Source organism: Lissotriton helveticus, chromosome 9 (assembly GCF_964261635.1).
Source record: "Lissotriton helveticus chromosome 9, aLisHel1.1, whole genome shotgun sequence".
NCBI lineage: Eukaryota > Metazoa > Chordata > Amphibia > Caudata > Salamandridae > Lissotriton > Lissotriton helveticus.
In genome coordinates, this window is record NC_136070.1 from 1210333740 (window position 1) to 1210477918 (window position 144179).

The 144179-nt window shown below is 45.7% G+C and overlaps 1 protein-coding gene across 1 annotated transcript; it reads left to right on the forward strand.

The window, feature by feature from the left end:
- The first annotated feature begins 19187 nt into the window (after nt 1–19187).
- On the forward strand, nt 19188–92468 carry CAV3 (caveolin 3). Its single transcript, XM_078661674.1, has 3 exons — nt 19188–19389; nt 90541–91218; nt 91518–92468. Exons 1-2 carry the CDS (start codon nt 19279–19281, stop codon nt 90880–90882), a joined length of 453 nt encoding a protein of 150 aa, XP_078517800.1. The 5' UTR covers nt 19188–19278; the 3' UTR covers nt 90883–91218; nt 91518–92468.
- Nucleotides 92469–144179: the final 51711 nt, after the last annotated feature.

Sequence of the window (144179 nt, forward strand, 5' to 3'; positions counted from 1 at the left end):
TCTTCATCTTTCTCAACCTCTCTTTATTCGGCTATGTAATGGCTTGCTATGTTTGCAGTATTTTATAGACACCATGTTACATGTGCTCAGAAAGCGGCTTGATGGTATATTGGACACAGAACCAATGGACTTTCAAAATGTGATGCGCCCACCCTGCCCTGAGGATCCGAAGTAGGCTGAGATAGGTAGGAGGCTCTCTAAAGAAACTACTCCTCAGAACCCTTCTGAAGGAGGCATAACCATCTATACACTTTGCAGTATAGGGGGAAGGGAATCCCACAGAAGGGCCTCCAGCACTTTATGGCAGTGTCCAACCTTTAAAGCCCTCGAGATTCCTTTAAACTGAGCAGAGAATTGGAGCTGCAGCCGGCATAAGGAGCAGAACTAGCCCTGCGGAGCTGCAAACGAATACTGAGATTCTTGGCGCCTGTGCTCTACGTGGCTTTGTACAGGATAGCGAGGGCATGAAGTTCTGCCCTAGCTTTAAACAGAGGTACATTAATGAAGTCCTTATCAGTGGAAGTTGGTTACAGAGCTTTGCATAGCAAATAACTTGTTCTGCTTGGTTGTACACCACCTGCAGCCACACACTGGAGTTACTTGTCCATTCGCCACCTGAACCAACATTTGGGCATTATCTGCAAATATTTGAATATTTAGCAAATATTTTCTCAGCATTGCAGCCATCCGATGGCAGAGGGAGGTGTCAGAGCTATGAGGTACTCCACAAGACATGGGGTACTCATGGATCACTAGAAGCGTGACCAGGGACAGAATATCTGCTGCATGATGATTAGAAAAAGGCCTATCCAAATTTGTGCTTGCCCAGCAACTCCTGCAAATTCTCAAGTCATTCCAGATGTAAGGAGTGATCCACTGTACCAATGGAGGACAAGCGGAACCAAAATCTGACTGGTCAGTCTGCCTCATCACTGACCGACAAAATCTGGGCTTCAGTGTCGGCTAGAGTAGACTTAATCCCATGTTGAGGAAGGACGCCAAAAAGTGGGTGTCCAAGAGTAGGTTTTCCACCAGATGTTTGTGCAGTTGCTTGCAGACCATGCCCTCAGTAACCTTACTGATCAAATAGAGGTTTCAAATGGGACAGAAAATAGTTGGGTCAGGAGGAGGATAAAGGTCTTTGTGAGTAGAGTTATGATCACTAATTTCAGAATTAAGGAGGCTACTCCAGTTTCAAGTTACATTTGACAAAAAACAGTTATTAGTGGGGCAATTATACTCACTAGATTTTTCATAATGCTGCCTAGGCAGGGGTCAATGAGAGGAGAGTAACAACCCACTTTTACACTACTCCGGGTAAGCTAATTTCTCTGCTGCTCTATCACAGTTAACCATGGCTACCCGTAGAGCGATGGTAACCAACATAGGTCCAGAAAGGCCTGAATCCATGCCAGATGTTTAGGATAGCCACATAAGATCCAATGAATCTAAACAAAAGGAATGCACATCATTGGGCATAATCCTGAAAACCTGGCCCTTACGGACCGATGTTGGGCAGTACCACTGTACATTATTCTACAAAATGTTAGTAGTGGGTAACTCTGCACTTAGCACCCGAAAGGTCCCCCCCATTGTTATATTAATGATTAATATTATTATTATGATTATATTTGTTGTTGTTGATGTTGCGGCAACGGAGGAGTAGATACACTCTAGTGGCTAAATTACTATTTCTGGGACCCAGGAACCTGAGTTCCACATCTCTGATCAAAAATGATGTAGTTCTAGCCAATTTACTCTCTCTCTCCTATTTTTCTCAAATTTTATATTTAATTAAGGGGTAGATGTTTCTCATGTAAAAGTGAAATGTATAGTGTGTTCTCTAGTATTGTCAGATGTACACCCACTGTAATGTTGTGGGCCCTAAAGGCAGGACACTACAACCCTCGACTCCTTCTGCCCTGTCTCCTGAGGCACAGGGCCAAGACTGATTTGCATATAGCTGTGTCTGAACTGGGGTGGCTGAGTGAACTAAAGAATGGTGATGGATTCAACCCAGATCTGTGACTGGGGGTGAGTGCCTGAAAAGTTTCAGCGTTCCGTCCATCATCTCCTTGTGTTTGCTCTGTTCGCCTAGGTTGTGTAACCTGTTTCACCCACACCCCGCACATCCAGCCATTCAGTACTCAGCAACTCATGCTTAACTGTTCCTGCTACAGGACAAATGTCTTGAGCAGAGCTCGCCACTGCTCCGTGATGCTAGCGTTGAACTTTATATCATGCACACAAAAAAATACAAATAATTATTAAAAATGTTAGCACTCCAAAGCCCGCTGTATATTTCGCCTTTCGAGAATATGCCGTTCGCTGTGCCACATGCCTGGTCAAACATCTGGGTGATGTTTGCTGAGCTAGTCCTGCAAGGTCTGTGGTTTTAACCTTTTAGCAAATATCCTGCGAGGAAGACTGGCATTTACATCGGAGGTACCTGATACACTTCTGAAGGTCAGAGAATGTCAGCTTTTAAAAAATCCAGAGTAATCCCAAACGTACCATTTCTGTTTCTTGTTATTGGTGCCTAAAATTTTTGGGAGATTTTGTTATGTATGTGTGTTCTCTTTCCACACACTCCAGGAGACAGGCTGTTCTTTAAAACACAAACTCCTTGTCTTTGCAAAGTAGCACTGGTGCCTCTTACCTTTCTCAGTCTTCAAATTCAAGCAAGGAAGAACTTTCACAAATTGGAGTCGAGAAATTTTGTCTGCATTGAATGTATACAGAATTTATGATAGAATAACCATTCCGTTTCAAAATAAATATGTGCCTATTGTTTGCACCTCAGAGGCTCGTTCTATAATACAGATCACCTGGGTGAACATTGTGCCCCCGCACAACCTCTAGGCAGTGTTCCCTGGTCTGTGTGGGGTGTGACCCATGCAACTGAGGGAACCCCATTACCACGGCGCATGCACCATATACCAATTTGGGAGTAGGGGCAAACAAGCTCTCAGGAGCTGAAGTGACTGTAAGTCGTACAGGAAGTGACGTACTATTAGTGTGCCAGCGAGGACACCTTCTGGGAAGGGTTACAGGGTTTCCAGGGTGCCCCAAGAATTATCGCCCCAATGCATGTAAATGTACCCATCTTTAAGGAATTCACAGCACCCTCTTCAAAACCAACCCTTCCTATTTCAGTGAAAGGAGAGGTGGGGTGAAACCATTACTCCATCTTTCACTGCTGTTCTCTTCCCCACGCGGGCACATTGTACCAGTCTGTGCAGGATGCACCCAGTAAAGCGCGCCATATTTATGTAAGGTAGCCCCAGAGTGGTGTTCTTGTAACATTAAAGGTGTTGTACAGTGCAGACAGCTGTTAACTTATTTGACGTGACTGAGGCGTCTGGGGAATGGCAAGTATTGGCCCACATTCTTTTGAGTTGTTTCATATATTAAATTGTATTTGGGAAACACTGCAAAGTTGTGCTACCATCGAGGAATGGGAAAGCAACTATGGTACCTCAGTATTCTAGTATTGTTGTGGTTGACTTATAGAATTGTGGGCTCTCTGGAGCATATTACCAAGGGTGGCGATAGGCAATTATCGCCGGCTTAGCGGCCGTTTTCGGCCGCTAAGCGGTGATAATTCTATTGCTCTATTAGCAAGCTGTCGCTAACTGCTGTTAGCGACAGCTTTTAGGCGATAGCGAGCGGTTTGGGGCCCGCTTTGCATGTCAGCTATATTTATCGCTAATGACATGAAAGTGGGCGTACCCAACCTGTTAGTGACTGAAAGCAGTCGCTAACGTCGCTATCGCCTATTAGCAAGGCAGGCGTTAACGATGGAAATATTCCCGCTATCGCCAAAAACTAATGCCAGCTCAGACCAGTTCTTAGCCATTTTATCCAATGGGAAGTGGATAACATGGCTAAGAGCATTTTGTCGCTAATTAGTGAATATCGCTGTATTCTCAGCGATATTCACGCATTTCGCCGCTATCGCTGGATATTTTAGCACAATGGAGAAAAACATTGCTAATAGCATGTATTCTCCGCTAACATATCCAGCGATAGGCAGCGATAAAAAAATCGTCGCTAAGCCTATTTAGCGATAAATATCGCTACTTGTTGGTAATATGCCCCTCTGTCATTTCAACCCTTTGGTTTATGGCATCAATTACAATCGGATGCCAGGTACGACTGTTCGGTAATGTCTTAGAATAGAAACCTCCACGTCCATCCTCCTCATGATGCGGTGGTACTGCTATGAAATATAGTCTAAGTTTATGAATCTGTGGAGAATCTTGTGCTGAAGAAGGAAACTTTACTAGCCTCACAATCTCCACTCTTTGGAGTTTGACAGCAATTACGTTTCTGGAAAAAAGAAATTAAATAAAGGAGATGTTCTGAGTCCTTGGAGCCAATGTTTTTAAAGTAGAAGAGAATAGAAAAAATATTTTCATAAAAATATAAATCTGAGTATTTGAGTATTTCTGAGGTCGGCCTGTCAACATGGATGTATGTGCGCAGATGTTTGGTTCAGTGCATGGCTGCAGACAGGAACTCAAACTGGCAATGTGTACACAAATGTTACGTCCACAGCTTGACTGCACCTACAACGTAACCAAATCTTTGACACATGTCTGTCAACTGGATTCTTTTCGGCGAGTGGCTTCCAAAACCATATTTTACCAATTAACTCAGTAGCTGCAAACAAAATACCCCAACGCACTTTGGCATGTCAAGGAAACTACATGACCTCTAGTTCAACCTGACCCGCTCATGGGGACCTGCATCCCTTGAAGTGGTCTTCCATATCTCTTTAAAAAGTTATGTTCAGTGATTTCAATACATGGTTCTACCACAATTTCAGAATGATATCAATGTGACAGAAGATCAAAATCCATATCCATTCACCTTGTCAAACTAAATAAAAAGAAAGTAATCATCCCGACCTTTCCATTAATACCTTATTTATGAAAATGAGTGAACTGTATGTGCAAATGTAACTATGTAACGTTTACATAATCCATATTTAAGGATGAAAGGCTAAAATTGTTTTATTTCAAATAACCAAGGTACACTAATTTACATATAAATGAACTGCCGAAGAAATACCACTTGTAGAAATGTATTATAAATACGGAGACATATCCCCAAAATTTTACAATTGATTAATTTTGGAGTCACATTCTACATATCAAGGTTACTATCGCAGTCTAGCAAGTTTCTGGGACAGGGCAGAGGATAACCTTTCCAATTATTCATCACCATCCAAATTAAGTTGCATTTTAGCCAAAATGTAACCATAGCTGTCTTTAAAAAAACTACATTTTGGTGTTAAATGTCCTCGCCCTGTTAGATCCATTCTTAATAAAGCAAACATCAGGGTAACATTTTAAGATTAATAGTTATGGAACTGTAATCACTTTAAACATTACAGGACACCACATTTAAGATGAAAGGTCAAACAGCATTAATTCACACTCTGACTGACCCGTCTATAAAAAAAAGTAATCTCTAAGAACTTCAGATAATACCAAAAGTATTAGTACAGAATAGTTGAAGACATATACCTAAATAGCACTTTTAGATACATATATTTCGAGGTCATAGGTCAAACGTGGACTGTTCAGTCTGCCCTACCAATTCACATTAATGTCCTTATAAAGATGATTATATTGCTACCACATCACTATCAACAGTGGTAATGTTTGCAAGAAGATAACAATATTAAACTCTTAATGTTAGTAACGCTTCTTAAAGTTTTGACTTTTACAGACCCTCCATAGGGAATCTGCACGATTATCACTAGCTTCTCTCCACTGGCTCCCAGTCGCTGAGAGGATTCAGCTCAAGTTCCTATGCATCGTTCACAAGATTCTTTCTTCTAAGGGCCCACCAATTTTGCACTCCATCATTTCTCCTTATTGTCCCAGTAGAGCCCTGCGCTCTGGAAATAAGCGCATGGTAGTAGGGCCTAGGAAATATAAGTCTAGGAGCGGGGAAGACGATTCTCCTCCATCGCCTCCAAGAGCTGGAGTACTCTTCCAAACCACATTCGTCTTGATGACGACTATCTGTCCTTCCGTAGACAGCTTAAAACGTTCCTGTTCCCGGCCGCTTAATGTTCATTTGTGAAGGTGTGGAAAAGTAAATTTTGTCATGTTCTGTGTCACTACGTGTCATCCATCATATGTTATGTGTGCATGATCAATATGCATATGCATTCCCCATGTCCGATTAAAGACGCAATTATAGTTGTGTCCACCTCTGGTATGTCATTCCCCAGTCCTCATGAGTAATATGAGTATCAGGCCTATGTAAAGTAATGTTGCCACGTTTCTCAGTGTGCACGTTATTCTATTATAAAGTCCCCGTTTCTAGGCCTCAAAAGGGCCCGGACATCAGATTCAGCTCCTGTCTCCTGAAGCCTCGCTGAGGAGCGATACAGCCCCCACCTGTATCCTCGACCTTTCACTTACTTCCTGCCTCGCAGTGCCCGGTGCAGCTTGGCTCTGCCTCTGAGTCTGCCAAGACTATGTTATGATTCCAGCTATCAGTTTAGTCCTCCTTCTCTGCATTCCTAAGCTACTGAACTGCATCAATAGTTTCCGTCATTGTCTAGCCTATGCGGCTCCATGTTAAGAGAAATACTGTATTTAATGGTCATTTAATATTCTTCATCACACGCTACATGTAGAATAAATGCATGCTCTAGTCTTAGAGTCAGTTAGCTTTTCCCCTCATGACTTCTAGTTTATATCAACATGTTCCCTAAACATCAGATACTAGATAGGGTTTAGGTACATGTCGCTCCGACCCTCCAGACTTTAGTCTCTGCTCCTAGCACAGAGTTCGTAGCCCCCAGCTTCTCCTCGTAACACGTCATTGCCAGTTTGCGCGCACCACCAGGTTAGAGGTCCCGGCTCCTTAGGTAGCCCCCTCCTATGTTTCCGCCCATTCATGACATATTCTGTTACGTTTACATCACATGTCTGAGTTACGCCTTCTTTATCCCTTATCTTTCGCGACTGCTACGCGTCACACCTTCTGCTCCACCCACTGCTACGCCTACTGCAATGTAATGCTATGTGTTTGCGTTATGTATATATGCTCATGTATTGTTATTAAAAGTTAGCGCGCTCATCCCAGACCCAGCCCCAGCCCCAGCAGCTGCTGGGCCCTGTCGCCCTGTCATCCTATTCCTATGCAGGTTGTCCTGTTCCTGTCCTCATGCTGTATTAAACCTGCAAAACTCCCACTACCTCGAATCTTGACTCTTATTTATTGAGCTATCTGTTATTCATTCATTCATTCAAAAATAGATCCGGTATTATTTATTTATATACCACATAATGGCGCCCGAACAGGGACTTGCCCTTTCCCCACGCGTCGGTGAAGCCACGCCGACCCCCTGACCCTCTGCAGTCGTGACGGAACTCTTCTGCGCAGTGGCAGATATTTCTGCTCAAGTATCCCTCAGGCCCACGGAGGAGACGGAGGAGGCGGTCCAGCATCCAGACGAGACGGTGGAGGAACGCGGCGAGTCCCGACCAGAGCCCAAGCCAGGAGTCCAAGGTCCGAGGTATCCGGAGGTCCACCCGTAACTGAAGTCCGAAGTCCGAAGTTCGTCGTCATCGTCGTAGCAGTCCAGTCCAGTCCAAGGCCTTCCGTTCTTGCTGCCCGGTGAGTACCGTTACTGGGGTGGTATCTAGACAGGGTCAATTTCATTGACTCTGGTCTGTGGGTTGGTGGTATACAGTCCCACAAACGAAGTGTCCGCTTCGGTGGATGCGGGTCCTGACGTGTCTCTTTATGAGACCGGTAAGTTTCGTACTGTTTCAGCAGTGCATCTAGTTTCTGTTCTAGTCAGTTTCTGTTCTCGAGAAAATTCATGTGTTCTGTTCTCAGTATTTCCAGGTAGTATTCTGTTCGAGCTGTTATTTTAAATGTTTTTTCATGTATTCTAATGTCGTGGTATGAATGGGAAATAAGTATCGTGTTCATTGTGTATTGTATTGTGTCTAGATTACAGTTCAGTCATGCCCATATTTTCCAAGTTACGTCAGTTAAAAACTAGAAAGGGTCTGCTGGAAGCAGCAGTTCCCGTCCCGCCCAGGGACAGTCCAGGTCATTTTATGTATCAGAAACATGGCATAAGTGCCATATTGTATCTAGATTTATGGGTAGAGTATACCAAACAGTTAGAAGAAAAGTATAGATGGCCCGTATCGGGTACATGGGATGCCGAATGCATCATGCGAGTAGAAGAAGCATTATGGAAAAAGAAAGCCAGACAGTCACAGAAAGACGCCATCGAGTTATGGCGCAAAGAAGCTCATAAAAGAACCGAAAAAGAAATCAGAAAGTCAGAATTAAGTAGAGAATCCCAAGAACGAGCCCAAGAAAGAGAATTAATCGAGATAGGTGAACAAGTCAAAACTGAACAGAGAGACAGACGGAGGAATGCCCTCATTAAGGGTATGTATCCTCTTCTTGCCGAAGGCTTGCCAAAAGCGACCCCGGAGGCATCCAGTAACTTTCCGCCACCACTAGTTCCGACCAAGCTACGTCACAAACCGACCGCAGCTGATATTTTTATTTCGTCCTATCTGGACGACACAGTCCCCGAATATGCAAATCCTGTTCGCACTCCGCCAGTCCCTGTAAATCAGGTAATTCCTGCTCCTCCAGACACCGGGGTGCCCTTAACAGCTCCCCCGGGTCAGCCCGCCATACAAGTCCAGCCCACGTTACAATTACCGACTCTGCCAGGACGAAAAGCATCAGTTGATGATTCTAGTTTAGGGGCCGCAGGAGGAGGTCCTCCTCAAACCCCGCCGCCATACAAACGTTTATCAGCACTCGAATTACATGCTCAAGCATCACAGCGTACTCCTAAAAGTAATAAGTCTGTTGCAGAAATCAGGCAAACCCTTGGCGAGTGTGTCTATGACCCAGTTCCAGGCGAGTTTAATATGGTTTTATATTCCGTACGCGTAAGGAGAGTGACCGAGTATCTAGTCACCCTGCCGAATATGAAAGAAGACCTAGACAGGATATATCGTTTCATCCGTACAGGGGATGACCCACAAAGTATTAGTGATGCCATGTCTCAAAGGAAAGCCGAGATTCAGCGCATGATATTGAAGTTCTTAATTAACTGTCTAATAAGAGAACAAGATTACCCGTCTAAAGACCCGGAAGAAATGAAAACTCTAACAAAGTGGAGTGATAATATAGCCGAAGGTAAGCACAATACCATTGGTGCCATGGAAAGTATGTACAAGAAAATCCGTAGAGAGATAATAAAGATACACGAACAGCGTAAAGCAGCACAAGTAAGCGAGAAAGAAAGTACCTCTGATCCTGAAGAGGAAGACGACGAGAATACTGCCAGAATAGCGTATGTAGGAAAACCTAGATTTCCAGATCGCCATTTACGTCTAGAACCCAAGTCTATTTTCCATCATACAGCACCAGAACAAGGTTCCCTAGAACAAGTATTTCAAGCTACCGATCACATTCTGAAATCACGAATCGGTTATAGTGAGTTAAGTACTATGCATGAACAGGAACTAGTCCGATCAGCAGTCAGATGGATTACTGATTCTACCACTTTTCCAGACGAAATAGTGGCACAAATGTTTCTGAAAATGCCCCCAGCCGAGCAGCGACTGGTGGGTATGTATATGATTCAGCACCTCATTACACTGTATGAGGGTCAGCACTCTGATCCAGGCCCGTTACATGATATCCTGAACGAGTTACTCCAGTACAAATGGAGAGGTCTAGGTACCGATTTAATTAGTGTTATTCTAGAACAGCGCCACAAATATAGAACATTCTTGAACCCGCATTTCGTTCATGTCTCACCCCCAGAAAGTAAATCATTCTACATAGACAGACAGAATCCGTTACGAGAAGTCCACCCAGTCAGAGGAGCGGGTGGCGAAATGCAACGAGTGTTTGTATACACTCCGATCACAAAGATGGAACTCCTCGAAATGAAGAAATTAATTCCCTGCCATGACAAAGATCCAGCAGGGTTCCATAGAGAATTAAAGGACATGCTCCGTATGGGAGAATACACATACCCGGATATAATTAAAATGTTAAAGGTTCTGTTGCCCGCAGGGGTGTATGAAAAGCTTAAAGAAAAAGAATGGGAGGTGGGAGAGAAAAAGATCGATTGGGCAGTCCTAGAAGCTGAAGATAAGATACGAGTACCAGGTACTGGTCTCGGAGATAAATGTAAAGAATTACCAGAATTATTGATTCAAGTTTTACCCAGATTATTTACAACGAAAAAGGAAGACTGGGATGCAATCTCAGCCTGTAAACAGAAACAAGATGAAGATATTAGTGATTTTTATTCTAGGTTTGAAAAGTGCTTTAGTATTAACAGTGGTCTCAAGACAAGTAGTGAGTCATACCCTCACCTTTTTGTTACTAAATTAGTCGAGAATTCAAGCCCACAAGTTAAAAACCGAGTTTTGAAAGTCGAGAGCACCTGGCAAGCAAATACTCCGTCCCAGATGCTCCAGATGCTCCAGTATCACCAGAATAGAATCAGAGAAGAGCAAGAACACGAGAGAAAACGTATGAAAGACACGAAAATGAAAGTGCTAGTTGCACAATCTGTTCCTCAAGACAGTCAGAAGAGGGGTCCGAATCAAGCCAGTCATCCTGCAGCTCCCGTTAAAGGGAACTGCAATTATTGTAAACAGCCAGGTCATTTTATAAATGAGTGTACGGTTCTGAAACATAACATAGCTACTGGTAAGACTAAAGAAAGACCACGTCCGCCTAGACAAGAGCAAGTTTCACAGACTCCTCAGTCACAGAATGCACCACAGACAGTTACAGTACCGCAGCCTATTGCTGCAACACAGCATGTTACATCGCAGATGTACCAGTATGCACAGTCTGAGTATCCAGAGTACCAGCCATATTCATGAAACAGCCTAGAGAGGGAGGTAGGCTTGCCTCTCATCGAGATACCTGTAGATCAAGAAGGTCCCTATGTTCACAGTCAAGTATTAGGGAAAGACAGAAAGTTTTTGATTGATACAGGGGCAAGTAGGACCACAATTAGTCACGCCGAAGTTCCAGGGGCTCCGCTCTCAGGCTCAAGAAATGTTTCCCTTGGATTTTCAGGAAAGCCTATCGTTAATGAGATTTCAAAGCCAGTCACTCTAGAAGTAGGTCCATTGTCCCGCACTACTGATCTGTTACTTACTAAGTCATGTCCAGAAAACCTATTAGGCATTAAAACACTGAAAGAGTTAGGTGCAGTTATATGTTGTTCCCCAGAGGGAATACGTCTGTTCCTACGTGACTTTAAGGGTCACTATGTATTACGAGATTTTGATTCCAGACTGTCTAATGTCCCGCAGCATTTATGGGCGCAAGGTCCAACTGATGTAGGTTACATGCAAATCACACCCCATCGTGTGACTCTCAAACCAGGTGTAGTGTTACCACGAATCAGACAGTATAGATTGCCACCTGAGGCTGTAACAGCCTTATCCAAAATTATTGACGAGCTCATGGCTCAAGGAGTAGTTGTAGAAACTGACTCCAATGTATGTAATTCTCCGATCATTCCAGTCATGAAACGTACTGATCCAAATGCACCCCCAGTATATCGATTAGTGATTGATTTACGGGAACTTAACAAATGTATTATTCCGCAGTACCCAGTTGTCCCAGATATCTCTTCCCTGTTAACAGCTATTGATTCCGAAGCCATGTTCTTCACTGTCATAGACCTCAAGAATGCATTTTTTAGTGTTCCCATCCATCCAGACAGCCAGTTTCTTTTCGGATTCTGTTTAAATGGAAGGAGCTATATGTTCACACGCGCTCCTCAAGGTTTCACAGAAAGTCCTAGTATTTACAGTCAAGCACTCAAGAGACAACTAGACAACATTCACATGCCAACTGACACTGCCCTGCTCCAGTATGTCGATGATCTACTGATCACAGCCCGTTCTGAACGTGACTGCGAGCGAGCGTCACTCACGGTTTTGTATTTCCTAGCCGAGATGGGGCACAAGGTGTCACCTTCGAAGCTTCAATTCTGTGTCCAGCAAGTGGTTTACTTAGGACACTTACTGTCCAAGAGGGGTAGGCAGTTGACACCAGACCGCATCCAGTTGATAGCGAGTCTTCCCCAGCCCAGAACCCAGAAGGAGGTACGTGCCTTTATCGGCCTTACTTCTTATTGTAGACAATGGATTCCTCAGTATGCATTTCTAGCCAAGCCACTGATACAGTTAACGACACAGGAGGCAGCCGTATCGACTGTCCTCCCTTGGACATCTGAACATACACTTAGTTTCAACGAGTTAAAGAAAGCTTTATGCCAAGCTCCAGTTCTGGCCACACCGAACTACAGTAAGCCTTTTACACTTTTCGTTACAGAACGTGAAGGTACAGCATTATCTGTTCTCACACAAGACCAAGCAGGACAATACAAGCCCTGTGCTTATTTTTCTAGCACCCTAGATCCAGTCGCCCAGGCTCTGCCTGCGTGCCTCAAGAAATCAGACGCTGCAACGTTCTGAACCCTGCTACACTGTTACCATCAGTTAATTCAAATTCTGCCACACACGACTGTGTGGAAGTAGTCAACATTACGACAAAGCCAAGACAAGATCTGACAGATATTCCGTTACCAGATCCTGACCTGACACTTTATGTGGATGGTTCATGCATGAGAACTAGTACAGGAGAACTAGTTGCCGCATATGCAGTGACTACTGACACTGAAGTTATTAAGACACACCGTATTGACACTCTGTCCGCTCAAGCAGCAGAGCTGGTTGCTCTGACACAAGCCTGTATACACGCCAAGAACTTGAAAGTTAATGTTTACACAGATTCACGCTACGCATTTGGAGTCGTTCACGACTTTGGAGTGCTCTGGCAGGAGAGAGGTTTCATGACTTCTCATGGAACCAAGATTCAGCATGGTCTCCTTATTCAAGCTCTGTTAGATGCCATACACTTACCGACATCTATCGCTATCATGAAATGCAAAGCACATACGAAAGTTACTGACGTTATTTCTCAAGGTAATGATCTAGCAGATCGCACAGCCAAGCTTACAGCTCAGACTCCAGACACTCAAGTTAATCTAACACAGACACATACTCCAGATCCGACTACATGTATGACAGTTAAGGACCCTACTCAAGATGTCATAGATATCCAGTTACATGCTACTCCCGATGAAATCAAGAAATGGTCCGAACAAGGAGGGGTCCAGACAGATCAAGGATGGGTGACAAAGGGTAGGACCGCATGGTTTCTCCCCGACTCTATGGTTCAAGTCATCATTAATACCGCACATAGTCCAGCACATTTAGGAGAAAAAGCAATGCTAGACAGTATCCAGAACATTTGGTTCAACAAGCATTTACGAGCTGCAGCCAAGCAGAAAGTCCGTACCTGTATGATATGTTGTCAGTTTAATCCAGGTAAAAGTGTCCCGGTGGAACAAGGGGGATTCCAGCCTCCTGACCATCCTTTTGAGGTCCTCCAGATGGATTATATTCAGATGGAGCGATGTCGAGGTTTCAAGTATGTCCTTGTAGTTGTATGCGCTTTGTCCAGATGGACAGAAGCATATCCAGTCCCAGATTACACAGCCGCGACCACTGCCAAGCAGTTGGTTCGTGAATTCTTCCCTCGATATGGACTCCCTAGAGTCGTATATTCTGATAACGGTCAGCCATTCTCATCTGAACTGATGAAGCACGTTTCCCTGTTGTTGGGGTACCAGTGGAAGTTTCATTGTGTACGCCATCCTGAAGCAGCCGGTCTAGTCGAGAGACATAATCAGACTCTGAAAATCCGAATCGCCAAAATATGTAAAGATAAGGGTGTGGACTGGTTAGTAGCTCTGCCAGTTGCTTTGTTTTATATGCGCATGGTCGCACATTCCAGATCAGGTCTGTCCCCGTATGAGGTCGTATTCGGCCGCCCCCCTAACATGTGGGGTACTCCTAGACCCCGAAGTATTACTGATGTTTCATGTAATATGCTGACAGATTACCTAGCTTCCTTGATGTCTGCCCTCAACTCATGTCGTTCACAGGTTGCCGCCGCATTTCCAGACAATACCGAGGTGGCACCGCATGAAATCGTTCCAGGTTCGATGGTGCTCGTCCGGAACTTCGACAGATCAAGTCCGCTGGAGCCACGTTGGAAGGAGCCCCGTCAGGTCCTCCTCACCACCCGTACAGCTGTGAAATTGGAAGGACGCCGCGGCTGGGTGCACCTTTCGCACGTCAAGAAATTCTACGGATTAAAGCCGGTCTCTAAGAACATTTCCCAGGATATCAAGACTTGTCAAAACATTGTTCCTAAGGACTGTCCCGCAAAAGACATTGCTACAACCCCTCCCTTGGTAGAGAAAACTCCGCAGCAGGAGTATAAACAGAAACTCCGGTCTAGTAAAATAAGTCAGTCAGTTTGATTGTCTAAGTCCTCCCCTAGGTGAAACGGTTAGACTGTTTCTGACATGTATAAAATAGACCCCCATAGTGAGAGAGTCAGTCAAAACTCAATTCGATGTATCGTTTTTCTAAGTTTCATATTATTCATCAGCATAATGATTTCCTGCACTAGTTACGCATTTTTCCTGTGTTTTCCAGTTCCTCATGTAAATAAGCATTCTAATGTTACAGTAGAGCACACGTTTAGTGATCTGCCTCCTCACGAATATTCATACCGCCTCGCTATGCGTAACAATACATTTATCCGCATGTTGCATTATTCACACCAGACCAGCAATGCCACTAATTGTTGGGTGTGTGGTCGACTCCCCCCTTTCCAGACGTCGAAGGGAATTCTGCCACTTTTTCCTTATCCTTTTTCCCATAATGGTTCGTGTGGAGCATGGTCCACGTTAACGTCATCCTCAACAGATATGTCTTTTCTTAACAGCACATGTTTCCCAGACAAGCAAGGTCTCCCCCACAGAACAGGTTTAGATCTAGAAAATGAAGTGTACAATTTAGGTAACTATTCGTCGAATTTTATGGTCCTGAATGTTCAGTCTGATACTACTCCAGACTCACCTGCTATTTCAGTATTACCAGTCAAAGGCGAATTATGTGTCCGAAATAATGGTTCTGTACACGTAGGACATAGTGATTGTACTACTATTATCAAGTATAGTGACAGTGGGAAATCTATTTTCAAAGCTTCACGTCATTCTTATTTTGTTTGTGGTCAAACCGCATATGTTCGTCTGCCCCTCGATTGGGAGGGAACCTGTTACATTGCCTTCCTACTGCCACCTGTTTTCCTAGCCCCACCTGACTACCATAGGAATTCCTTCCTAGTACATACTAGACACAAAAGAAACCTACCGATTGTCGATTATACTGAAACTGCTGCAGAGCAATTCATTGATATTGATAAAGGTGTGTTCCCTTATTTAGGTACAGTTGTAAACAGTAAGCTAATTCGTAGGTTAACAAGAACCCTTGAAGCAGTAGTAGATGAGACTGCCTCCGCTCTAGGTAACTTAACCGAAGAGCAATCCTTCATGAGAATTGTTGTGCTCCAGAATCGTCTCGTCCTTGACGTCATACTGGCCGATAGGGGCGGGGCCTGTAGACTCATCGGATCTAGTTGCTGCATTTTCATTCCAAATAACGCGCCGTCTGTTTATTTAGCTATAACCAGACTTCATAAAATTTCCCATATGTTACACCAAGATCCAGGCACCTGGACATGGTCCGGTTGGTTCTGGAATATAATTTCTGCATGGGGATGGAAAGTCCTGTCCTTTCTAGGTATCGCAGTAGCGATCATATTCAGCTGCTGCCTCTGTATACAATGTGGCCCTGCGATTTGCGGCATGTGTGCTACCTCTTGTATTCCTAGTCCCAAGCCCCGTTCTAAATCTCGTTCCAAGACAATTCGAGATGAACAAATGGTACTGTATGAAATGATAGATGGTATCATGAGTATTGATGTTTCCTGATGGAAACGTAGTGACAAGGAGGGAATGTGGAAAAGTAAATTTTGTCATGTTCTGTGTCACTACGTGTCATCCATCATATGTTATGTGTGCATGATCAATATGCATATGCATTCCCCATGTCCGATTAAAGACGCAATTATAGTTGTGTCCACCTCTGGTATGTCATTCCCCAGTCCTCATGAGTAATATGAGTATCAGGCCTATGTAAAGTAATGTTGCCACGTTTCTCAGTGTGCACGTTATTCTATTATAAAGTCCCCGTTTCTAGGCCTCAAAAGGGCCCGGACATCAGATTCAGCTCCTGTCTCCTGAAGCCTCGCTGAGGAGCGATACAGCCCCCACCTGTATCCTCGACCTTTCACTTACTTCCTGCCTCGCAGTGCCCGGTGCAGCTTGGCTCTGCCTCTGAGTCTGCCAAGACTATGTTATGATTCCAGCTATCAGTTTAGTCCTCCTTCTCTGCATTCCTAAGCTACTGAACTGCATCAATAGTTTCCGTCATTGTCTAGCCTATGCGGCTCCACGTTAAGAGAAATACTGTATTTAATGGTCATTTAATATTCTTCATCACACGCTACATGTAGAATAAATGCATGCTCTAGTCTTAGAGTCAGTTAGCTTTTCCCCTCATGACTTCTAGTTTATATCAACATGTTCCCTAAACATCAGATACTAGATAGGGTTTAGGTACATGTCGCTCCGACCCTCCAGACTTTAGTCTCTGCTCCTAGCACAGAGTTCGTAGCCCCCAGCTTCTCCTCGTAACACGTCATTGCCAGTTTGCGCGCACCACCAGGTTAGAGGTCCCGGCTCCTTAGGTAGCCCCCTCCTATGTTTCCGCCCATTCATGACATATTCTGTTACGTTTACATCACATGTCTGAGTTACGCCTTCTTTATCCCTTATCTTTCGCGACTGCTACGCGTCACACCTTCTGCTCCACCCACTGCTACGCCTACTGCAATGTAATGCTATGTGTTTGCGTTATGTATATATGCTCATGTATTGTTATTAAAAGTTAGCGCGCTCATCCCAGACCCAGCCCCAGCCCCAGCAGCTGCTGGGCCCTGTCGCCCTGTCATCCTATTCCTATGCAGGTTGTCCTGTTCCTGTCCTCATGCTGTATTAAACCTGCAAAACTCCCACTACCTCGAATCTTGACTCTTATTTATTGAGCTATCTGTTATTCATTCATTCATTCAAAAATAGATCCGGTATTATTTATTTATATACCACAAAGGTTCTGTTCTTAAGCGCTGGGAGGCCTTTTGGTAGCCATGCGCTCTACAAATGCCAATTAATTCATTGATAAGGTCAATCCCCATACCTTTCACATAAAAAGCGTACTTATTAAAAAAATAAGTTGCTGCAGAAAGTTCATCATCAACCTATAAAGATAGTTCTCCTTGAGCTCAAAATACCGAAGACAGTTGGTGGTCAAAGGTCAAATGACATAACCTTTCCACTAATTTGACCACGAAAAATGCAAGTACTCGTCATAATAATTCCTAATACTGCACTTACAAAAAACCATCGCACAGTAAGAAAAAAACACTTTTTCTTTTATTTTTTTAGAGTTTTATATAGCGCAAACTGGACCCGAAACATCGGGTATCAGAGCGCTTGACACGAGCACCAGTTTGTTACAGATGGACACACTCATTTTTGTTAGGCACACTTAGAATTTAATTGTATATAGACATGCCTAAGGTTGCATAATGCAAACTTTTACTCAAACTGACAAGTGGACTCTACATTTAGAGGTGAAGAACCTGGTAATAGGGGATGGTACATTTGAAAAAAATAGTAGAGGCCGGTAGGGCTGCTCTCCCACGCAAGCAACAGTGGGAAAAGGCCTGTCCTGCAGTAACATGACTGTGCTCTCACCACCGTCAGTCCTGTCCCACCTGGTTAGATAACAGCAGCCAATCTCTTTAAAAGGAAAGTGCACACGGTCTGTCCTTCTGCTCACAGAGACCTGTGATGGGTTTAATTCCATACCATAGAAAGGCTGCACTGCACATGCATTACCGCCATGTATGCTGAGAAGGGGTCAAAAGCACTAGAGCTCCCCAGAGCCATGGAAAGGGCTTTTCTCCATCTCAATGCCTTTCCAACCAATGGCCCATTGCCCATCTGCCCTTTGTATGTAAGTGCACTGAAAAGGCAGTATCCTCCCAACTCCCTAAAAAAATTAAGAACACACTCCTCGAGAGGTACTAGTGTAGCATTGAAACCATCTATGTGGTTGACTATACACTTCAGATTACTGACGTCAGCATTACTGGTCTTATCATCAGCTGAACATCATCTTTTTGGTGCTCAGGCACATTTTGCTAAGTGTCTTCTTTTAGAACTTCATCACTGAGTTAAAAAAGTAGATGTTATCACATCGGACAGGCATAATTGCAATATCATAATTTTCAGGAGAGTTCTCTTTTTTTCGGTTTCTTACAATAAATATTCCGGCTAAAATGATCTGTATAACTGGTGGTATTGGAGGCTCAGCCTGTCATCCTTCTAAAGATGATTAAATCAGAACATTTAGAACTGCAAGAATATTTAGCAATATTGCACTCTGCTGGGGTTAACAACTAAAGATTGTCCTACCCTCAGTTATATGGGCTAGAACCAAATAAAAGAGGGGGTGGGGTGGAACTTGCCGATGTTAATGCTCTATGCTTTCAAGGTCCTCACAGAACGGGTGGGATAAAGTTAAATACGGTAGTTATTGCCCATATTCTGAGCTTTCTGATTGGCGGATCCAGTCCCAGAATTCCATAGAGTTCTGTCATCAGACTTTGCAGAATTTGGAAGCGCAATTAAAACTCGTTAATATTGAATATAATTGGAACTGAATCTGTGCCATTCTGGCTCCAGGTCCACAAACATTCCAGCTGGTTGGTTTCCTTCCACAGAGACATGCCCGTCCCCGGGTCGGCCTCAGAAATGCCCGCCCGGGCGGTGTGAAATGTAGCGTGAGGCGGTGCCAGGCCTGGAATGCTTTCAGACCCTGGTGCGAGCTCGGGTCTCATTTTTAGCTCGGGAGTGGGACGCAGACAGCTCTGACGGCGGGCCCCGGGTGAAGGTATGTGAGGCAGCTGTCGTGTGGCACGCAGGGTGGGGTCGGCAGCCGGAGAGCAGCTCACACCGTCCCGGGACCCCGAGCGCGCACCCACCGCCCGTCCACCCCGTGCGCACCCACCGCCCGTCCACCTCGTGCGCACCCACCGCCCGTCCGCCTCGCGCGCCACCCGCCCGGGACCAGCCACCAGCCTTCACCGCACCTTGGGCCTGGACGAGGAAGAGACATGTCGGAAGAGCAGAGCTTCTACGAGGAGAAGATCATCCGCGACCTGCACACCAAGGAGATCGACCTGGTGGACAGGGATCCCAAGCGGATCAACGAGGACGTGGTGAAGGTACGTGTCACGCACCTCTGTTCTGCTGTCCATGCGCTGCTCTGCAGCAGGTTCGTGCAAGGAGATGAGGCCTTTAGCAGCTGCAGCAGGCAGGCAGCTGGCCTACACTGACGTCATAACCAGGAATCAGTAATTTGCCATTATATATTTTTTCCCTTTTCACGATTTTATTAAAGTCAGCGTTTCCATGAGGTCATAAAGAGTGTCTGATTTATAATTGCACTATCTTGGAAAGTCTCTTCCGTTCAGGGCCATCTCCAAATTGTTATTCAGTATGCTACAGGGGCGCCAGTTCTTGAACTTTTAAATACTGAAAAGTAACCCTGATCCCAGACTGTAGAAATGCCAGCCGGTGCCCTTCTGCTGTGCTGCGTCCTTCTTTCCCTGCAGCATAAGCCGGTCGCCCAAGTAACCTCTCCTGGCTCGTCCATTTCACAAACTTCGTATTTGGCTTTTGTTTTCTCCCATACTTTTTTAGCTTTCTTATCCACTGGGGCGTTGCTTCTAATGGTGCAGCAGGTGCAGTGGCACCGGGGCCTAGAGACCCCTGAACTCTGATTACTGCTGTATTTCACAGTTCAAACAGAGGCCAGTGGGTCCAATTCCTTCCTTGCACAGGGGAGTATCTTCCATTGGTGCAGCAGGTGCAGTGGCACCGAGGCCTAGAGGCCCCTAAACTCTGATTATTGCTATATTTCACAGTTCAAACAGCGGCCAGTGGGTCCAATTCCGTCCTTGCACAGGGGAGTAGCTTCCATTGGTGCAGCAGGTGCAGTGGCACCGGGCTCCAGAGGCCCCTGAGCGCCGCTTATTGTTGTATTTTACAGTTCAGACAGTGGCCTGTTTGCCCATTACCTTCCTTGCACAGGTGAGAGGCTCCCATTGGTGCAGCCGGTGCAGTGGCACCGGGGACCAGAGGCCTCTGAACCCTGAATATTGTTGTATTTAATAGTTCAGACAGTGGCCAGTGTGTTCAATTCCTTCCTTGAGCTAGAGAACATGATACACTGGCCACACCACTGCTTATCCACACACATTTTGTCTTATCTCACCCATCTGTTGATTTCTTTCTTGCATTCTCTCCTACTGTATTCTCAACACATCTATCCACCCAGAACAGGAATACACTCCAACCTTTCTTTCAATGTCTACTCACCCACATACCTACCTGTGATCAGATTTGATCTATTACCCCGTTTGACTGTTCTTCTTACTACTCCTAGAGATTACATGAGCCTCCTGTGTCAAACGGGATTAGTTCACCTTGGCCATTTATCCTTTTGCATTCGGAGATTTTTAGGCTGGCAACCATCATTGGAAAAAAAAGATCAACAAGTACAAGAATGCAAAAGATAAAAAAAAGAGACCGGATAACATACCCAAGCCAGAACTCTGTCTGACATCGACAGACAAACATGCCTGTCGATGACACTATGTATGTTTGTCAGTTTGCCTGTCTGTTGTCTGCATCTTTCACTTTATGTGTGCCAGAAAGCTTGTCTATCTTTCTTTCTAGGTTCATATGTGCACTTCTGTATGTCAAGCTAGTCATTCCCCCACAGGGGCATAGCTCTAGAAGGTGTATTTGGGGTGTTACACCCCCTAAAAATGCATTCTATAGTAAATAGTTGACTTCAAATGCTTTCAGTGGGGTGATGTGAACTTTCTGTCGGATTTCGCCAGAGATTTTTGCTCACACACACTTACAAAAACGCACACACTCTCTCGTCTATGTTTTGAAGGCCTTAAAAATGTTGATGAGTTTGAAACGTATTGCGTTTAAGTCCCCCTAACCGTCTGCACTCCTCTCTCTTCCGACTACACCCTAAAGCCCCCCTCATGTCTTCCTTCCCATATAATGTCTTTTAACAAGATGTCCCAGCATGATTGTTGGGAAATCCGAAACTCCCCCTCCCCCAATCATACTGAACAAGCCACGCCCCTGTTCACCTGTCACTCTCAAGTTTCTGTCAAGCTGCTTCCTTCCTTCTTTCTGTCTGTCTGGCCTTCTGTGTATCTGTCTCTTTTTGTTCATGGGATTTAAAAAGCCAGCAATATATGCTATATTTTGCCTGTCTAAAGTATCTGTCTAATACCTGCCACTATCCTTCTTGAGATGGGGTCTATTGTAAGGGTTCATATAGTTGACTTCTTGCGGCAGCCATGGCCTCTTAACATTAAGTGGTTTCTCTGTAGCAAGGGTATATACTAGGTGTGCTTGGCTTAGGTGGGGCGCTACAACACCCTTTGTGGCGGCCGGCTCTCTGGTGGGGGCGCGGATGAGGAGGGCATGAGGGCGGAATGCTGGGGGTGTTGCAGGTGGTGTCGCGCAGAGGGCAAAATAAAACAAAAAAAACATAAACTTACCTTGAGGCCGGTCCTGCGTTGATGCTCCTGCTCTCCTGTCTCTGACTATAGGAACAGGAAGCAGGCAGGTAGGCCCTCATAGCCAATCAGAACGCTGCAATACAGCGTTGTGATTGGTCTTGCTGCAGTGACACGGCGCTCAGCCAAGGGCTGGAGGGGTGGGAATGTTCTCCATGTAGGCTGTAATGCAGCCTGCAAGGAGAATAGGGAAGTGCGTATGACTGGTTTGGGCGGCCCGAGAGGGCGGACCAAAGAGTCACGGCGCACTTAGTAGTGGGCAAATCACTCCTTCCTTGCCCTGCTCCGTATTCAGAGCAGCCCGCCTACCTGTCCTCAAAGCAGCAGGACACGTCATGAAGCATAAAATGATATTAAATTAAAGTTATTAACATTTTATGTTTCTCTTCTTTACACTGCTTAAAAACAATGGGGCGACGCTCCTCCGCCATAGCAGAAGAGCCGCCCCTGACCCTTATGCTCCCCACTCTATACTGACATATTTTTTGCAAAAAATATAGCTATATACTTAACGCAACCCTATGAATGACTCCACTAGGCTTGCCCCTGCTGAATGTTGCATGTTCTCGAATATTGCATTTTTGGGTCAATTTTTTCAAATTTTTTTAGCAAATTGTATTTTTACAATTTGGATTTATCTCATTATGTGGTAATGGTATACTGCAGTTTGTGTCAGCATTCTGAATTAATTAAACATATTCTGTGGCAGCCCTTCTTAACCTGAGGCCCTATGAACCCAGGGGTCAGCAACCCTTACTCATGGGGTCCCCAACTGCTTGAAAAATGAAATAATTCTAGCATAATTATAAAGTATATGTACAAAAAAGTGAAATAGAAAATTTAAAATGTTAAAAGGCTTTGTAAATGTGAAGGAATTTGAAATTGGAGGCTAAAAAACATAAGTTAATATCCTTAGGCTTAATTTGTGTAAACAGGTCAAGTACAGAAAACAGTACCATTGAGTTAGATTACAATAACATCTGTTCTTCAGCGCCAAGATGTGTTCTCTGGGTTAACGTCTGCTTTAAAAATACACTTATATCTTTACAAATACACATGTGAAACAATAGTATTGATGATTGGTGGACTCAAAGGACGCACTAGTGTGAGCAGACAAAATGCATGCATTTAAAGCAAAAAAGCGATATGGTAGGGTCTAGCGAATCACTTTGTCTTTTAGAAATAAAACCACATTTTGAAACACTCCAACCATGCCTTTAAAATAAAAATTTCGATTTCTACATACGTTCTGTTGGTTAATGTAACAAAATATTTCTTAATATATGCATTTGTTTGGCGTACACTTGTTCGTGTCGATGTGTGTATTATTTTAAGGTACCAACCATAGAACATGCTTACGTCGCGATCCCATTCTTCCGATAGTCATTCAGTGGTTGTCCACAGAAGTAAAAAGTTTACTTACCTCCGCTCTAGATATAAGTGGTATGCATTCTTTCTGTTTTCATTTAAAGAAAAGAGACTATAGAAACAAACTGATCACCGGACATACATTACTGGTCTAACTGCAAATATTGTAACGCTACACTCGCCCAAAATAAGCTGCCGAGCATTTGGCGTGAAGTGGAATGTTGTACAGAAATAGAACAGCAATGTTACAACCTTGTCATTCCGCACATAGGCGAAAGACCACACCCTGCTGCATGCTACATGGTAATAAAGCTATTTACTTGGATAAACATTGGTGCAGCAGCAGCTCACCACACCCTTCATACACCAATCCCTCACACACCCAGCTGAACGTGTAACTTAGACTGTATCATACCTGCAACAAAATTGCATTATAGAGAAACAGAGAGTGGGTGTGGGGTTTGGGTCTGTATGTGTGTGTGAAAGCAACATATTTATCATGTTAGTAAACATTTACTAACTACAAACAGAACCAACAATACATTTAAATTATAAAGAATTTGACAGGTCCAAACCAAGTTAATTAGAATGAAAAAAAGAATGTGTACTGTGTACAATGACATTGTAGCACACAAGCAAAGCAGGAAAGTTTGGAGACTTTTTTTTAACTTTCTCCACGATTAAGCTTCCTTCAGGAGGTGTCACTCTTTGTTACAAATCCATGTTTACAAACGTTAGTAGATAGGGATTTGAATTAAACCCATAGGTTATTGCATGAGAATGCCCCTGTACCACTCAAGGAACACCCCTTCAATCAATCAATTAGCGAATTTGTAAAGCGCGCTACTCACCCGCTAGGGTCTCAAGGCGCTGGGGGGATGGGGAGTTGCTACTGCTCGAACAGCCAGGTCTTGAGTTGTTTCCTGAAGGAGAGATTGTCCTGGGTCCGCCGTAGGTGGGTGGGGAGGGAGTTCCATGTCTTGGCCGCCAGGTAGGAGAAGGATCTTCCTCCGGCGGTTGTTCTGCGAATTCGTGGGACGGTGGCGAGGGCAAGGCTGGCGGAACGGAGCTGGCGGGTGGGTGTGTAGAATGTCAGGCGGCTGTTGAGGTATTTGGGGCCCATGTCGTGGAGAGCCTTGTGTGCGTGGGTGAGGAGTCTGAACGTCATCCTCTTGCTGACGGGGAGCCAGTGCAGGTCTCTCAGAGGGGCAGAGATGTGGCTGTGACGGGGGATGTCCAGGATGAGTCATGCAGAAGCGTTCTGTATCCGTTGGAGTCTTTTCTGGAGTTTGGCTGTGGTGCCAGCGTAGAGGGTGTTCCCGTAGTCCAGTCGGCTGGTGACGAGGGTCTGGGTGACCGTCTTCCTTGTTTCAGTGGGGATCCACCGGAAGATCTTTCGGAGCATGCGCAGGGTGTTGAAACAGGATGACGAGACGGCGTTGACTTGCTTGGTCATCGTGAGGGAGGAGTCCAGGGTGAAGCCCAGGTTGCGTTCATGGTCCGTTGGCTTGGGGGCGGTGCCCAGGGCAGGGGGCCACCAGGAGTCGTCCCAGGCAGAGGGGGATGGTCCCAAAATGAGGACTTCCGTCTTGTCTGAGTTCAGTTTCAGACAGCTGAGCTTCATCCATTCCGCGACGTCTTTCATTCCTTCCTGGAGGCTGGCTCTGGCGGTGGTGGGGTCGTTAGTGAGGGAGAGGATCAGCTGGGTGTTGTCAGCGTAGGAGATGATGTTTAGGTTGTGTTGGCGTACGATGGCTGCGAGGGGGCGCATGTAGACGTTGAAGAGGGTGGGGCTGAGCGAGGAACCTTGCGGAACGCCGCAGATGACTTCGGTGGCCGTGGATCGGAACGGGGGAGGAGGACTCTCTGGGTTCTTCCAGTGAGGAACGAGATGATCCACTCCAGGGCGGTTCCTTGGATTCCGGTGTTGCTGAGGTGCTGTATTAGGGTGCGGTGGCAGACGGTGTTGAAGGCTGCTGAGAGGTCCAGGAGGATGAGGGGCGCTGTTTCCCCATTGTCGAGCATGGACCTGATGTCATCGGTGGCTGCGATGAGGGTGGTCTCGGTGCTGTGGTTTGCTCGGAAACCGGACTGTGTGGGGTCGAGGGATCCGTTTGTCTCGAGGAAGGCGGAGAGTTGTTTGTTGACGGTCTTCTCGATGACTTTGGCAGGAAAAGGGAGGAGCGAGATGGGGCGGAAGTTCTTGAGGTCCGTGGGGTCCGCGGTGGGTTTCTTCAGGAGGGCGCAGAGCTCGGCATGTTTCCAGCTCTCCGGGAAGGTGGCAGATGCGAAGGAGCTGTTAATGATGTCCCGGAGTTGGGGTGCGATGATGGAGTCGGCTTTGTTGAAGATGTGGTGTGGACAGGGGTCAGTAGGGGATCCGGAGTGGATGGTGTTCATCGTGCGGGTGGTGTCTTCGGTGCTGACCGGGGTCCAGGTGCAGAGGGTGGTGGTGGGGGGCGCTGGTTCAGTGGTTGGGCGCGTGGTCTGTGCGCCGAAGCTGTTGTGTATGTCGGCGATCTTGCGGTCAAAGAACGAGGCGAGTGAGTTGCAGAGGTCTTGCGAGGGTGTGATGTCTTTGTTGCAGGCGCTGGGGTTGGAGAGCTCTTTAACGATGCAGAAGAGTTCCTTGCTGTTGTGGGTGTTGATGTCCAGTCGTTCTTTGAATGTTGTCCTTTTGGTGGTGCGGATCAGCTGGTGGTGTTTGCGGATGGCGTTCTTGAGGGCTGTCATGTTTTCTGTTGTCTGGTCGTGGCGCCAGGCTTTCTCGAGGGTGCGGCAGGTCTTCTTGGAGTTTTTGAGGTCGTTGGTGAACCACAAGGTTTTCTTGTTGCCGGGTCTGCTGGGAGGTTTCTTCAATGGTGCGAGTTCATCGGCGCAGTTGGTGAGCCACTGAGTGAGGTTGCGGGCTGCTTCGTTGGGGTCCCTCGTGTTGGTGGGGGGGTTCTGGCTGAGGGAGGTGGTGAGTTGGTCGGTGGTGATCTTGGTCCAGCTTCTGCGGGGAACCTGTTGCGGGTGGTGGTGGGTCGTGGTTCTCCTGAAGTTGAAGTGGACGCAGCTGTGATCTGTCCAGTGTAGTCCGGTGGAGTGGCTGAAGGAGATGTGCTTGCTGGAGGAGAAGATGGGGTCTAGCGTATGGCCGGCGTAGTGGGTGGGGGTGTCCACCAGTTGCTTGAGTCCGAGGTTGTCCAGCAGGGTGGTGGTGTTGCTGTCATTGTTGTTCTCCAGGTGGAAGTTGAGGTCCCCTAGGAGGATGTAGTCTGAGGAGGTTAGGGCGTGCTGGCTGACGAAGTCTGCGATGGCTTCGCTGAATTGTCTTCGTGGTCCCGGTGGTCTGTAGATGAGAGTGCCTCTGAGGGTGGTCTTGGGGTCGGTGTGTATCTGGAAGTGAAGGTGCTCGGCGGCGGTGAGTGTGTCGTCGGAGTTGGTCCTGATTCGGATGGTGTTTTTGTGGACGATGGCGATGCCTCCTCCGGTCTGGTTGACGCGGTCCTTCCGGGTGATCTTGTAGCCATCCGGGATGGCTATGGCAATGTTGGGGGCTGAGGAGGCGTTCATTCAGGTTTCCGCGAGGAAGGCCACGTTCGGTGCTGTTGTGCCGAGGAGGTTCCAGAGTTCGACGGTGTGCCTGTGGACCCCTTAATGCACAGTAGCCCAAAGTAGAGTGAAGAGCTACTTTGCTTTACTTTAGGCAGTCTTCCGATGAAAATCATGAACTGTGTTGAAAAATAAACCCCAACACACCACCTAGCACTGAGTTGTTTGTCTCACTTTTGTGATTCAGACTCAACACAAAGGGCCCGATTCCGATGAAGTTAGGAAAGCATTCCCACCTAGGGCCCGGTTATGATGCGGTTAGGAAGGCCTCCTAACGGCATTTTCTCCTTCCAAATCGGATCAGGAATGTGTCTACCTGACCGAGGTCCAGATTAAGATGTAGTTAGGAACATAGGCTCCCATAGAAGTCAATGGGAGTCCAACCAAATTGTATCTGGGAGCATCCTGATGCATCATACCCGGTCTGTTGGACTCTCCTGATCCGAGTCGTTCGGAAACCATTTCCAAACCGATTTGATTGGGAAGATTTCCTAACCGCATCAGAATCAGACCATAGGTGTTTGCAAATTTCCCGTCACAAAAAATGGGGAAACATAGTAAAATTATCAATATGCCTCGGTGTTGAATGTTCTCTCAAAAAAGGGTTATTTTCTGTGCATGTTGGATGGTTACGGGAGTCATTAATTGTTGCTTATGAAAACAATGTTTACCACTTATACATGGGTCTCTCCAATGTGCCACTAGTAGTACTATAGAAAAAACTGTATTAGAAAAAAGAAAGTTCTGTTTTGCCACAGATCATTAGAGCTCTGAATATGCAGGTTTAAATGATTTTGTGTGTTTATATTTTTAAGCATCTTCAACAATGTGTATAATACAGGTTGACACTTGATTACACATGTATATACTGATATAATACTTTTGTCTTTAAAATAAAAATTCTATGATGTGTAAAATTGCTATTCCCTGATTCTTGTCAACTAGGCCTCAATACGGGCCTTGTTTAAGATGAGTGTCACTCTTGTCACTCCTGATCTCCCCCCTGCACATTTCACTGCATTTCATTTCTGCAGCATGTAGTCAAGTAGAATACTACCTGTTTATCTCCACTGTCATTTTTATGCTATCTTCTGTGAGTTTTCCCCAGGCCAGTCACAAATTGTTACTGTATCCCAAGGTCCTTTCCTTTAGCTCACTGTACCCTATTCATTCATAATACATTCATAATGGGTTACTGTTGTTCATGTATCTACTGTGTTCCATCATCCCCAGATTACATTTGTATAAAAGGAGCAGAAACATTTTTCATGTACTGGGTTTGGGCTTATGTGCTAAGGCAATAGGAAATTTTACGACATTTTATGAGACTGTGCTCTGATTTGCTATGAATGTAACGTTTTTGAGCATACTGTGATGATTGGGCAGTTCTCGGAATTTCATAAGCAAAAATAATGTTTAAAAAACCCTCGATTTTGAGGGTGAACTAGAGACTTTCCTGTTCTAGGGATGATGTCCATTTCCCTCCTGATTTTGGTGCTCAAAAGTTTTGATTTTGAATTTCTCTGTAGTGATTTCTTTGCTGAGCCTTCATATCTATTAACCTGTACCATACTTTTGAATTTGTTTATGTAATACACTTTTAAATAGTTCTACTGATCTAGAACTCAGTTATTGAATGTGCTCTATACTTAATTGACGGTATTTCTGATATTTTTGATGTGTTGGGAGGACACATTACCTCGTGAAATCGAGGTTTAGCATAGTCTCCAATTCATCGAAACTGTGGGCATTATGTTGAGGTACATTTTGTGGTGTCAAAATTGCAGGGTCACCTGTGCCCACATAGATAAAACAATGGTCTCTAGAGATCTTATTACCATGATAGATTTATTAATCTTAACAACTATTTAGGTGTTTATTACAGCATTTATTACATGATTAAGGCTGTTTGTGTTCATTTTGATTCTAGAAAGCAGAACTTGAGCATTTCTCCTGAGCATTTCTTGCTCCCCTCTTCCCCTTATTGCAACTGTACATTCCCCCGAGACCTGGCCCACCCGGCGGACAAATTAAAAAGCAAGTGGCGGAGAGTGCGCTTGGTTTGTTTTGTAATTTTTATTGTGGATTTGCAGATCATCCACAAATTTGCGACAAAAACTTAAAAAAAAGAATTTGGACTCCTGTGGGGGTCAGTATATTCATACCTTGCCTTCTTCTTTTTTTTACTTTTTTCTTGAGACTTGGCGAGTCCGAGTCCCAAGGTGGCTGTCAATACTTCCTCGTTGAAGTGTTAGCAGCCAATTAGATCTCACCATGAGATTTGTCAGATACGTGGTGGGTTCGCTTCCACAGATATCTATATTCCTTTTTTGTTAACTCCAAAACTACTGAACAGATTTACACCATATCGCAAAAAGAAATCTTCTTGACCAAGATCTAGCTTCCTGTCAAATATGGTGTAATTCCGTTCAGCTGTTCTGGCTTTAGCCATCTCCAGAATCCCTATGGGAAAATGGCAGGGGGAAAACACATTTTGGGACCCCCCCTTTTTCTCAGCCCCACTTGACAAATCACCCCGAAACTTTCCAGACAGCAGCTGAAGTGATTGGCATACTGGTTTTGAAAATTCTGTGTACACTCATGAAACTGCACCAAGGTTATTAGAAAACCAAAAATGCTTTGTCTATGGAAATTAGGTCCTAACTATATCTACCTACTGGCGATCGTAATATGTATTTGGGTATCTATCTATCTATCTATCTATCTATCTATCTATCTATCTATCTATCTATCTATCTATCTATCTATCTATCTATCTATCTATCTATCTATCTATCTATCTATCTATCTATCTATCACCTTATCAACCCCTAAACTCTACCCACCTTAAACTCTAAAAATACCCTTGCCACCCAAAGACACTTACCCGCCCTAAACCCTAAAAATACCGTTGCCACCCAAAAAACCCTACCCACCCTAAATCCTAAAAATAACCTTGCCACCCAAATACCCTTACCCACCCTAAACCCTAACAATACCTGTGCCATCAAAATAACCTTGCCACTCAAATACCCTTACCTACCTTTACACCTAAAAATACCCTTGCCACCCAAATTCCCTTACCCACCCTAAACTCCAAAAATGCCCTTGCCACCCAAACAGCCCTTCCCACACTAAACCCTAAAAATACCCTTGCCACCCAAATACCCCTACCCACCCCAACCCTAAAAATACCCTTGCCACCCAAATACCCCTACCCACTCTAAACCCTAAAAATACCCTTGCTCTATATATATACATATATATATATATATATATATGTATATGTGTATATATATATATATATATATATCGCAAGCAAATAACTCCATCCACTTCCACCAAAGCCTCGGCGGCGAAGAAGGAGAAGCGAACCACTTCTTTGTCAGGCAAGGTTTTATTTCAACCTTCAGCAGCAGTCAACAGATGACGCGTTTCGGGCTCAAGCGCCCTTGATCACATAAAGGCTGTAAATGATTGAAGCCATTTTAAATGATATGCCCTTCCCACTCAGGTCACATGTTCAGCCAGTTAGTAATGAACATAGCAAACAGACTGCATGATTTAAATACAATCGATGAGATATTGCTAATGTATTACATTCATTGTGCCATTTAGACATATTATCATGACCTTCGATAACATTTCCGATTATATAGTTAAATAAAACGGAAACTTACTTTGTTACAAACTAGCGTCAAGAAAACATTTTTGAAACCACAATCTAATTTAAAAAAAAAAAGAAAGAGTCCATTTGGCAAATTAGAATTCCTAGATAAATCCATGTACACGTATAAAGTGCAATAATACAATTCAACATAGCTGCATAAATGCATATAATTACTGGCCGATTCGTGACTCTGGTTAAAAAGAATGTGCAAAAGAAATGCAGAGCATAGCAGCAATATTCATAATTTTTCCCTACAAATGTACAATGTACCATGTGCAAAAGATGTGTTATTTCGTGCATAGATAAAATGGTTACGAGATAAAAATGCATCTTGTAACCAAACCAAGGCTGGGATTTGACACAAAGAAGATATGTTAAGAGATGGCATCAACTTTTTTTGGGAGTCAGTTCTTATAACCTCGGACCATGTTCAAGGTGACCACTTCTCTCATACCAATGATGCCCTACATCTGATCTAATGTCTCAGCCATAGTGTGAATAAGTGAGATAAGAAATTGACAGCCGTCATAAATCATATATCAGAAACTACCAAATATTCTCATCTATACCTCGAATTTAACAATACAAATATAATGAAAATAGGGTATCTGTATCAAGACCAGCAACAAATTCTGGGATATAAGGTATATCTCACTCAGCTTAGGAAAAACAGTCAGAATACATAAATTACAAGCACGTATACATATCTTCGGTGTTATTCAGTCCATTTGGGCATTTGCTGTCGAAGTTAAGAATAAATTTAGTTTCTAATCTCCTAAGCAAAGCCTCTCTATTCCCTCCTCTGCGTGGTTTAGGGACGGAAGATACCACAAAATATTTTAGACAAGATAAGTTGTTTCCATGTACTTGTTTAAAGTGGCGAGCCACTGGGTAATTGGGATCACTATGCAGAATGGCACGTAAATGCTGAAGGATTCTCTCATGTACCTGCAGCTTGGTGCTACCGATGTAATTAAGTCCACAGGTACAAGTGAGAACGTAAACTGCAAATTCAGTTTTACAGTTATAGTTTCCCAATATCTTGTGTGGTATAGGACTGAATGGAGTATGGTATTCTGTTGTGTTTACCCCAAACTTGCACGCACGACATGTGGAGCATCTATAGAAACCATCTTTGGGTTTCAACCAATTGGGTTTACTTCTTACTTCAGGACTTGTGGGATCTAACACAGCTCCCATGTTTCTTGCTCTGCTGAATGTTATAGTGGGGCTAGATGGCAAATTCATCCTAAGAACGGGGTCAGTTAGTACTATTGCCCAATTCTTATTGATGATAGATCTAATTTTACGTCCATTTTCACTGTAAGCTGTGATTAGTCTAGGACATTGATCAATTTCAACTGACCCGGAGATTGCTGGTAAATCAGATAAATCATGCGGGACAGGCTCTTCCTCTATAGGGGCTGGAAGAAGACTGGCTCTCGATCTTAAAGATGTTTTAGCCAAAGCTGTTGTCAAGATTTTATCAGAATAGCCTCTTGCCTTCATGCGTCGCATGGATTCTGCAGCACAAGTGTTGAATTCAACCTCCGTGCTACATATCCTTTTCAAGCGTAGTAGCTCCCCATAAGGGATGCTCGCAATTAGGTGCCTGGGATGGGCACTCGAGGCATGGAGCGTGACATTGCCAGCAGTGGATTTTCTGAACAGGGTACTTTCCACTCTTCCATCAACTATATATAGCTTGACATCCAAAAATTCTAAGCTGGAACTGTCTATGTGGTGGGTAAAGTGGAGATTCAAATTATTTATATTGATGTTTTGAATGAATTCCAATGCTTTCTCTTTACTACCTTGCCACACGATGAAAATATCATCGATATACCTATAGTAGTGTTTGATGTTTTCTTCAAAAATGGAAGAATAGTCCCTCTTGAGGACCTGCTCCTCCCACCAGCCAACATGCAAGCACGCATAGCTGGGGGAGAAGCAGGCTCCCATGGCCACGCCCCTTAGTTGTTTGAACAACTCCTTTCCAAATAGAAAGAAAATGTTGTTGAGACACCAACTCATCAGGTTAATTAGAGCCTTATTGTGCTGATAGAATTCGCACAGTCTTTGGTCCAAAAAGAATTTTACAGCCAACAACCCTGCCTGGTGGTCTATACTGGTGTACAAAGACTCAATGTCTAGTGAGATTAAGTACATTCCGTCTGACCATTGGATATTCCTAATTTTTCCCAGGAAATCACCGGTATCCTTGATGTAACTGGGCAGGGTTTTAACATGATTTTGTAGAAAAAAGTCTACGTATTGGCCCACCTGTTCCGCTGCACCCCCTATAGCGGAAATAATGGGCCTGCCAGGAATAGGAGAAACACATTTATGCACTTTTGGTATTAAATAAAGAACCGGTACAATAGGGTTTTCATTATGCATAAATTTAAATTCATCATTAGAAATCAGGCCCTCACTGCGTAATTGCATCAGCAACTTCTTAAGAGAATTTGTAGCCATGTTATACTTTTTGATGTTAGACGGCTCATAGCAGTTAATGTCATTAAGTTGGCGCTTTGCCTCCTTGATGTAATCTTCTCGGGGCCAGATTACTAAATTGCCGCCTTTGTCCGATTTCTTAATGATGATTTCGTTGTTCTCACTTAGTTTTTTCATCAACTTGGCATAGTCTCTTTTCCTTTGTTCAATGTGCTTTTTTTGTTTAAATCTTTTGATATATATACATACACATATATCACAACAATACCCTTTCAGGTATAAAGTGACGCATAAATTGTGGAAAAAATAGAAGCAGAGAACTCTGGGTAGTTCTCAAGTTTAGGTGGAAAGCAGCTTCAATATCGAGCACTCTTAATACCAGTGACACGCTAAACTTGCTCACCTCAAATGTCTGCTTTTCTATCAACGGCTTTAAGCATAGGATTAGAACAATGCCACCCACGCCGAGATAGAAAGGGACAAAGACTTTTGTCATTTCTACAACAAAGTCTTTAAGCATGAGATTATCACAGTGCTATCCATGCCTAGCTGTAAAATGACCAAAGCATTTTACCATTCCAGGCACAGTATTACAGCTTTGGAGTGGTAAAATACCATCCAAGCCAACCTAAAATGAATAAAAGCAACCCCTGAAAACAATACCCTTTCAGGCATACAGCGACAAATACATTATGCAAATAAAGAAGCGGAGGTTGTTGGAGGCCCAGCCCCTTTCACTACCACTCTGCAAAGGTGTTTCCTGGTGCGCTATTAGTTGGAGGATGAAGTTCCCATGGCTCCAAAGGGTTTTTGGCAGTCAGAAACCCCTCCTCTGCAGAGAGGTCATCTGAGGCCTTTCTCCACCTCTCTGCAAACACACCTCCCGGTGCACTACTGGTTGGGAATAAATTCCCCTTGGATGCTGAGGGTACTTGGGGGCCAGGAACCCCTCCTATTACCTCCAGCAAGTCCCACACAGTGGGATTGCTGAGAGGTCTACATAAGCCAGCCCCCCCTTCTCCAGTACTCTGCAAATGCACAACCTGGTGCAAAATTAGAGTGTTGCTGGTGTTAAGAGTGCTCTATACTGGAGCTGCTTTCCACCTAAACTTGAGAATATCTTTTGCACCGTTAGACGAATCTTCACAATATTCCAAACAAAGTGTCATGGTGAGTTTTGTAATGCATTAAAAGTTTTGGGGTAATCCGTCAAGCGGGTGCCAAGAAAATTGGGTGAGTAAAATAATGAGTTTTCCAATGGTAATTCCTATAGGACCTTTAGACATGCCTGCAGTCCAAACCCCTGGACGTAAATACACCAAATTTGGCAGAAAGCTAGATTTGGCTCGAGGAGGGAGGACGCTTGGCTCGCCTCCCATATTATAAAATAAAGAATACACAGGCTGGGCCCTGGGAGCTGAGCTCTCCGGGGCCAAAAATGGCTGGGGAAGGGGGAAGCACAACCCCCCTTCCTTTCAAAAAATAAAAATAATAAAAAGGCGGGCCCCCAGGGGGATGAAAAAGGGCCACCTCCCTATACTATAACAAAGCAGATGCTTGAGTTAAAGCACCACTTCCTTTAAAGTACTAATCATCCTAACTTTGTCAGCACGTCCAAGGCAAAGCAAGCATTTTTTCTTTACAATTTCACTGTGAAAAGTTATTTGTAATCCTTAATTAACGTGTTTGCATCCTTGGTTTCTAGAAGGCAAAATCTCATTTAGTGCCATTGACGAGGGGGCTCTTTCTTATCATTTGCTGCTGAAACTAGAGATTGTGTTCTAAACTTTTACAAACTAGCAGTATGTAAACTTTCCTACAAACCCCGCTCCTTTCAACCCGCTCATATACATTAGAGGTATGCAACGTCTTCCCACCCTTTTTCAAAGATGATGGGCAGCTTTCTAAAAGACCCCCCCATCACGTTTCCTGTCCATTTTGGAGATGCGTTCCTCAAGCCTAGGAATACGATCACACCCCCTCCACCCAAAGAAAGAGTTACTACTGCAAAGTACAAATCATCAGAGTGTGTTTTCACTGCAGCTCCACGTTCTAAAGATATCTGGTGGGGACGCTTGAGGAACAATCACATTGGCAAAGTTATAGACACACAAGGTCACAGGAGACATTTTCTTGGCGTCCTTTATACATATACGAACACACATACTCACTCACCTATACAGTCATTGAGAAAAGTACATCCTCTACCATACAATCTCTCTCACACTTACTCACCAATACAGCTACTCACACACCCATTCCTTCACTCATAGAGCCACCGATCCATCAACGTAACCATGCACCTACTTACACACCCATTCATGCACCCATATAGCCACTCATGCACTCTGTCACTCACCCATACAGACACTTATGTACTTGCTCAGTGTACATATATTCACTTGAAAAAACAAGATTACAGTGAGTGGGTGAGTGTCGCATTGACTGTATGAGTGAGTGACTCAGTGTGTTAGTGGCTGTATGGGTGAGTGTATGGCTGTGTGAGTGGCTGCGAGGGTGAGTGACTGGTTGTATAAGTTGCTTTATGGGTGAGTGAAAAGTATGGGTCCGTGAATAGGTATGTTAGTGGTTGTGTGGGTATGGGATATGTTGTATGGGGGTGTGTGAAGTTCTGTGGATGATCTCTTCAGTGATGTCAGTTGACATGTCATCAGTGATGTCACTGACCATGTCATGAGTGATGTAATATGTGAGGTCATAAGCAGTGCATTGCAGGGGTGTAAGTTATAGTTAACTCAGCTATCTAAAACTGCTGAATTTCTATGGTTTTGTACAAGCGAAATCGGAGCCTAACTATAACGTCCCTGTAAACTTTGTTGTGTTCAGTACATTTCTATGTTTTTTTAAATTCTATTTCCTAACTAGACCGTCCCTGTAACCTTAGTTTTTTTTAGTGAATTGCTATGGTTTTTTAACTAATAGTCGCATTTGCAGAGTGGTGATGAAAGGGGGAGGGGCTTTTGACCACCTCTCACCAATTCCTCTGTGTGGGACGTACTGGAGGTAACAGTAGGGGTTCCAGGCCCCCAAGAACCCTTAGCATCTAAGGGGAATGTATCCCCCAACCAGTAGTGCACCAGGAGGTGCATTTGCAGAGAACTGGAGAAGGGGGGCCTGGCTTCTGAAGACCTCTCAGCAATCCCACTGTGTGGGACTTGCTGGAGGTAACAGGAGGGGTTCCTGGCCCCCAAGTACTCTCAGCATCCAAGGGAAATTTATTCCCAACCCTTTGGAGCCATGGGGACTTCATTCTCCAACTAATAGGGCACCAGGAAGCACCTTTGCAGAGTGGTAGTGAAAGGGGCTGGGCCTCCAACAACCTCTCAGCAATCCTGCTACGTGGAACTTACTGGAGGTAACAAGAGGGATTCCAGGTCCCCATGGACCCTCAGGAGTCATGGGGACTTCATCCACCAACCAGCAGTGTGCCATGAGGCGTGTTTGCAGGGTGATGGTGAATGGTGGCCGGGCCTCCGATGATTCCCGACTGGGTTTTTTAAAACATTTTTTCTTTTATTAGGGAAGGGGGTGTGGGGGGTAGCGTGGCCCCCTTCCCCGGGTCTATTTCGGCTCCGGCGACCCACATCCCCCGGGGCCAACCCATTTGTAATGGTGGAGGATGGCCAAAATTGGACCCTGTCCATGGGTCGATTTGGCCCCAGGGAACTCATCCCCCTGCCTACTTGTAATATGGGAGGGGGGCCAGGCGGCCCCCCTCTCTGAGCTGATTTCAGCCCTGGGGGGCCCCATCGCCCAGGACCTTGCCTTTTCTTAATTTTCTTAATAGTTCTAGGTGAGGGGGGGTGCATGGTCCCCCTCCTGAGGTGATTTTGGCCCTGGGGGCCCCATCCCCAGGGCCCATCCATATGCAAATGGGGGAGGTGGGCCGTACGGTCCCCCCTACCCAGGCCTATTTCGGCCCTGGGGACCTCATCCCCTGGGGCTCAGCATCTCTATTATTGCTGCCCTGGTCCTGCCCAGGGCACCCAGTTACCTCTGTTGGGGACCGTGGGGGAGCTTCAAGGCCCCCACGGTCCCTGCCGGCACCCCGCTTCCTGCAGGAGCCAGCATTATTTTGACAAACAGAGAGCTGCTAAACATGCAGCTCCATGTGTGTCAAAGCAATTGTCCTCTGTTTCCCTGCCTGCATCTAAAGGCATATGCATGGTAACATTTTGCATGGTAAAGACATGTGTGGTATCGGCATATGCATTGTTAAGGATGCGTGGTTTTGGTATTGTGTGGTAACGGCTGTGTTGTAAATGCTGTTTTCCATCCTTAGGTCACTTATATTTAAGATATACTTCATACTGATTGATAAATTATATTTTTCTTAGTTGCCATCTGTATTTCCGTTTAATTTTAAACATGGTTCAATGGCAAGTTCACCAGTTATTTAGTATCATCTTAATATCTGTACTGGGTTGGTGCCCCCTCCAAGCCATTGTTGCAATGGCCCTGTCACTTAACTCTTCAGCATACCTGAGAATCTGAAAGCAACTGCTTTCTATTGGTTCATATTTTAGATACTCCTTCTTATTTTTAGATGGTTGTGCAACTTTGCAAATCCACTCAGAGTGTTTTGATCATGGTTAGTTGTCTCCTCCCTGTGCTGTGCTTGTAGGTCTTAGCTGCATCATGTCTTTTCTGTACCAGATAGGTACTCAAGCTCAGTATTCCATATGACAATTGTTTGAATAATGCAGACTCAGCAGTCCATGCCCTCTACATTTTGCTAATTCCTCCAACCTTCACCCAGGACTTATTACATGTATTGTTCTATGAAATAACCACTCATGACTGAGGCACCTCCCTCTTGGGCACACCAATTGTCCAGAAGTTTGTGAACTATTAATGATTCACAAGTGTTATGATGATGGTGTAGTGCTTTAGTTTATAACAATAGACTGTGATCACAATAGGCTAGGGTATGTCTACAATGTGCATAAGATTTCACTCAAACCCCATGCTCATATATTGCTGATGGAGGAGGTTGCAGTGCTGTGTTCTACTACCATAGCTACAGTTAAATGTATATATTTATTTAAATCATGGCTACACAACAGACCTAATCATAAAGCAAAATATCACTTTACATGAAATAATTTAGTTGTGGAAAGTAGGAAATGGAACCACAAAACCTGTGACCTGTGGGAAGTGATGGGATCATACAGAATGAGGGCATGAGGTGTAGAGAAAGTTATTGAGAGTTATAAGCTAAGAAAGGATACATGATGAGTAGGCTTTCGAGTTTTCGTTTTTTTAATTATTTTTGAGTTCTGCTGTTTTATCACTGTTTTCAATGTTTTCAAATACAGTAAATATCGGTTGATATCCATGTTTACTCTTTTGTGGTGCATACAAATAATGGCTGGTATTTTTCCTGTGCTCATAGAAATATTTGCTTGTATTTCCTTCTCTCTTTCATTAATTTATTTTGTCAATTCTACTTTACTTCTATCCTCTTTCTAACTCCCTTTTTATACCCTTTCCTTGAATGTTCTCTTTTAAGTATTGTTTCTTTATGTGCCTCACCTCAATATCCTGATCCTAACTACTTTCATTGTACCTTTTCCTAGAATTTTCTCTTTCAAATAATGTTTTGAGTTTCTGTCACCTCCATGCCTTTTTGATTTCTCAACACTTAAACTCCTCTTTCCAGGAGTCCAGTCCCACCCCATGTGAATGACTCACATGAGCATTGCACCTCATTAAGGGCCTGATTTAGAGTTTGGCAGATTGGTTACTCCATCACAAACTTGATGGATATCCTGTCCATCGTATTGCAAATGCATTCTGTTTCTGTTGTCAATAAAGGAGGATGACATCATGATCATACTGTTTACACCAACCTGAGACTAGTTGCAAATGTACTGTCACTACACAACATTTTGGCATTTTGCACTGAATAATAATGTAATGCAATATGAGATGAGCTCTCTCCCAAAACAGGAGTGGAAATAGGTCCTGATGGCCGGGGATCTTCCTAAGTAGCTTGTGATGGCCTGAGTGAGTCATAGCAGGAGCATCCTTCTCCGAAAGTGGTTCAGAATTAGGGTTATACTTGTCTGCTTTGAAACTAGAGGGCACTAAAAGCACTAAAAGCAGTAAATGTGGAGTAAATTCCACTTTTTTCCAGTTTCTGCTGAAAAGCATCTTTTCCATTTGGTGTTTTTTATTGGTTTTAATCGGTTTCAACTGAAAACAAGAAACACTAATGATGAGGTTTCAGTTAGAAGGGCATACAAACATTAAAAATGTTTAGAATAGGGGAGGAGCTACGCCACGAACCAAGATGGCCGCGTAAGCTCCCGGCTCCGTTGACCTCCACCGGCGGCTCGTATATCCTGCTACTCATCCTTTACCTACGCCGGATTCCCGTGTGAATGAAGATCGCCTGATACCGTTGGTGCAATCCCGGGTTTTCTACCTACTTGGGTGGCGGAGTTCTGTCGTGTTCTACGCTGGGCCTACTCCGGGGCTGCCGCCGGGACCTCGATTTTTAGCCCATCCGGGTTGATATCGATCAACAGCGGCTGTGATGCCAGGGTTTCGTCCGGTCTCCCGAACTCGGACTTTCGTAACTCGGACTTGTAATCCAGTCACCAGCTGACGCTGCAGATATGTCATCGTGACGGACGGCGATCATCCTGAGTTGCGGTCCGGGGACACCCGCCCGGAGACTCTGCCGGGGGAGACGGGGTCGAGGGGCTGTTCCCCGTGACCGGCGCTGGTGTCGAGTTTGTCAACTGGGAGAGCGCCCACTGTGGTTATCGGCTTGGTGTGTGCCTAGAGCCTTGGAGGTGAGTCCGGGGCTCGTGTCCTGCTTCATCTCTTGGCCCGGGGAGATGGAGGCGACGGATGGCGCACCGTTGTTGCGATCCATAATGGCCGCCGTTGGGGCACTCCGTTCCCAATTTACCGCCACGTATGACCGACTCGCTGTAAAGCTGGATAATATTTGTTTGAGACTGGACGACGCTGCTGTGGCCCGTGAACAACTTACTATGGCACCGGTGGATGATTTGACCCACCATTCTGGGGTTCCCGAACGACAGCCTGCTTTAACCCATTTGGATGCTTTTGGCCTCGTACATGCCGCACCCCAATCAGTGCTTAGCTTTCCCTGTACGGTCCATGCCCGGCGAAACATCGTCGCGGGAGGTACTGGTCGCCAAGTACAGTTCCTAAGTGACCATTGGCAGGATCTGCTTTTCACTCTCATCTTTTCCGGTTGGATATGTGGATGTCGCCATTTTGTGCCCGGTCTTTGTTCTGATTTTGCTGACTCGAACTTCCACGGACGCTTCGACTACCTCAGGACTGTCGTGGTTCGGAGGACATGGGGCTCTACACGGAATCGCACAGGCCAGGGCTGACTTTATCCTGTATTCTGACTCTGATCCATTACCATCGCTTTGACCGATCCGGAAAGTTTTGATTACTAGTACTTGCTGTCCCTTGGGCGACACGTATTTCCATGAAGAACTGACCTTGCTAGGGCTGATTTTGACTTCTGGGGTTGCTATTTTCAGGGCTTTATGCCGGGATTTTACCATGCATTTCACGGGGTGTCGGGTGGTCTTTGTTGATGACTTCCCCATTTGGACCCTCGATACTTGATTTTAATAGATTGATAATATGCTTTGGGGAGGTCGCTAATGGTGGTGGATACAGGTGGCCGGGAGTGTGTTTGTTATCCTCCTCCTCCATTTTCCATTTTCTTTTTTCCCTTCTTTTGGGCAGCTTCTGGGCGACAGACACGCTGTTAGTGGGGTAGGCTGTAGCCATTACAAGTGTGTAGGGTGGTGGGTGTGGGGGGGGGTTTGCTATTTTAGTTTGTTTTGTTCTATGGTCCCTTTCTCTCTTTCTTCTTTCTGTCTTTTGGGAGGGTTCTCTGCCTCTACAGTGGGGTTGGCTGTCTCCTTTTATCCCACTCCTTTCTCTGTCTGGCGTCTATATTTGCCTACGCCTCTCTGTCACCAGGGGGTGGGTTACTGGGATGGTGCTCTGCTATATCGCTTACGGTTGTACCGACTGTTGCTCTGGGTTTGCCTCGGCGACCTTATTGTTTTGATAGCTGTATAGTTCATCACCCGATTCTGTTCGAACTGCGGGGTACATCCCCCCCCATCTCTTCTTGTTTTATTCCATGGTGTGACGCCATTGCTATAGCAGCCGCCACTACTTCTACATACCTTACAAAACTGAAAACCTTGTATATCCTTCTGCTGTGGGGCGCCCACAATCACATGTGGTACTTATCTTGCGGATCCTAATTGATTGTGTTAATCTGCATGTTTCCTGGCTTCATTCGCTACGTTTGCGGCAGGCCCCTGTGGTTGTGGGCCTGCGCATGTAATATTTTGCATACTTCAATAAAGGTTTTTAAAAAAAAAAAATTTTAGAATAGCCCCTTAAGAGCATCATTAGTTGGACTATTGTGTTTGGTTCTCAAAACAGAGAATTTTTTTTTTTAAGTTTTATAAAGCGCACTGTTACCCAAAGGTGTCCTGGTGTTAAGCACTGTCTACCTGGAACCCTCCACCCTGATCCCAGACTGAGACTAAGCTAAAAAGAACCATGTCTTCAGACCTTTCCTAAATGAAAGGTATTCTGTGCTCAGACAGTGTGAACATGTGTACAAATGAAATAAAATGAAGTAATACTATCAGAAAATGTGTGGCATGCTGCATAATAGTCCTTTTCTTGCCATATAATTTAGTCAACACTGCTACATAAATTGGTTCTCAACTGTTGCATAATTCAAGTGACACTATATATTGACTGTTATTAACTGTGCATCACAATACACTGCTTTTTCATGACACCGACCCTAATGTTACTCCCCTCATAAATAGCTGCCTTCTCTTTTGCCAGCCTTATCTACCCTCCCAATACTACATTTTGCATTTTACCACATTAAATGTGTACAATTTTGAACTGTTTGATAGCCAGCTGGGATGATAGTATAATTGGAGAGTTGAGTGATCTGGATTAGAAAATTGTGTTCTCGGACAGCCTACAGATATCGACGTGGAACATAGAGGGATATAAGAGACAGTTAACCCAAGATAAACTTAGAGAGATGTTGGGAAGCTATGAAATTAAGTGCTTCCAGGAGTCTTGGCTGTGAGAGGTACCTGAACCAATAGATGATTTTTGTGTTTACTAAAGAGGCAGTGCACAAACCCAGAAAGCCCTTCCGGGGGTTTATTACGCTAATCTCATCAAAAATATCTAACAAAGTAACCAGGTTACAAATAACACAGGTGTCCTAGGCTATATTTACTAGAGCAGGTGGTTCTGCACTGGATGAATCTCTAGCAACGTTCCTAGGATCTATAAGGCTATTCTGTACCAACGGGTGTGTAGATACCAACCACCTCAAGAAAGAACTTTCGCGTAGGTAATCAGAACTGCCCAATTGACTATGCCTTCATAAATGCTTGACACTTTACTGAAGTTGAAGGTTTGAAGTGCTGCAAAGAGAAGGCAGTGACCATTGGCCCTTACTATTATTACTCAGGATAGAACAAGGGTCAAAAAGAGATAGAGTGGCCCCTTTGTAGACAGAACACGCTCGACGTATAACCACCCTTATAACCGAGGATAGTTGATGATTGACTATACATCCCTCCATAAACTAGAGGAAAGAGAGAATGTCCTAACATGGTACGATCAGGTGATTGAGCTGTTGGTAAATTGTTTAAGGATACACCTAAAATCAGGATCCGCGACCAAGAAAGGTGGTCATGAGAAGGGGGGGGAGACATGGTTGGTTTAATAATGAGTGTTGGAACCTAAAATTGAGGGAAAAGAAATGGGAAAGAGTGCTTTGAAAAAGACAGGATAAGGTAACAATGGAGTTTCTCCGCTTGGCAAAACTTGAGTATAAAAATAAGTAAAGGGAAAGGAAATCAGAATATATGACAAAATATTTGCAAACAATGTTTGAAGTGATAGGAACAAATAATATAAGAATATTCTGGCAATTGGTACAAGAGGGAAATGTGCAAGGGGAAATGCGGTGCTTGGTGGAAGAAGATGATTGGGTTAATTATTCGAGTAACTTGTATGATAGTAAGAGGTTAGACGAGAATCTGGAAAAAAGGATTGAGGTTGGGGAAGGAATAGAGCTATATTTCTCTTTCCTAAAGATAAAAGAAACCATCCAATCTCTAAAACTAACTAGAGCAGCAGGATCAAAAAACTTACCAGCAATTATACTAAAAAATAATGTGGATTAGTGGGCAAGCTTTTTAAAGTTCACTTTTCGAAATATCTTAACTTCCAGAATTTTCCCAGAAATCTGGAAAGGGGCAATAGTTAGACCAATATATAAAAGGAGGATGCTACACAGCCCCAGAATCACCTCCTTATCAATTTTCTAGATGTGGGGGAGAAAGTATTCTGTAAGATATTGCTAGGCATAATGAAGGCCTGGGTAGAGCAGAACAACTTGATTCCGATAGAGCAAGGTGACTTCAAAGAAGGCTTTTCAACAATAGACCATTGCCTTAGCTTCTGGGCAATGGCAAAAAAGGCAATTGAATTACGAGGTAGACTGCTGTTTTGTCGATTTCTGAGCCGCCTTTGATTTGGTTGATCGTAAGCTGTTGTTGAATACGTTGATGCGGCTTGGAATCAATAAAACCATACTCTCACTAATTCAGGAAATGCACTCACTGAACTGGGACAGGGTAATCATGGATACCCTTGGAACAGTATCTAAGAACATACACATAAAGAAGGGACTACATCAGGGTTGTGTTCTGGCACCAGGGCCAATCTCATTGTTCCTGTCTGACTTAACAAATACATTACGAAAAGCTGGAGGGTTAAGCCCTAAAATGGGGGGCCCCACATACCATGTCTGCTATACGCTGACAATCTAGTGATAGCTGACATGACAGAATTCGGTTTGCAAAAAAAACATTTTTTTAATGATTATTGTTTACAGAAATGTTTTACTGTTAATTTAGAAAAGACTAAAATAATGGTGCTGGGGAAAGGAAAGGGATTCTTTAACTGGCAATTAAGGGAGGTCAGAGTTGACGTGGTGGACAAATATAAATATCTGGGTATGTGGTTCGATACCAAACTAAATTGGAGGGACCACATAGAATCACTAAAAGCAAAGGCTCTGTCTTCAGTGTGGGGCCTAAAACAATTCAAGCGAAAATATGGAGGCTCGTCTCTGCGGCCAATTCTATCAGCTTTCATTGCAATGGTCTGCTAACATATCCAATACGGGGTGGAGGTTCTATCTGTAGGCGGTAAATTGGATTGGAATTTAGAGGAGGGCAAATGTGTGAAACAGCTCCTTGCTCTCTAAGTATCAACTATGATTCAGGAAGTGAGAGTAGAATGTCAACTTATAGCCTGGAACTATCAGGGATTTCAAGCTACATTGAACTTCTGGCAGAGTTGAGTAGAGAAGGGACCCCCAAAATATCACACCTTTGTAAAAGAGAAATAGAGGAAAGTGAACTTAATTAGACATCCCAGGTTAGACAGACGTTAGGTAAGATTTGCGTTAAACTTTCTCAAGTACCAGATGAATGGAAATTAGGGCAGCAGATCCCCAAACAGGGGCTATGTGCTATTATAGCCAAAAAGGCTTGTGAAGATGATTTATGTTATCTGGGGAGCACATCGTCCACCCAGTTTATGGTAAATGGGTGGAGTAATGATCATATGTTTCTTTACATTGAGACCATGCCAGGCCCTAAGTTTAGCAACCTGGTATTGAAATTTAGAGTTGGCCTGAATCCATGTAATGTAGACAGAAGATAAAAACTTCAATGAGAAATGAACTGGGTTTGTGTACATGGGAGCTACAGGTAAAATGAAGTAACCCACATACCTTGCTGGACTGTTTGTGGTTTCTAGAAGAACAGAAGACATTTTTAAAACCTCTTTTTATTACTTATAAAATTAATAATAGGGATCAAACTCTTAGTCTGTTGATAAATATGAGATTTCTAAATGTTGTATGTGCAATAGGAAGATTTGTAATTCCAATACAGGAGTCCCTGAAAGAATTGTTAATACAATTTGAAATGGGCTATGGGGCAGAACGAGATTCTCCCCACTTTTTGAGGACACTCTGGAGTTCTGGAGTCCCCGTATGTAAACAGAAATGTACACTTTATTTGTATGTGATTCTTCCCACAACTATTTATGAATTAAGAGCTATTTGCTATAGAGTGGCATCTCTCCCATTGTAAGTTTTATCAGGTTTTTATTGCGTTTTGTATTGTTCTTATGGCTACACTTTTTCTACTACTTGTATTTTTAAACAGTAAGGGGATCATTAGGATGGTGGGCGGACTTTGCCCGCCCGCCATCCTCACGGGGATTGGGACCGCCCGCCATAAGGGTGGGGGTCCCGTGGTGGGGATTAGGTTGTGCCCCCCACAGTGGCGGGCGCATCCCTCATTTTTAACATTGTGGTGGGCGGTGCTCTCAAAGCTCACAAAGCGGCAGGCACTCGCTGCTTCGTGTATGCAAATGCTGGGGGGTACCCCGCCACGGAAAGGCATCTACCTAAGCCCATTGTAATATGGCTGACGGTGTCTAATAGACACCGCCACCATATTAAACCTTTTCCGCCCCAGCCGCAAGGCGACCAGGGCAGAAAAGTGGCAGGCGGTCTTTCCGTCCGCCGCGTTGCCCCCTACCATACTCATATGGCGTTGGGTCATTTATGTGTGGATGGCGGGCGGATTGCCCCCGCCAGGCCGGCGGTGGCTACTGCCAGCCTGGCGGGGGCAATCCGCCCGCCATCCTAATGGGCCCCTACTTTTTTACTGTGGCGCCTTTTATGGCTATATAACCCGAACAAAGTATATTGATGATGATGATGAATGTTTGAAATTACAATGATTTTTTTAAACCCTGAAATTTACAAACCTTAAATAAAGTTTAGTTGTGGTTGACGGGGCAATAGAATGTAGTCAAATCCTGTAGAATGTGAGTAAAATCACCAGTTATGGTAGTAACCTTAACTTCAACCTCAGCTAAGCACTCTTTATAGCTTAATACATTATGTCACACATTTAATACCACATTATATCATCATCATATGAGCAATTTTGGCGCATGAATGGAATCACAACTAAAAATGGAAAAGAATAGGAAAACCACTGTACAATGCCAAAACACAGCGTCATGTAAACATTTTAAACAATAGAATGAAATATTATCTTGCATGTAAACCCACCAATCATGTAATTAGCATCACACAATGTAAGTAAATGACAACACTTATACACAAAAAGAAACATTTATATTCCCAGTTATATTACCCTCCACATAACGACATTTGGGGCCAGATGTACAAAAATAGAAAGAGCAATTACCTAATAGCGATTTTTTGCAACTTGCACTTAGGAAATCACTATTCCTAATGTATGAAACACTTTTGAGTTTAATAAGTGATTCATAGTGGTTCGTAAATTGAGCTACCTTATGAACAATAATGAGGTATTGTGACCCAATAGGATTAGCTACCATCACAGGAATGGCCTGCCGGTGTCAGCAATATTTTTTACTAAATGGAGCCTGGTTTCCTTAAAGAAAAACAGGCTGCGCTTAAAAAGAAAAAAATGAATCTTTGAAATTTAATGTCTTAAGAGTAGGCACTGGTCCCTTTGACCACTGCCTCCTCTTAAAAAAATATTTTTCCAACCATTCTCCAAACGTATTACCACCAACTTTGAGTGGGCGTAAATTGCAAATGTTTTGCAAGCTCATTTCGGTCGCAAAACTATTGTACATAATACTGAGATTCGGTATTATAAAGGGACGTCCTCAAGAGGCCCCTTCCAAATACTGATTCGCGAAACCGAAATTGCTATTCGGTAACAAGTAACAAATTACCGAATCGCAATTGGTACATCAGAAAAAACATTTTTCGTGTTCTCAAACATCCCAATTCTGTTAATCGGGACCTTTGCGAATGTTAAAATGCTTTGCACATCTAGCCCATGGTCTCTTAATCAGGAACACCCTCACAAGCCCCATCCAACCATCAGTCACTTTGCACATCTGTATATATGATTTATAGCATGATGTTTTATTTTCAGTATTTGATTTTAAAATTTGGTTTTACCAAAACCTGGGTGCAATAAGTTTAATTAGTGCAATGAAGAGACTTTCTGTCTATTAACAACATTCTTTCCCTCTTTAAAGTAAATGTAACATACAATCAGTTAATAAGTAAACAGCGTTCTTCATATGTCAATTTCTCTGAATTCTGGTAATAGTACAGTTGCTCTTAAAACATTCATATTTTGGCTACATTTATTTTCACTAGCATGCCTATATAAAAACTTGTGTGTAATATTTATGTGGGACCTCACGCCCACCCATGGTCAATAAACTGAATATCATTAAATGGGGGTGGCAAACTAGCATGCTTTTAACACAGGGGCGGCTCCTCTATTGGAGCGGTGGAGCATTGTCCCACTTAAATGCCACCAGAAAAGCCCCAGGGACAAAAAATAAAATGGTAATGATGTTAATTCATTACCATTTTATTTTTCGTCAACCCGTCTTGAACGGAGTGTCAAGAAGGGGCGGGGCCTGCTGAGTGGGCTGCCTGTGCAGTCTTTTATAGTGTGCATGTCACTTTGGCCAGCCATCTTGCAACGGCCAGCCTGACATGCGTACTATAAATCTCTCAACTCAGCTGTCTGAGACATCTGGGTTGAGAGCCTGCGCAGACCTCTACTGTCCTCGGGAGTGCTGAGAGATGCCACTCCTTCCAATCCAGACCCTTCTCTCATGCTGGTTAACAGCATGATAGCAAGGCCAGGATTGGTTAAGGGAGTTAGCTGAAACCATGAATGAGACGTGACGAGGAGGACCGGAGCGAGGAGGACGTGTCGGCAGCAAGCACGCTAAGTAACTATTTATTTCGTGAATGTATTTATTTTATTCATGTGATGTATTTATTTTATGCCCCCACACATTTGCCCGCCCCCCCCACCACCGTGCTTACCAGCTGCCACTGTTTTTACAGCCCTATAAAACAGCAAGACTGCCATTGTAAACACTTCCAAGTGCCATTTAAGAATGAAGCAATCATTCTCTTTTCATTTTATAATTAACAACGGCTCCTGCTTTCCGCCACTGAGAGCTCAATTGATTTACTTACTGTACCAAATCAGCATCCAATTTGTTGAATCACCCTTCTGATGAGCTACAGCCTGTTGTATGCAGATCACTGAAGACACAAACATTACTTGATTTAGCTCAGCCTCATAGACGTGTGGCTTTTAAATTAATCGGGAGCATGGCCTCATTTACTTGAGGGCAATTACCTCACACCACTTAATAGCATCCCACACCCTTGCTATGATTGAGAGTGTATATGCTATTTAGGTGGCAAAAATAAATATATCACTTCATAGGACACATTGGATATCTTCCTTGGCACGATTCAGGCTGTGCCAAAATAATTTGATTCATTGTTTGCCTTACTTGGCCCAAGAACCTACTAATGCTTTTAATGAACAATATAAAAAAGGCTATCTTTGTGGTAGATTGGTCTAGATGCATGCACAAAATCTGTAATAATTACTCAAATTAAGTATTAAATATCGAAGCAATTTATGAACTGGTTTAATGAGATTAAAAAAGAAAAGCACTGGTGCTCAACCTCCAAATGTGCACAAGTTACACTCTGGTTCTCCTTTGTGTACTATACCAGTAAATTTATGAACACTTAAAGAGGTGATATTTATTAGAGAGTCCAACCAACTTTTTGAAGTTGCAAAATGTGTTTCACATAATATCCATAAAGCAGTTATTGCCCAATCTTATGGTTCACCCAGCAAGTGATGTTCCTGAGTTACAACGATCACAACCGCTCTTTATCTCAAGGTTTGACTCAAACACAACTTCAAATTCTTATACTGTATTTTTTCATTTCTCCAATTTTTTCTTATGGATTGTGATTTTGTACTGATGTTTTACTTGGCATTCAATTGGTTTCAATAAAGCTTTCTAAACTTAAAAAAGTATGACTTTTTAAGCCATCTCCCACATAATCAAGGGCATCATGAAGTCTTTTGACAGCGCATCTACAAAATGATCTCCATCATTTGGGGCCTGCAGTTCTACAGCCGCGTTCACCCAGAAGGGTGTTTCATGGCTTGCACAGAGTGTGCACTTGGAGACCAGTGGGCAGGGCATGGAAGCATCAAGGGAAAAGAAGGTGTCAAACAGGTGTTCTTTGTGTGCTTAAGAGAATCCATGTGTCTGCCAACTGAAGTATATGTTAACATATATATGAATTCCTATGAAGAGTGTTTGACTAACCTTACCTTTACTCCAAGATAGTTGATTTCCCAATGTGTATTGTCTGAAGCTCCCAAAGGTGCTAACTTCTTTCCTTTGATGTCATCTCCTACTTTTACCACATTAAAGGATGCTTTGTCCTCAGATGGATTCATTGCAATGCATTAATTTCCCTGTTTTTAACTGTGTTCATTGCCCAATGTGTTAACCTTTATGTCCCTGATTTTTGCTCTATGTTTTAGCCGGACTTCTGCCTGGGAATTCTAATTCTGGAGATCCAATGCCATCATACTTGACACAAGGTGGTTTAGGTGTCTAGCCTAGCAACTCCTAAAATATTTATAATCTTCAAACAAGAATTCTCCAGATTGCTGGGGAGCTTTTTCCTGCCCTTTTGGCTTTTTCCTCCTAACTGGCACCTCCTAAACGATATATTTGACACTTTTTAAGTGTATACTAAGTGCAGAGTGGCACTGTGGCCATCAGGAGGAGTTCCCTTGGTTCAAGCCATCCAGATAGAAACTTGAGACACTTCACAGTGCCCAGGTCCTCATAATGGGCCCCAACCACAATATCAATTAAGTTCATGAACATAACAGTGAGCTGGTCAAACTGCATTAGCAATTGGTTGGTGGGCCTTGGGGGTGAGCTAGTCTTTTTGTAATTAATTCATTAAATTGTGCAGCGGTGCATAATGCAGCCATGTTAAAATGTATTAATTTCAGCAAATCGAAGAAATGTGCTTTGGCATTCAACTAAGCATACCAAGGCAAACTGACTACATGTGGCACCTTGGCCTCCCTACAATATATATCACATTATTAGGTATATATATTTAATTGGAGCAATAAAGCGTATAACTACACCAAAACAATTTTCTTGCCCTCAGGCTGTCTCAACCACATTATACTCGAAAAGTCACATAACAATGGTCAGCAGACGGGCACCACAACATAAAGATGTGTTAGGGCACACATGGAAGGCCAATAGTCTTGCTGTTTTCAACTTGTTAAAATATTTTTTAAAGCCTGCCCCCTGCATCTATGTTCACAAAAGAAGTCATCATGGTATCCAAAATACCAAATGTATAAATGTTCATAAAGCACTAATTTATACAACGTTAATTTGCATTGTGAACAACAGCCACTGAGAAGTAAGGATCCCTTAGTTGAAACATATTAACCTCAAGTATGTAGGTAAAAGGTTCTGCATCAGACAGTTGCCTGCAAAATGAGGGTATGTTTCTACTCTCTCTGAACTACTCTAAGCCTGCATTTGTAAAGGGAGTAGAAACAATTGGGTTTGCAGCCAATTGTGGAATTGCATTAGATAGTTAATGAGTCAGGGTTACGGTACCAGCAAATTAACGTAAAACTAGCCACTTTATAAACCATGCATAGCTGATTTTCTGCCGGAACCTGACTACAGTGGTGCCTACAAGTATAAAAATAGGGTTTGGCGCTATGGCACCAAACTCACTATACACTGCTCCCCCGGTGTGCCCCTCTCTCCCGATCGGCGTCCATGAGCAGGAAGGGTAAGGACTTCCTTCCTGCCCAGTGGACACCACTGGAATTAAACCTGGAGCTGCTCTCATGCTGAGAGAGGTTCCAGGATTGGTGGTAGCAGCCTAACCCAGCACTCATTTTGAGGCTGGGTGCCTGTGCCAGCAACCCCCCCCCTTCTGCTTTAGAGCCAGGGGATTGCTGGGTGTGCACTGTGCATGTCAGGCTGGCCGTAGCATTAGAGGCGGACAACTCAACATGCGCACTGCAGGTGCAGCTGTAATCCTGCAATTGCAGGATTCATCCCCGCTCCCTGCCCTTGAACTGTGGCGTTTAAGTAAATTGGCACTGACGTGCCATTTTACTTATTCGTCTGTGTTTGCTGCGCTCGCAGCAGGCGGGCGACACTCCTCTGCTGAAATGAACAGTGGAGCTGCCCCTGCCTTACTGAAAAAGGAAAAATCCCTGCTATGTTGAAGAAGGTTCCTAAATATCCCTGGGGAGGAAATACGTCAGGCTACCTATAGCTGTATCTGTACCCCAAGACTTTTCTTTGGGACAGCCTTTTCTACCAAGGTAAATATGGGTTGCTCTCTTTGAAAACCTGCTTTCCTTTGTAGGAGCTCTACTTTAAGCAGTGTCGAAGCTGAGCCACTCATCACATCCAGGTTGTGGCTGCCTCTAGCATATAAACTGTAACACAGTCTTTAACTCCTCCTATGCTCAAGGCGAACTCAGCTCGTCATGATCCACGGTTCTCGTGTGCTCATGACGAGCTGAGCTCGTCATGACCGTTAGAACGCTCAGGTGCGGGGCTAATTCCCCTCCTGTGCTGGGCGTTCTAAAGAACGGGTGTGGTCATGACGAGCTCAGCTCGTCATGAGCACACGAGAATCGGGGGGGGGAGGGCTGTGCGCGCCCTCCCTCCCCCCAGCACAGCGGGGGGAATCGGCCCCGCAGCTAAGGGGTTAAAACCTACTTTTCTGAGATTAACCCTCTTTGCACCCAGATTCACTGCTTTTGGATGTGCGGATGGATTTAAGGTCTACATTGATGTGTCTATTCGATGTATTGAATCGCACTGCCCCACATTAATGCTCATGCGAGTAAATTAATGTGTTGACAGAGTCCTTTGTTGTGTTGTTCTTTTGACCTAATGGTCATTGTAGCATCAAACTTCAATTGAATTGAGACAGAAGGGACACTATTAATTGTTAACTCTGAAGATACTCTAGTTTGCCAGAATTGAAAAGAAGTTTTTGTCCAGGGATGACTGGCATTGCTCTGCCACCAATGGACCAATGCTGGATGCTCCATTCTTAGACAACTTTGACCATGTAAACTGTGATCCTCCACTTTTTTTTAGGGGGAAGGAAGCCATGTAAAGCCCCAGCTGACAAGACAAAGAAATAATACACATCGTGATTTCTTTCCAATGATTCAAACCCCATTAGTTAAAAAATAGTAGTGTCCTCATATATTATTTCACCCATGGGTCAGAAGAAGTGAGAGAAGTAAAGATGTTGAAAAGCGAGTGGCCTGTCAAAAGTTTGCCAACATTGGGCTTAAGGGCCCTCTTAAAGGATATCAGCCAATACGCCCCATAACACCTGAAATGTATCACTCTATGTCCAAGCAAATATATGATTTATGTGGGTTACTACATAAGGAAATCACATTTAAAATACTGCTGCCTTTAGGTTATTACGTTATTCTGTACTTTAGCACCAAATCGTTGGAGCATATATTTGGAAAGTCCCCTTTTAGCAACCGTGCCTTTATTTATTCGTTGTACATGCTATACACTGAAAGATTTTCTTACATTTTGAAAGTGGTCAAGTAGTAATGTTTATGAGCACAGAGTAAGCTGATCTTCCAGTTTACAGTACAAACATTTAGGGCCTCGTTATGAGTTTGGCGGTGTTAGAGCGGTACTGCCCCACTCCCCGACCCACACCACCAAGTCCGTGGTTGAACCGCCGCCAGATTAAAAGTTTTCTCCTGTTTGATGGTCAGTTCTTTGTCATTCCAACGGCAGAGCCTATAAAATAGGCAACGCACTGAGAGCTTCAAAGGCATTTCCTGCAGGGCATTGACTGTTAAGTCCGTGCTCTGCAGGATGTCCGGGTTCATGCAGACAGGGGGGCACAAAATGTGTCCCTTGCATGCACCCCATGGCCCTGTAGGGCCCCCTTTATTTCCTAACTTCCACACTTTCCTGGTGATTGCACCACCAGGAAAAGTGTGGTGGTGAGGAAACTCGTACTATGCGGCCCTCCAAGCATATTGCGGCCTCAAGACTGCTACTCCACCGTTGCGGTTGTGGCGGCCCCAGAGCGGCCTGACTGCCCTGGTTGAAATAGGGCAGTCGGAAGACCGCCACCAACAAGTCCGCCAGACTCGTAATAAGGCCCTAAGCCATAATTAGTTAACCATAGTGAGGCAAACTCATGCTTACATCAGTGTAAGAAAAACATTAGTTTTCAATTTAAAATGTTATTAGTTTTACCAAGGGATAATGAGACATAACATCTTCATTTGTATGCGATTCGAACTTCCAGAACAAACTTTATTTCATATTCCAGGGATAATAGGTAATAGAAATCATACTCCACACACAACTTGTCAGCCCAGTATTCCTATATGCTGAAACTTGGTAGTGATAGCCCTTCCCTATCAAGGGTTGTTGACCTATGTTAATACTTGTATATATTAACTAGCAGCCCGTCCCGACGTTGTCCGGGTATGAAATAGAATGTGTATAATGTGTGTATTTGGCAAGGGCAATTTATTTTAACCCCTTCAGTGCTGCGCGAATTTCGCTGCAGTGCTGAAGGGTTTAAAACCGTATTGGCTCATGACGGAAATGTTCCGTCATCAGCACCGGAGCACCGACGCTGATGACGGAACCATTCCGTCATGAGCATGGAAGGGGTTAAAATCTCGCGGTAGACAAAATGTTTTGTTTCATTAGAATAGGGACGGAGAAGGCCCAGCTGCCGCCCTGGTTGATGTTAGCAGGCACGGGTAATTGGTGTAGTGATCCACTGCCTGAGCCCGCCTACAGCCCTGGTTGATGTTAGCAGGCACGTGTAATGTCGTTGAATGAGAGAGTTATCAGCCGCGGGTAAATCCGTTTAATGAGAGAGTTGAGTGACAACGAGTAGGAGAGGCTGCAGTAATTGTCCCCGCAGACACGCTCATTTGCATGTTCCCCCGCTTGAGGCCCAGATGCAGGCCTGTTTGATGTTAGCAGGCGCGTGTTCCCCCGCTTGAAGCCCAACTGCAGCCCTTGTTGATGTTATCAGGCGCGTGTAATTAGTGTACTGATCCGCCGCCTGAGCCCGGCTAGAGCCCTGGTTGATGGTAGCAGGCGCGTGTAATTTCGTTGAATGAGAGAGTTCAGTAACAGCGCGCAGGAGAGGCAGCAGTAACGTTACTTACCAGGCCTCCAGGTGAACGCATTGGTCAAGCCCCCAGCATACGGCCACAGCAGACGATCTTCTGATTAATGTACGACCCACATGGCATGAAGGGCGGAACGAAGCACACGCCCCCAGCGTTTCTCACGCCCCCGGCGTGCCCCTTGATGCGGCGCCATTGCGTTCACATGGCATGAAGGCTGGACACACGCCCACCGGCGTTTCTCACGCCCCCCAGAGTGGCATGCCCCCAGCGTGCCCCTTGATGCTGCACAGCAACGTAATTAGCGCTTGTATGTACGACTCACATGGCATGAAGGGCACACGCCCCCAGCGTTTGTCACGCCCCCAGCGTTTGTCACGCCCCCAGCACACACCCACAGCCCACGATGTGATGGCCGTCCACAAGCCCCCAGCATTAGTCACGCCCCCAGCCCACACCCACAGCCCAACGCAGACACGCCCACAAGGGACTACTTTGCTGGCACAGTTCTTTTACCTTTTAAATGTATAGAGGAGTTGGCCTAACGGCTAAGGCGCTCGACCTCGGACCTGGGGATCTGGGTTCGAGTCTTGGTAACGACGCCAAACATCCTGTGATTCTGGGCAAATCACTTAATCTCCCCGTGCCTAACAAAAATGAATGTGTGTTCTCATTTAACGTAACTGGTGCTATGTAAAGCGCTCTGCTACCTGATTCAGTTCGGGTCAAGTTTGCGCTATATAAAACTCTGCAAAAAAAAATATATATATGGTGGCCGTCTGCATAGCCTATATTCTTCTGCTGCAACTGCCCTTTCCAACACTGTATTGGGTGTTGTGATTGGTGCTGTGGTTACTGAGATTACCCGCCTCAAAAGTTTGGGCTCTCTCTTTATAATATTTATTATAGTATGGATAATAAACCTTGCAGCAGACTGCAAAAAATGCTCTAAAGGTATATGCTATGTTTTATAGGTAGATGGGAAAATAGATCCTTTTGTCCTCTCTTCATATCAGTACTCTATGCAGCTGCCTTGTCAGAGTGATAGTTATAACAACTTAAATTCAAATGGAGCATATTTTGCTAGGCCTCTTTAAAAAGTCACAACATCTGGGCAGGTCAAAACACCAGAAGTGCAAAGCAGAATATAGGAGGGCAACACAACTAAATTGATTTTCCTATCCATTGTATCAGTTTTAGTGGTAGTCTAAACGTTGTGTTTTTTCTGTAGTCATTTTCTACAATTGCATTAATTTATTTGACATTGTGGTGGTTTGCTTATCGCTGCACCTAGAATAAGTAATATTCACAGGAACATGTCAGGTTTTTATTTAAGACACTTCAGATTATTAGGTATTCTAACATCACAAGCATAATTAAATTGTATGTCAAGCAAAGTAAAAAAAAAATGATTGAAAACCATTTTTTAAATGTTTAAGGTACTACGGAGAGTGGGAGACTTCAGAGCAACGACATTGGTATAATGGACGGTGGGTGTTAGGATAACAGTGTATTTCAGAAAAAGTGCAAATATGAACAGTCTGGAAAGTGTGATACTGGTGACAAAAGGGACATGTTCATATGTGTGGACTAGTAGATGAAGCCATGGAATCCATTTTTCAATTTCATTTTCCTTATAACAAGGCCTTGTTCTTCCAAAAAGTCTCTGGCAAGTTCACCTTACCCGTGGCCTAGAATTATTAAGTTTTACAATGTACATTGATTCCCCTCTGCTTTAGCCATGCTGTGACATAGTATTGTTGAAGCACACCTAGGGCAATTGTGTACTTCTGGCACCCCATGTTCTGGTGTTGTGAATGTAGTCCTTTGACAATGCTTTGAATGTGCACACTGTGCCTTTCATTGTTAAGATATTTCTCTGACAGTTTTTTGCTTTTGACACACTATATATAGTTTTGCGCTGAAAAAGTATTGCTATGAAGATTTCTATGTGTTACATGCTGTGGACAAGTACACAGGTTTTGTATTGCACCCCTACTCTAAGTCCGCCGTGGCCGAGTGTTGTGAAGTTGCTATTGAAATAATGAATGCACATAATGTGACCTGGTGTCGTAGGGGGTATGTCTAATGCAATGTGATGTTTTTAGCATGCTCTGGAAAATGGTTATGCACCTATTCCTGGGAAAACTTACTTTTTAGCATACCGTTTTGATGCTATGGAGGTACTTTTTTGGCAGTGATCTGACTGTGTACTGCAGGTCTTAGCCTTTTCTGCAGGCTCACCCCCAAACGTTTTGCCTTAACCCTCCTGATTTCTGAACCCATTTCTGTTGACTTTTAGGACTAACCAGTGCTAAAGTGCTTGTGCTTTCTCCTGTAAATGTGATCAAACATCGACTTGTACCCAATTAGCATATTTAATTTACTTGTAAGTTCCTAGTACAGTGGTACTGCAGGTGCCTAGGGCCTGCAAATAAAATTCTACTAATGAACCTGCAGCACTTTTTGTGTTACCCACTTAAGTAGCTCTTTAAACATCTCAGGCCTACCATTCCTATGTGTGCAATTTTTTTTTTTTTTTTATAAATTTTATTTTTGTTGTTGCCGTCACATGGTACACAATAACGGACAGTAGGTCTGCAATGCAGCGTCAACATTCAGCTGCCATAATCAGTGGAGCAACATTTTATAATATACCCCCCCAACTTCAACCTGCTACTCATTAGGGCTAAGATCCACTATTCATAACAATTGTTTACATCATCATCGGTGTGACCAAATGCAACTATCAGGTTTTGGTGCAAATACACAGTTCAGTATGTTCTTTAACCTGTAGGTTCCCAGGCCCCTGTATCATTCACTGTTTCCACGTTCCATACCCCCCACCCATCCATCAATCCAGGCCCTCGTCGTCCCCTGAGCTATCCCCATCCTCCTCCTCGGGCAGAGGCTCACAGATGTCTCCCCTATAAGTGTTCCAGGGTGACCAAATCCGGTTCCATTTTCGAGGATTATGCCTCTGCTGGTATACTGCCCGCTCAGTCAACATGATCACATCCATATTTCTGCACCATTGCGCCAGTGTCGGTGTTTCCTGTGCCCCCCAGTTTTGCGCGATATCACGCTTTGCCAGCATTACACCTATGATCACCCACCTCTTCGCATGCAGTGATAGATCCGATGGGCCCCACACATTCAGGAGACAGACCCTAGGTCCCGGAGCAAACGGGTGCTGGAGGGTCTGACCGATCGTGCGTGTGACACGCCGCCAGTAGTTCTGTATATGTGGACATGTCCATAATGTGTGGTATAGCGTACCCTCCTCCCCGCAATTCCTCAGGCAATGTGGGTGTTCTGCTCTATGTATTTTATACAGTGTCGTGCGGGTGTAGTAGACCCTGTGTAGCACTTTGAACTGGATCAGTCTGAATCGAGTGGAAATACCAGCCTCCCTGGGTGATGCCAGGGCTGCGTTCCAGTCCGATTCATCTAGGTCCCCTATCTCATCCACCCAGTACTCCTTTAGTTTCCCCAGAGGGTCTGGCAGGTTATTCATGAGTTTACGGTAAGTGAGGGAGGTTGCCCCGGCCTCCATGTAGTCTGTAAGCAATCGGTCCTCTAACGGAGCCGACTCCGGAAGCGCCACACCAACCTCCAACACCGACAGGAGAGCATGTCTGATTTGTATGTACCTGTATGTTTCGGTGTCTGCAAGGCTGTATTGTTCCTTCAGGGTCCCAAAGGAGAGCACACCCTCTCTGGTCCATAGGTCGCCCACCGTTGAGATCCCAATGTTGTCCCATTGGTCGAACCCCTTGGAGCTGCGCAGGTTACCGAGGGCCTTGGTGTCCCACAGTGGTGTGAGTCTGGTGAGCACTCCCTCCCATCCCAGCCGTCTCTGAGCTTTGTGCCATAGGGCTACAGTGTGTTTAGTAGGCCCCTCTAACTTCCTCACCATCCCTTTGTTATATAGCGGAGCTAACAGGGTGGACATGCCCAGCTGTTGTCTATCTGCTCTGAACGCCGGGTCGTCTTGCGCTGCGTGGAGCCATTGGTTAATCACCTTAAGGTGAGCTGCCCAGTAGTATAGTTCAAGGTTGGGGAGGGCTATTCCCCCACTATACCAGTCTCTGGTTAGTTTCAACTGGGCGACCCGGGCCGGTTTGTCTCCCCACAGAAGACTGGACAATTGCGCCGAGACGTGGCGGAAGAACCACACGGGAACCAATGCCGGTGTGTTCTCTAGGACATAAAGGAAGCGAGGGAGCGCCAGCATCTTAAAGAGCGCCGCTCTACCTAGCAGTGTTAGGGGGAGATTTTTCCAAAGGCGCACGTCAGTCTTCAATTTGTCCAGCTGGGGTCTAAGATTCAGGTCAAGGAAGGTCGAGTGCTCCCTCGTAATCCGAATCCCTAGGTATTTAAAGGTGACGTGTTCTATGAGTAATTGGCAATCCCCAGGCAAGGCTGGAAGGTCGCCCTTTATCATATAGAGAACGGATTTGGACCAATTGAGCTTATAGCCCGAGACCGTACCGTGGCGTTCACACAGTGCCAGTAAGACCGGGACACTGTTCGTGAGGTCCATGAGGTAGACGAGCATGTCGTCGGCATATAGGGATATCCTATCTTCGCCTCCACCTTCCCATTGGATACCTTTCAGCAGCTGGGTGGTTCTGAGGATTGTGGCCAGGGGCTCTAGAACCAAGGCGAACAGTAATGGCGAGAGTGGGCACCCCTGTCTCGTGCCCCTTGCCAACGGAAACTCCCTCGATATGTGTCCATTCGCGGTTACTCTTGCCATGGGTTCAGTGTATAGTAGTCTGACCCACGATATAAACGTTGGGCCGATACCGATATGTTCCAGGACCGCAAAGAGATAGCGCCACTCCACCATATCAAATGCCATTTTGGCATCTAGTGACAGTACCGCAGCCGGCTCCTTCAACCGCGAGGCTCGGGCCAATACCCCGTGTAGCCGTCGCAAGTTCAGCGCCGTACTCCGGTGCGGCATAAAGCCCGATTGGTCCGGGTGTATAAGGTGCGCCAGATGGGGCAGTAGCCTGGTGGCCAACAGTTTCGCCAGGATTTTACTCTCGGCGTTAAGGAGGGAGATCGGACGGTATGATTCGCACTCCTCGGGGGGCTTGCCGGGCTTAGGTATTGCGACTATTGTGGCCGTGCGCTGATCCGGTGGCAGTCGCCCCCGTTCCCGACACTCCTGAAACATAGCAAGCAGTGGCGCGGACAGTGTCTCGGACATGAGTTTGTACCATTCTATTGGCACACCATTGGGGCCCAGTGCTTTCCCGGGGTGTAGCGCTGTGATGGCTGCCTGTAGTTCCTCCTCCGTCAGATCGGAGTCAAGCTCGTTCCGTTGGTCTGGGGAGAGAGTACAGGTCGGTACTCCCACAAGGGAGCTTTCCGCCATTTCCTGTGTGACCTCATAATCAGGGGAGTATACGCAGTGGAAATGGTCTGCTAGTAGTTCCACTATGCGAGCCGGATTGGTCTGCATCTCACCCCTAGAGTCCCGTAGTTGCAGTATCGCCCGCTGGCCTCCCCGCGCCCTTTCCAGCCACGCCAGGAGCTTCCCTGCCTTATCGCCAATGTCGTACACCCTGCTCGCCGTTGCGGACATAGTGTCTCGCACTTTGCGGCGCAGAAAGTCGGTGTGACTCTGCTGGGCCAACCTGAGTGTGTGCTGGGTGTCTCCAGTCGGGTTCCCCTCGTGTTCCCGTGTCGCCCTATCAAGTTGTTCCTCTAGATCTGTTAGCTCCTGACGTTGTGTGCGCCTGTGCTGTGCGATCACCGAAATCGCCTGTCCACGGAGAACTGTCTTGTAAGCCTCCCACAGAATAGTAGGCGACTCCACCGACCCCACGTTCTCTGCCAGGTAGGACCGTGTGCTGTTCTTCAAGGCCTTGGCTACGTCCGGTTCTCTAAGGTAACCCGGGTAAATAGGATAAATCCTACTGCGGGTCCTTCCCTGACCGGATAGAGTCAGTGTTAGCGGGGAGTGGTCAGAGATCCCTCTCGGCCTAATTTGGGAATCAGTGAAAGTGAGGAGACCCCCCCCCAACGTCAGGAAATAGTCTATCCGCGACAGGCTGTCGTGGACTGCCGAGTGGTATGTATACTGCCGGACATCTGGGTGCAGCCGCCTCCACACATCCACTAAGCCCTGCGCTTCCATAAAGTCATGCAATTTGGAGGGTCCTGGTGTTCGTGTGCGCGTCGGGTGGCGGTCTAGGGAGTCTTGTGCCACTACATTGAAATCACCCCCCACGACAAGATCACCTTCAGGAAGATCTAACAAGAATTTCCCTAGTTCCGGGAAAGCTATGGTGTGCAGGGCTGGCGGGATGTATACCGAGACCACATTTAGCGGTTTCCCCTCCCACTGGCCATGTACCGCTGCAAAGCGCCCCTGTGTGTCTGTAGCAGTTGATTGGACTATGAACCTGGATGAGCGATGAATCAATATCCCGGAGCCCCGGGACCCCTTTGTAAAGCCCGAGTGAACCACCATGCTATACCCTTTTCTGTCCAGGGCCTTCGTAGCTGTGCCGGTGAGGTGTGTCTCTTGTAATAGGACCAGGGCGGGGTGCAGCCTCTTTATATTTTGCAGAACCAGCCCACGTTTAATTTTGTCGCCTAGGCCCCTCACATTCCATGACATGAGGTGTAGCGGTGACATCTGTCCTATATCAGTGTCCTCCCCCATCTTGTGTGGGTGTGCGGTCTGTGAGTTTGCGCTCGTGGATGACCAGGAAGTCTGTGCAGTGACCCTGTGTGTTGCATTGTGGCCTCACCATCCTATACTCGTGTGCCCCATTGTAGCTACCCTGCCCCTGTGTAGAAACTAAAAACCAAAACCCCCTTCTACCCCCAACTCCCCCCCTCCCTGCCCCCCTGCTCAACGGACTCAGAACTGCCCGCCCCCCCAACTCAGCAGAGTGCCTGATCCCGCCCCACAACATTATACTTGCTCGCTGGGGCGAAGGTTACTCCGTGGTCAGCGGCCCCCATCTTCAGCTGCGGAGGCCTTTCCGCCCAGTGTCCAAGGCGGCGTTGCCTGCTTGTAACATCATCCGTTCAGCCGGACCATGGCTGTGACTTACTGATCCTCGTTTGCATTGTCGTCCTGACGGTCGGATAAGAGGGAATGTAGCTCCGCATCCTCGTCGTTGGCTTGTGAGCCCCGTCGGGAGCCAGCTGTTCGGTGTCTGTTCTGTCTATTGGAGCGACGAGGGCCCGCCGCTCTCCATCCCTCCAGCCAATCCTGCGCAACCTCTGGGGAGTCAAAAAACCAAGTCTTGTTGTCCGCTACTACCCTAAGCCTGGCCGGGAACAGCATCGAGTACGGGATTTCTCTGGCTCTGAGTTCCTTTTTGACCTCAAAAAAGGTTCGTCTCCTCCGCGCCACCTCGGCCGTATAGTCAGGAAAGAATGCCAGCGTCGCATTCTGGATCTTAATGGGGGGCGAGTTCCTTGCCGCTTGTAGGATGGCGTCCCGATCCCTGAAATTGAAAAGCCTTGCTATGATCGGTCTGGGGTTAGCTCCTGTCTTGTGGCGTCCCCCCGGTACCCGGTGCGCCCTTTCCACCGTGAAAAAGGCGGAGAGTCCTTTGGGCTTCAGGGTGTCTTTGATTAGGCTCTCCACATATAGGTCCATCGCCCTCGTACCTTCCGATTCTGGCACACCAATAATGCGGATGTTGTTCCTCCTCGAGCGTCCTTCCTGGTCATCGAGCTTGTCGCGTAGCTCTCTGTTCTCCTTTGAGATGCGTTCCATGCTAATCTGGAGTTCCGAGACGTCCTCGACCAGGGATTTGGTCACGACCTCCATATTGTTCACCTTCTCTGTCATTTTATGGAAGTCCGCCCTTATAAGCGTGATCTCAGCCGAGATTGACCCCACCGTGGCCTGTACTTGCGTGAGGGCCCGCATGACGTCGTCAATGGTCGCTTTCTTGCTCCCGGTCACCTCGGTAGTTTTGCTCGCTTGTGCTTTGGCGTCCTGTGATGAAGAGGGAGAGCCGGGTTTATCATATGCAAAGCGTTCCAGGCGTGATTGGGCCGCCCCGTGTTTAGAGCCCTTGCCAGCCATCTTGGTGTCGTCTGGGCCAGGCCACCTCTTTCAGACGGTTACCGGGGGTCGTCCCTGGGCCCACGCTGTGCTTAATGGGGTGAGAGTGACCCCCGTGAGGTGCACCGGTACCTGCGTCCCGGGATGCGTGCAGATCTGAGCGGGCCTCCGATGTGCGGTGGCCGGCCGGGTCCCGGATCAGTCAGAGGGGTGCGCAATCGAATGTCGCCGCCCTGGAGGACTCCTTCTGTCCCCCTCCGGCTCCGCGCGCAGCCCCTGATGGTGATGGGGGGGCCCGGGTCAGTCCCAAACAAGTCCTTCCGCCAAGAGGACGGGTGCCCTGCGCCAATGCTCCGCTGTTTCCTGGGCAGGGGTGCCCTCAGGTCTGTTGCGCCTTAGGAGGCACTCCGATCGGCGAGGGGAAGCCGCCACGGAGACAATGAGGCAGCGCGGTTCCTTCGCCGCCAGACTCTGCGCCCCGGCCGCTGCTGCTTAAGATGGCGGCGTCGGGTCCCCACGTCGTCGCTCTGGGCGCTGGGCACCGTCCCCGCCGGGCTCCCCCCCACTTCTCACGGGCCTCTCGTCAGGCGGATCGGCTCCCCGCAGTCCGGTGATGGAGACCGGAAGGCTCGAACACTGTTCACCCCGTCGCTCACCGAGGCCGGGTGCTTCCGGTGGTGCGCTGCCCGACACGGGCTACTTCCTGTCAGTGCGCCGCTCACTGTGCCTCCCGGTCCTGATGCCGCATACAGGCCCGCTCGGGGCGCCGACAATAATTGGGGATCCCGACCTCGGATTGAGGTCCAGCTAATCCGAACTGCCGCCGCCTGGTCCTGGGCTTCGCTGCCTTCCCGCCTGGGAAGTTTTGTCGACGGATAAATGTACGGATTGACCTGGGAGCCGCTTCAATCACGGAGCCCTCCTTTTAGGCTGCCACCATCATCGGCTGCTAGCCACGCCCCCCCATGTGTGCAATTTTTTACTTACATTTTGACCCACCAAAATAAACCTTTTGCCTTGCCTTAACCTTTCTTTTTAGTGCATATAAATCACCCCTGTGGTAGGCCCTAAATATCACATAATATCACGTAAGGTCCAGTGTATTTAAAGAGTTGGACATATACTTTTAACTTTTACATGTCCAGGTGGTGAACAACTCTGAGATTTGTTTTTCACTATTATGTATCCCATGGATTAAAATTGGGTAACCTTATTACATTTAATATGTGATAACTTTCAATTGGGAGCAGATGGGATTGTTGAGTTTGGTGTCTAAAGAAGTGTAATTTGAACTCTCTAATGATAACGTTCGATTTTAAGTCTCAATTCTGAAAATGCCACTTTTACAACCATTTGGCGCCTGCAGCCTGTATCCTGGGTCACTTGACTAGATGTAGCTGGCAGTTGGTCTATGGGTATTGCTCCCAGACAATGAGACAAAGGGGAAATAGGTGTTGGCAGGATGTACCACCTCTGACTTGATATTGGAGGGCGGAACTATCCCCTACCACTCTAGCACATCACAAAGGCTTTGTCTGAGCACACTCACAATGGATTTGACACTAGTCGTTTCTGTACCCAGATAAGCTGTAGCTAGGACATGGAGGCAGGAAATTCCAATCACCTCTTGAACACTCTAAGCACTTTTCCTACTTCAAGGCTGGCACCAAGGATAACACCCAACTCTTCAGTACACCTCTGGACCTGTAGAAGAGTCAGAAGGACTGCAGTGTTGCTCTGCTAGAAGGATTACTATTCTGTTGCCCTGCTGCCTGAGTGAGCAGGACTGGGCCTGCATCTTGAACCCAGGACCACTAGAGCAACTCCACGGGCTAGAAGGCTGGCCTCCTGATCAGAAAAGGCTCAAACCACCTTGAACCAAACCCCTGGACTCTGTCTGCTGTGAGTTCAACCACCCAAGTGGTGCCATCCTAGTCCTGGATCCTTGGAAACGGGCAGGAGGTGGCTCTGTCAGCCCAGCTGTGATCCTGTGAGCAGAACCGATGCAGTGCGATGCATTTCCTTGCAGGCGCATTAGAACCGCCGCTGTGCGACACATCCCTGATGCAGGACTTTGCATCACAGCCCACAGCTTTCTTGGACCCGCCGCTGCCTGACACATCTCTGATGCAGGCCTTTACATTGCAAGTCCCTCGTTGACAGCATCCTTGACGATGATGCAGGACTTTGCATCACAGCCATTAAGCTTCCTCGGAACTGCTGCTGTGCTACGCATCCTCGATGTAGGACTTCACATCAGTAGCCCTTCTTCGACAACATCCTCGATGATGATGATGCAGGACTCTGCATCTCAGCCCTGCAGTTTCCTGTAAACCGCCACTGCACAACTCACCCTCGTCGCAGGATCCCGCAATGCTCCGCAAATCAGGATTTAAGTTGCTTTGTTCAGCGGACGTAACTGGTCCCTGTATCTAGCCGACCATCCACCGCAGTCAGCTTGATCTTGAGACTTTGAAAAGAGAATGAACAGTGGCAAGGCTTCTTCTGTGCACAATATGACTCAAATACTCCCCAAATTAAATCCAAACAACCATTACAGTGTGCTTCCAAGGACAGGGACAGCCACTCATGTTCCTGGGTATGGACCAGAAACCCAGTCCTGTAGAAAAAATTATAAATTGTCAGTGCCAAAAGAAAATTGACTGGACTTCTTTGAATTACATGTTGAGTTGTGCTCAGGACAATTTATAATTTGATCTTGAGACTTTGTCCTGGTCTGGCGCGAACAGAAAACCACAGTTGGTGATTCGTTCTTCTAGGCACTATTTTCATTTAAATCCTTAAAATTGCATATCTCCTGTTCTACTGACAAGATTTTTGCCATTTTGGTCTCAAATAAATAAAATTCTACTCTATTTTTCTAAATTGGTGTGGGCTTTTCCTCACGTTGTTATCATTTTATTACTGTTTGAAGTGCTGCATAAATACTTTACACATTAGCTCTAAATTCAGCCTGACTGCTTTTGTGCCCAGCTACCGTAGGGTTAAGCTCAGGTTAACATGGGGTTTGCTTACCTTTCACCCTGACAAGAGTTGTGGTTGCTGCTAGAGATGGGTTTCAACCACCTCAACCAGTAATCACATTTCCAACATGTACATTATGCCTTTTTATTGTGGCACTGTGCTAAACTCAGAGCACCAGTGCTCTGAGTTTAGCACATTAAGATCTGGCAGTATTGAGGATTCTCGGTTTTGCCTTGTTGTGGCTTTCTGCTGTCATTATTACTCCTTATTGCTCGCTGAGGCTGGGGATGAAAGGTTAGTTATCCCTTTTGCAGGGAAACGGATGCACCATACTGCAAGGTCATGTCACGGTGATCACTTTTGGACATTTGTTGGCTATGGGGATGTGACTGCCATGCAGATCCGTTGCTAAGACAGAGCCAATAAAGATGTCCTGCCGCATAGAGAGCTATTCCCAGTCCACTGTATGCAGAATATTAATAGCTGTCGACACACACACCTGTCTTGACTGATTCTGTAGCAATCATTGTTCCAGAAGTGCCATTTGTGGAACGTTGTATCTAAAGGGAATGCAAGTCTGGCAGTCTTCAGCAAAATAAGTCCTGTTCTTCCCATCTGAGATAGTAGGATGTTTGGATTTTAATTGCCATTGTGCTGAGCTCTTAGATTTATTTACTAGTTATTACAAAGATAAAACACATGATGTAAGCAGGGGAGGGGTGGTGCAAGCACAGCATACATATTTAAAAGGGAAATGTATCATCAATGGACCACTGCAGCTCCTCTTCTTGTGAGACTGGTACTTTTATAATGGGTATTGTGATATTTCCTTACGTAGATTTGAGTACCCCCCACTTCAATTCATCCTTTTCATCATCTGTGTACGTTGCCCTGTCTGCATCTGTCTGTAGCAGCTTACTCTTTCCATTCGTCGTTGTCTATGTGTCTTGAGGGCATTAGGGCCCTACGAATGAATGAATGAATGATTTAATTTGGTATCGCGCACGAATAACCCCAACCGTGGTATCTCGGTGCACCGTCAGTACAGAAAGGTAAAATCCGATCTAAAACAATGCAGTTTTTAGTGCTTTCGTAAATGTGTTATGGTCCGGCCAGGTTCTGACAGAAAATGGCAGTTTGTTCCAGAGGGTGAGGGCCAAATAAGAAAAAAGACCTCCTACAACATCTAGATCGATTAATACCAGGGACTGGCAGTAGCTCTTTCTCACTGGAATGCAGATTCCCAGCAGGGTGATAGCTTTTGAGGCTCTGACATAGACACTCAGGACCTTAGTCCAGCCGGGTTTTGTAGGGTGAGAAGCACATTTTGAATGGTATCCTTTTCTTTACTGGCAACCAGTGAAGAGATTTTAGTAGGGGAGCGGAGGCTGTTCTAGGAGATTGCAAATCAGCCGTGCTGTTGCATTTTGCACGATCTGCAATTTCGACAATCGTGACTCATTGGCAGAAGCCAATAGCGCATTGCTGTAGTCCAACCGGCTTACAACAAGAGCCTGCGGTAAACATCCATTACAACGCAGTCATTTCGATGCACTACCTTTACAACACAACTATTACAACGCGACTGCCTTTACATCGCATGCCATTTCAACACATGCAATTACCACGCATGTCACTGCAATGCATGCCATTACAACGCATACCATTACAATGCATGCCATTACAATGCATTATAAGGTAAGTAATAGAGATTTTTTTAATTTTATGGTGGGTATGGGTTTTGGGGTACATAGGAATAGTAATTTTACCCCTACATTATCCAACACTTTCCCTACTGTTGCAGTCACTGGACTGGGAATAGTTATTTTTACCCCTACACTATCCAACACTTACCCTACTGTTGCACTCACTGGAGTGGGAATAGTACTTTTTACCCCTACACTATCCAACACTTATTCTACTGTTGCCCTAAAAGTGTTATGCGTTGTAATGGTATGCGTTGTAATGGTATGCGTTGTAATGCAATGCGTTCAGATGGTATGCATTGTAATGCAATGCGTTGTAATGGTAGTTTAAAAAAATGATGCGATGTAATGGTAGTTGCGATGTAAAAACTGCGTTGTAAAAACATGCGTTGTAATTGTTTGCATTGTAACATCATATATTCAGAGCCTGCACCAAGGTCTTCCTGGCAGCTAATAGCCGAAGTCCTTAGCCATGACACTGCACACCACTTCCTGCCCAGGGGACTGCACAGGAAGTGTGAGGTGAAGCAGGGTATCCCAGGTTAGGGGAGAGACAAGCTCCCACAGAAGTAGGGAAACAACAATGACAGTAAGGGTTTCAATGTTCAAGAAGAGACTAGCAAGACATCAGTGTATTCATTTACCTGCAGATCTTTACACCAGAGCATGACATGCGTGTCAGACTCTCAGTGCCTCTCAGTTTGTGTCTAAGTCTCAATTTACCATCAGTAGCTTCCTTTGTATGTCTGTTTTACTGACTTTTCCTGCCAAACTCAGTCGGCATCAGCTGCCAGTAGCTATCTTTGACTTTCTGTGCTTGCATGATTTCTGTGACAGAGTTCCAGTTGACCACTTCCAAATGGTTTCTACTGGCTCCAGTTGCTGCCCCTTAGGTTATCGCACATATTATGAATTGTTATTGAGCATGTGCTAGTGGAGTCCAGCTGCACCATGGAAATGGGTATATGTGTCTAATGGTTGCATCTATTTGTTTCAGTGGATTGTATTTTAACCCGCTGTTATGTCCTTTTTGTCCACTTCTCATGTATAATTCACTTTACAAAATCTAGCGTGCCACTTATTTATCAAGCAGAAACCATTTGCAACTGGTCAACTGGGCCCTACAGAAGCTCTCCCCAGTGAGGGATCTGGGGCTGCGAGCTGTGTGCACTTCCTCACGTGCTGTTTTTATCTGTTTACTGTGTTTTACTTATCCCGTTTTTGGAGCGCTTTTTAAAATTGTAAAATTGTAAAATTGATCACTTCCTACCTCACTGTTCCGCTTTTGTCTGGGGGGCTTGAAAAGTTAAGGGGAATATTTTATGTAGGCACTCTGACACTATAACACCTCCAGCAATCCCGCAGCCGGCACAACCGCTTTTGCCAACACTCGGCCGCGGTGGGCGCCATCTTCAGTCAGGCGGGGACAGCGCTCTAGTCGCGCCGTTCTCCCGCCCTCTTCTCTTTTTACAATATGTGCAAACCAGCCAGACGGCGCAGCGGGCTGGCGCAGCGGGCGCGCCGGACGCGCGCCGAAGCCGCGCCTAAGCCAAGCCCGTCTGCGCCCGTCTGCGCCCGTCTGCGCCCGTCTGCGCCCGTCCGCGCCAAGACTGCGCCGGGCGCCGGGCATGCTGACCAAAACCATCCAGCCATCAGGTACGACTCCAACGAGCTTCTCTCATTACGCCATATAATGACCAGCCATAGCTGTAAGGGACGTCCCCCTATTGATCGTCTCTGGGGTCCATTTTCATGCCGCCTTTGCAGATGGTCGTCTCTGGGATCCACCTGCGTAACTTCCAACCCATCCTCCCTACCCACACACAAGCTCACTACTTTTAAAGGCGGGCTTATTAATGCCAGGTCTCTAGCATGTCATGGACAAGATATTCATGACCTCATACTTTTTCACGACCTAGACGCCCTCTTGATCACCGAAACCTGGTTAAATGATGCGTCCAACCCTGACTTGGCAATCGCCCTCCCCCCCGACTTTACTATTCATAGGCGGGGCAGACCCAGTGGCAGGGGAGGGGGGATAGCCTTTATTACCAAGAAATCCTTTATGTGCCACACATTCGATTTGGGCCACCTCAAGGACAGCGAGGGCATAGGCTTTGTGATCCAAATCAACCCCTCCTCCTCCTTTTCAGGAGGTCTTGTCTATCGCCCCCCTGGAAACGCCACGCCATTCCTGGATTCTCTTGACGAGACCCTCGGGTCACTCATGACCCATTACCCTACCTTCACCCTTCTCGGAGATTTTAACTTTCACCTAGAATCCTGCGCAGACCCTCACACTATAAGTTTTCATCAATCACTCGATATTTTTGGCCTCTCTCAACTGGTCACTCACCCAACGCACCGGGCCGGCCACACGTTAGATGGCATTTGTACAAATCTAGCCACTCTATTCGTATCTTCCCCGATCCCACAAATATGGACCGATCACTGTTTCATCCCTTTCTTCATTAAGGCTATACCTACAGCTCAACTGAACACTATGTGTTCTCCCACCCCCTTCTCGACCAACTGGAAGAAAGTGGCCGAGCGCATTAAGTTGAACCCCCAGCCTCCGATCCCCCCTCCTACTATTGCCGGAGACGTATCGTTAGACTCCAACAACTTTCACACGTGGATCGAGAAAGTGGTCTCGGTTAATTCCAATCCAAATAGTCAAAAATTAGTCCATCGCAAAAGAAAGCCCAGGGCCCCCTGGTATACCCAGGCCCTCACCGAAAGTCATCTCTTGTGCAGAGTCCTGGAAAGAAAGTGGAGGAAAACCTACGACCACACTTCCAGAACCCTTTACATCCTGCAGAGGAAACGATACCTCGCTAACATAAAAAAAGCTAAAAAGGAGTTTTTTACCATAGCCATAGAGGAAGCCAAACAGAAACAACAAACAATTTTTAACATAGTCAAGTCTTTCACCCATCCCAAAGCCCTCTCACTCGAAATTCCTTCATCCCAAATCCTCTGTGATCAAATAGCCGATTTCTTCATTGAGAAAATCAACAATATTCACAAGGATTTCCCCCCCCCCCCATTTTCCACAAAGGAAGCCAACACCAAGCTACCCTCCTTGGGTAGCTTCTCAGCAGTCTCCCTCCTGCAAACACAGAAGGCTATTATGACCTGTAGATCGGGAGCCCCTACAGACTCTTGCCCCCCGATTATCCTTCACCATCTCATCGAGGCTGTTAACCCCATAATCAATGCCATTGTCAACGAATCCCTTAGCTCAGGCATTGTCCCTGATGAATGGAAAAATGCCATTGTTAAGCCCCTAATGAAAAAACAAAACAAATCCCCGACAGATCTATCCAATATGCGCCCTATCTCTCTACTTCCGGCACTAGGCAAAATTACAGAGCAGTTAGTACACGAGGAGTTAAAAGCTTTCGTGGAAAACAATCACATCTTGCACCCACAGCAATCAGGTTTTCGCCCTGGCCACTCCACTGAAACTGCTTTGATTGAGCTATCTGACTCCATCAAGTTCCTGCAGGATGAGGGGAAACAAGCAGTACTCATCCTGCTTGACCTAACCGCAGCATTCGACACCATCTCACATGCCATTCTCATTAATAGAATGTGCGAGATTGGTGTAACGGGCACAGTATTAACATGGATAACATCATTCCTATCTAACAGATCTCAAACAGTCTCATTAGGCCCTTTTCTCTCCAGCGAAAGACCCACTCCATCAGGAGTGCCTCAGGGGTCCATACTCAGTCCACTTTTTTTTAATATCTACATGGCCCCCTTTCTCACAGTGATTGAATCCCACGGAATCCTCGTTACATCTTATGCTGACGACACTCAGCTCGTCGTCACCATAGATAAAAAATGCACTGATGCCGCCCTCAGATTTCAGAACTGCCTCTCCCAAGTCTTCTCTTGGCTCAACAATAACCATCTTAAGTGCAATAGTGCCAAAACGGAAATCATACCCTTAGGTAAAGACATCCTCTTCTCCCCAAAAGACTGGTGGCCTCAAAATTCTGAAGCCCCGCCGAGTGCGGTTTCCTCGGCCCGCAACCTGGGTATCCATTTCGATTAGTCCCTCAGTTTTGACGATCATGTGCGCATTACTGCGGGATGCTGTTTCAGTCTTATTAAACAGTTGAAGAAATTCTTTGACTTCCTACCCATCTCAGCCAGGAAATCAGTCGCGGTGGCTTTAATCCTATCCCGGCTAGATTACTGTAATGGCCTTATGGCAGGAGTAAAGAAGTCCACTCTTAAGAAACTGCAAAGCGTCCAACACGCGGCGGCCAGGCTTGTTTTTAAACTCCCAAGAAGGTCCTCGGCCTCAGCTGCCCTCAACACCCTTCACTGGCTGCCCCTCCACAAGAGAATCCTCTTTAAACTCCTAGTTACGGTTTTCAGGGCCACCAGGAATATAGGCCCTTTCTACCTCTCTAAACACTTTATGCACTACACTCCATTGCGTCTCCTGAGGTCATCAGGAGCCAACCTGGTCACTGTTCCTAGAATCAAGTTAAAAACGAAGGGAGGTAAAACTTTTTCATTCCTGGCAGCAAAGGCATGGAACAGCCTCCCCTTCAACCTTAGGCACGCCCCAACAGAAAGCCTTTTCAGGAAACTCCTGAAGACCTGGATATTCTCACATCCCGACTCATTAGTTCTTGCAGCCATCTGATCCTTGCCTCTCTGAGCTGGTTCTTCTGTGTGCTTAGCGCCAAGATGCTCCTTCCGGAGCGATAGTCGCGCTATACAAACCACAATAAATATCAAATATCAAAATATCAACTGGAATTTCCACCTTGGACTGTCTGTAGGACTGCATTCGTCTATGTCTGGGGCCATCCGGAAGACTGTCCTTCTAAATGAGGCTTTCTGTTCACTTCCCCATAGGAAAGGACCAGCCGCCTCTAGCAATGATGCAAGGCACCCCCCATCCCCTCACCCCCTTCCCAAATCCCCCCCCCCCCCCCCCCCCCCCTCGACTCCCAACCCTCATCTCAAGAACCGACAGTATCCACAACTCCCTGATGGGACAGGCAGACATTTGCAGACTCTTCAGCCCAGTGACGTACTGTGTCTTAAGATACCACTTTACAATACACCTATGTAATATATAAATGATTAAATCAATAGCAATTCAAGGGAAGTGGAACCCCGAATGCTCACATTGCACATTTGTCATAAAGAGAGCTGGGATGTATGACTGCTTCTCCTACTTTCTCTTGGCAGGTGATCGGCGTCAGTGTTATTACTGGGATGGAAGGATGTGGGTTGGGGGAGGATGTCTGTAAGGTGTCTGGCTTAAGAACAATATCTAGGAATATCCACATGAGGGAGGCTTGATCCTTGTAAAAGTGAATCCTGTGCTTGAAAAATGAAAACATGCAGCCTTATTCAACTTAGAATAACCGTAATTAGCAGGCAAATAATATTTATTAAACAATTAATATAGCAGCATTCTATTAGGCCATTTGTAGGGCTCTGTGAAACTCGCATCATTTCCTATGTTGAAATTATTTGAAGTATCCCAAAAATTAAGCAAAATTAAGTGAAATGCCAGTCGAACATTAGCTGCATTTTGCTAAGGCGCTCGACCTCGGACCTGGGGATTTGGGTTCGAGTCTCGGTAACGACGCCAAAACCCCCCTGTGATTCTGGGCAAATCACTTAATCTCCCCGTGCCTAAAAAAAAAAAAAAAAAAAAAAATGTAACGTAACTGGTGCTATGTAAAGCGCTCTGATAACTGATTCGGTTCGGTTCTAGTTCGCGCTATATAAAACTCTGCAAAAAAAAATAAAAAAATATATATATATATTTTGGAAGAGTGGACATATTTCATATTACAGAAAATGGTGCAAAATCGCACGTGATGCATCTGTCCGTCTGCAGATGGTTTGTCTTGTTCCTGTGCTCCCATATTCTCGCACAAGATTTGTATCCTAACAACTCAATTATGCAATTGTAATTTCTGAATTTTGCAGAACGGGCATTACGCGAAATGCCAGAAAGTATGCAAGATTACAGTAGCATAAAAGAAATATCGTTTGTGCCTAGCTTTAAGCAATAAAATATTACAGAAGGTAAATGTAAAATTAAGCCCCGCCTTGAATGCTCACTCTCCCTCCCATTGGCGAGACGAATGCCAATCAGTTGCGGCTTCTCCGCTATGTCGGAGGAGCGTCGCACCACTGCTCAAAAGGAAAAATACAATGATAATAATGTACAGTTCTTATCATTGTATTTTTCCTATTGAATTCAGTGGCTCTCGCGGTGGGACGGGGCTGGGCAGAGCAGGGAAGGAGTGTTTTTCACTGCTTAAGTGGGTATGACTGCTAGACCAGCCCTATCAGGCCGGCCAAACAGCCATGCGCACTCTGCAACTTCCTCACCAGGCTGCATTACACAGCCTGGTGAGGAACATGCAAACCCTCCCAGTCCCTGTCTGAGCGCCGATCCATGGCGCTCAGACTAATCACAATGCTGCATTGCAGCGTTGTGATTGGCTGTGGGGAGTCTGGGTGCCGGGTGCTTCCTGCTGCCGATACTGCAGGAAGAAGGAAGTTGAAGAAGACGAAGGAGAGGCGGCAGCCGGCAAAAAGGTAAGTGCTTTTATGTTTTTTAATCCCTTCCCGCCTCACCACTCCCATCCGGTAGCAGCCGATACTGAGTAAAATGAGGATGAATTGATCATTCAAATTAAATCAAATAGTACCCTAGGCCAAGGAACACCAATGCTCTACTGCAGTATCCACCGTGTGTTGTATCCCCATGCCACAAGGAGGTCTACCGGGGACGTGGCTGGCAATTTCTTTTTCTTTAGCCAGCAAAGAAAGGTCTGAAATGGAGGACTCCGTTTCAATGTTCATATATTTTTTTTGTTGATTTAGCAGTACTTATCTGCAAACCTCCGCCATCTTAGAGCACTCATTTTTTTGCAGGGTCAAAGGGCAGGCACCTCCCCATAACTACCTCTTTTAGCCTGTCCTAATTATAACCTTCCAAATGATGTCATGTGTATTTACAGAATCCACATAGCTATTGACAGCTGCAAAAGGATTATCCCGTCTTACTGCTAACCTCTTTTCCCAGCCAGGACTTTTTAGATGCCAGTTGTCTAAGAGAGGGATGTAAGCCTCGGTACTCCTATTTACTTATTCTTATATTTATTTACTTCTACTACAGGGGACGCTTCTGCACGGTCAGTGAGAAGAATTGTTCTGTTACCGCAGCCCAGGGCTTTCCAAGCTCTTTAGAACCACAACCACATTTTAAAATGACAAACTTTTGTGACCCCCCTACCTTTAATAGGCATGAGGAAGGGCGATTTCTAAATGTAATTAAAGTATCATGTGATAGCCCACTGTCAGATACACACAGCACATTTTCCATTGAAATAGCCACTATACTTCCAAAGACATAGGGCCTGGTTAGGACTTTCCTATCTTTTTGTGTGCAGAGACTCCACAGTTGTAAAGATACTACTCATAAAATACCTTTGGGAATTATAAGAAATCCTAAACTTACAAAAAAGTGTACGTTTACCACTGTGAATCGGCCCATGCAGTTTTACTGAGAAAACTGTACAGCACATGTTAGACCGGACATCATTGGCGTGAGTCTCCCTTCCATTTTTGACGGATTGCCTCCTCTGTTTTGGTATGTTTTTGCTGGTTATATGTTTTGGACACTGTGCCACTGCTAATCAGTGCCACAGTGCAAGTGCTCCCTATGTTAAATGTATGTACTAATTGGTTATTCCATGATTGGGTTATTTGATTTATCTGTCAGCCCCTAGTACAATGCACCATGTGTGCCCAGGGTTTGTAAATCAAATGCTGCTGGTGGGCTTGCAGCACTGGTTGTGCCACCCACAGAAGCAGCTTGTAAAATATGTCTCAGGCCTGCCAATGTAAGGCCTATGTGCAGTCTAGCACTGCCATGTCGACTTGGCCAAGTGCACCCACTTGCCAGTCCCTAAACCTTCCCTTTGCTTTATGTTAGACACCCCTATGGTAGGCCCAAGGGCAGGGTGCATTGTAATTATAAGGTAGGACATGCGTGTAGCATGTTCTAATAGTGAATGACAGCCATTTTCGCTTTTCAGTATTGAAGGCTACCTGTTCTCATAGGCCAGAATGGGCAGTTAGATTATTACATTCTTATAACCCTAACTGACTCAGGGAACATGGTAGAAATTAAAGTTTAGTACGCATGAACTCAGAATAATAAAATACATCTTTTAGTAAAGTTGGTCTTAATATTCTGTGTTTGAAAATACCACTTTTAGAAAGTAGGTGTTTTCTTGCCTAACTATCCAGGCCTGCCTCTGCTGGGTTGTGTATTCCTTGTCTGGGTTTGTGAGTGACAGGGCTGGGGGATTCCAGGAGACAGGCTGGTGCAGCCCAGTGGTGAATAGAGAGATCTTCATCTAGATGGGATGGAGGAGTTGCACCTGGGACCTGAATAGGGCTGGGCCTTCCCTCTACAATGCTGGCTCCACCCCCTGAGGCTTGTCTGATGTCTCTGCCCTGCGCTGTGAAAGACGAGAAGGAATCATGTCAACAGAGTGCTCCAGAGCTGTATCTTCCCTCTCCTGTGCTGGTTCCACCCTCCTGTAGGGCGGCTGATGTTTCTGCCCTGGACAGTGAAAGGAAAAAGAGATTCATGTAAACAAAGTGCTCAGGAACTTATCGCAGCACATCTCCTTCAAAATGGACTACGATAGTTTCCATAAATATATTGTAAACTTCCTTCATGTCTTTCTTTTGTTTGCTATGGACATGCATGAGTGAGGAACGGAAGGCGATGATTTGTTTCCACAGTTCCATAGGAGACTATAGGTTCATGTTCTAGGTTTTCCAAAATCACCTGCTACTCTGAAAATGTTAGGAGTTCAGGTGAGGCACTGTGAGCTAGTCAGATTTGGGCCTACAGGTCCTGATGTGCCCCTACATTCTGACGTCCAAATATCCCAGAATCCCTGCAACGTTATCAATTATATAATTTAAGATATCAGCAGCGATGTCATCAATGATATAATTTGAGATTTCAGAATTGATGTCTTCAATGACAGTGGAGGCTCCTCGAGGAAGTGCTGCGGGGTGGTGTGGTGGGGCGGGGGAGGGGCAGGCTGGGGGTTGTAAACTCTGGCATGTGGCCCAACGGATGAATGAATGAATAAATAAATACAACGAATTACATTGCGTGCTGCATCGCCGATTTAGCGTTGCAGCACACGCAATGTAATTCATTTTATTTATATACACAACTCCATTGGGCCGCATTCCGGAGTTTACGACCCCACATCCTGCCCCGCCCCACCACTCTGAAGTGCTCCCTCGAGGAGGCGCCACTGGTCAATGATGTAACTTAACATGTCATTAGTCATGTCATGTGTGAAGCTATAAGCAGTGCACGGCCAGGTCTCATGTTATGGTTAGTTTATCTAAACATACCTGGCAAATTTCAATGGTTTGCAGGGTTTGTTGTGGAAGGGTGTAGTTGATTAGCCGAATAGCGAGGTCTTCAAGGATTGTCAGAATTCTTAAAGACTTCGGGAGGTCCGTAGATGAAAGAGTAGCTCTTATCTATGAGAGCAATCAGCAATGCTCTCAATAAACTCCCTGCACTCCATCAGTGTTTCCGAGCTGGTGAGCATCTGTAATGCCTACCCAAGTCCCCCTTCCTACAAACTATGCTCCATTGATTTAGGGGTAGGTGGTGACTGATAATCCTGATTTCTGGAGGAATTACTAAATATAGAGAAGAATCCTCCGGTAGAGTATCCTACACCCTATTTTGCCATGCTTTCTTCATGTGGTACCAAGGCTTCATTTGACCAATCTTGCTAACACAGTTTTACTGTGCAATAGAGTTGTTTTTCCAGATGTGCAACCAGACTGGCCCGCCTTTTAAAATGGGTGACTACTGTCCCAATGATTAGGTCAGTACACAACTAGCAATTGGTAGAAGATGATCTTTAGTCGCGGTGTGCATGCCTATTGGCTTTCCCTATACAAAATGCATACTCTGTCTAGATAGGGTCCCGATTGCCCCAGAATGTAAGAGCTATGTATGAGATAGTATTTGGATACATAATAAGTAGGCACCCTCGTTAATGCCCCCTTCCATATATGTAGCCACACATTTGCAGGGTGATTCATAGGTTTAGAGACAGATAGATGGCTTAAGTCATGTATGTCACCCATGTTTTTCTCTGACTTTCTAACCCACTATAGCCATTGTAAAGCAAGTATGAGTGTCAGATTTTGGTTCACATCATCTTCAATGGAGAAGGAAGATTTATTTTGTTCACTTTACTTGGATCAAGCCAGTTTTAACAGGTCAATAGTGGTCCAGAGAGGTGAACAATGCAGAAAAAACTGTGACCAAGGGTATCTCTATTGCAACACATCTATGCAAAGGAGATTTGCTACCTGCCCACCACCATGCAATCTGGGTCCTTATCTGCCCCAGAAACAAGAGCCCAGCAGCTAATCCTGATGAGCTGGGAGATTATCTGGCTCCAGTACATCTAATTTAGGCACTATGGGATGCCAACCCCAAGCAAATCAGAGTGCCGTGGAACACCTGGAAGACATATGTATTTTGTGATGCTTCGTTCCTCCATTAGTTTAGTGACAACTTTGAATTTGGGTGGCCATTGTTTATAGTTTGTTCCTTTAAGTCTCTCTTCTCTGTACAACTGTACTGAAGAAGGACTGTTCGGAGGCAGGATCGCCTTAAGAAGTGTAGATCATAATCCAGAACTAAGGGTAAAACCTCGTAGCTGTAACTGCAAAGGAGAGGGTGTAGATTGGAGTTCTAAAATCCTATCTTAAATTCAAGTCCAGACGAACAGGCTCAGCTCCTCCACATTTTGTCATAAGGATGGTTGAGCTGCAGATCATTGCTATGATCAAGAGATCTGTTGCCACTTCTCAGTCTAACCCAAGAGCGCTGAATGGGAATGGAGTTGTCCCACATCTCCACACATTTTCCTGAGAGAGAGAAGGCAATTTAGTCAACAGGGGAGTGTGAAGAAGCTGACGGGGTGGACCTGTATAATAGGTGATGGTCTGCCTTCATTTTCTGTCACTCGCTGGGCTATTTGCAGCCCACTCACCTCAAAGAGCACAGCTAGGAGTGCAGTCTCTCTGCTTTCATTTATCTGTGACTGTAGACTTGTTAACCCCCTGCCTCCCAAACTTCACTGCCCTCCAGAAAATGCATCACACATGTGCCTGATTGTGTGATCTGTTCCGCTCACCTCCCTCTGCCTACAAGCTTGCTGCTGACTGTGAGACCTCTCCACCTCTACACCCAATCCTTGCAGTCTTTGTGACTTGGTCACCCTGCAAGAATACCTATACTTTCTAAACCCAGCATAACATTATACCCAGAAGATGTGTCAACGGGGAAATGGGACATCCTGAATAGACAGAACATCCTACAACTCAGACTTCTGGGCTAGGAAAATCTGAGAGCTAAGGACATTGAGTACGTGGCTTTTAAGTCCTTGGATCATGGATAAATAAATGAATGTAGCGAGATTGACTTTAAGGAGGAGAGGTTCGCTCTAAGTTTCATGGCTTCAAACTGGGTTTCAAAGGCATAGTAACATCGAGAATAATCTCCTAACCTTAACCGACCTGATCCATGAAGCTATGCTCCCCAAGACCAAACCTCTTGATGTAGCATAATATCGATTGTGCAAAGCTTTTGATAATACCCCAAGACAGTGGCTGTGGGCAAAGCTAAGGAAGTGGGAGATACCATCACACCTCCTAAAGGCCATAGAACCACAGCACAGTAACACATGGGGAAAAGTTAAACTCTCAGCTAACTTTGCAACCTAAGGGAAAATCTGTACAAACAAAGGATTCATACAGGGCTGTATCCTTTCCCCCATACTTTTAAACTTGTATATGGCAGACATGGATAGTCATCAAGTACTCCCTAGGATTTGCTTGCCCATTTGATTAAGTGAAAAATACAAAATCCTTCAATACGCAGATGACATGGTGGTACTTAATAACACCTTAATTGGCCTACAGAGGTTCCTTGGTCCACTTGTGCAATACTGTGCAGTTAATGATATTGTCATCAATCTAACGAAGACAAAAACAGTGATATTTGGTAGCAACCTGATAAAAAGGTGCTTGGTTCATTGGAGGCTCAAGATTTGAAAGAGGAACTAGATTTAAATATCTTGGTGTTACACTCAATGAAAGTGGGGGCAGGAAAACTAAGTTAGGATCCCTGAAATCAATGGCGAAACATCTGATATGCAGGATGTGCCAACTCAAGAAAAGTCTTGCATGCCAAAACATCAATCCACTACTGACGGTGATGGCAAATAAGTTGATGACCATGATAATTTAGGTGCAATGGCGTTTAAATTCAACTATATGAGTGGCTAGATGAACAACAATGTATCTGCTATGGCCATCTGTCTGCATCCCCCAGCTTGCACTAGCCAACTGCAAATAAGACTAGAATTTAAATTAACAAAGCAGGATTTGGTACTGCCGACCAAATTTGTCTCATACTGTCAAAAAACTGAAAATGGTGCCAATTGGCACAATTAAAGAAATTCCAGGAGCCCGTCTCTGCATGTGACCTTCTCTTGCCAACCTTTATTAGGGTCCTGAGTGTGAAAGATCTAATAAATAATACCTTACTGCGGAGAACGACATCAAAGCTATTAATGAAATCAGCAAAGATCATTTCATGGGATCAGGACCTCAAGGATCTAAGAGCTAAATTTCACGGCAGCTGGGCTGTGAATCTCTACACCCCAGGCACCCTACCTGAACATCTAAATCGGCCTCTCCCAAACCATGCAAAGGATGCACGTATGAGCCTTATGAGAATGTCTTTTGGCCTTATTTCCCTAAGGTGTTATTGGTATAGTCGCAATCAGGGCTTTAAGTGGAATGAAAAAACGTGGGTGGGGGGGGTCTTTCAAAAGGGCGTTGCCAATGTAATTAAGGGCGTGGTTTCAAAAAACGTAAGCGAAAACTCTGCACTTAGCATAGTGTAGGGTGACCAGAATTTTAAAGCCAAATACTGGGACAGTCCAAGGAAATAGAAAAAGGACTACAATTTGACTTCAGGAATGACAGCGCTCCTCAGCAAAGAATTACAGATTAGGCAGTTAGAACATACATAAAGAACTATTTTTTAAACCCAGTAGTTTGCGTGATAATTACATTGTTTTCTTGAAATAACTGATAACTTTCCCTGCTTTGTAAACATTCAAAAGCACCTCCTGCCGTTTTCAGTCGACCCTCCCTAAAAACCGGGACATGAGCTACATTCCCTGAAATCTGCTGGGACAGCTGGTGAAAAAACCGGGACCGTCCCGGCAAATCCAGGACGCCTGGTCACCCTAGCATAGTGTGCCGCCCGACTTGTACTTTGCGGTTTCTGTCATTGTATCCAGATATATGATAAAACAAGTAAAATCATACCTACAACAAGTCAGGACTATTGGCTTTGTCAATGGATGTCAGCTGCATAATATAAATAAGCAGCAACTATGGCTTCCTTCTATATAATATTGAAAAAGCTTCCACTTGAAGCCCTAGTGACCCACCACAATGTTGCTGCTCCTGAGTTTCAAAAAGAGAAGTGAAATCCAGAGAGAAAATGACTCTCTTGAAAGGATTTCCCTTCCCCAGCATACAACGCTCACCTGGCATGACGTCATGCCGTAACTTCTCCATTAGTGAGAAGTGAGCAGTGTGAGCACGCGCACATCAATGTGACTTCTGTCACTGTAGTCCAAAAAAAAACAGACCACCTGTACCAGGGCACAAAACAGAGCCCGATAGAGACCCGCTTTGACCCGGTGAGACCCAGCCCACTTAAAGCTCTGGTCGCAATGATGGTGAAGGTGATATGCGATGCAGATGGTACAGACAGAGGAGCATAGAATATGTGTGATCTGCATCTTTGAATCTCTAAATCCCTGAGGTGCTGTGGCTTCGGACAATTTTTCAAACTCTAAACATGAGGACATGTTGGGCAGCTGTCTTAACTTGCTTAAAATGACAATCACGTCAGTTATCCAGGCTTTTTTTTTTAATTTACAAAAGCAGCAATTGGTAATCTAAAATGATTATAATTGCTTTAACATTGGTAGCCTTTCCGCAGGGAGCACTTTGACCCCTGGGGCACTTTGACCTCTGGGGCTGCAGCCTATTGACTCAGAGCACTTTTGACTAGTGGGGGTTAAAATATGATGAACCAGAATAAAGATAATGTCCTGGATGTGGACTGGCCATAACTTGTTTAAAAGGAGAATCATCCCTGCTACCCAGGCGTTTTTTTCTTTGTAAAATCTATGAAAGCCGCAATTGAAAATGTTAAAATGCTCATGATTGTTTTTCCATTACCTCCTCGTCCGTGTTCCTTGCCACAGTAATTACCCATGAGCATCCAGCTCCCACAGAAACTCCAAGCTAACTTCAACATTCTAGTCTCCCTCTCCCTCCTCCAAGATGGCCCCCAGTGGCTACAGCCAATCCCATAAAGGGATACAGAAACCATCCAACCGACCTGTTAATTTTTTCTGCACTACTCCGAGTGCTGTCTCCCTGGTGTACAGGTGAGTGGGGCTGGGGTCTTGCTTGAGCAGCCCCTTGTGTCCATTGGTATCTCGTCAGGGGGAAGTAGTATTGTTATTTGTATTGTAATTATGCCTTTGTTTGATTTATTTTTTTTCCCCCTGCGTTTGCCTCCGCGCTCCGTGTCCTGCTCTAGCGGACTTTGGAGGCGTTTGTTGTGGGCTTCGGTCGCTTTGGACCTGGCTCTGGGTGGGGGCGCCTGGGGTCCTGCTGTGCGGGCCGTCTCTGGGTTGGCTCTCTTTCCCGGCCACGCGTCCTGCTGAGCGGACGTGGCGCGGCCGGGTACGTTTGTCCAGGGAGCCACAGGCTCCTGTTCCCTCCCCCTTACCTGCTGACACTTCGGGGAAGGCGGGAGTGGCGGTGGACGCGCCTTCGTGTCTGTGAATGCCTCTGCTCGTTACTGTGATCCACACGCGGCGGTTTTTAGGCCGTTTTTGCGGTGTGCGCGCGGGTCTGCCTGCGCTCATATGTTCTTTGGGGGCTGAATCACTTACTCTCCCTGTGATGTGCTACATGTATGTGTCTTTCTGTAACGCAACAGATGCTCATGTAATGCATTCCGATACCTTTACGAGTATTGGTTGGTTTGTATGGTTGCCTGGCATCCTCGGGCCCTGTTTTTACCGGGTGAGTTGGTTTCTCCTTTGCCTGTGTTTGTTCACTCGTATCTGGGGGTCATGGAGTGTGGTTCTTCTGAATTGCCTGCTCCTGGTTCCTTGGCGGAGGCTTCTGCTTCAGGGGTGACATTTCCTTCTAAGGAATTGTTGCAACTCATGATTAATGTTGCCGTGGCTGCTGCATTACAGGGTCAGGGGCCAGTTCCTGCTGACAAGTGGGCGAGTTGTGATGGTGCTCCTACTCTTGACTCGGACGCAGTGGAGGATGTTGACGTCAAGGGTCGGTTTGTTCAGGGGGCCGATCTTGAGTTGTCCTTGGACACATTAGCTGAATTTGATGTTTCCTGATTCTGTGGCCCCTCTGGAGGATGATTTGTTCTCTCAGTATCAGCGTCCTGAGCCTGTGTCTTTGCCCGTTCATTCTTCAGTGTTGAAGGTTTGGGTAACGGGATGGAAGGATGTGGACTAGGGCTCTTTCCGCGTTTTCTGTATTATCGCTATCCTATGCAGGATTTTTCTGTGCACAGTGGATGGTACGGTGTAGCGCACTTTTGCTGCGGCTGATTTCTCCATCCGGGCTGCGGCCTGTTCTTATTATACCGTCTAATCTTTCCTTACGAATTTTCAGTCTTTGGCTGTATTGTGGGACCAGGGGGAAGATGTCTCTTCTACTCTGGTGTTACTGGTACAACAGGTTTGGCTGCTTTCAGATGTTTCTTTTGATTCTTTGGGGGCGGCTGCTTCGGCTGCTGGGTCTTCTATCGCTGCGTGAAGGCCGTTGTGGCTCCGGTCATGGAAGGCTGATGCTGCACTGAAGGGTCTGCTGCTGTACATCCCTTTCTCTGGTGTGTAACTGTTTGGCTCTCCGTTGGAGGATATGGTTAGGTAGACGGCGGAGGACCGTATGCTTCTGCCTCCTGAGCGTTCTGGCCGCTTGGGGGCTTTTGGTTCCCAAAGGACTTTTGGTCCTTCGCGGAGGGGCCGTGCTGCTCAGCCCTTTCGTGGGATGGGGTGTGGCCGGGGTGCTTCTTCCTTTGACAAGTCCCGGTTCTCCGGTGATTTTACCTCCTCCGCTCCCGCATTCCAAGTCCTGACTGGGTCGCTCCTGGAGTGGGTCCAGTTGGGGGTCGCCTCGCTTGCTTCTTGGACTCTTGGCGCGAGGCTGGGTCAGATCGGTGGGTGCTGCAGGGGGTGTCCGAAGGTGTTCATCTTGGATTTTCCCAGTCTCCCCCAGACTGTTTCGGGTCCGCTCCATGTCCCAGGGTCACTCTTATGCGGGTGGCTCTTTTGGAGGGTGTCGAGTCCCTTGTACTGTGGAAGGCCATGATTCCCGTACCCGACGATCTATGGGGGTTTATTCCATCCTCTTCCTGGTGACGAAAAGCACGGGGGATCTCGGACCTGTGAGGATTTGAATGGGTGTATACTTTCGTTCATCTTCGGTTATTCAGAATGGTTTGCCTCCGGGCGATCCTCCCTCTGATCTTTCAAGGGGATTTTCTGGACTCCTTTAACTTAAAGGATGCTTCTCGGTTCCAGGTATTGCCTTTTGGCCTCTGCTCTTCGCCCATGGATTTTTTAAGGTTCTGGCTCCTCTTCTTGGCCGTTTACAGGGGGGGGTTAGTGTTTTTTTCCCTATCTGGGCGTTGTTTTTTTCTGCTTCTTCTCTTTCGAAGGCGGAGTTGCATGTCCGCAAGCTATGCCATGTCCTGGAGCATCACAAGTTCCTGGTGACTGTTCCGTAGTCATCCCTTTCTATCCCTGAGTCTGTTGTGCGGTACCTATTGTCGGGGCCTTCTCCTCATGTGTGCCTGTGGTTGCGGGTTCAGGGACTGCTGTCTGCGTCTTTGTTGACCGTACCTTGGGCTCGCCTTCGCATGTTTCCCTGGGTGTCCCACATTTTTTTGCGTTGGGGCACCTGTTCCCTAGATGTGAGTGTTTTGATCCCTGTGTCCCCAGAGGTTCGGGTGGTCCTGGAGTGGTGGTTGGACGATGGTCTTCTGTCCAGGGGCCGCCCGTTTCTGGTTGTTCCCTCCCGGTTTCTCACTACCGATGCCTGCCTGCTGGGGTGGGGTGCTACTCTGGGGGTTTCAACGTCTCATGGGGTTTGGCCTCAGTCGGTGTTGTCTTGTTCTTCCGACTGCAAGGTGCTGTGGGCCGTCCTGTTGGGTCTGTTGGCCTTTTCGGATCTTCTTCGGGGTCACCATATGCTGGTCCGGACGGACATTCTGGTACTGATGTCCTACATCAACCGTCATGGAGGGTGCAGGGTTCGTTCCCTCTGTTGCCTCAGCCGTCGGATTTGTTGTTGGGCGGAGGTGGACCTGGCGTCCCTGTCTGCGATTTACATGCTTGGTCAGGAGGTCGCTGTGGCGGATTGTCTGAGAAGTGTGTTTCCTTCCATGGGGTCTTTGTCCCGGACGCCCTTGATGTTCATGGGGTTGCGGAGGTTGTTTGGGTCTCCGATTGTGGACCTCTTTGCTTCCCGGGCCATTGCCAGTATCTGCTGCTTTTGCACGATTATGCCTTGCCAGGATGCTTGGTGGGTGGACGCTCTGTTGTTCCTTTGGCCGAGGGGCATGTTGTATGCTTTTCCTCATGTTCCCCTGATTCCGGCGGTCTTGCAGAAGTTCGAGAGGGAGGGGTCCTTTGTCCTTCTGGTCGTTCCGGGGTGGTGCCGTCGCCCTTGGTATCCCCTATTGTTGGAATTGGCTGTGACCCCGGGGTGGGCCTTGCCATTCGTGCCTTACCCTCTGTTGGGCCCTCTATTTCCTCTGCCTGTGTTTCGGTCCCTGGGTCTGCGGGCCTAGCTCTTGTGAGGGATTCGCTAATGCGTGAGGGCTGTTCTTTGGCTGTTGCTGGGGTCCTTCAGCAGTCCCGGCGGCCTTCTACGCTTCTGTCCTAAGCTGGGCATTCGGTTGAATTTGCTGCTTGGTGTGTAGGTCGCGGGCTGTCGGTGGCTTCTTGGGCCCGGCTCGCATTCTGGTTTTGAATGATGGGTTTGAGTTGGGCTTCGCCATTTCCACTCTCCGGGATCGGTGGCCCGCCATTTGGGCATTTCTTGTCCTCGCTTTGGTTTCGGTTTCCCCTTTTGTGGCGCGGCTTTTTCGGTCTCTGTCTTTCCACCGTCCACGTCCTATCCTGTTTCCTCCTCCTTGGGACCTTCCTTTGGTGTTGCGTACCTAGCAGGTGGCTCCTTTCGAGCCTTTGGAGTCGGTGGCCTTGGAGTTTTTGATGCTCATGGTCGTATTTCTTGTGGCTATTGCTTCTGCCCGGCGTGTTGGAGAGTTGGGTGCTTTTCTGCGGTCTGCTCCGTTTTTGGTTATTTTGATGGATCATGTGGTCTTGCGCCCTCCTCCTCCGTTTGTGCCTAAGGTGGATTTTTCATTTCACCGGTCTGCGGAGGTGGTTCTTCCGGTTATTTGCCCTGATCCTTCCTCGGCTGGGGATTGCCTTTTGCACCTCTTGGTTGTTCGTCGTGCCTTGTTGATTTATTTGTCACGTCCTTCTTCCTTTTGTGAAGTGGACTATTTGTTTGTCGGTTTTGGTTTGTCCCGTCAAGGCCTGAGGCCACCCCTCTCCATGGTCAGTCGTAGGATTAGGGAGGCCATTATGTTGGCGTATGGTTCTGTTCCTGAGGTTCCCTCTCTTCCGGTTCGGGGTCGGTCCACCAGGTCTGTTGCTGTGTCGTGGGCTGCTTTCAAGGGGGTCTCCATGGAGGATGTTTGCAGGGCTGCCACTTAGTCGTCCCCTCATACCTTCATGTCCCATTGCCACCTTCAGGTTGGGGGTGGGGGGTCTGTTTCCTTTGCCTCTTCTGTGCTTACTGCTGGTATTCCTTGAGGTTTTTCCTTTTGGTTGCTCTGCCTCTTGTGATTATGCTGTATTTTACTACATTCGTGTTGTGGTCTATTTTCCTTGCATGAAGCTGATTTGCTTTGGTATCGGCTCATGGGTAATTACTGTGGCGAGGAAGACGGACGAGGAGGTAATGCCCCGGTTACTTACCGGTAATCTTCATTACTCCGAGTCCTTGTCTTCCTCGCCACAGTATAGTTTCCCTTCCCTCCCGGCCCTGGTGGTGGCTTCATGTCTGCGGCTTGGTTTTTCAGGTCGGTTGGATGGTTTCTGTATCCCTTTATGGGATTGGCTGTAGCCACTGGGGGCCATCTTGGAGGAGGGAGAGGGAGACTAGAATGTTGAAGTTAGCTTGGAGTTTCTGTGGGATCTGGAGGCTCATGGGTAATTACTGTGGCGAGGAAGACAAGGACTCGGAGTAATGAAGATTACCGGTAAGTAACCGGGGCATTTTTGATTCCCGGGGCCGCATCCTAGTAGCATGGAGCCCTTTTAATCAGTGGCCTCCATGACTAATGTTCTGAGTGAGGTGAAGGCAAAAGGGTAATTTCAAACTATTGGGAATGGAGCTTTTGCTTCTCCAAAAGGGGACTACAAACTTGATACCTTTTTCCTTCTCAAAACAGAGCTTTAATAATGTTTTATAATTGGTAAATGTGTTTTGATGTAATGATTGTAATGAATCAAACATCAATAAACTGCATTCATTAATGGTGCAGCTCCAACGCGATATAGCACATCAACAGAGACTGCTGATCCCTGCATGTACTTTGAGTATTGGATCTGCACAGACCCCTCCTACAATCCTGACCCTGGACTCTGTGCATCCCATGAACTGTGTAAAACTCTCACTGCTGTCACTGAAAACGATTAAACCCACTCCTAAACCAAGTGTAGCTTTTTGACTTCTAACTAGCTTACCTTCTAAGGACAGGGATCTACAACTTTTTTATTCCTGCGATCTACTTCTGATAAAGGAAAACTATTCTGAATCACTGCATCATATATGGACTAGAGAGATGTATTTACAGAGAGGTCGTAAGGAATATAAGCAAGCAAGAAAGGAGGGAAGGGACGAGAGAAAGGGAAGTAGAAAATAAAGGAAATAAACAATGGGACAAATAAAGAAACAGTGGAATGAAAGAAAAGTAAGAAGGAACATAGAGACGAAAGAAAATAGAAACAGAAAGGTAGGGGAGAAAGGAAGAAAGAAGCAAAACCATCACGATGTTTATTTTTTTTATTTTTTTTATTATAGATTGAACCAAAATAGGGATTAAATATCTGTTTGCTTCATTTAAATAAAAAAGAATGTTCTTTATTTTTTACATTGTAATAATTTATTAACAAAACATGTTTTCTGCGTTTGTTTCACAATTTGTTCCCTCCAGTTTTGTACATTTGGGAAAATGTGTACGAATAGAAGCTAGAACAAACCAACTTCCCACTGTGCACGCAATAAATAGATGGTGAAAGCAGGCATTTGCTCCGTTTTCGCATCTCTGCAGTGGTTATGTAGCTGGTCCAAGGCACCCATCTGGAGCAATGAATTCCAAGTTGATTTGAATATCTTTTCTAGTTGACAAATGCTAGCGCGCGTGTTGTAGACTTATGTCATTCGACGTCTTCACTGCGGTAACTTTGATTTGTTTTCTGGAGGCATCGCTCAAATACTTGAGTGATTATAAAGCGTCGCGTAGGAGGAGCGGCAATAAAACTGTTCTCATTTTGGGAGGACGAGGTCTCTGCGGCATATGATGAATGCGAAAATGGCCGCCGCAGAGCTGGGAAGCAGCACGTGCCGCGGCTCGGTTATCTCCACTCGACAGGCAAACGCTTCTTGGTTGTCCTAGCGCCGTGACATTAGTACAATTTATTTCAGCCGCATTGCTCGTTGCGGCTTGGCAGCACGCTGGCTTCTTGATGCCGAGAATACGCCTGGCATTTAGTCACCGGCTGCCTGGTGGGGGAAAACGGCTCTTAAAATAGACACCACATGCAGGTATGAAATGAGAGAGTTAGCGAGCAGTGAGTGGACGTGTGGTGCTTACTCTCTGTATTACAGGTCGGATATGAAATTAGAGTCTATAAGATTTATCATATGGACGTTTTCTTTCCACATATATTTGACCTTAGGCAGGGCTTAAAGTGGGATGAAAAAAAGTGTGTGTGTGTTAGTGGGTGGAGGTCTCTCAAAGGGGCGTGGCTGATGTAATTAAGCTTTGGCTTAAAAACACATACACTATAAATCTGTGTTTAGCATGGTGTGCTACCTGGCTGGTATTTTGCTGTCTCTGTCACTGCATCCAGATATATAATACAAGTAACATTATACCTACAACAAGCCAGGACTATTGGCTTTGTCAATGGTTGTTAGTTGCATAAGATAAATTGGCAACAATTATGGCTTCGTTACATATAACGTTGAAAATTCTTTACTTCTGAAATTAGACTGTGAAATAACTATACCTAGTCTCTTTGAAATTACATCAAAGACGGTGAAGGGTGGCCCTGCTGATCAATTTAGATTTATTATTTCACAGAGGGTGAGGGCAAAAACGAAGAGTCCGATAGGGACCCGTCTCAGCACCTGCTTTTTAGAACTGCCGGTGCTGAGCACCGTCAGGACCAGGCCCACTTAAAGCCCTGACCTTAAAGTAAACCTCTAGCTAATTAAATTGTCACTCTCATGAATCCCAAAAATCCATCCTATCTTTATGTTAACTCCATGCATGCGGCGCATTTTCCCGCAGTGCGCTGAAGTTTTAAAAAACCCGCGGTTCATGACGAGCTCAGCTCGTCATGAGCATTGAAGGGGTTAAAAGAATTCTTTGTATATTTCCTACCTAGAATGCTGCAGTAACTTAAGGGAACCACCACATTTGATATTGCAGAAGTAAAGTACCTTGTACCAGTCCTTTAGCTTGCTTGACCATGGAACGCTGCAGCAGAGATGGGGCAGCATGGGTGAGCTTCCCTACCCCCCATTGATGACTCACCTATCACCAGCTCTATGTTGGAGCTTTCTGATGGTTGCCACAGTGACTTTGGACTCGGCTCTCAAATGTCCCCACGCAGCCACTTGCCGCACTCATCTGCATGAATGAACTGTATCCCGGTACCGCGGATGATCATCTGTAAACAGAGTGCCTCTTGATGCCCCTCAGCTCGGGATATGGTGCTCTATAAATATCTTCAGAGTTTGTCAGTGGTTGCCAAGGCAACGCACATCACAAGGTGAACAAATAGGAGACGGGCACACAGGAGTTTATCAATGAAGTGCTGGTTCTGTAGCCTGCTTCCAGGTGTGACCAGATGCTCAATGACAAGGCAGCTAGAGGAGCCGAGGTCTCAGAAGTTCACATTTGCATTTTTATCATGTTCTAAAGCCCCCATACATTGTTGTGACATCATGGATACCATACACTTTCGAATGCCGCTATAGATGTGCTTTACCACAGTACTTGTTAGAATGATCAACACTCCAATAGTGTGTGGATTGTTATTCAAATCCCATGTATGGCTTAGTGACTTTTCATTACACTTGTGTCGTCTGGTGAACTGTGGCAGAGGCAGTGTGGTCAACATTTGGCCTGTTTATGCAGGCAGATGTCCCTTCCAACACATCATCAGAGATCTGTTTTGTTAGCACTATACTCCTCCTCTGTTTCAGGGCCTTGGAAGTCTCAGGGTCAGTCACTTCAAATTTAGGAAAGACAAAGGCATGGCCGAGCAGTACCCACTGAATTTTCCCACTGCCATTTACAGCGGTGAAAACATAATGACAGGAACACGACCACGTCATTACCTTTCCCTGATTTCTCAAGTATTGCCCTGAGAAAGAAAGATCTGGTAGAAGGAGCATGTTACAACACAAATAGATGATGGACGGAATGCTGAACATTGTCAAAAATTCACACCAATCACAGATCTGGGTTTAAATCCATCGTTTTATTGCTCACAATGCCACCCCAGTTTGGATCTAGCCATATGCAAATCAGTCTTAACCCTGCTGCCCATAGGAACAGTTCAGCCTGAACTGCCAGTCCTGGTCCTCCCTGGACCTTAAAACAAGCATCCTGGGGCTGGTTTTGGGGTATCACCCCATATCAGCCAGGCTAGCTTGAATCCAGTGACATAGCGAGCAGAGGACCCATGCCTGGGCATACCCTTACCACTTCAGCATTCTTTCCATCATCTTTCCGTGTTGCTATAGAAGGAGCATGTTGCCATAAAAAATGTGGTACGCTATAGCTCTGGACTCTGCAGGCAGCAGGAAAGTTCCTACTGGTGTGCAAGACCCCTTATCTTCTTCCATTTTTAAAACAGACCATTGTCAGATTTACAGTTAGTCAATCTGGCAAACATTGAGGAAAAATGTATAGCGAATCAAGCCGTCAGGCTCCAAAACTTTGCACAGTCCAAATTATTGGCCACTTGACCTCCCTTTGTAATGTACTAAACTTCCTTTGTGTATAACCAAACCTTCAACTTCAGTGTATACTGTGCCCAGACTTGTTTTCTGTTTTTCTTGTATTCCTGAGCTCTAGTCTTCAGTTAATATCTCTTGTTTTTCTTTGTCCCTCAGGTGGATTTTGAAGATGTTATCGCCGAGCCCGAAGGCACCTACAGCCTGGATGGTGTCTGGAAGGCCAGTTTCACTACTTTCACTGTCACCAAGTACTGGTGCTACCGCCTGCTCTCCACCATCTTTGGCATCCCTCTCGCTATCATCTGGGGCATCCTATTTGCTCTTATCTCTTTCTGTCACATCTGGGCGGTGGTGCCTTGCATCAAGAGTTACCTCATTGAAATTCAGTGTGTGGGACGGATCTACTCGCTCTGCATCCACACCTTCTGCGACCCTCTCTACGAAGCACTCGGAAAGGTCTTCAGCAGTGTGAAAGTAACAATGCGCAAGGAGCCTTAGTCTGACCCTCCAAAGAATCCCACTCTACTTGGGGATAACACCATCTCCCTCATCAACCAACCCCTTCAACAGAAACTGGTAACATCCATTTTTGGGCACAAAAAACAACTACCATCAAAAAGGATCCGAACTTTACTACATACATACATACTTCAAACGCGATATCCAAACATTATATGTATTATTGTTAATTAAGTTGCTATGTGTAAACAGTTGATAACAGTAGACTCTCTCTGTGGCCCACCCTTCATATGCTCTCTATTCTAGCTCTTGCCATTTGGGCATATGCCACAATATCTTGCCATGATAGCCTTCACACACCAGGTGCATGTTGAGGTTTGGTATGTAACGTTTACAACGAAATTTTTACAACGCACTACCATTACAACGCAGGCATTACCACGCATACCATTACAACGCATTGCGCTGGGGGGCGCTCTAGGATAGGGAATAAGTTTAATTTTCTATCCAACACCTTCCCTAGTGTCCACGGGGACTGGAGTTGGAATAGAAAATTATACTTACCACTATCCAGCACCTCTATGCGCTATGCGTTGTAATGGTATGCGTGGTAAAAACCGCGTTGTAAAGGTATGCGTGGTAAAAGTATGCATTGTAACGTCATACATCCTGAGGTTTAGTTACATCTCTGTAATGTCTCTAGGACTGATAACCAACCTTCCTCCCTGCAAGTAGTCACCATCCTGGGGTTTGAACCTGAGTATTTTTCTCAAGTTAACCCAAATGAATTCCCATTACCTCTAGGATTGTAATTTGTCAAGATGTTCTTTGTGTGTTGGTCAGGTTTGTGGCAGTGTGGGGATATTCACATGAAATCAGTCAACAAATGAGCACACAATCATCCAGATAGGAATTTGTTCCAGTCTTTATAAATGTTTTTGGGTGGGGGGCTATTGCACAGGGGCCATGTTGCACCAGGTCACTCATTTAATTCCCTGTAAAGTGTTAGATTTTTTTTGCAAGATCAAAGCATAGTCTGTCTAGTCATGAGTGCTGTCTAGCAATCTTTTACTCCTGTCTAGTTGCAACCACTGTCAGGGGTTGTCATAGTGCACCAGGGCAACGTTCCCTATTCATAGCCCATTACTAGGAAGGTATTTTGTTATATTGTGGTTCTACAATAAGGGGTGGGATGCATAATTTTCGGGTATATATGTCCTCATTTTGGTTGAAATGTCCACTTGTCAAGACTATTGAATGCTGTTGCTTTGAACAGGAGTTAGATCACCATCTCTGTAAGTTGGTAGGTTTGATATTACTACAAACTAGTAAGACGAATTGTTGAGGAAGAACATGTTTTGTTAAAAGGTAATTACCTAGAATATGCTACCCAAATAGCCATAAATGAATGCTAAAGTTTTAAAATACTGCCTTTTTCTGTCGTCTGCTTCTGAAATACAGGAACGAACAATGTGGTCAACACTCTGTGTTTTCTAGTATTGTGTGTCCCACCTTTGGTGCTTTTCCTTGACTACAATATAGGATTGAAATAAAAAAAAACGTTTAATTGTATGGAAAGATGTCATGTTTACTTTTAATAAACGTTTGTGTATCCAATGTCAAAAGGTCTAGAGTGCATTATCTAATCAAAGTGCCTGTAAAAATGTTTTTAAAAAAAATGTATTTAGGAATTTTGTATAGTGACAACCATAATCTTTTCCAATTCAAAGCACTAAAGAAACAAACGTTTACAGAATGGCAGGAAATACAAGAGTTCGAGTACTGCCAATTGTGAGAACCGGTCTCTGTCATTCCGCGTGGTGAGGTAGATATCTAGTCGAAAGGTGAATAACTAGTTTTTCTTGAGCGTTTTTTAATCTAAGCTAATTTTAGTTGGAGGTAGGCTATGGACTGATGGACCTACAGAGTTTCGTTCCTTGTGGATGAACATCTATGTTTGAGTCTTTTTAAGGATCGCTGTTAGTTCACATGAGTGGTAGATGTTCATGGTAGAGATGTTATGCAGAGCCAGGATCTGGCGATAAGTCAGGCATTTTTCCCAGTAAGGTTTATGCATAAGTCGGAGAGATTCAAGTCTGACTCTGTATTACCCAAAAATCCCAGTGGTTAACCTTCTGAAGTTGAGGTGTTGCTCATTCTCTAATGTCTATGACTACAGAAAAAAGAAGTTGCCTCCACAGAAGGACCAAAGCTAGGATCACATTGGCAACAACAGGGAATAGCACAAATGTGACAATAGCAGCAAATACGTTTGACATCGCTGCAAGAAAAGAGTAGCATTAACAGTTGCAACAACAACAGAGACTACAGCAGCAGCAAATGGTGCAACCACAAAAGTCACAGCAGTTGCTATAACAGCTAAGTGACACTGCAGAATCAGGAGTTGTGATTCCACTAAAGTCACAGCAGTTGCTAAAACAGCTAAGCATCACAGTAGAATCAACAGTTGTGATTACAGCAGGAAACACAGCAGACAAAACAGTAGGAATCACAGTTAGACATCAGCGGCAACAACAGCAGGGACCAGAGCATCAACTGCAACTGCAACAACAGTAGTGGTTGGTACCCTAACATATGCCACCATAGTAGAAGCCACACCAGCAAGAACATCTACAACAACCGAAGAGATCATAGAAATGCTAGAGCTGCCACAACAAATTGGACAATGAAAGTACAGCAGCTATGGCAACAGCATCAATCACAGCTACAACAACAGTGACTACTGCTGCCATGACAACAGGGACTACAGCAGGGACTACGGCAATAGCCAAAGTCAGTACCAAAGGAGAAATAATTACTGCCACAACAGTATGCACCACAAATATGACAGCTGTCACCACAGCAGTGATGACAGCAACAACAGTTGGTGGCCCCACATCTGGGAATACCACAGCTGTGACAACAGCAGTGACTACGTCTGCCACTACAATAGGGACACAAACAGCTTGCAAATTGTCTAAAAGTGTCAACCACAGTGACCACAGATGCAAACCCAGCTGTGAATATGGTGGCTGTCACAGTGAAAAAGACAAAAGCAACAACCCAAACTGACACCACAGTAGGAAAAACGACAACAACATCAACATTCAACACAGCAGGGACTATGGCAGCAGCAACAGCTGCCAGCACGGCAGCACTGCATCAATATCTATCACACCAGTAGAAATTACACCATCAAGCACAGTAGCAACCACAGCTGCGATCACAGATATCACCACTGTAGCAAGCACAATTGTCACCGCAGGCAGCCAACCCCACACTGTGTACAGCCTTGGGCCATGCTTTCAAATTGGTCCCATCAAACGAGAGTAAACACATGTTTCCCTGCCCACGCCAGTGCAGGCAGGGAAACCGATATGTCCTGGGGGTGGACAGCCTGGGACAAAGCTGGAGACATCCCTGGGGAATGGGGTCCCCAGGGCTATTAATGACTCCGGGAGGGGGGCCGCACGGATACCCTCCTATTTCTCTGCACAGCCGGGCCCCAGGGGATGGGGTCCCAGAGGTTGAGATCAGCCCAGGGATGGAAGCTACGTGCCCCCTCCCCCTCCGAACCTTCGACTGAGCCCTGGGGGATGCTGTCCTTGGGGCAGAAATCAGCCCGGGGAGGGGGTTGTCGTTTAAAGCCCAGGCCCCAGGGGATGGGTCCCCAGGGCTGAAATTGGCCAAGGTGTGGTTCCCTGCCCTCCTCCCATTGAATTTAAAAGCAGAGCCTCGGGGGAGGGAGTCACTGGGGTAAAAATCAGCCTAAGGAGGGGGACCGCATGCACCCCCTTACCCCAAATCACAGTATGTTTGACCCCCCAGGACCAGGCCACCTGGGGGGGGGCATAAGAAAATATGCATGGGAAACCACATTTGTTTATTTAAATTTTTTTTTACAGCAGACCGCCACAAATTTGAGGTAAAATAAAAATGTAGTACCCCAGCACCAGGCCTAGGGGGTCAGGGTATTCCTACCCTGCACCCTTATGTATTATGTTTCCATTTTTTCTTGGGACTCTGCCAAGTCCCAAGATGGCAACCGCCACTTTCTGGTTGAAGTGTGTGGCAGCCTATGAGATCTGTCAGATCCGTAGCGGATTCACTTCCCTAGATATACATAAGGGGCTTATTAGGAGTACGGCGGTCCTGGAACAGCCATATCGCAGCCAGCACTACCACACAGTAATACAATGGTTGTGGTGGGACCGCTACAGGAGCACTGCCTCCTGGATCCCACGTGGTGGCAGAGCAGAAAGGGGCCTGAATGTGCTGGTGTTGCTGATTCGGCACTGCAGAGCATATTCCGACTTGCATATCCACTGCTCATATCATGGAGGGGAGCCCACCATGAAAAGGGTGATGGATATGCAGGTAAGGGGGCCCTTACTGGCCGCCGTACGATTGTGGGCCTGAGGGTGCATGCAGTGGGGGCACATGTTGTGCCCCCTGGAATTACTCGTTCCGGCACGGTGGGGCCTGCACCACATGTTGCATGCCGCACCATGCAGTAACGTGCTGCAGGCACTCTCATGGTGGTGGTCTGCTGTTAAGGCTCGCCTATGAGGCTAATACAGTTGCTGCCATGAGACCGCTGCAGCACTGCTCACCCGCCCTGGATTCCACTCGGAACCCTGCGTGCGGGTGCACCACAGGCTTGACGGTCTTCCTGGGAGTGCAGTGGTGGCGGTCTTACAGGGGATCGCCAAACTCGTAATCAGGCCCAAAATATTTTTTTCTTTCATAACCCCAAAACTACTGAACGGACTTACACCAAATTACAAACAGTGCTCTTTTCCGGACCAAGAATTAGCTTTCTGCCAAATTTGGTGTAATAACGTCCAGCGGGTGTCTAATTTGCATGGGTCCTCACTTGACAAACCATCCTGAAACTTTCCAGGCAGCTGCTTAAGTGGTTGACATTAAGGCTTTTAAACATTTCATGAAGATTTGTCAAACGGCTCCAAAGTTATTAGCAAACTGAATAATACTTTGTCTATGGAAACTAGGTCTCAATTATAACTACCTTCTGGCAATCTTCAGTGGTTATTTATGCAAAAACTTCCAAAAGGAAAAAGTGGGCACTCACAAGGCCCAATATTTCAGTATTTGTTGTTGATGGCAAGCAAATGCTTTTCGACAATCACACCTTCGTCAATGAATGTGACTATAAAGTAAACACCATTGTGACAGTTGCATTTAGACTTGTATCAACTCACTCCCATTGGAGAATTCCATGTGGACAATGAAAGAGGGCTGCTGCCACCATAATTACATACAGTATTATTGGCCGCCATATTTGCATGTCAAATTGCAATTTATCCAAATGGTAGTACCAACGTTTCTCCGGCAAGTATTAAATCAAATGTTCCAGTATGCCATTGACCTTAAATAGGCATGTTTCGGGGAAACGGCAAGGTACCAAATTTGTAAGCGGACCTGAAAATTGCTGTCTTTATGCAGTCCTCTCTTGTAATTACGCTCTCAATGGGCCATCACTCATCCCCAAAGGAGGAGTTTTTTTGCTGAACTTGATGTATAATACTGAGTTCCACATAGGGTGTCTCTTCAACTTTCAAATATGCCCCTCAACATAACCAAAGACGATCTTAAATGAAATTCACTTGGCTTAAGTCCTCAAAAATTCACCCGATGGCCATGATTCCTTCCATTCAATAGTCTCCGACCCATGGTCAACAGGATACAAACCTTCGATCCAACTGCGGCATTCAGACAAACCATATCCCGTCCTGGAGTTCTGCAGGACTGGTGGAACTTGGATATGAGATATATATGTATATGTAAATTAATATGAAACAGAGAGTCTTCAAACTACCAACAAATAAACATCTGAAAAGAAACGGATGCTTTTTTTTCTCCAACAGAATAAAGCACCCACTACACATTCCATCACCTCAATGGAAAAGCTGCCCAGAAAGTGTGAAAATCATAAAGAACATATATTTTAGTATAAAAGAGAAAACTGGTTGCATAATTTTATAGGTAAATAATGAATATGTAAACATTTTAAATAAGTAATTATTTCTACACTTACGCTATTTTCAGACATAATGTCAGAAACAGCAAGATATATCACATTACAGAAAGGAAAGCAATAATGAAGTCACATGGTCTACAACTACAACCAAGAAACTACATCAACGGAAACTGTGAATTATAAATGTACTAAATATTACTTTACTGCAAGTTAGGGCCACAACAAAGATGATGCTGTATGTATGTGACAGAATTAGAAGTAAGGGAGATATTGCAGGATATAAGAGAGGTAAGCAGTAGCTCCCACAAGCCCACAGTAAATATCCTATAAGATATACCCCCAAAAGTCCCCATGCACGTCACAGGCCAACTACCATCTATACCCACCTTAAAACTCTTAATTGCGCAAACTAAAAAAAAGGAAATATATATAGACCGCTCACCCCTAAATGGGAACAAGATATTAAGGTTCCTGACCCCTTAAAAATCACACATAATGAGGAATCTTTCTCGTTATATGACAACCTTAACAATGATAAATGAATCCTAATATTTTCTACAACAGACAACTTACTAGAACAAAGCCATAGTCAATCCTGGATGAGGGATGGGACCTTCAAAATGTGACTCAAACCATTCACTCAGATATATACCATACTTGATGACTATCACAACTCAAACATCCCTTTTATATATGTCATACTAAGAAATAAACAAAGTAGCAGTTACTATGCACTCTTAAACCACATTAAAAATAGACAACTATGTCCCACAAAATATAGTCATAGACTTTGTACAAGCCATGAATGAAACCATTTAAAAGTTTACCCGCACACAGCCATTCAAACTGTTCCTACCATTTGTTACTACCATTTCAAACAAAGCATATGGAGACATCTCCAACAATCTGTACTCAGTGTTGAATATTCTAAGAACAATTAATTTGCCTATTAATTAAACAAATGATAACACTAGCCTATATCTCTGTCACAGAGGTAGCAAAATACTACAATTTACAAATAGAAAGTCTTTTCTACCAACAAAATGTACACAAACTAAGCCTCCCAAAGGATTATTTTGAAGGCATATGGGTTGGCAGACTACATCACTCTGGACATAGATGCCAACCTAAATTCCAAATACCATGGTGGAATGTCTATGACAGCACCATGGCAGAGGAACCCAAAACAAACAGCACAGTGGAAGGATGGCACAATACCTTTCAATCCACACTAGGCTGAACACAACCTACACTCTGTAAATTTATAGAAGCCCTACAAATAGAGCACAGCTACCACCAACTACAAATGGAGCAATCCTTAACCCAAATTGCATCTAATATTGGCAAACATTCCAAAAGAATGTACGGCATGCTACAATATAAAGTAAAACTCTCCATAAACAACCATGGCGAAGTTTATTTAGAAGTAATACCCAAAACGTATTATAAAATAAATACTAATCTAAAAAACTCCCAAAAAAGTATAACAATTTTAACCAACATTACAAATTGTTTTTATATAACCAATACACATAATATTCTATTACATTAAAACATTAACCCCTTCAATGCTTATGACGAGCCCAGCTCGTCATGAGGCACGGTGGAGCTGTGCTCATGATGAGCTGGGCTGGTCATAACGGCCGCGGAGCCTCCCCCCCGTGCTGATGGGGAATTACCCCCGAGGCAAAGGGGTTAAATAAGAGTGATACAATTATAGGTATATTATTTATATAAGAAACCTAAACCTCACCAACCAGAAACCTCAAACAGCAAATTCGATCTATCTCGCAAAAATAACTACAACACATAAAATATATAATGCCAAATACCAGCAACGAACACATAAATAAATGATCAAATATAACATTTTCCATCCAAAACAAATACATTAAATATTTCTTAGGGCCTGATTCCTGCTTTGACGGTCTGGAAGCAGGCCTGTACGGTATCGCCATGCAGCCACACTGCCACCTCCCGCCAGATTAGGAGTTTTCTCCTGGTCTGGGGGGCGGTGGTTTTGCATTCCCAGGCCGTGAGCCTTAGAAAGGCACTGCGATAGGAACGCTAATGCAGGTTCATGCATGTGCAGGAACTGGTCGTGCATGTAGACGGGGGGCACATGGAGAGCCCCCCTGTCTGCATGCACCCCCATGGCCCTGGGGCACCAGTTTCCTCAGCCACAGTTTTCATGGTGGGGTCACTGCCATGAAAACTGGCAGGTGAGGAAAGTTGTAATATGTTTGGCGGTGCCACAGTGGCACCGCCAGCATATTGAAGAACCCAGACCAGTTGGATCACTGGCAGTATCAGCGATCTTATGGCGGTCCAGCTGCCCAACTCATAATAGGGTGGTTGGATCACCGGTGCCATAATCAGACTCATATTATTTTGCTGCTGCTAACCATCCTAACTACCTATGTAGTCAAAAAGTATAATCCAGCAAATGAACAATAATTTCCAAAAAGCTAAAATAAACCAAAAAACAATCCAATAGAGACCCATTGAGGCAATCCAAAGTATTCAGGAACCATGAAAACCACGAAAAAGTATTTAAAAAAAGAAAGGCTCCAGAAAACACGAAAAAATAGGAAATTAAAGATAAACATATTGGTTTTGAAAGAAATGCTAAATCCAAATGCCCACAGGACACTTTCATAACTAAAACCCTGCAAAGTAAAACAGAATAGGCACCCACAAAAACAAGACAAATCAAAAATGACATTTACATTACACTTAAGGGCTGATTAGGAGTTTAAGGGTCTGACCACCGGACCATCGTTGTAGTGGTCGGAAGTACGCCACCGAGCATATGGCACCCTGACTGCTGCATAATGAGCTTTCCCCCTGACTGACAGTGTTGCGGCGGTGGTGTCACACAGTGGCATGCTTCGTCTCATAGAAAGAGCCTGAATCAGATGCTGCCACAGTGCAGTGCCGCTTGAATGTCAGGTGCACTGTATACCATGTACTATGTCGTGCATGGCACACAGTGCACGCATTACAGTGCAAACAGAGGGGGGTACAACATGTGCCCTCATGCACAGTCTGCATTGGGCAAAATTGCCCCGAGGCCCTGTTTGGGGCCCCTTCTGTGCACTTCTGCCAAACTTTTCATGCCGGGGACCCGGCCATGAAAAGGTCAGCGGAAAGGCAGTTCGCGATCAGCACGGTGGTGCCGGAATCAACCCCGCCACCATAAAACGCCACTTCCCCACTGCCGCAGGATCCAAGATCCTTGCAGTTGAAACAGTCTTGCGGTGGTGCAAATGCCCTCCTTGTAATCGGGAGATTGGACCGCAGAGGAGTTGGCAGTCGGACTGCCACCTACTATACTGCGGTCTCAAGACAGCCGTACTTGTAATCAGCCCCTTAATCATCAAAAGGAAATAACATCAGACAATATATCATAACATAGCATTACATTACTAAAACACTGTACAAAAGTCCAAACTTACACACTAGTGAAAAACACTACAATCACTACAACTAAATGTACTAAAAACCTACCAACCACTTGATAACTAACCTCTATACCGCCCCCTACACCCTCCTACTCTCTAAACCCTAACGCAACATTTAAAAATAAATCACCTGTTCTGGCAAACAGCAGCACCTTTACGCGACCTGGTTCCTGAAAAAAACCTGAAAATTAGACAAAGAGCAAAATAGATGGTAGTGGTAAAAAACAATTGAAACAAAAAAAAACTATCTTCCCATTAATATGAATGGGAATATAAGTAAAAAAAAGTGTGTTAAAATATGTAAACAAATTGTAAAGTATAAAATAATAGTATAAAATATACAATTATTTAATATAAACTGAAAAAATTACATAAACATTAAGTTAAACTTATGTATATGAAACAACTTCATTCATGTTAAAAAATGTATTGCCTATAATACTGCTAAAGTATGATGACATTGTGTATTTAATAATAATAAAATATTCATTTTTTATTTATTAGTATTGTTTTTATAACTAGAACTATATATATTAAAAATGTGAAAATATTAATGAAATTCAATTTGAAAAAAATAAAGAAAAATTTGAAAATGTGGTACACATCTTTATTGTATGAAAATATGTAAATAACAATGTTTATTACAAATATATAACCAACTACCACTTTTGGAGGAGGTGAAGCACATAGCGACATTTACTTTTCCAACTCCAATCTAAACCATTTTGGGGAAGTGTTGAGCACTAAAGAGGCGACATTTACTAATCCAACTCCAATCTAAACAATTTTGGGGTAGGTGTTGGACACTAAAGGGACCACATTTACTAGTCACACTCCAATCTAAACCGTTTTGGGAAAGGTGTTGGACACTAAAGAGGCAAAAAGTACTATTCCACATCCAATCTTTACTATTTTGGGGAGGATGTTGAACACTAAATGGGTGACATTTACTATTTCCACTCCAGTGTACACCATTTTGGGGAACATGTTGGACACTAAAGGGGTCACATTTATTATTCTCACTCCAATCTAAGTCAATTTGAGGAAGGCATTGGATACTAGATGAGCGACATTTCCTATTCCCACTCCATTTTAAAAATGTTGAGAGGAAGGTTTCGGACACTAAAGTGAGAAATTTAAGAGCAATAAAGTTATTTAATTAAAATATGTAATAAAAGTAAACATAGCACATTTTTACATTATACAATTTACGTTTCAAATCTTTCATTTTGTCCCCAAAATTACTATAATTAAAAGGATCATTTTAATATCTACAATAAAATACCAGTTGTTTTTAGAAATTGATTTAATTTAGCAATGCATTAAGATTAATCAATACATATTTTAATACACATTAATAAATTCAAACAATAACTTCCTTAATTTTAGTATTTTACTGTGTATATCATCAAAGAAATAATCACAACTTTTAAATTAAAATATATTACTATTTAAAATCTCATCAACTTTATCCCCTGAAAAAAAATCCCACTAGTAAAACACTGCATACACATTCATTTTACACATTAATACAACTGAAAATAAAAAATGTAAATTATTCAAGTTTAATGAATAATCTAACGAAACATAAAAAATACTAAACACGTAATTCAAACACACTGCAATAAAAAAGAAAAGTACATATGAAATAACACTTACTAACAACATATACAACAATACTATACAATTTTCTTGCCTTTGATATTCATGTCCACAATTTTTTTGACATCCTGATATTCTTGACACGATATTTTGGTATCACAATATTTTTTATTCATTATTTTATCCAAACACCCTAGCTTCAGTTCAGTTCATTCAGGACAGTTCAGAAATGGATAGGAGTTTCATTTACGCTGATCTTTCTAACCTGGAAATGAGTGTGCATTGTCATCTGATGCTCTGTTTCAACCATCCTCTCGTCTCTTGACACTTTGATTACGATGCCGGTCAGACTCTCGTCTGATCGGCACAGTGACAGAAGCAGGACCTCCCGCCTAGTAGTCAGTGGCCCCGCTGCATGCATTATGATGCGACCGCCTGCACTGCGGTCATCATGTGTATATTTTGTATTGCAGTGAGTGCTGCTGGCTGCAGCACACGCCCCAATACAAAATATACACATTTAAGACATCCCAGTACTATGTGGCAGGCACCATGTGGTGCCTGACACTTAGTGAAGAGATGTTTAGGGGGCACCATAGATGCCCCTAGGCCCCATAGTGGGGATCCGGGGGGAAGGGAGCCCTGCTAGGGGCCCCCAAAGTCACTTTCGCCTGCCTTTTCATGGTGGGTGAACTGCCATGAAAGGGCAGGCGGAAAGGGACATTGAAATCCCAATGGCGGTGCCTGAGTAGGCACCACCCTCATTGCAGGGAATGGGAGTCCGACCACTACACTGACGGAAACCTTGATACTGTTGGATGCGGCAGTCTTTCCCCCTGACATCTGAGCTTCGACTGCCTGAATCCTAATGCGGCGGTTGGACCGATGGGCTGGATGGCGGTGGGACTGACACCCTGACTGACAGCCAACAGCCTGCCATCATAATCAGACCCTTTAGTAGGTGTACTGTCATCTAGGGTTATTGAGAAAGTGCATACTTTTTAAGGCTTATATTTTGGGAATGTGGACTTGATCTCTAGAGCCATGTGCCTGTAAACTACTCCACGTGTTAGTTAGGACCCATCTAGGCTGGTGCAGGACAGTTTATTCTTACAAGCTCGAAGCAAGGTGAGAAGAGGCTGCCCTAAATACACTGGCCTCTCTTATCAGAATGTGGTGAGCTACAGCCATAGGCCTAGCAGAGGCTGTCATTTGCAAGACTCATCTTTCCATGTTTGCCCATATTTGAGTTGTGTGTTCATGCACCCATATGTATTACGCAATGTAGAACAATTTAAACAAGGAACACATACACTGATTTACTTAAATTATGCCAGACATCTAGTCTCTGCCATTGTTTGCTTACAAATACTGATAAAGATCAATTTACAATGGTCAGGCGATTTCAGTAGTTGTTTCCTAAGTTAAATTTGCCCGGCGTAAAACGCCTCTAATACCATACGAAGTTATTCAATAAAGAGGCAGGCGCTGGAGACTGGAAGACAGGAAACAAGTTTTATTCCGACGGAGTGGAACACATCAGATCGGACAACAAGGTATCGTCTCGAGGTGCTCTCTCAACCTTTCTGAGACCTGGTCTTTTATACACTGGTTTAAGACATGTGAACGTCCTTTATTACAACAGGGACATTGTAGAGCATGAGAACGACATCACCGGCACTTCCCCCTCCCCCCAACCCCCCCCCCAGTTCCGGCCCCTTCAAACACATGACAACAGTAGGGGCCCTTTCCCCTCATATGATTGGGAGGGGGCTATCACGCAGCTGAGTGTTCTGCCGATTCCTTTGGAATGTGTGCGCCTGATCGAATCTCGGGGGATGGGGAGGTCGTGATCAATAGTGGCCTCTTTCAGGAGAGGCGAGTGCATACAGTAATGGGCAATAAACTGTATCCTCGGGCTAAAGGATGACCAGCGGTCCGTGCTGACGTTTAGGCTCAGAGGAAGGGGTCATCAAAGGAGGGGTATTCATGGACGGGAAGGAGGTGTTGGTCAGGCGCGGGGTGCGATTCCCTGGGACAGAGTCATGGGAGGGGAGGGCTCATGACTTGTGCATGAGAGAGCGGGGGCAGTCAGGGTGCATGGGGGACGCTTGCAGGGTCAGGGAGGTGCGCTGATGAGCGATCGTGAACAGGGAGACCATGGTACCTAAAATGGCTGTCGTGTATGCTTGTACGTGGGTCTGCAAGATGGCGTAGATGATGTTCAATACACGAACTAAAATTCCACAGTCCTCCCTTTAACATGTCTCGCCAGCTTGTCAGTTCGGATCAATCCCCATGAGACCACGCACCTCTATTTCGTATAGGGGACTCATGTGCTCAGGTTTAAAGTTCAAAGTCTTCGGGCACATACAGTTGGAAATGAGTGCGCATAAAGATGGTAAACATTGAATACCTAAACAACACCCAAATAGTATCATGATTGGTATCAATAAAAACGTGAACAGTCTCCATCCCCAGTTCTTTAAAGTGTCCCAGAACCAGCCTCCAAGCGACCATCCTTCCTGTTCCTGGTGAACCTCCGAGGACAGTCTGTGGAGGTGTTCGATTGCTTTGTAGACTGAAGGTGAGTTATCTGGCACGTAGGTGCAACAGGTGGAGCCGATGATACGGCATGCACCTCCACGGTCGGCCAGAACCACATCTAGGACAAGACGGTTTTGAAGAGTCACCAGGCGGACTGCCTGAAGTTCAGCCGTGTTGTTGGCGAGGATGCCAGCGGTGATGTTAATGGTTGTTTCTAATGCCTGAGTCAGGTGTCGGATTGCGCGGCTATTTGCCATTGGTCCCCACAGAGGAACAAGTCCCTTTGCTGCATCCAGGAACTGTGCTCCGGTGGAGTCGGCTTGTTCAACATCTCCAGCGCGCTTTTGCCGGTGGTGGTTGGCTGGAGCCACATACGTGGGAGGAAGAATGAAGGCGATGTAGCACGTACCCTTCCAGCCTTTTTGGAGCCACGTGTAAGCTTTGGTGCCACAAACAAAGTACATATTCGGGGAAGCAACAAAGGAGGGGGGGTCATCTGAGGCCAATGTTTTGGTGATGCGGCAAGAACTGTGACCCACCAGCTGCGTTCCTTGTCCTTCGAGGCACACGAGTCCTGTGACATTGATGACAGACAGGGCCGCAGTCAGAGTGGCAGCCGTTTGTTTCCGCAGGTGGGAGAAGGTGGATCTGGCTGGATTGTGGGGCACCTGCATTTCGACCCTTTCTTTGGCAGGGATGTTCGTAAGGAAGGTTGAACCTGAAATTGCGGGACAAAAGGGCTTTCCTGTGTTGTTCGGCCAGAACCCATAGTAGAAGTGCGACACTGTCTGACCAGAAGCGGCGTTGTCCTTGTGGCTTTCTTGCATGAGGATCAACCAGGCGAGGCAAGAGCCGTGAACTGAGAAAGGTGAGGGAATAAAGGGGATGGAGTGTCCGGTAGCATGTGGGAGCAACCCACAGATCCAGCAGTTTGTGGCATTTGCAGCAAGGTTGTGCTGGTGCAACAGTTGTACAAAGGAATTGTTCCAGAATTCCCTACGCCTTTCTCGAAGCTGAGGTGAAAGGGTGATCAGGTGGTGCTCTTTCACGGTGGTTGGCTGGACAGTGGTCGGCAACATTTGGTGAGCGGGTGTGCTTTCCTCCAGGATCCAGAAGGAAGTCATGAGGAGGAGGCAGAACAGGGAGATAATGAAGAAAGCGATTGTCTTTGATTTGTGCAAATTGTCAGTTTTTGGATCCCTATAGTGGGTATTTCCTGTTGCTTTCGACGTCTTCTTATCTGGCGCTTCCATCATCTTCTTATCTGGCGCTTCCATCATCTTCATCTTCAAGGTGCTCGGTAGTGGGCAGAACCACAGACTTAGTTTAGCTTCTCTCCAGGTAACCCTTGGTTGCTTTGGGTCACCATTCTGAGATTTTTAACTTAGTCAGTGGCCTACTTAGCCGAAGCTCCCTCCTTTCGACGCAGGAAATACCCTTCTCGAGATGGCACAGTGGGATCAGAGTGTTTTGCAAGTTCAAGTGCCTCGGTATCAGGATAGCAGTTCAGTGATGGTCGGTCTTTGTTCAGGAGCTCTTCCTGGGTGCTGACGTTGTCTGTCGTGGCCAGGGTCGAGGAAATCTTCTTGCAGTGGTGCGCATGCAGCCAATTCTTTTTCCCCTCCACTCGAAGAGCCGTCCGAGTGGTGATCAGTACTTGCCAGGGGCCCGTCCACCGGGGTTCCAGACTCTTCGCTCGTTGAAAGTTCCGGATCAGGATATAGTCCCCCGGTTGGATATTGTGACCGGGACCCCTGGAAGTATCGGGGATGGCCTGCTGCACCTGTTGATGAATGACAGACAATGTCTTAGTTAACTTGTACAAATAATCTGACAGCAGGACATCGGGGACGTCATGAATGGAGGTTGGTTTGGGGGCAGTCCAGAGGTTCATAGGCCGTCCAAACACAACTTCGTAGGGGGTCAAGTGATGCTTAGTGGGGGTGGAGCGCATCGATAGTAATGCCAGTGGAAGGGCATCTGGCCACTTAAGTCCTGTGGTGGCCACTATTTTTGACAGTTTCAGTTTCAGTGTGGCGTTGTGTCGTTCAACCAGGCCAGCGGATTGGGGGTGGAAGACCGCATGGAACCTTTGTTTCACCCCTAACCCCTTCAGGATTAGTTGGATAACTTCAGCTATGAAGTGAGGGCCATTGTCGCTCCATAAAATTCGACAAAGGCCGTAGCGAGGGAAAAACTCCTTCAGTAGTACTTTGGCAGTAGTCATGGCAGTGTTATCACGGGTCGGATAGGCTTCCACCCATTTGCTGAAGGCGCATACAATGACTAATACGTACTTCAAGCCATGGCACCTCTCTAATTGGATGTAATCCATCTGGAGGACCTCAAAGGGGTGGTCGGGGATCCCAAACCCTCCCCGGGGTACCACAGTTCCTTTCCCGGGGTTGTGTTGTAAGCAGATAAGGCACTGTTGGACTAGGCGTTTGGCTGAGTCGGAGATCTTGCCGTTGTGCCAGACTTTGGAAATGAGTTCGATCATGGGGGCAGAACCTATGTGAGCAGGGGAATGTGCCATTGTCAGTATGGGGATCAAGTATGCATCAGGCAGCAACCATTTGTTTGTGTCCTTTGTCCGCCAGCAGCCTTCATCGTCCCTTAGACCCACCCGTGCCCACTCAGTCAGTTCGTGTGTTGTGCTGGTCGATTGCATATCCCTGATCGTTTCCCTAGCGTTGGTCCATTTTTCTGCTTGTGACCTGGTCACATACATGTGTGTCGTGGCCCTATTCTCAGCTGTGGTTCGGGCAGTGATGTCGGCTAGTGCGTTTCCCTGTCCAACTAAATCTGTCACCTTCTTGTGTGCCTGACATTTGATCACTGCTACTCGTGTGGGGAGAAGGACTGCTTCAATCAGGGCGGAGACTAAATCTCCGTGAAGGATGGGTGTACCATGGGACGTCAGGAATCCCCTTTCCCTCCACAGGATCCCAAAATGATGAACTACCCCGAAGGCATACTGGCTGTCCGTGTAAATGTTCGCCGTGGTTCCTGCTGCTATGATACATGCTCGTGTGAGGGCAATTAGTTCTGCTGCCTGTGCGGATCGTTGTGTGATGCAAGCTGTTTCAACTACTGTTCGAGCAGTCGTTACCGCATAGGCAGCAGAAGTGGTGCCGTCTGGGAGTTTGATGCAAGAGCCATCTACCCATAGCTCTCCGTCAGGATCTGTGAAAGCAATGTCTCGGAGGTCAATTCTACTCCTAGTCTGTTCGTCCGTGAGGGTCACACAGTCGTGTATAGGGGGCACATCGGGGTCATTTTCGGGCAAGGGTAACAGTGTAGCAGGATTCAATGTCGTGCATCTCTTCAGAGTGATGTGGGGCGCAAGCAAAGTCAATTCGTATCCTGTCAGTCGTGCACTAGTCAGATGTTGAGTCTTTGTCTGGTTCAAAAGCGTGTCAACTGCGTGGGGTACTAATACTGTGAGAGGGTTCGAAAGTACAATTCTCTCACTCTGTCGGATAGAGACAGCAGCAGCGGCTACTGCTCGAAGGCAGGCTGGTAGAGCTCTGGCGACTGGATCAAGAGTAGCAGAGAAGTAGGCACAAGGGCGCTGTTTGGCGCCGATGGGCTGGGTTAGAACGGACAATGCGCATCCCTCCCTTTCGTGAGTGTAGAGGGAGAAAGGCTTGGAGTAATCTGGTGTTCCTAGAACGGGTGCCGAGCAAAGGGCATCTCGCAACTCCTTAAAGGATGCTTGGCATTCGGGAGTCCAAGGGAGTGGGAATGGAACATCTTTGGCCAACAGGGAAAGTAAGGGTTTTATAATGAGACTGAAATTTGGTAGCCATTGTCGGCAGAAAGAAGCAAGGCCTACTAATGAACGGACTTGCTTCTGTGTTTTTGGAATAGGGGTGTCTAGGATGGTTTGTATTCGGTCGGGTGTAAGTTTTCTCCCTTCTTTGGACAGGAGATGACCTAGGTATGTTACTTGGGACTGACAGAACTGCAGTTTCTTTTTGGAGACTTTGTGGCCATTCTCCGCGAGAAAGTGCAAGAGTTGGATAGTGGCTGTGATTGCAAGTGGAGTGGTGTCGGCCGCCAAAAGGATATCATCGACATATTGGATCAAAACCACTCCATCTGGTAGCTGGACGGCGTCCAGCTGTCTTTTGAGAGCCTGGCTGTAAATGCTGGGACTTTCAGTGTAGCCCTGGGGAGCTCTACAAAATCGGTATGAACGGTTTTTTAAAGTGAAGCCGAAGAGATAACGGCTGTCTGGATGGATGGGGATAGAGAAAAATGCATTTTTAAGATCTATAACGGTGAAGGTGGTGGCAGTGGACGGGATGAGGGTCAGAAGGGTGGCGATGTCTGAGACTACGGGGTACTGTGGCACCACCACTTTGTTGACTTCTCGCAGGTCGATGATGAAGCGGTACGCTTTCTCATCCCCCTCACCTTGCTTCTTAACAATGGGTAGGATAGGACTATTGCAGACATTACTAACCACTTCCTCTACCACTCCTGCATCTACCAAGGACTGAATAATCGCTACCAATGCCTTCTCGCCCTCGGGCGATATCCGGTACTGTGGGAGTTTCGGGAGTATTGCATCTGGTCGAACAGTTATGTGTACAGGATCGATCATCATTCGTCCTACATCCGAGTCGTTTCTGGCCCATAGGTGCAGGGGTAGCGAATCGAGCAAGGATAGGTCAGCATCTGTTAAAGTGTACTCCTTCCGGGGAACACCTAATAGTAGCTCGGAAATGTTTCAATAAGTCAATACCCATAATAGCGTCAGAGGAGTTGGAGGAGAGCAGAAACGTCGTGTCAGTGGGATTGTTTCCTAGGTCAAAGGAGATAGGTACAGACAGGGGATTAGTGGAGGGCGTCCCATCGAAACCTATCGAGGTAATGTGTGAGCCAGACAAGGGTGCCCTTGGAATCAGTCGTTTTGATAACACACTACGTGTCGCTCCAGTGTCTACCAAAAATGGAGACTTTGTACCCAGGACCTTAGCAGTGACATAAAGACCTTGCTGGTCAACACAGAGCTCGACTGGATCCCTCCCTTGCCCCTGGCAGTCCTATGCAGAGTCGTGATCATTGTAGCCATCGGACTGTTGGCACTGATTCTGTCGGGGGCGGTCAAATGTGTTTGGTCTACCAGATCGGTCATTGGTGGTGTCGTGAGTCTGTCCTCGTCCTTGCCCTCCAGTTTTGGGGCCATTTGCCATGTCCCTTGTCTCTTTATTTTTAATCAGTTCCCGAAGGGCTAGACATTGAGACTTCCAATGTCCAAATTCTTTACAAAATGCACATTGGTTTTCATCAAGGTCGGTTCGTGGAGCGCCAGGGGTGGGGTTGCGGTCTCTGGGGGTCGAATTCCTAGGGGCATTTGACTGGTAGTTTCCCCTATACCGTTCCCTCCCTGTGGTCACTCCCTGCAGTTGTGCAATCATTACTCGTTCCTTTAGGTCCTTTTTCTTTTTCTCAGTTGCCCTTTCGTTCTCGTTCTTTTGGTGTTCGTAATACTGAGCCATCTGAAGGATAGCTGCAGGTTTAGAGGCTCCCCAACTACTTTCGCTAGTCTGTAACTTTTGGGAGACCTCTTGCGATAGCCCCTTTACGTAGTTCTGCACGAATAGGTGTTGTCCGGTTGCGGTGGTCATGTCTTGGCCACTGTAGTCGGAGAACACTGTTTCAAATCGTGAGAAGTATTCTGATACGTCCTCCTGAGGTTTCTGACGGCAGGCCGTGACTATCGACCAGTCTACCTTCTTTTCTGGGATCAACGTTTTTAGCTTCTGCACTATTTTGTCGGGGAGTTCCAGTATGTCTTTTACAGGTTTCTTTCCGGGCTCTCGCTGCCTATCTAGTTCATCGAGTTTTGTCCAGGTGTGTCCGAACAGATCTGTGTGGTCAGCTCTCCGGATTTGCTTCCACACATCAGCCGGCAGACACAACCCGAAAAACAAATCCATGTCCGCTAGAGTCATTATGGTTGAACCCAAGGCTGTGCCTAATTCGGTATAGAATGCTGTAGGGTTCTTTCTTAAATCGGGCAGGGTTTGTCTAAAAGTTAAAATATCTTGCCGATCCCATGGTTGGTAAACCCAGTTGTACACAACCCTCCCTTTGGCATCTGCGTGGTTGATATCATCGTTTGTCCCCTGACCTCTTGGGGGAACCCAATAGGGGGCGGCTTCTCTGATAGGCATCATGGTGTTGGCTGCTTCTAATGAGGGCTCAATCGTCTCAGGGACTGTGATCTTGACCTCTGGTTTCTGTTCCGCAAGGTGGCGGAAGACCTCAAGCGTTTGCATGAAGAGGTCCGTCACATCGCTTTCAGCCCCATCTCCGACATCAACCCTTCTATATAGAGCCGTCACTTTAGCAGGACCCTTAGTCTGGTACCTATCCTCATACGCGTTCAGGGTGTGGTAGCTGAACCGTAAAATAAAATGCCGTCTGTGACTACCGGCATGCGAGTTGTGCATATTCATCGTATATTCTTCGCTCTCTTTTCGTTCTACCAGGGTTTTTGCTATTTGGTCGATTCCATCCCGCTCATCTTTGCTCAACCTGTTTGGTCTGGCTGTTAGATGCCTGCTGGTCTCATGCTCATCTGCTGTTGTTACCAACGCGGTTGGTGCGAAGGCCGTAAGAGCCGGGGCACTAGCGCTAGGGTCACCCACACCTGCACTTTGAACTGGTGAGTGTTGTGCTAGAGGCTGGCTGGGAGCATAAGGAGGAGGCATGTAGATAATTGGAGGACCGAGCAGTAACTCGTCATTTGCCCGCTGTTTGGAGGGAATCTCCGGGTAGAGCGCAGCGGTGGTCCTGACAGGGCATTGACCTGTCAGTCCTGATTCTTGCGTTTGTTTAACTTTCTCTCTTCTTCTTATTTCTTCATCTAGTTCTTTTGCGGCCAGATGGGCTGCTTTTCGTAATTCTTTCACTGTTTTTACTTCCTCTCTTTTCCTGCGATGGTCTGCTTCTTTGCGCCACATGCCAATACTAACGAGCATAGTGGGCGTTACCTTATTTATTTTTACAGCTGCTTCTAGTGTTTTTATTTTATTTTCATCAAAAGAACCTATCAGTGGCCACTGGTTTTTAGGATCCCTTTTTGTATATTTATGCCATAACTTACTATAAGCTATAGCGACTAGTCCTTGCTTAGTAAACATGTCCTTATTAGGGGTGCCCTCCAGTGGAGCTGGATGGTTCATCTCTAATAAGCGGTCCGGGTTGACCCAACTATGAGCCAATGGGGAGAAGATAGGCATGACGGATTACCATGGGGGGCAAAAGCCTGCACTACCTATCTTTTCACTATTTGCAAAGACTGGACAGAATATTCTATTCTATGCTATTTGCAAACAGGGAATACCTCCAGAAAGAACCAATTCCCAAAACAGTCAATGTTTGGGCATACAATCAATCAATGAAGGGGCGAAATAGGTACGACGTGTTAAAGGTTTGCGTTACCTACCCTTCACTCTCTGCAAAGGGAGAGAGAATATTCCTATTCTTCCCCGTTTGCAGGCAGAGAAGATCCCTAAGAGAACCAACTTCGAACAATTCAATGCTCGATTCAATCAATCAATCAATGGGGAGAAAAAAAGAATAGGCACGACGTGTTAAAGTTTTGCGTTGCCTACCCTTCACTATCTGCAAAGATTAAACAGAGTATGGCGATTCTGTGTTTGTTTGCAAAATAGAGAATTTCTCAGAAACGGTCAATAAGTAATACTAGTATTTTCAAACAATCAATCAATCAATCAATTTCGCAATTTGTCGTGTGTCACGACCTTACCCGGACCGCATGGACAGTTTCTCGTCTTCCGCTTCCAGCGCCCGATCGTCCTCTATTCTCTGTTGCTATCGCGGCACTCCTGGTGATTCCCAGTCAGGACCGTAGATCACTCGGGAGAGATCTGCTCGGAATCAGTGAAGTTCAGATGATCGGCTGTCAGACGAGGGTCTATCGGACAGGAGCTCTTCCGATCGTTGCAGTCGTTCACTCTGTCGTCGGGACCTCTCCCACTGGATCCACGTGTCGCTGATGGGCCCCGCGTTTGTGACGCCAATTGATAAAGATCAATTTACAATGGTCAGGCGATTTCAGTAGTTGTTTCCTAAGTTAAATTTGCCCGGCGTAAAACGCCTCTAATACCATACGAAGTTATTCAATAAAGAGGCAGGCGCAGGAGACTGGAAGACAGGAAACAAGTTTATTCCGACGGAGTGGAACACATCAGATCGGACAACAAGGTATCGTCTCGAGGTGCTCTCTCAACCTTTCTGAGACCTGGTCTTTTATACACTGGTTTAAGACATGTGAACGTCCTTTATTACAACAGGGACATTGTAGAGCATGAGAACGACTTCACCAGCACTTCCCCCCCCCCCCCCCCCCCCAGTTCCGGCCCCTTCAAACACATGACAACAGTAGGGGCCCTTTCCCCTCATATGATTGGGAGGGGGCTATCACGCAGCTGAGTGTTCTGCCGATTCCTTTGGAATGTGTGCGCCTGATCGAATCTCGGGGGATGGGGAGGTCGTGATCAATAGTGGCCTCTTTCAGGAGAGGCGAGTGCATACAGTAATGGGCAATAAACTGTATCCTCGGGCTAAAGGATGACCAGCGGTCCGTGCTGACGTTTAGGCTCAGAGGAAGGGGTCATCAAAGGAGGGGTATTCATGGACGGGAAGGAGGTGTTGGTCAGGCGCGGGGTGCGATTCCCTGGGACAGAGTCATGGGAGGGGAGGGCTCATGACTTGTGCATGAGAGAGCGGGGGCAGTCAGGGTGCATGGGGGACGCTTGCAGGGTCAGGGAAGTGCGCTGATGAGCGATCGTGAACAGGGAGACCATGGTACCTAAAATGGCTGTCGTGTATGCTTGTACGTGGGTCTGCAAGATGGCGTAGATGATGTTCAATACACGAACTAAAATTCCACAATACTTCAGCCCCTCTAGTGCCATTTTTTCCTATCCACCTCTTCCATCATAGCATGGCAGAAGTAACACAATTTTCCAAGTTTGCACAGGAACTATGGGTCCGGTTACAAGTTTGTCTGGCACCCTGCTAGCCAGCAGTGGCTGTAGTTGAGAGAATGCCAAGCTAGCAGCATCCCAAGTGCTGTATGACAAGTTTACAGTGGGGTGTTGCAGGGATTCTGCACATATACAGAACTATGCGCAGGAAACCAGGACCTCGGTGTATAGTGGTGTACCAACAACCCATCTCAGTGCCCGGAACCCCAATCCGACTAGCTATAGTGTCTCATTCGTTCTCCGTATTACCAATGATTAGACATACTGGCCCACAACGTGAGAAATTAGAGACACAGTATAGTTTAAAATGTTTATTTTAACTAACGTGCTTTATAATGCAGTACACAAGCCAATACTAGCAGCAAAATGCATAAACACAATATAGTGAGCATTTTTACAATTCCATAGAATACAAACGGGGATATGATATTATAAATATAGTGGAAGAGGGACTAATGCGCCTTCCCACCCTCCCCGTGCTAGGAGCTAGTTGATTATAATTATAGACGACCTCTGGGCTTTGTCATGGGGGACCCCATACCTCCGAGTCTAGATGCAAAGGTTTACATCTCTGGACAAGCGCAGCTCTTCTCCTCTGGAAAGGTTTTTCCCAAGTGCTTTAACATGCATGCAATGCAATGTTAAAAGCACTCGATTTTCTGTAGTGCAGCTGTGCTCTTATATTGTGTCTATGTGTGAGGGGCTGACCAAAGCAGATTAACAAGGGACGTTGTTTTTTGACCTTGAACATTATGTGCAGACGAAGACCACAGAGTACAGCAAAAGTGTGAAAGTCAGACAGTTCTCATGTGAAAATGCACAAGCAGAGTATTCTCGAAAACAAAGGCATATAGTAATGTATGCAAAAGCGGCAGCATGGCCGCCAAACTTATGCTAACTTATGCTAATTTAGCAATGTCCGCAGTTAAACCCATGTCCTCACTATAGGGGCTGGCGGTGTGCCAGCGGGCACAACCACAGCAATGGCACCCTTTGGCTCTAAGAGAAAGCCTGAAAGCAATGCCGGTAGTGAGGAAAATTGAATTTTGCCCTGTCATGTGTCCCTACGTGTTCCCCATCATATGTTATATGTGCATGATTAATATGCATATTTACACCCTTGACCGAATAAAGACGCATTTACAGTTGCGTCCAACGTTAGTATGCCAGTTGTCCAGTCCTTCTTAAAGCCACGTGAATTAGGCTTCTAGGCCTATGTTGCCAACATCTTTACATTGTGCACGATAAATCATCGAGATGCACCCGTTTCTAGGCCTCACAGGGCCCGGACGCCAGATTCAGGCCTCAAGTCTCCTGAACCACTCCGAGGAGAGATGCAGCCCCGCCCGCATCCCTGACCTTTCACTTACTCCCTGCCCAGCAGCGCGGTGCCCGGCCTGGCCTGCCTGCCTGTCTGCCAAGAATATGTTATGCCTATAGTTATCAGTTCAGCTCCCCGGTTTCACATTCCTAGCTAACGAACCGCATAAACATCTTCATCTATAGTCTAGTCTTCCTGTCTCCAGGCAAAGAGAATTACCGAATTAATATCCATAGAAGATCCATAGCACACGCAATACATGAGGAAATATATGCATGCACTAGCCTTAGTGACAAGTAGCCTTTGCCCTGATGACTTTTAGATTCAAGCAACATGTACTCCAAACACCAGATATCAGATATGTTATAGGTACAGGTCGTTCTGACATCCTAGACTTCAGTCTCCTCTTCTAGTGCTAGAAGTCAGAGCCCCCAGCTCTCCCCAGTTACACGTCATGTTTCGTTTGCGCGCACCAGTAGGTTAAAGGTTCCAGCTGCCCAGGTAGCCCCCTCCATGTATCCACCCACTTATGACACTTCTGTGACGTTCACCTCACACACCTCCGTGCACGCCCTGTGCACGCCTTCTTTTTACGCCCATATGTTCTTATCTTCCGTTTGTCACTTGTTACGCCTACTATATTCAATGCAATTGTACTGTTTTACTATATATACTGTATGATGTTAATATGACATTAGGCTGGCTGTCCCCTCTTCTCCTGTGTCTGTCCCTTCCTGAACCTTAGCAGGTGATGGAACCCGATGGTCCATTGGCTCGAGCCACTTAATTAAAGCCCGTATGACTCAGATACCACGGATTCTGCCTCTTATTTATTGAGCTATCCTTTTTCAGTTAATGCATAGAAAAATAGTACCGGTAATTATTTATTTATTTACCACATAATGGCGCCCGAACAGGAACGAGCCCCTTCCCCACGCGCCGGCGATGTAACGCAGGCCCCCTGACCCTTCTACAGCCGTGACGGACCCCTAACTGTGCACCTGCAGATATTTCTGCTTAAGTCCCCCTCAGGCCCACGGAGGAGACGGAGACTGCGGTCCGGCATCCAGACGAGGCAGTGAGGAAGGCGGATCGTTCCGACCAGAGCCCAAGCCGAGAGAGCAAGGTCCGAGGTATCCGGAGGCCCACCTGTTTCCGAAGCCCGAAGTGCATGCGTAGTGCGTAGCAGTAACCAGATGTCGTAGCAGTCCAGTCCAGTCCGAGGCCTTCAGTTTTGCTTCCCGGTGAGTACCGTTGCTGGGAAAGTATCTAGACGGGTTCATTAATTTGTGCCCGGTCCGACGGGTTTGGGTACACAGATCCGGTCCGACGTGTCCATTTAGGTGGATACGGTATGACGTGTCTCTTTAAGAGACCGGTATGTTCTGTACTGTTTTAGCAGTGCATCCAGTAATTCTAGTAAGTCTGTTCTTCTCGAGAAATTCCAGTATTATGTTTTCGAAGATACTACCTATCTGTTCAAACTGTTTTTTTCATGTGTTTTTGATGTCGTGGTATGAGTGATTTGTTTTGCTATTCATTACTGTGTTCATTGTGTATTGTGTTCGAGTTCAAGTACGTTCAAAGATGCCTCTGTTTTCAAAGTTACGTCAGATAAAAACCAGAAAAGCGTTACTCGAAGAATCAGTTCCTGTCCCTCCCAGGGACAGTCCTGGACATTTCATGTATCATAAACATGGCTTAGATGCCATACTGTATCTAGATTTATGGGTGAACTATACCAAAGATCTCGAAGAGAAATATAGATGGCCTGTTTCAGGAACATGGGATGCCGAGTGCATCATGAGAGTAGAGGAAGCCTTTGTAAAAACAGGTCAAGGACAACCAATATTTGCCCGGCGGTATCGCCTCTTTAACCCACAAAATATTAATCAATGAAGAGGCAGGCGCTGGAGACTGGAAGGCAGGAAACAAGGTTTATTCTCTCCGGAGGAGAACACATCAGTTCGGACAGCCAGTATCGTCACGAGGTGCTCTAACCGCATCTCTGAGGCCTGGCCTCTTATACACAGTTTTATTATCTTTATTGCAGGTAACACATTCTTGCAATGCTTTGAAGTATGAAAGGACATCCTCGGAATCTCCCCGTTCCCACACACATTTACAGTTGAAGTTCCCACCCCGGTCACAATAGGTGATGATTATTGCGCAGCTGGACATTCCGCCGATTCACGGAATGTGTGGGGTTGATCGGATCTCATAGGGTGGGGGCTTTGATCAACTCGAGAGTCCTTTAATGGGGGAAGCTTCCTACTGTACGGGGGGGCAATAAACAGTATCCGCAGAGCTAGGTGGCGGCCTGGGAACGAGGAAGACAAACGGGCACACAGGAAAGGGGGTTTGTATCAAAGGGCCTGGGACCATGAAAGGAATGAAGGGAGGTGTCGCGCTGGGAACAGGATGGGGTTCTGAGGCAGAGCTGCGTTGAAGAGGGGTTTATGACCCAAGGCATGTGAGAGCGGGGGGTGGCCAGTGCGTGGGGGGCTTGTGAGGGCGAAGGGCTGTGCTGGGGGCCAGTGGCGTGCAGAGGGTGGTTCTGCTCGAGGCACCTAAAATGGCGGGTGCGCACGACAAAAAGTGTGGCATCAGGGGAAAAGGCAAGATGGCGCAGAGAATGTTTACCAAACCGTACTAATTTTCCACACCTTATGGAAAAAGAAAGCCAGACAATCCCAGAAAGATGCCATAGAATTGTGGCGTAAAGAATCGCATAAAAGAACTGAAAAAGAATTCAGAAAAGCAGAACTAAGTAGGGAATCCTCAGAAAAAGCCCAAGAAAGGGAATTGCTAGAAGAAGGTGAACGAGTTAGAGCAGAACAGTCAGACAGACAAAGAAATGCCCTTATTAAAGGTATGTATCCTCTTCTCGCCGAGGGTTTGCCGAAGGCGACCCCGGAAGCACCCTGTAATTTACCGCCACCATTGGTCCCGACTAAGCTACGTCATAAACCGACTGCAGCTGAAATCTTCCTTTCTTCCTATTTAGATGACACTGTCCCAGAGTATGCTAATACGAATCCTACTCCGCCTGTTCAACTTCAGCACCCTGTTAATAACGTAATTACTGTGCCTCCAGCCGTTGGTCCCGGAAATCCTGTTAATGTGCCAGTACCCCCGGACCAACCCACATTTCGTGCGCCTACTTTACCAGTCACTTTACCAGCAGCCGCACATTCAGTATTGATTGACGATTCTAGTTCAGGAGTAGCAGGGGGAGGTATTCCTATCACCCCGCCTCAAGTAAAACGAATGACGCTAAGAGACGCAGCATTACAGCGTATGCCAAAAGTGGCTACGTACGAAGCCCTCAAAAAGTACCTTACTGATTGCAGATATGACCCAGTGCCAGGCAAAGATCACATGATATTATATTCCGTACGTTTACGACGAGTTGCAAACTTTTTGACTACCATGCCAGATATGAAGGAACATTTAGACAGAATATATCATTTCATCCGAACAGGGGAGAAACCAGAAAGTATTCACGAAGCTATGGCACACAGGAAAGTCGAGATTCAAGGCATGATTTTGCAATTTTTAATAAATTGCTTAATAAAAGAACAGGATCATCCTGATAAAGACAAAGACGAGATGAAGGTCCTGACAAGATGGAGTGACAATATAGCAGATGGAAAACACAAGACACACAATTGTATAGAAACCATGTACAGAAAGATTCGTAAAGAAATTATAAGCATACACGAGAAGGAGAAAGCAAGGAGAGTAGCCGAGAAAGAGAATGACTCTTCAGACGAAGATGTAGACACCGAGAATCCCACCAGAATAGCGTATGTAGGTAGGACGAGACCTTTTGACAGACACACACGCCTAGACTACAAGAAAGATTTTCCTCCTCCCGTACCAGAACAGTGTTCTCTTGAACATTTATTCCAGGCTACCGATAAAGTTCTGAAACTACGAATAGGTTACAGTGAGCTTAGTACCAGGCATGAACAGGAACTAGCCCGGTCAGCAGTTCGATGGACTAGTGATTCTAGAACGTATACAGACGAAGTGGTAGCTCGAATGTTTCTGAAGCTTCCCCCAGGCGAACAGCGACTGGTGGGTATGTACATGATCCAGCACCTCATTACACTGTACGAGGATCAGCATTCTGATCCAGGTCCTTTATATAATGTATTGGACGAGTTACTCCTAAACCGATGGAAAGGTCTAGGTACCGATTTGATTAATGTCATCTTAGAACAACGTCATAAATACAGAACGTTCCTGACTCCACATTTTGTTCCTGTTCCACCCCCATTCCACATAGACAGACAGAATCCGTTGCGAGAAGTGCATCCTGTCAGGGGAACGGGGGGTGACCTCGAACGAGTATTTGTTTACACCCCTATAACGAAAATAGAACTACTAGAAATGAAAAAGTTAGTGCCCTGTCACGATAAAGATCCAGCAGGGTTCCACCGTGAATTAAAAGACATGCTCCGTATGGGAGAATACACGTATCCTGATATCATCAAAATGTTAAAGGTCCTGTTGCCTGCGGGCATATATGAAAAACTCAAAGAAAAAGAATGGGAGGTGGGAGAGAAAAAGATTGACTGGACAGCACTAGAGAACGAAGATAACACACGAGTTCCAGGTACTGGTCTCGGGGAAAAAGCCAAAGAATTGCCCGAGTTGTTAATACAGGTCTTGCCAAGATTACTAGCCACGAAAAAGGAAGACTGGGATGCCATCTCAGCCTGTAAACAGAAACAAGACGAAGACACTAGTGATTTTTATTCCAGATTTGAGAAATGTTTCATTATTAATAGCGGTTTGAAAACAAGTAGTGAGTCGTATCCACATCTTTTTGTTACCAAATTAGTTGAGAATTCTTTACCACAAGTTTAAAATCGAGTACTAAAAGTCGAGAGTACCTGGCAAGCTAATACCCCGTCTCAAATGCTACAGATGTTACAGTACCACCAGAACCGAATCAGGGAAGAGCAAGAACACGAAAGAAGACGTATGAAAGACACGAAAATGAAAGTACTAGTTGCACAGTCTGTTCCAATAGATAGTCAGAAGAGGGGTACGAATCAGACTACTCATTCTGCAGCTCCCGCTAAAGGGACATGCAATTACTGTAAACAGCCAGGTCATTACATAAACGAATGTGCAGTTCTGAAACACAACATAGCTACAGGTAAGACGAAAGAGAGACCGCGTCCTCCTAGACAGGAACAGGTTCCGCAGAGTTCGCAACCACCGCAGAACGCACAACAGACAGTTACAGTACCGCAGCCTATAGCTGCCACACAACACGTTACACAACAGATGTACCAGTATGCACAGTCAGATTATCCAGAATATCAGCAGTATTCATGAAACAGCCTAGAGAGGGAGGTTGGCTTGCCTCTCATCGAGGTTCCTGTAGATAAAGAAGGTCCCTATGTACACAGTCAGGTATTAGGGAAAGACAGAAAGTTTCTGATTGATACAGGGGCAAGTAGGACTACCATCAGTCATGACGAGGTTCCAGGGGCTCCACTCTCAGGCTCAAGAAATGTTTCCCTGGGATTTTCAGGAAAGCCTATTGTTAATGAAATATCGAAACCAGTTTCCCTAGAAGTTGGTCCATTGTCCCGAACTACAGACTTGTTACTTACGAAATCATGTCCAGAAAACTTACTTGGTATTAAGACATTGAAAGAATTAGGTGCTGTAATATGCTGTTCTCCGGAAGGAGTGAGATTGTTTTTACGTGATTTTAAAGGACATTATGTGTTAAGAGATTTTGATCCCAGATTACTGAATGTACCACAGCATTTATGGGCGCGAGATCCAACTGATGTAGGTTGTATGCACATTACACCATATCGTGTCACTCTGAAACAAGGAGTTGTATTACCCAGAATTCGACAATACAAGTTACCCCCTGAGGCTGTAGCAGCCTTATTGAAAATCATTGACGAGCTCATTGCTCAAGGAGTAGTTGTAGAAACTGACTCCAATGTATGTAATTCTCCTATCATTCCGATTCTTAAACGTACAGACCCAAATGCACCTCCAGTTTATCGATTAGTGATTGACCTTCGAGAACTTAATAAATGTATCATACCCCAGTACCCTGTGGTTCCAGATATCTCTTCCCTATTGACTGCCATTGATTCCGAAGCTACGTTCTTTACTGTTATTGATCTTAAGAACGCATTCTTCAGTGTCCCCATTCATCCAGACAGCCAGTTCCTTTTCGGATTCTTTTTAAATGGAAGAAGCTATAAATTCATACGAGCACCTCAAGGGTTCACAGAAAGTCCTAGTATTTACAGTCAGGCACTTAAACGACAACTAGACAGTATTCACATGCCAACTGACACTGCCCTGCTCCAGTATGTCGATGATCTATTGATCACAGCCCGTACAGAACGTGACTGCGAACGTGCATCACTGACCGTCTTGTATTTTCTGGCAGAGATGGGGCACAAGGTGTCCCCAAAGAAACTGCAATTCTGTGTCCAGCAAGTGGTATACCTTGGACACTTGCTGTCCAAGAGGGGTAGACAGTTGACACCTGACCGTATCCAGTTAATTGCACATCTTCCACAGCCCAAGACACAGAAGGAGGTACGAGCTTTTATCGGCCTCACTTCTTACTGCAGACAATGGATTCCTCAGTATGCATATCTAGCCAAACCTCTGATACAATTGACAACACAGGAGGCAGCGACATCGACTGTCCTCCCTTGGACCCAGGAACATACACTTGTTTTTAATGAATTAAAGAAAGCCTTATGTAACGCACCTGTCTTAGCGACACCAAACTATAGTAAGCCTTTTACACTCTTTGTTACTGAACGTGATGGTACAGCATTATCTGTTCTCACACAAGATCAAGCAGGACAACACAAGCCTTGTGCTTATTTTTCTAGCACATTGGATCCAGTGGCCCAGGCTTTGCCTGCGTGCCTGAAATCAGTTGCCGCCACAGCTCTAGCTATCCGACAAAGTGATTCCATAGTGTTAGGACACTCCCTGACAGTACAAGTTCCACACTCCGTGGAGGTTCTTTTAAACCGAACACAGACTCAGCACCTGACAATTGCACGTTTAACAGGATATGAACTGACACTGTTCCAGCCACACATAGAAATCAGACGCTGCAACATATTAAATCCTGCTACACTGTTACCCTCGACTGTTCCAAATCCTGCCACACATGACTGTGTGGAAGTTATTAACACCCTGACGAAGCCAAGACAAGACTTGACGGACATTGCATTACCTGACCCAGACCTGACACTTTACGTGGATGGTTCATGTATGAGAACAAGTACAGGAGAGTTAGTAGCCGCATATGCAGTGACTACTGAAACTGAAGTTATAGAAACACATCGTATTGACACCTTGTCTGCTCAAGCAGCAGAGCTCATCGCTCTGACCCAAGCCTACATACGAGCCAAGAACCTGAAAGTAAACATATATACAGATTCACGTTATGCATTCGGAGTCGTACACGACTTTGGAGTCCTCTGGCAGGAAAGAGGTTTCATGACCTCTCATGGAGCCAAGATTCAGCATGGCCCCCTCATTCAAGCTCTGTTAGAAGCAATACATTTACCGACAGCCATTGCCATTATGAAGTGCAAGGCACATACGAAATCCACTGACACCATTTCCCAGGGTAACGATCTGGCAGATCGAACAGCCAAGCTTACAGCTCAGACTCCAGACATTCCGGTTAACACGACAAAGACAGACGTTCCAGACCAGACGACTTGTATGACAGTTAAGGATCCTACACAAGATGTACTAGACATACAGACACATGCTACCCCAGACGAAATAAAGAAATGGTCTGAACAAGGAGGGGTCCAGACAGATCAGGGATGGTTGACGAAGGGAAAAGCCACATGGTTTCTCCCCGACTCTATGGTTCAAGTCATTATTAATACAGCACATAGTCCAGCACATTTAGGAGAAAAAGCCATGTTAGACAGTATCCAGAACCTCTAGTTTAACAAGCATTTACGAGCAGCAGCTAAGCAGAAAGTGCGTACCTGCATGATCTGTTGTCAGTTCAATCCAGGTAAAGGTGTTCCGGTGGAACAAGGTGGGTTCCATCCTCCTGACCACCCTTTTGAAGTCCTCCAGATGGATTATATCCAGATGGATCGATGCCGAGGTTTTAAGTATGTTCTCGTAGTTGTATGCGCTTTGTCCAGATGGACAGAAGCATATCCAGTCCCAGATTACACTGCCGCGACCACTGCCAGGCAGTTGGTTCGTGAGTTCTTCCCACGCTATGGTTTGCCGAGGGTCGTGTATTCAGACAACGGACAGCCATTCTCATCCGAACTCATGAAACAAGTATCACTTTTGTTAGGGTACCAGTGGAAGTTCCACTGTGTGCGACACCCCGAGGCAGCTGGCCTCGTCGAGAGACACAACCAAACTCTGAAAGTACGTATAGCGAAGGTTTGTGCAGAGAAAGGTGTAGATTGGATGTAGCCCTACCGGTTGCCCTTTTCTATATGAGAATGGTCGCTCACTCCCGTTCTGGTCTGTCACCGTACGAAGTAGTGTTTGGTCGTCCCCCAAACATGTGGGGTACACCTATGCCACGTAAAATCACTGATGTTGACAGTAATATGCTGACAGATTACCTAGCTTCCTTGATGTCTGCACTACTCTCTTGTCGTTCACAGGTCGCGGCTGCCTTTCCAGACAACACTCAGGTGAAACCGCACGAGGTCGTTCCAGGCGACCTCGTCCTCGTTAGGAATTTCGATCGTTCAAGCCCTCTGGAGCCCCGCTGGAAGGAGCCAAAACTTGTTCTGATGGCCACAAGGACTGCCGTGAAGCTGGAAGGACGCAAGGGTTGGCTACACTCCAGTCACATCAAGCGTTTCCATGGACTGCGTCCAAAGACTTTTTTCAAGGACTGCCCCGATACTGACTCTAAACTTCCCCTGTTAGAGGAAACTCCGCAGCAGGAGTATAAACTCAAGTTAAGGTCTAGCAAGTCAGGCAGCGTTTAATTGTTTAAGTCCCTCTCGGGTGAAGCGGTTAGACAGGTTCCTGACATTTATGAGATAGACCCACATAGTGAGAGAGATAGACGAAACTCCAAGAAAATACGTTATTGTAAGAGTTTGCGAAGCAGATGTGTTGTTACGTTATTGTTTATGTTATTTCTGAGTCTTACGATCACATGTATAAGTATTACGCTACATGTATTTTTTCCTCCTCTTGATTCACATGTACATCTTTCTTCTAATAATACAGTAGAGCACACTTTCAGTGAACTACCCCCTCACGAGTTATCCTACCGACTTGCAATGCGCAACAATACTTTTATCCGTATGTTACACTATTCGCATCAGACCAGCAATGCCACTAATTGTTGGGTGTGTGGTCGACTCCCCCCTTACCAGACACCGAAGGGAGTTCTGCCACTCTTTCCTTATCCATTTTCACACAATGGTTCGTGTGGAGCATGGTTTACGTTAACATCATCCTTAGACGACAAGTCCCTTCTGAATAGAACATGTTCCCCAGACAAGGAAGGTCTTTCCCATAGGACAGGGTTAGATCTAGAAAATGAAGTATATGATCTAGGTAATTTTTCCTCCAACCTCATGGTTTTGAATGTTCAGTCCGAGACCACTCCAGACTTGCCTTCTGTAACAGTCCTACCAGTGAAAGGTGAATTATGTGTTAGAAAGAATGGTTCAGTACATCTAGGACACAGTGATTGTACTACTGTGGTCAAGTATAGTGACAGTGGGAAGTCTACTTTCAAAGCCGCACGTCATTCATATTTTATATGTGGTCAGACCGCTTATGTACGTTTGCCCCTAGATTGGGATGGAACATGTTACATTGCCTTCCTACTGCCACCAGTTTTCCTAGCCCCATCCGATTATCACCGAAACACACATCTAGTACACGTCAGGCATAGAAGGGAGATCGAGTCCCCGATTGTCGATCAGACTGAAACCGCATTAGAACAGTATACGGATTTCAATAAAGGTTTCTTTTTCTTCATAGGTCCTGTCCAGAATAGTAAATTAATACGCAGGTTAACCAGAACCCTTGAAGCAGTAGTGAATGAGACTACTTCCGCTCTAGGTAACTTAACAGAAGAGCAATCTGCTATGAGATTTGTCGTTCTTCAGAACCGCCTTGTTCTTGACGTCATACTGGCCGATAGGGGCGGAGCTTGTAGAGTCATCGGATCTAGTTGTTGCGTTTTCATTCCTAATAACGCACCGTCTGTATATTCAGCAATAACAAGACTTCATAAAATAGCCCATCAGTTACACCAGAATCCAGGCACCTGGACATGGTCCGGTTGGCTCTGGAGTATAATATCTGCCTGGGGATGGAAAGTACTGTCATTCCTAGGAGTAGTAGTAATGATCATATTCAGTTGTTGCCTTTGTTTACAATGTGGCCCTGCGATTTGCGGCTTGTGCGCTACATCTTGTATTCCCCGTCCAAAGTCCTATTCCCAAAAGATAAAAGACGAGCAAATGATGCTGTATGAACAGATAGATGGTATCATGAATATTGATGTTTCCTGAAGGAAACGTAGGGAACAAGGAGGGAATGAGGAAAATTGAATTTTGCCCTGTCATGTGTCCCTACGTGTTCCCCATCATATGTTATATGTGCATGATTAATATGCATATTTACACCCTTGACCGAATAAAGACGCATTTACAGTTGCGTCCAACGTTAGTATGCCAGTTGTCCAGTCCTTCTTAAAGCAACGTGAATTAGGCTTCTAGGCCTATGTTGCCAACATCTTTACATTGTGCACAATAAATCATCGAGATGCACCCGTTTCTAGGCCTCACAGGGCCCGGACGCCAGATTCAGGCCTCAAGTCTCCTGAACCACTCCGAGGAGAGATGCAGCCCCGCCCGCATCCCTGACCTTTCACTTACTCCCTGCCCAGCAGCGCGGGGCCCGGCCTGGCCTGCCTGCCTGTCTGCCAAGAATATGTTATGCCTACAGTTATCAGTTCAGCTCCCCGGTTTCACATTCCTAGCTAACGAACCGCATAAACATCTTCATCTATAGTCTAGTCTTCCTGTCTCCAGGCAAAGAGAATTACCGAATTAATATCCATAGAAGATCCATAGCACACGCAATACATGAGGAAATATATGCATGCACTAGCCTTAGTGACAAGTAGCCTTTGCCCTAATGACTTTTAGATTCAAGCAACATGTACTCCAAACACCAGATATCAGATATGTTATAGGTACAGGTCGTTCTGACATCCTAGACTTCAGTCTCCTCTTCTAGTGCTAGAAGTCAGAGCCCCCAGCTCTCCCCAGTTACACGTCATGTTTCGTTTGCGCGCACCAGTAGGTTAAAGGTTCCAGCTGCCCAGGTAGCCCCCTCCATGTATCCACCCACTTATGACACTTCTGTGACGTTCACCTCACACACCTCCGTGCACGCCCTGTGCATGCCTTCTTTTTACGCCCATATGTTCTTATCTTCCGTTTGTCACTTGTTACGCCTACTATATTCAATGCAATTGTACTGTTTTACTATATATACTGTATGATGTTAATATGACATTAGGCTGGCTGTCCCCTCTTCTCCTGTGTCTGTCCCTTCCTGAACCTTAGCAGGTGATGGAACCCGATGGTCCATTGGCTCGAGCCACTTAATTAAAGCCCGTATGACTCAGATACCACGGATTCTGCCTCTTATTTATTGAGCTATCCTTTTTCAGTTAATGCATAGAAAAATAGTACCGGTAATTATTTATTTATTTACCACAGTAGCACTAACCTGTTGTGTATGGCAGACAGTGCGCACACTAACAGTGTAGACATAGATGGACACAACAAATGCCCCCGGCCGCAATCCCCATGGGCTAAATCGTCCTGTGACCTTTTTTGTGTCCCTTTACCTGCCTTTCCTCATACCTTTTCATGGCGGGGTCTTTGCCATGAAAAAGTCCCAAAAAGACAGGTCATAATTTCCACAGCAGTACCCATGCTGGCACACCAGCATTGACCTCCGCTGTCCACACAAGCGGCTGCGGGAGCTCCTATCTTGGGGGTGGTGGTGGTCTGGAAGTGGTCCGACCACACACATCGTAAACAGGCGGTCGGACTACTGAGCAGGGGGAGGTCCGACCTTCACAAACTGGACCTGCGAAGTCATAATCACCCCCTAAGCCTTTGTTACAACAAAGACAATTCAAAAACGTAAAAAATATTGCTTGATGCTTCAATAAGGTTTTTCAGATATTTAAACGGAATATGACAACACAAAGATTTTGTCTAATATTTTTACCTACCAGTGAGAAAAAACTTAGATTTGCCAACACCTTCTTAGCTATCTGCGGAGGAAGTAAGCTTTCTAGAATAAGAAAACAGAAAAAAATAAAAAATGTAGCTTCATATGGAATCCAAATGTTCTAGCATACAGCGGTCCAATCATTCTGGTCTTTCCCTTTCTTACGGCCTGAAGTTTATCTGGCAGTGCCGCAAGGGCTGTCAGAGTGTTGGCGGGCTTTTTGCCTGTTTGTGGACGTGATTAACGGTCTGGCTGTGAGAGACATATTCTGAAGTTACTAATAACAAACAAGGCACTGGGGCCTGCCGTTGGTTAGCTTTCCTGTCACTCACATTTGCCAGCTTCTTAATTGTGATTCAGCTTATCAGCTTTGTGTTTCTCCACCTTCCTCCCCAAAGAGAATAGCCTTTTTAAGCACCACTTTTTCACTTTTGGTTAAGCACTCCACAAAAGTGCATGTGTTTTCTAGCTCTCTCTCTCATGTTCTGCACTCTGTATTGCTCACCGTTGCTTGTGAGTTTGCCCCCTCCATGTTGTGCTCACTCTCATGTCCTCCTTTCTGTTACTTTCTCACTCGTGTCATCTCTCCCGCCCACTCCATGTTGCTCTATCACTCCTTGCTACTCCTCACTACACCTGTATTGCCTCCGTTCGCCCTGCCCTTGTGTTGTTTCCCCCACCCATGTCCTCCTTTTCTAGGGCCTTTTTTTCCTCTTAACCCCTCACTCTGTACTGCTTTCATCCTCCCACCCTCAATGTTGCTTCCCCCACCACACCCACCTTCTCTGATGCCCATAGACACTTCAGGGCAACAGGACCCCCCACCCCACACTTAGCATGCATCCCGCAAATAACACACTAGACACCAGTGTTAGATTGGGAAAAAACTGCTGCAGGTTTATTTTATTACATACAATGTTATGTAATCATAGTGGGTTGTCTTACGGGCAATCCAAGGGCAGGCCGCATTCTCGCCACTTGCCCGCCTGATGAGCCAGGCAGCACCGTGGCGAACCACCATGTGCTGCCCCTTATGGTAAACATAATACTCACGCCCCTTGCGGGGCGTACTAGGCAAACCCCCGGTTGCACAGGCCCACAACCGCCCGAAGGACAAATGGGGCGCCGACACGTGTTCCCGGAACCTCCCATGAGGCCCCAGGTCTTAGGCCCTGGCACCCCTATGTGCCCGCTGAGGTCCAGTGCTGAACTTCTCTGCTTCCGATTGTCCTGTAACTCCGCCTGCAAAGAAAATTAGAACATTAAAACGTTCAAACTGTCCTCAACAAGCTGACACACAGGGTGAGAGGTCGGGAGGGAAAATGTTTGTCCCCCCACGAGGACATTACGACGCGTCCGGTGCGGCAAAAGGCAGAGAAAATGGCGAGGGGGGCTTAAGTACCCCTCGCCCTGCCTGCCGCACCGGACGTGACCACCCAGCTCCTCCTAGCTCCCCTCGGGACTCAGCCTGCGCGGAGGAGGAGAGAGGCTAGAGAGGGGCGGGGGGAAGCCCTCTGTGTCTAAGGGGCCGCCCTCCTGATGGCCACTACGTGGCCTCGGGCAGCCGCATAGACACTTCAGGGCAACAGGACCCCCACCCCACACTTAGCATGCATCCCGCAAATAACACACTAGACACCAGTGTTAGATTAGGAAAAAACTGCTGCAGGTTTATTTTATTACATACAACGTTATGTAATCATAGTGGGTTATCTTACGGGCAATCCAAGGGCAGGCCGCATTCTCGCCACCTGCCCGCCTGATGAGCCAGGCAGCACCGTGGCGAACCACCATGTGCTGTCCCTTATGGTAAACATAATACTCACGCCCCTTGCGGGGCGTACTAGGCAAACCCCCGGTTGCACAGGCCCACAACCGCCCGAAGGACAAATGGGGCGCCGACACGTGTTCCCGGAACCTCCCATGAGGCCCCAGGTCTTAGGCTCTGGCACCCCTATGTGCCCGCTTAGGTCCAGTGCTGAACTTCTCTGCTTCCGGATTGCCCTGTAACTCCGCCACAGCCCGGCCGGCGGCAACCGTCGCCGGACGGGCCCCCCACCTTTGTACGTATGTCTATCCAATAACCTTTCTCAGTTAGCAGTGCATCCATATAACCGGACTGCTTCCTGCCGGTCAGAAGAAAGGTCCCTCCCACAAGAGGGCAGAGAACCTATCCCTGCAAAATAGGCCGAAGCTGTTACCCAAAACATTCTTGCCGGCCAAGGCCACTCAAGCTGACATAGAAGGACTATGTAGATCCTACGCTGTGCACACTTTATTTACATAAGACTGAAGGGTTAATGCTATCCCTCTGCGCTGGGAAGTTATGCAGCTGAGTTCCATAAGGATCATACTCTGACCCCCGTGAGAAGCGCGTAGCACACCCTGTCATCTCTAACATAACTGTGAGATATGCGGCTAGCCTACATTTTAACGTTAATGCCTGCACAGGCATCTCACTTATTCCAAGGCAAACGGCATAGAAAGCCCAAGATATCTTTCAGTCCATGAGAGCCGGGGCGTCATGTACTCCTGCTGCACTCGAGCCTCGTACACATCAACTGCCAACAACGCTTGCTTGATTCCTGTTAAAGAGACATTATCGCCGGCCAAGGCCCAGACACAACTGCCTCAGGGTGAGGCTGGCGTACACAGTGCTTTAGTTTAAACGCTTGTGCTTCTATACTCGAAGAATACATGCGATTATTGTAGGGATAAATACCAGAGTATTTGATAAGTAACTAGTGAGGTGTACCTCCATTATATAAAACAGGATAGAAAGGAAAAAACAGCTGGCTCCACATGCCCTCTTGAGTTTCGCCTGAAGACTGCTTAGTCCATGCTACCTCTAAGATAGCTTGTCTAAAGTTGACTTACAATCACCCACGTAAGGGATTGCTTAGACTGGTACAGGGTGCCTCCAGGAATTGGAGACATCAAACATCAGGCCAACAGCTCACATTGGGAGGGGCTCCATGAGAATCTAAGGATACTCCAGTATACACACGAGGCTGTTCCGACATAGGCCAGGGGAGCCCAGCCACACGTAAACGTGTTCGTGATGCCGAGCGTCCCATTCCTGAAAGGAACACACTGAGCAGAACCACCCCCCCTCTGAGTGAAACAAGCAAAGGGGTGAAAAGTTACCAGACCAAGCAATCAGATCCCCCGCAAAAGCTGGGAAAAGTGTGAGGGCCACTTCCCAATGAGCGCCACAGGCAAAAACGCCCTGACGGCAAGTATGTAAAATGTATAATTTAAGGTGGCCAGGAAATTATCGCACAGCAGTAAAGGCTGCAACAAAAAAAAAGCTGATAAGAGCAATACCAATAGCTAAATACACAGGAGTAACCAGCATTAAATGAACCTCTGTGTACACCTGGGAGAAGACCGCGTGGTGTCCTAGGGGATTTACAGGTCCAGGCTGGCCTCCCATCTGCTCGGGCAAGGACGCCTCACACTCCGTTACTCATAGTGAGGCTGCCAGAGTCAGCATGCTTGGCCCCAGACAGCGCTGCTTGCCGACAACAGATGCAATAATGCCCAGTCAAGCAGCACAAGACCCGACACATACAATGTACTCTAAGAGCACACATAGGAATATAGTACAGGAGCTACCTCTGAGCTCCGGGCCCAGATGACTACACAGTAATACTCCAAGGGGTGTAACCTGTTTACCCCGCCCCATGGACCTAATGACACATGGGGGGAACCAAAGACAGACCCAAAACCTGGCTGGCTGCCCCCAATGAGCTAACCTTACACCGGATGGTGGTTCCGTTGGCCCCCCCAAGGGTAGGGCAGTTCTCCAACTTTGGTCCTGTATTGTAGAGAAAAAACATCCATTAGAAGCCCCGCCCCCCCTCATAAACCAATCTGTAACACAGAAGCGGGAAAGGGGCCGTAGATGCCCCCACGCTACCCAGGCCAGGCCTGATTGTCAGTTACAAGTACTAGTACTACCGCCTTACCCTCCCGCAAGGAGATAATTGGGCAAGTGCTTACGTACCTCCAGCGCCTGATGAAGAGGTAAGGTAAAGGCATGGCCTTCAAACTGACCCAACAGATCTCCCCCAAAATGACACCTCCAATGATACTACCTGCCCGCACCAATATCTGATGGCAGACCTTACAATCTAGAGAATTCTACTTGCCTTGAGTGTGGAAGTGTCTTCCCAGTGAATTCTTGTTGTAACAGAGTCCGTAAATTTGCAGGAATACTCTTCTACCAGTCTAACGAACTCATAGTAACATGCACCTATTACTAATCTCTTGTCACACCTGTGTGCTACCTATGCAATGAGATGGGTACCTGCAAAGCACCAGTGACACCCACGCCTGAGTAACCTTCGTTCCTGGGTGTGCCTGTCGCCAGCAGTGAGGATTGGGATCACCATGCGGCCCAGGAACCCCTCGAAGAAGTGGCCCACATACCCGGCCAACAACTACCTATAAACAGCATAAGGCTGTTCTTGCAGGGATCATAATTAGGCAATGATTGATACCTATCAATTTTAAAGCTCCTAGGAGCAACCACATAGGGGAAAGCCAAAGCACGACTTATTGGCTGGTGAAGTGATGGGAGAAAAAGGCCGAAAGCCGAGGCCAATGTGGAGCCGGCCAGACATGCGCTTGAGCTAATTAGCCACTTGTATGGCAAAACTACTCTTAGTACAAGTCGCAGGGACTTGCCCCGCCAATCTACAGGGCGCTAAACTATACCCGCCGTCGTTGCTACGCCCCCTGGTGCAACCGGGCCCAGGTAATAACAATATTGTAATCCGGGAGACAGTTACTCCCAGCATGTTCCAACCATGGGTATTGCTTGGTCTGAAGGAAAGTGGAAAGTATGTTTAGTCTTCCCCTGTCAAGTCAAAATCCTGTTGCAATCCCGTTGCAGAAGACAGAGGCAGCAACATTCTCCCATGGGGGTGTTTGCGCTCAACAATCCCCTAAAGCTTACTTGCTGTGGTCCTACCCAGGTAACCCTACCTGCTGCCCACGAGTGACCCTAGTTGTAGAACTACCGTGTCCTGGTTCAGAAGCGCCCCCGGAAGTGCTAACCCATCCGGGGTGTTAAAGTGGGCATTCCAGGAACTTTGAGGTGCTGGTGCATGTGTGTAATATGCATTAGTGATGACGTACCCTGCCCCTCCATAAACATGCATTGTGTTTGCGTGCTGCACAGCGAGGAGCATGCCGATAGCTGCCCCTGCATGAAGATTGAGGAGGGCATGCCCACTAGCACTAATGGAATTCGCAGTCAGGGAAAGCCCGGTGCACTGGATGGAGTGAAAGATACTCACGTCTTAAAATGCACACCTCACGTGACGCTTATGACGTACCTTACTACCTCTTAACATAGACTTTGATTTCAGTGTGCACACATGCCACCATTGCCTGGGAATCATTAGACCCTGTCTTTGACTGCCTGCCATGCATACATGACTTAACCTCTACTAGAACATCGAAAGCTCTTGCAGCTTCCATTAGAAGATCTGGAGATGCCGGGGATAGAACCCGGGGCCTGCTACACGCCAAGCTGGTGCTCTACCAATTAGCTACATTCCCCCGTCACTTTCCTTCCAGTAAAATCCTTTTGCTACGTCTGGTGTAGCATAAATAAATTAAAGCCACAAACATGCTTCACCAGGTACTACATTCCGAAGGCAGGAGACATAAGTTCCCGAAGACTTCTATAATACTCGTGGATATAGATCTACATATTTAGGAATTTTTCAGCGTACGGCCTCCATGTGCGTGCTAGTTTTGCAATATTGACCGCCACACTGGAAGCCAGTCTGTCACCCATGGACCTAATTAGTGCGACATGCTAACGAATTCTGATGAGTATTACCCCAGAGCACATTCTATGCTGGGGAAAGGTAGCACAGCATGAAGTGAATACCGGTTCGCAAAATTCCCAATAACCTCCTAGAGCTACTGCGATAGAGAAGCCGAGTGCCGCCTCGGTGCCGGTCAAACTGCCTGCCCTACTCGAGTTGGCATAAAAACCCTGTGGTACCCCTGAAACGGCCACCAACGCTGGCACAGACACAGCCCCGGCCGGATGTAGAACCAAGAAAGATTCAGGGGACCCCACAAGGAATCCCTTACCTGTAGATACGGGGGGGTCTGGGGACCCTAGGTGCTGGCTTGGCAAGACCAATCACCCGAAAACACCAGTTGTCCCAAAATACTCGCTCACCCGCGCTGGTATAAAAGTACCCTGTGCACAGTCCCCTTACCTGGAGAATAAACCTCCGAGTCATCCTGCCCCCACAGGCCAAACCCTAGTCGGAGTAAGATGGGCACATGACATCCTGCATAATCACACCCCCGAACTTAAAGAGGAGGGATTCGACATTTGCAGAATTGCAGAGGCGGGAAAAATTGTAAAGCGAAACTAAGAAAGGGGCCAGAGCGAGCTCGACCAATAGCGCTCCTCGAAACACGATAACAACACCGCACGGATACCCAGATCAACTACTCGCAACTGACTAATCTGTAAGAGAAACGACTCATGCAAACATACTGAGGCGAGTAGCCAGCGCCCACTGTGCTTTTTCAGCACAAAGCAAGCATAGGACAGGCCTCCATAGAACCTACAACAGGAACCTGTCTATTCACCCAGCAATCAAATGGAATTGGCGCGTAAAGAGTCATCCAGGTCAACAAGAGTGATTGACATTGGCTATCTGGTATATAAATGCCACAAGACTGGCCCCAACAGAGACCCTTAACAGCGGTCATTTAATGAGGACCTGTGGAAGAGAACCCCAACTGGAGTGGTCCATACAGAAACATCGACACCAACAACCATGGAGCCGTGTAAACCGACAAAGGAACCTTCAAAGGACCAGACTTTAAACAGCAAAACCTTTACAGAACAACCAGATTGTAGTATCACGGAAGTGCAGGCCTCGATGGAAATGAACCACACATAAGACTACCTTTTGAGCCGACCAAAATCGAAAACGCTCATAAATTAGAAGCAAGAAAAAACAGGAACAGGTCTGCCCAGCAACGTACTGAGTGGTCAATACCTAGTCTAAAATTGAATAGAAACCAGGAACTGGTGTATACAATACGGATGAAGCGGAGGGCAAACCCTGCGACTACAACAACAATGCCCATCACAAAAGTCACAAAAGACGGGTCCACACAGGACTCCAAGTGTAGAGACACCATAGACCGGTTCATTCTGTAGAAATAAAGCAACACCCAAAGACGACCCCTATTTTCACTTGCCCCAATGGAACACTCGTAGTATATATGCAAAGTAATGGGGCCACATGGGGAGGGAGGTAAGAAGGTATGCGAATAACTGAGTGACCCAAACTAACACATTTCATCATGCAGCGCTGCGTGTTCTGCGCACCATGCATGCGCACACCAGTACTTCCGTTCCACTAAACATACAGCATGGGGGAATCACCTAAGTCAGTCTTATCCAGGTTATTATGCACCGGACAGTGTAAGACATACTGCCTAGGAAATAGCCAGCTGACCCAGGGGCATTGTAATCTCTATGTTTCCAGCAGACAGAGAATATACCTTCCATTCACAGTAAATCATAAAACCAGGACTCGCATAAGAACAACATAACAAAAGAAAACAAATGTGTTGACTGAATTAAATGTACAAAAGCTGGCGCGAACCATGGCAGGAAGCTCCTAGTGTACAACAGTTCTTGCAATCTGGTCGAAATACAAACGGCCGGATGGTCACCTCACCCCTCTACATCCTTATGAGGGAGACAATAACAATAATAAATAAGTAAAGCGCTATGTAGCACCAACCACAGCAAAACCTTTACATAATAAATGTATATACCATTAATAAATTACTGTGGTCACTCATACTGGTTAGAGCAGTTTACTCAAAGAAGCAGACACCGATCCGCTCGTCCGCACACTTAGAATTACCTGGAACTTTGTCCGGGATCTGTCATTTGCTGAGGAAAGGTATAACGGCTGAACGTTCTACATTACACGCAACCAAGTGTAATGCAAGCAGCGCGCGGAACGGCGACAACGGGTCACCCTAATAAATGAAAGAAAGACCGAGCGGCCACCGGCCGACCTGGGACACGGCAGCCCTGACCCCCCCTTCCCATTAGGGGTACACGAAACCGAAAGAAAAGGCATGCCATCATAAAAGACACAACCCCCGCTGGAGAACACATTGTCTCAGCCCGGGTTTCACGCGCCTGCCCCAGCACCAACGGCCCTCCCCAAATATGGCCACCAGCCTGTTTCATACAAACATAGAAATCACAATCATAAAATCAATGACTGGACCGCAGACGCAGAGTATGCCCAATGCCGCGCACACGCAACCCAAACGCGGGCCCATAAACTCGGCCTGCACACCCCCATACACGCGGCCTGCACCCCCCACAAACGCGACCTGCATGCCCCCAGAGGATACCGAGGCCTTGTACCGAGGGGCCCCCCATTGTGCAGCTGCACCCCCGCTGTCCCCTTGCTACGGAAAACTTCAAATAAAAGCAAGCAAGTAGATGGCGGCAAACCCAGCAAACCGCCGCCAGACAAGGGAACAAAGAGGGTCTCGACGGCGCGCCCCCCGTGAGGCAGTGGCCAGAGGGCCCGCGGCTACCCCAGGCCCCAACCTCTGCCCCGCATGCCGCATGACCAGTACAACCAGGCTCCCACCCGAAGCCACCGATGGAAAAGGGGGAGAAACCCAAGGCTGCAGTACCCAGCCGCACACTCACCGGACAAACACGGCGCCAAGACCAGGAACGACGCGTCACCGGGGTGAGCCAACGGCAGTAGCTCAGCGAAGGATAACCGAAAATGTGTCCCCCCCCACGAGGACACTACGACGCGTCCAGTGCGGAAAAAGGCAGAGAAAATGGCGAGGGGGCTTAAGTACCCCTCGCCCTGCCTGCCGCACCGGACGTGACCACCCAGCTCCTCCTAGCTCCCCTCGGGACTCCGCCTGCCCGGGGGAGGAGAGAGGCTAGAGAGGGGTGGGGGAAGCCCTCTGTGTCTAAGGGGACGCCCTCCTGATGGCCACTGCGTGGCCTCGGGCAGCCGCATTTCTTCTCCTCTCCATCCATGTGTTGCTTACCCCACCCATGCCCTCTGTTTTTCTCTAATCATGACCTCCATGATGCTGCCGCACCCACACCTTAACCCTTTCGCTGCGGCCGTCGGCCAACGGCCATCGCAAGCACTACCTCCGTAGTGCTGCGCACGTCCATTGGCTGACGCGGCCCCGCCCACTGATCAGAACGGCCGCACCGCGGCGGAATTGCCACAACGATTAAGGTGTTAAAGAAACATTGCATTGTTTTGATAGAGCGCGCGGGTCACCCGACCAATAATTTCGCCACTTCCGGCTTCGGGCCCATATATTTCAAATCACCATATACATTGATCGGATGACCTCACGGTCTACTACCAATAATTGTGTGAGTCCCTTACGTTATTCTTTAGAGTACCCGACTTACCATCCACCGATGCGGGTACCTATGACCACAATGGATCAGGGAGCTAGCTGTAAAAGGAAAGGCAGCAAACCACAAACGCAACAGATAACATTCAAAACTCTTTGCAAATGACCACGGACAATTGGAAGTTTTAAAGTCTTTATCTAAATTTAGTATATTTCCGAGATCATCAAATTCACAGTAATTAAGCAATCAATAATCAGAATAACAGAAAGTACATAGCTAAATAGCAAATAAGTCAGTGCAACCATTTATAAGCTAATGGAACTAGGGCACATTCCAAAATGAAGGATCAGAAATTAGAACGTTTAAGATGAATCACTAAAGATGGGATAGGCTTTGATTAGTACTAGTATTCTAGAATTATCTCAAGGAAATGAGACAGGATTTCGGGACATATATATATATATATATATATATCTATAGGAGAGACTATGAAGAGAAACACGCTATGCATCAAGGCAAAAGTTCTTTAGACAGTTTAAGTAAGGATGTTCTAGACCATATCAGGAAATGACAAACTGCAATGCAAAATATAATTTCTAACAGGTAGGGTAACATAGGAATACGTTATGAAATAAATGCAAATGTTTTTATGATTCAATGGTTGCGGAAAGCATGGAAAATGTTAACATATGCAAAGGTATGTCTTTATTAAAGCAAAAGACAGAAATTCAGAAAGGTGCAAGATTCAGAGTTTTCAGAGCGATATTTACCTAGACTGGTGAGGAAAACCAAACCCTGGCCACGGGTCAGTTAAGGACAGGAAACCCTCAAGGAAGGATACCCCTCAATGGACAGCAGGTGCAGAATGGACACCCAGGACAGGACAGGAAGACCAGATTAGGATCAGGACAGGAAACCCTCAGGACAGGACCGGCACCCGCAGTTCGGAAGCAACGCCTGCGCTCCACCCTCTCTGCAGCTATCGATCAGGACCCCGATTGGGTCAGCGAACTCCCAGCAAAGTGCTCCACCAGCACTTTAAGGTTTAGTAAAACCTTAGTCTATGGTCAATTTCGGACAGAGTGCTCCGCAGCGCTCTGTATCTTCAGTCACCTATTGAGTGCGTTGGGTCAGTGACAGGTCAGCTAAATCAGACAAGTCGGACAATTTCCCTAGGTGAACCCAGGGTAGATATACTGTTTTGGGACGGTGTACCACCCCCCAATGTTGCAAAGTGTCAGAATCCCTCAATTTGGATTGGTCCTAAGGTAGGATTTGGTTAACACACCAATCAGAACAGACTATTTGGAGGCCAAATTTGCATAATAAGGTGCCGCCTAGCAAGATTGGGGTTCCCATGAGAAACTGCATGGAATACAATAAGAACTGTTCTTTTGTAACAACTTGAGGACAGTCGACTCCATCTTGCCAGGTCAGAGGTGGCTTTCACATGAGCATCTTGCTTGTGGCTGCCAGCTGGCTGAGTTCCACCGTTCAAGGCTGCCACTTGGTGTGTACCATGAGCATGCGTAGAAGGGACCTTCAATATGGCTCCCAACCGGTTCGGACCCCCATTTCCCGCGGTACATGAAAAGTAAGCGAGAACAAATTAAAACATAGAAGTGAATGTATGTAAAACACATCATGGTTTTGTACTTTAAACTTATCATTATAAAAATATACTATGCAGTTTAAACATTAGCAACACATACACGATCACAAGAGCATCACCACGTTATTCACGAAAGCTGTGTATTACGCATGCGCACCCTTTTCCCACCAAACTTATAACTACGTCAGGTCACGTGAGTGTGACTGACGCATGCGCAGAAGCAATTTTCCAAGCGGCGGCCATGTTTTAGGGACATGGATTAGTTGTATTAGAAAACACATATGCAAGCTTCATCTATTTCGTTCGTATATGAAAATAAAAGATTAGTAAGACGTACAAATTTTATTAATTGATTACACACGGGCGAGGTTCATGACTCGAGCAAGTCGCAATGCGAAGCTTGCTCTATCAGTTTTCTTTTTATTTACTTATCCAACTCAGCTCGGCAAATTAAAAGAAAAAAAAGCAGCCGCACAATTTTGTAGGTGTGTGCATGTGTGTTGTGCATACCTACAAAATGAAGCAGACAACCGTATCCTAGGCTTATTTTTTCTTATTTAGCCATGCTACAGAGCAGCAAGGATGCCATACAGCACGGCTCAAAACCAATAACCAAGTCAATAGGTTTCAATGACGAGACATAGTGGGTTTGCTAAAGCTTGTTACTGTTGGTTTCCCTGACATTACCACAAACGCATGCAGTCACCCATCACATGCAAAACATCTAAATAGCATAGCTTTACTACTTCAAAACTGCTTCTAGTTGCAGATGTGGGCCACTTCTTTAGCTATCTCATTCGCTAGTGGGGGCACTTTTAATTTGGTGACTAGGCAACAGGCTTCAGGTCTGACCCTGAAGGTGCACAAATTGCCTCCTTAGAAGCAAAGACTTTCTTTTGCAAAACGTTTCATGAAAATTTCTTGTCATAGTACTTTTAATCTTTCAGTAGCACGTGGGAGTTTTGGCCATCATCACAAAGTCATTGCAATGGTCCCTTGTTATGTCCAGAAGCTAAACCCGATCCGATTTGAGAAATTAGATACATTGATTTGTAAGAATTTCAGACTATTTGGTCTTTTTATGTCTTTACTTGGTCATTATTTCAAACTTTGATCTAAATCGCAACTATGTCATCTGCTGAGCTATCATTCGGATATCTGAATTTCCCCCAGAATTTGTTGTAAATACTTTTGCCACCTGTAAATTCGGTAATAAAATCTCGAAAAATCGCCTACGGAAACTGGAAAAGTGTTCTTTTCAGGAAGAGGAAAATGTGAAATGTTATTTTTGATACATTTTATCCAACGCGAAACACTGTGACACAATCACATCACTGTACAAGCAGTAGCACATATATTTGAGACAAATAAAAAATACAATAAGTAGCAACGTTAATATTTAAGTACTGCATCACCTAAAAAGAACACGGGAACAGCATTTTAAAAGTGAACATCTCAAAAATAACCCATATGATGAGAACTTGATTGTTCCTTAATATTTCCAAAGGCTGACATCGAAATTCCAATGGCTAAGGTCACCCTTTCCAACTGAAGTGGTGTCACCAGCCACATATTGATTTCGAGGTATGCTCTTTAAATTGAAAGTGTTTAAAAATTAAAAACATAGTTGACATTAAACTTCAGGGAATGCGCGGACATCCATCCCTTAGTGGAATCAATAGCAGTGTGCTTGTGTATGAATACTGATGCACAAAGATGCCCTGTGGGTCCAGCATCTTTGGAACAGTATCATCCTGGGCAAGATGGTACCATGGAATAACACTGGAGCAAGTTTCTACTCATCTTTCTTGGTCAACTGAAAAACAAGCCCTATCGGTTATCAAAATTCAATATGTCAGTTCTGTCCATTTAATATTACGTAATTTGGATGTGTTAATGGATGTAAAGGGGAAAGAACATAATGGGCAGGGGATGCAACCACCAAGAACTGAAAAAGGAGGGACTTAAGGTTTTATCAGACAGATGGTGAACAGCTTTGACTATATTTTATAACCCTACACAAACAAGCATTTGCAATGCAATCGGTCTCGCCTTTGGGACTCTATGTGTATTTAGCCATGCAGCACATTAGCCTGGGTGCTGAATCATCCACTGGTCTTTAACATGGAGGGGAAGTAAGAACCAAACTGCATGACACGCCAGGTATGGGAACACAGAGAGAAATATTGCCTTACCGCGTGAAATGGTATAGTCCAAAGCTCTTTTATTAATATAAAATCAGGGCCTTCTGTGATTTGAAAATAATATTATTGTGTACAAGTGCTCGTCGAAGACAATTTCTATGAACTGGAATCTAGAGAATGCTAAAGTGATTCTGGTATTTTACTGACCTCTGCTGGTCGTTTTCTATCAAGACAGGTAATTATAAGTAGTTGAACAGGAAAAAAGTTCTAGGGGTGATCTCCAGAGCCCACAAAGTACATGCACATATAAGTATATACTAAAGAATAATCGCTCGTGGGAGTCACAGTTCCTTTATGAAAAAGGTAAAGAAAGAAGGTGGAGGCTAGAGTCGTTCAAATTATGGTGTCTAGGGAAGTGTGTCCTTGTCGTGGTGTCCTCACACACCCCGAAGGACGTCATGCTTCATCATTGGGCAGTATATACAAGAGGTCTCAAATGCTCGACCAAAAAACAATTGAAGAAGGAAGAAGAGGATCAGTGAACAGAGATACGTGCAAAGAAAGGCTGTCGGTGGCGGTCTCACTGCCATCGAGACCACCTTCACTGCCCGCCACATTAGGATGGCGGTCGGAAGCAGCGACCGCCAAGCATCCAACTGGCTCGTTGAGACTGCCGATGCAACGGAGGGACTCGCAATCCCTGTATTGGTGGCAGTGCCTACCAGGTACTACCATAGGGATTACGATGTCCCTCCCCGTCAGCCTTTCCATGGCGGTTCACCCGCGGAAAAGCTGGCAGAAAGGGACATTAGGGGCCCCCTTTCCCCCCAGCCATAGGCTGTGGGCACTGAGGGGCACCTATGGTGCCCCCTCTACATGTCCCTGCACCATGTGGCAGGCACCGCATGGTGCCTGCCACATAATGCAGGGATATGTGTGGTGACCCCTTTTTGTCTTGCGGCTTATGCTGCAGCCAGCAGTACACGCCGCAATACAAAAAATAGGCAATGTGACTGCCTCTGTGGCGGTCGCATCATAATTCCTATGGTGAGACTGCCGCCTTGTAGGAGAGCGGTCCCAAATAGGAAAGGATTGCGGACATATCATTCTTTAAAAAATCTCTCTGAATTGTAGAAATATCTGAGCCAACATACCATAATATTAATATTTACAGCCCGGACTAATTTACCACAAATCCAAGCATGCTACAGACTTCCTTTCAAATCACTGCAACTGATTGTTACTTAAATTGAAAATATTTTGACCATCTGCATCATGTGACACAAGACAGAAAGAAAATATCAGAACATCAAATCAACATGATAATATATCGATTAGGGCTATACACGAATATAGAGCATTTAAAATATTGGAGGATCAGTAGAGCTAGTGCTAATCAGTGAAGTCCATTGAGCATTATCCTATATACATGCATTTGATAAAAGCGGTAATATTTATTAACTATTTTAATTTGCAACAAGTAATCTGCACCTTATAAGTCCAAAGTGTGTAAATGTTTATGAAGCACTAATTGGTTCCAAATCATCATGTACCAGAGAACATTGAACATTTTATTTGATAGTTATTTGACTCAATACCCTAAGGCCTGTCAAGGGTGAAGATTTAAAGTCTTCTAAGACACAAAAATATTTGAAGTATATGCCAGAGAAAGAGAAGGCCAATTTGGACTGTGGGAATGGTATCTGAAACATATATTTTTGCATTTCCCTCTCTTTGTCTGAAAAACAAAATTGCCTAAACATTACCAATGCTCCAGATTTCAACTCAATAGCACAATAATAGTCACAATCATCTGGCAGGCTGCACTGGTTTCCGCCCATAAAAACATTACGAATCATGAAAAAGCTGATCAATGATTGGATTATCACCACTGCAGGAAACATCTTATTGACCTCTCCTGAATCAGCTGCTCTCTTTCCAACATAAACAGGTGCCATATAACCACAAGGTAACAAGGTAACACAAGGTAACATAAGCAATTTTCACAGCAAAACAATTTTGAGAGAATATTTATTTTGGCAAATGTGCACTTCATGTCATAACATCAGAAGGTTTCCAAATGAGAAAGAATAATTAGAGATAATCCTATGAGATAACCTTATGGTATGTTCTTCTTGTTCTGTGGGATTTATAGTTCGGGGGATGGGATATCTGTCATTGTTGTGAGGGACTAAACCCGAAATCAGGCTCTAAGTGGCTGCCGCTCCAGTCTCATAATTTCTCTTGACCTAACCATGAGCTGGCTCTACTGCTCTCAGAAGACATGATGAAATAATGTTTTTTTCTTATTAGTAAAGCATAGGTACAACTCCAGAGTCTTCCATTCTTCCAAAGCACTATCATTGGCACTTCGGGCCCGATTCACAGAACTAACTTAAGACAAAATCCTAAACTTACTACTTTTGGTATTCACAGAAGTTAGGATTTTGTCTTAAGTTTGTTTTAAGACAGACTTAAGACAGACTTAAGACAAAATCCTAACTTAAGTCTGTCTTAAGTCTGTCTTAAGACAAATTTAAGACAAAATCCTAACTTCTGTGAATACCAAAAGTAGTAAGTTAATGATTTTGTCTTAAGTTAGTTCTGTGAATCGGGCCCTTCATATCTACAGTGGCACATCAATGGAAGTGGAGGGTCTTTTAAAGGCTATGTTTACCTTATGTCTTCAACCCAACAATAAACAAGAAACCGACTGTTGAATTTCTTACCTGCCTCTTTCCATTGAATTTTAATCAGCAGTATTAGGTCAGTGAAGCAACCAAGGTGTCAGGATGATTTACACATTTTCTAGAAATGAAGTGTTCTTCTGACAAGACTCATCTGTGTTCTTCCAACAACATTGTCCAAGTAGCTAGTTTTTTTAAAAGAGTAATACTATTCAGAGCATCCGGTGAACTCTGAAGAAGGTGACATTATTCTTTTTCTATTGAAGCTTCATCATTAGTTCATATAAACTTATGTTTGTCTGACTCAAAAAGGTATTATTTCCATGTAAATTTTCATTATTAGCACTGACCAACTGTGTAGTCCATGACAAGGCAACGTCTTGCAGGCTACATATCAGATAACATACCTGGGAATTATGAGTATGCAATTGCACCAGGGAAATTGTAAACTGCATCACAAGGGCATTCGAACATTACTTCAGCTTTAACCTTAGCGCCTCCAGTATGCACTACATGCGGATCTAAACCAAGTTAATAATGAGGCTAGCATTCTGGTTCTGTACTGTATCAATCAAAGTACCCTTTTGTTGTCCTGTAGATAGTAAACTGTAGAGTTAATCCATAGCTCCAGCAGGAACAGAAAAACTTCAGCATCCAAGTCTGTGAAGGGGCAGATGGACCTTACCACCCAGAAGAAAGGCTGAATCCTTCCAAAAGATACACTGTCATTGCTACAAAAACATGGCACCCACTTTGGATTCGAGGATGCATTTCACATGTGGGGCCTGTTTCACAAAGTTAGCTTAATTTTTTGAGTACATTTACACTTTGGAGTAAGTTTACTACCTTTAGTATTCACAAAGGCCAAGGGTACATCCATACTAATATTATAAAGAGAGAGCCCAAACCTTTGAGGCGGGTAATCTCAGTAACCACAGCACCAATCACAACACCCAATACAGCGTTGGAAAGGGCAGTTGCAGCAGAAGGACATAGGCTATGCAGACGGACACCATATTTTTTTTTTTGCAGAGTTTTATATAGCGCAAACTTGACCCAAACTGAATCAGGTATCAGAGCGCTTTACATAGCACCAGTTACGTTAAATGAGGACACACATTCATTTTTATTAGGCACGGGGAGATTAAGTGATTTGCCCAGAATCACAGGATGTTTGGCGTCGTTACCAAGACTCGATCCCC

Bases quoted from the DNA above. Each gene is read 5' to 3' on its own strand.
- CAV3 (XM_078661674.1), top strand. From the start codon at position 19,279: ATGTCGGAAGAGCAGAGCTTCTACGAGGAGAAGATCATCCGCGACCTG. The intron at 19,390-90,540 runs GTACGTGTCACG...TTTGTCCCTCAG, and splicing joins TCAACGAGGACGTGGTGAAG to GTGGATTTTGAAGATGTTAT.